We start from the raw sequence: 112,704 nt of genomic DNA, 5'->3' as shown, positions 1-112,704 counted from the left end.
GTTGCTTACATCAGCAAAAACTACTCATACTGGGATGATGGTTCAGTTAGGGGTTAATTTATTCTCCTACTTACAAATACACAGAGATATACAAAGAACCTAGGTTGTTATATACTTTTTTTGGTTTTTGTAAATGATTTGTGTGTCTCTAAACTTGGAAAGAGAAATATAGTTCTCTTGAACATGGAGAATTTCAGCTGCAAAGGAATTCTTAGCTCTAATAGGAGTGTGTAATTGAGAGAATGTGAAAAAAAGGAGGAAGTAGTTTAAAGAGAGAGATGGTTCTTATTTTTCTCAAGTAAAGCATTTATAAAATACAAAAGAAAATGGCCCTGGACTCTGGAGTCAGAACTCATGATGCCAGCATTTTGCAATAATATCTCTTTAATCTATAAATCTTACAACAGTTTATGGGCACTAATTAAGTTTTGCCATACTCATACAACTCACACTGCATTGTATTTATTCCCTTTTTACTGAGGCAAACAAGGGCAAAGAATGTTTAGTTACTTGAAGTTACAAAGCTAAGATTTGAATCCAGCACCCAGAGATTCTAGTTCAGAGAGGGAAGAGACCCACATTGTGACTTGACAGTTCACCCCTGGCTGATGTTCAGTGGAGCAGGAAGTGATCTCCAGCAACTTGGAGAGGGAGAAATAAGCTAGGAGTTCAGGGAGGGTTAGGAGACCAAGAGTGGGGACCAGAGATCCTGACATGCAATGAAGGTATAAGTACCTTGTGTCTCTGACCATCACATTACTGTCTTAGCTTGCCATGATCCTAACTGGACACATGGGATTACAATATATACTATCCATTCTAGGTTCTTCTTGGGAGGTAGGCTTGAGTAGAGTCTATGGGTGGATGGGACTTTCTGTACGAGAGCTAGGGAAGTGGTCTAGTATTGGTGGACAGAGAGGTTAGTCAGTTACCAATGGAAGGAGCACCTGGAAGAAAACTGAAGGGCAACAGGCTATGTTCCTCCTTCTCACTTGACACCTTGGCCTTCTTTCTTTCTTTCTAAAAATTTTATTTATGAGAGAGAGAGAGAGAGAGTGACAGACAGACAGACAGACAGAGACAGACATTGATTTGTTATTCTACTTAGTTATGCATTCATTGGTTGATTCTTGTATATACCTGGACTGTGGGTCAAATCCACAACCTTGGCATATCAGGACGACGATCTAACCTGGCCAGGTTGGCCATCTTTAAAAAGAAAGAAAGGGAAAAAAAACAGAACAAAACAAAAACAAAGCACAGGCTAGGTCTGAGATCAATTTCAGATGGCTAATTGAAACAGCTATACCTGAGACACATCCAGGGCCAGACTTGTCCAGAACCCAAAATAATTCCATCTAGGCCTATCATTACTTTTGAATTGAGACTAAAATCAATTTAAGGTGATGCATTTCTCTCTCCATGTCCCCTTATTTTTTGAAGGGTGAATTTCAAAGGTTGTGCATGAGTATTTTGACTTATACGGAACTAGAATCGGAGTAGGGGGGTAATCAGGAAGTCCCAGCCAAGGCCGGTGCAGATTCTGAGCACCAAGTAGGGGTCTCACAGGCTCCAAAATTATTATATTATTGAGGTTAAATCAAATACATAAAAATAGCAGCAAATCATTCACTTCTTCAAAGAGAGTTACATACCAAATTGCAGGGAAATTTATTAGCACATCTTAATCTGAAAAAGAAAAGTTATTTATAATGCTAAGTTACAAGTTCGAGGCAGAAATCAAAAAAATTCCAGTTGTGATCAGTTTTTATTCCAAATTCCATCAGTTTATTAAAAATAATTAGTTTACAAAGGGCTTAGTCCATAACTGTAACAGAAAAATAATACAAATCAGAAGTATATAAATTATATATTTTCATTAAACATTACAATAACTACAAGCAACAGTTAACATGCACACACACGCACGGATGTTTGTAGACGAGTTACTTAAATTCTTGCTCATGTCATTTCAGAAAATTTTAAGATAATATTACCTTTACTAAAAAACATACAGCAAAAGTAGTCTAGCTAGCAACCTATCATCTACATTTCAGTATACTACCATAAAAAGATAACTGATGTTTATGATTTGGGGGTTATTAAAAGATCCCCAAATGCCTTTTAGGTTATCAAAGAAAGATAACATGGTATTTGATAGTTTTTAAACCTTTGACATAGCTTTAATGGTGAGTTATTTGATGGTCCTTTGGGTCTTGAAAATGTGGGAAATCACATATGGTTAGGAAACATTCTTTTAATCGGAACATGCGTTAACCAGAACAATCCATTCTCTAGTCTATTGCACCTTAACAGACAATTTGTGAAAAAAAGGAAACGTGGCCAGGGCAACACGTTTCCTCTTTTTATAAACCTTGCACTGAGTCTGTCCCTCACCAATTACATAGGGTCCCTTGGGCCTCAGAACTTTCCACAAGCGGTTAGGTCGCCATGGCGATGCACCTGGCTGCTGAGGCAGAACACAGGTGATGCGGCGGAGGCCGGCACGGGGAGGCCGCGGGGAGTCTGGCTGCAGAAAACCGCACAGGGTCTTCTTGAACTCCTAGAACTGACTGCTCAGCCTTGTCTGGAATCTGCAGAGCCTGCCCTGACTGCCCACCTGTCCAGGAAAGCGCGCGCTGCCCACCACCGCGGTGCCGCTTTGGAGGCGTGGGTGCTTTTGATGGCTGCCCATGTGGGGCCCTGGTGGCTCCCTCTGGGACCCCACTTCGTTGATGCTTAAGCATCACCCTCTGGCACCCTCAGAGGCTATGACTCAGGTGAAAGGGGTCCATTTTGCCCAGCCCCTTGGTCTCATGCAGCCGTTCAGCATCCCCGTTCAAATTACACTCCAGGGCGGCCGGCGGCGCCAGGGGAGGTAAGTCACCCCCGGAATCTCTCCGCCTCTAAGGGGACTCAGTGGCTAGAGGAAGAACAGCCATGACGAGTCTGCGAGTTGAGTTTGGTCGTCATCCTCTGAGGGTGCCCACTTGCCGCCTCCCAGGGGACCCTGGAGGCTTCCTCAGCAGCGGTGACTTCTGGGAGGCAGCACCCTTTCACCTTGTCTTCCTTCTCCAGGTTGTAAGTTCTTGGAGGCCAGTGACCTTTTAAACTCCGCTCTGGCTCCTTCGCACCACACCATGACCCGGCACAGAGCTGGTTCTCAGTAAAGAGCTCTTGATTGAGTGAAGGAATGAGGAAATGCCGACCAGCATTTGGTTCCATTGCTGAAGCATGCTTGGATCTTGGGGTCACAGGCCTGGATTCAAATCCCAGCTCCACCACTTAGCTGGCCAGAGAGTTGTGAGAAGGTCATTGAATTTCTCTCTGCCTCATCCCCTGGTCAGTGACGTGGAGAGAGTAATAGCCTTAGCATGCTCTCTATACTAGTTCATCATACTATCTATACATTGTATCCATTGTTATTAACCACTTTGGCGGAGGAAGTGAGGTAACTGCTTAAGGGGGGAAGTGAGATAGTTAAGCTATCCTGAGGACCTCTTTTCTCCCCCGGGGAATGCAAAGCAGAGGGTCTGAGAGCCTTAAGCTGCACTCCCTCTGCTTGTCCTTGAGTTTGGGTGGGGGGTGGCAGGCAGTCAGAAGTGGGCACCAAGTTGAGAGAAGAGCGATGCCTGAGGGGTTTTGAGGAGTGGGATATTAAAAGCCAGCCAGCTCATTCCTGGGGGAGTGCATTTCGCAGCCAACTTCACTCACTCTATCCCCAAACCTGGGTGGTTTGTTAGTGGTTGAAGTGGAGTTGGGAGCTGAGAAAATGGAAACAATAAAGATCATGATGGTCATCACATTACCCACTTCCCTCATCCTTTAACTACGCTCAAGGGTACAGGAGAGAAAGAACACAGGAGAGTGAGAGATAGGGGTGTGGACGGATGTGGGAGCTGAAGGAGGAAGGAACAGACAGACCAAAGAGGAAAGAGATACTGGCAAAAACACTTCTCTCTTAAAAAACGAGCTAATGCTTTTGTGAAAAGACAATGAAAGAGAATCACTGTATGGCAGAAGATCAAATGTCAAACTTGCAATGGAACAAGTTTTAATGTCCTGTTCTTAACATAATTAACCAGATAGAAGAGCACTTGTGTGCTCCCTGAAGCTCTCCAGTCTCCCATTTTCATTTCTGAAACACACGATTGGGTTATTGCTTTTTCCACTTACCAAACTCGATGAACCACATTGACTTAACCTCATTCGCTGTTTCAAAAGAAGATGTTAAATGATTTTATAATTAAAAAAATAGAAGGGGGTTTAAAAAAAGGAAAAAGGTAAAAGCAATTACCCAAATCTCTTCTGCAACACAAACAAATTACAGGAAAATATTAATTTAACATACAGAACGCTTAGAAATTACATACACATGTGAAAAGAGTGTCAGATGAACTATCAAGCTTTGATGAACCACAGCATCTTTCTAAGGAACACTTGTTTTTAATCTTTATTGTGTTTTCTCCATTACCATTTAGTCCCCTTATACCTCCCCCGCCCCTGGCCCCCCAGCCCCAACACTTTTGCACAAGTTACAGTGTAGGAGGGAGAGGTCTGGCATCTGCTGGGATCACGCCCTCAGGAGCCTGTCAAGCCTTTGAAATTGAGTTTGCCTCAGGTTAAGCCAGAAGGCGCCTGTAGCAGTGTGTACTATCTGGGAATGTGAAAGTCAGCTCTGTCTGCATGGGAGACACAGAAAGGGGCGGGAACTGCCTTGACTGAATCTCCAGGTAACACATTGGTTATAAGAAGAGATGTACTGCTGGCAAAAAGGAATAAAAGTGCTGTTAATTTATCTCTGGCTAGAGAGCAAAATTAGATCATTCTTAAGTGCTTTGAGGTCCTTGGATGAAAGGTGCTTGTAAATACCACAAAGGTAATTATAGGGATGTTTATGGCTTCGGAAAACTTCTTCAACAATAAGGAAATGGTTAAGGAAATTATGGCACATCCAAATGATGGAATATTATTTTGTAGCCAATAGAAGGGTTACAAAGAATTGCTGCTGACATGGGAAAGTGCTTATTACGTTAAATGAAAAAGGCAAGATTAAAAAAAAAATCCCTACAGCCAGTGTGATCTCATTCTATTTAAAACAACACAGAGGAGGAGAATAACTCACTAAGTGAAGAGTCATTATCTCTAAGTAGTAGGATTGTGGCTGACTTTTATTCTCTATTTTTCAAATTTCATAAAATGAACATATAAAAAGTGCTTTCACGAATTCTTTGACATTTGTTGAGGCTTTCTTTATGGCTCAGTTTGTGGTTAGGTTTCATAAATGTTCCATATATGTTTGAGAAGAATATATATTCTGTAGGGGATGGTAGTCTATATTATCATTGAGACATAGCTTGTAAATTGCTTTGCTCAAATCGATTTCCTTTCTGATTTGTCTGATTAAGCTGTAAGTTATTGAGGGAGTATATAAAAATATCTCATAATCTGATAGTGGATTTTGTCTATTTTCCCCTGTCGTTCAGTCAATAAGGCAATGCTATTAGGTACATAATAAATAGCATTTAAATTTTCAGTTGAATTTTTAAACCTTTAATTAATGTTATTACCTTCTTTACTTTCAATAAAGCTTTTTGTTAGACTTTGCTTGAGAAATGTCAACCTTTCTATATCTGTGTTTTAGATGTATCTTTCATAAAAGTCTATGTTTAAATCTAGTCAGTCTTTCTCTTTTAACTGGATCATTTAAGTCATTTAGATTTATTGTAATGACTGGTGTACTCGAACTCACTCTATCATGTTTCTGTGCTATCGTCCTATCTTTTCCATGAACTTTCCCACTATTTCTTGCATTTTCTTTTGGATTTATTTTTTCCTCCCTTCCATTCTTTTTTCCTCTACTAGTTTGGAAGTTAACTCACGTATTTGTACTCTCTTAGTGGATTCGAAATTTTAGCCTTCAGACATCAACTTACCAAAGAGAAATGTTTTTATGTTCCATTAGAAAAATGTCAGGCTTTTAGAACACATGAACTAAGTTATATGTTGTTATACACTTTTAACTCTATAATGATGATAATTTTATTTAAAAATTTAAAACTAATTTGAATTTGAATATTTAATTAAGCTGAGGTATTATTATTTTATAAAGTTGATATCTACTTTTGCCCTTTAATTGCTCTTCATTTCTGTATAAATCCTAGCTCTTCCATTTGAGTTGTTTTCCCTGTCTCAGGTAAATACCTGACCTTTTCCTTAGTGGGGATCAACTGATGGTCAACTCAGTTTTGTGTGCTTCTGAAGTGTCTTTATTTCACTTATTCTTGAGAGATTTTTGCTAGGTGTAGAGCTCTGTAGTTACTTTTCCTCAGCATATTGGCCATATTTCTGTCCTTGTTATGGAGAAGCTTCAGCCTATCTGTCATTTCTTTGAAGTTAGTCTGTCTTTCCCCCTGGCTGCTCTTAAGCTTTTAAGATTTTGTCTTGTCTTAGTGTCTGTGCAACATCTCTGTGATGTGTTTAGGTGTGGGTTTCTTTTTATTTTATCTCAATGGGCTTCTGGAATCTGGGAACTGTGGTCTTCATCAGTCCTGGAATTTGATTATCTTTTAAAATATTACTTATGACTTACGTCTCTTTTCCCTGCAATTCAGAAAAGGCCTTATGTTAGACATTTGCTCTTTATTGTTCATGTTTCTTAACCTCACTTAATTTGCTATTTAAGAAATTTCTCTGTATTATAATCTGTTTTGCGGATCCCTCTCTCTGTTTACTAATTAGCTTTTCAGATGTGTCTAATCTACTGTTAAATCTTTCCACCGAGTTTTTTAATTTCAATTAATTTATTTTTAATTTCTAGAAATTGTATTTGATTTTTTAAAAATATTGGATCGGGCCTATATTAGAGTCCTTGGCTCTTTCTGATATTTCTCATCCTTTATTTCTTTAAACATATTGTAGATACATTTTTATATACTGTCTAAATATCTGAAGTTTTTGGTGGATCTGATTCTGTTGTCTTTTTTTTCTTACTCAAAGTCCTTGTTGGTGTGTTCTGTGACTTTTGAATAACAACACATGCTCTTTGAAACTTTATAGGATTCCTTTGAGGTGAGTTCCCTGAGGGAAGTATGTGTTTGCTTCTGCCAGATGCCAAAGGGACAAATACTTGTGACAACATTGAATGCAATTGTTAAGTTAGAGTTTTTGAATTTCCCAGGTAGTGTGAGTTCAGGCTAAAACTCTCTTGAGGATCACCTTAAAGTTACAAAATCTCAGGGGAGATTGTAATTTCCCCCTCTACTAGTTTCAGGGTTTGAGGTGGTTATTTCTAGTTTATTTTTACACTGAGTATGGGGTCCTTTGGGTCAGTTCTGGCCGAGTGGTGTTTTAAATTCCATACCGTGGATCGGCCCTGGGCATTGCTTCCTGTCCTTGTGCGGGGGGGCCCCCCCCCCCCGCCGCCGCCCCCCAACCCCCACTGTGAAACTAAACTCAAGGTCACTCAGTTCTGCAAATTCCCTCAAGGTAAAAGTTTACTTCTGTTCACTTTCCTCCCTAAATTCCTGCTTTAAGAGAGGTTTTGTCCTTTGAATATTTCCAACTTATTTAAAAAAGCTTTGGCCAGAATTTTTCGTTGTTAGCAGTTAGAGTGGGTGTCTAGTCCACTGTCTAGTGAAATAGCTTCATTACTTTTACAATAATAAAAATATATCTGTGTATTCATTTTAGTTATCCTTCCCCCCAAACATGAAGTAACTTCTTCACAAGTGATCAGTGAGGTTGTCAACTTTTCATAAAGCCTTGAAACACAGTGGACAGAAATATTAGAAAGAGAAAATACAGTCTCGAATTATACTACCAGGTCTGTCTTATTCGTAAATTAGATCAGAATCAAGTTATGCCAGTTTTGTGCATCATACAATTATAATTGGGTTAAGTCAATGCATCAGAAATGCCAGAGATACTTCATGAAAAGCTTCTTCACACATGGCCCTCAAGGGTCCCTGCAGTAAACTTCCAGGACATCTTATGCTATGAAGCACCTGAAATCCAGTTGCAGAGCAAAGAGCAGGGTGTTGGGTACTGGGAAGGTACCCAACAAACTATCCAAACCTTTGTTTTGGGACTAAAACTCTTAATCAATCTATGATGTCCGTTGATACATTGTAAAATGTACTGGCTCAAATTTCATTAAAACTTTTTTCCTCCTGCTCATTCTCTGAGGGTGGGATGATAGAGAGTGACTGAAATTTCAAAGGAGACCGAAAATCCCCCAGCCAGGTCCTTGATTCCCAAAGTACCGTTAACCAGGGCTGCTGCCATCTCCAGGGCCCCCTGGGTTGTCTGCCATCCCCCTCACGCTCTTCACAGTTTGAAGATGTCCCCAGGAGAAAGGGAGCTAGGCAGAAGAAGGCGAAATGTGGGAGATAAAGCAGAACAGGTGCTCTGGAACCACCCCCCCCCAAAAAAAAACAACCAAAAAGAAACCCACCCAAAAACAAACAACCAACCTAGCAATTCCCCTGACAGGGTTTTTGCTTGGCTTCAAAATTTAGACTGTGTTATGCAGCTGAATGAACCTGACTCTCTACCATTATAGCTGCATTTGTTTGACTTAAGGTTTTGTTAAGCCTCTCAAAATGGAATAACCTCTGGGACTCAACTGCTTTCTGAGCAGCGGACACCGCTCAGTGTCGCGGACTCCAGAGGAAGCGCGGGACCGAGGCACGTGGGAGAACGCCCTGCTGGGGTCCGCCAGCTGTTCACAGGCAGAAGTGCGGGCCTTGTGATGCTCTCAAAAGTCAGAGATCAGCACTTTTATGAGATTTCACAATTTTTAGAGTGACTAATCCCACATTAAGAAAATACAAAGCTAAACTAAATGGATTTGTGGGCTGGATCCTGTCCATGGGTCACCAGTTTGTAACCTTTGTGTTGGACTTTACTATTCACTGGACATCCCATTGTGAAAGAACTTGTTACATCCTTGGCTGGAGCAGAGCAGGGAGAGGGAGAGGAGGAATGCAGGGCCACTCATGGACAGAGAGGAGTGGGGTGAAGGGAGAGAAGACGGCAGCGACAACTTCATTATTCTGAGTGGACTGGGCCACGGGCCAGAGAGACCTATGGGAGATATACTGCCCTGCCCACAATAGCTGGATAGGAAAGAGCAAGTCGAACCCTAGTTCAGGATGCTGTTAATTCCAAATGTGAACTTTCGGAGTCATTCTTTCCATATGAAATTCATAAGAGAATGTTAAAAATGCTTTCAAGGGGAATGTGCAATAACCCTGAAAGATAAGCGAGTTCATACTATTTATTTACAGAAAACGAACAAAAGCTACTTTTACGGGTAATTCTTTTCTAGCCTTTGATTAGACAGGTCTCTAAAGAATTCCAACAGACAACATTCCTTAGTGTTGTTTGTTACATTCAAGAAAGGATTTATGACACATCATGTTAGCATGTTCAGGTAAACTTTTCACCAAGCTCCGAATATGGGATCTTGTGTTGCATCGAACCTGCTCATAACCCATAGGTGGGCAGCAGACGGGATGACCCCTCCACACCCCAGGGGTTGGTAAATGTTCCCACTTATTGAAATCTCTCTTTCCCCCTTCCCCCAAAGGGCAGGCTTTTCTACCTCAGGGAGGAAGAGAAACATAGAGCACAATGATGGGGACCTGCCAGATGGGCGAAAGAAGCTGCCTTCCAGCGCTGGGGAGGACCGAGCCATGCTGCTGGGGTTCACAATGATGGGCTGCGCAGTTCTAATGTTCTTCTTGTTTGGAGTAACCATCCTAAAGCCTTTCATGCTCAGGTAAGACACAGAGAAGGACCCAGAACTTCCAGGTCAGATGAGATGCAAGCACAATGGTAAGGGATGGAATCTGGCTTTGGTTTCTGGAGCCCGGCTGGCTGAGGGCAGAGGAGATGGAATCACGTGTCTCTCCTTTAGGGCCGGGAGGCAGCGGGGTGCGGAGAAAGAGGCAGTAAGAATGTAGAAGATATTTCTCGGCTGCTCCCCAACTCCAACCTCGAAAATACCTTCAACAACTAATCCTCAAATTAGACATTCATGTAGGTAATAAATCCTTTAACACGCCGGGAAGGGTTCATTTAAGCCTTCAACATGAACACAATAAAAGTTTTTGAGTCTGAGTGTTTTGAGTTTGATAATGTTTACCTGGCACATAATAGTTGCTCAATAAATATTAGTTTCCTTCCTTTTAATTAATTCCCTTATATACATATAATAATAGTTACCACTTATTAAATATATAAACATGACAAATATACTATAGTTTTATCCTATTTAAACCTACAGCAAGCCCATGATGGAGGCATGCTTTTAATTTTATAAATGAAAAAGCTGAGGCTCAGAAAAACCAAGTAACTTGCCAAGGCCACACAGCCAGGAATCTGCCTGTCATTAGGATGTAAGACAAGAATGTTCTAATCCTTCGATGAAGTTTGCTGCAATGAAGGGGATGGGTGTTTTGATTCGGGCAGGAGAGGAGCTGTTTAATTTTGGAGAATGGCTCACATAACAGGAAGTACTTTGGGGGAGGGCAGTTCTGGGAAAGCAAGGGCCGGGGAAATGGGAAAAGGGAGGCCTATGAGTTCAGTGAAAAGGGGTCATAGAAGAGGAAGTGGAGGCCTACTTTCGTTATTTATTAGAGTCATCTCCCTCCGTTCCTGTGTTAACATTACTAGGGCAGTAATGTGGAGGTGACGATCCACCACAGCACACAGTGGCACTCTCAGAAGGCTCAGAGGGCATTTTCTATTTGGTATTGGCATTAGAAAATCTGTTCTGCTGCTCATCAACTGGCTTATTTTTATTCAGGGGACACCAATCCTGTACCTGGTTGTGTTTCCTTTATTGGTTTTGCTGCTAAGAAGCTCAGAGCCAAATTTATACATTTGTCATAACTATAAGGGAATTTATAATCTACTAATTACATATTTACTTACCTCACTCTTCATTCTAGCTTTCAACTTTCCTTTTCCTGTTGCTCTATTTTATATCTACCCATATATCTAATCTGTATTACATATGCCTATGTAAACTGAATAAATATGCGTCTGTGCACATGTATGTGTTTCTGTGGTCAGAATATTTTTTTAAAATGTGATATATTTGGGAGATGATTTAAGGATATCTTTTGCAAATTGACATCAAGCTGTTACTCATATTTAAAATTTACTTTCCTAGCCCTGGCTGGTGTGGCTCAGTGAATTAAGTGCCAGACTACAAACCCAAGGGTCACTGGTTTGATTCCCAGTTAGAGCACATGCCTGGGTTGTGGGCCAGGTCCCCAGTACGGGGTGCACAAAAGGCAACCACACATTGAAGTTTCTCTTTATTCTTCCCTTCCCCCCCTAAACATAAACAAAATCTTTTAAAAAAATAAAAAATAAAAGTAAAAAATATATTTAAAAAAATAAAATTTACCTATCTAAGCATTTCTAGAAATTATTTACTTAATTTAGTAAATGCTTAAGTGTGGTGAATTCTCATCTCTCTCTTGCCTCAAATATGTGCCATCAGAGATAAGTCTCATTCCATAAAAGATGATAGTTGAGAGGCTTGGGTAGCTTATGCCTTTCCCCACTCCCTTAATCCCTCATCTCTCAGTCAAATGATGGGTTTTGTCTATTTGTCGACAAATAGACACACAATGCTATTTAAAGAACATGCTCATTTCTTTTTTCCAGCCCTAAATATACCCCTGGTTCCACCTGTAAGGCTCTGGCCTGGCCCTTGTGCATAGCAAAGAATGTCCAGCTCTCTATATTGGAGCTTCCTGAAACCTTCAAGGAAGGTTCAAGTCATAATCCATTTGTCAGTTAGGATTTAGAGAGCTGAAGTTCTAACACAAATAAGCAGGCAATTCTAAATATTATTTTAAGATGCATAGTCTAAATAAGTATAGAAATTACTTTTGTGAAAAAGCAGGCCAGTGCCAAACCTGTGAAAGAACATTATTTTTCATTTTTGCATGTTTACTTGCCCAACATTTTATTCTCCTAGGCCACATCCAGTGATTTTTTTTTTTTAAATGCCCTAGGCCTTAAGATCATGTTAAGCCTGCACCACGTGTCTTCAGGTTTTTTTAAAAATGCTCTGGGCCTTAAGATCATGTAAAACTGCACCAGGTTGGTTATATTAATAAAGCAAAATGATGACTGATGGTCAAAGATCTTAATGAGAGTGCAGTATGAACCTGGATAAACGATGTTTTTCATATATTGACTTTAGGATTTGCTACTCTAACTTCTTGTTATTAAGGCATCAGGAAATAAACACAGGGATCCACTTCAAGGTGAGTGTGCATCAGGAGCTTGTCCTATGCATTCAATCGAAGCAGTCCTCTTATCCTCATTTACTTTATCTTGGACTTGTTCTCTATTTCGTACCTACACGCCCTTTTTTCTTTTTCTTTTTTCTAAGATTTTATTTATTTATTTTCAGAGAGAGAGGAAGGGAAGGAGAAAGAGTGGGAGAGAAACATCAATGTGTGGCTGCCTCTTGCGGAACCCCAACTGGGGACCTGGCCTGCAACCCAGGCATGTGCCCTGATTGGTAATTGAACTGGTGACCCTTTGGTTCACAGGCCGGCACTCAATCCACTGAGCCACACCAGCCAAAGCTTTATATGCCCATTTTCTTCAACACCACCTCAAAGTCCTCATGGACAAGAATTTTGTCTACCACTTCTCACATTGCTGCTATGACACGCTGTGCATGTCATACATATGAAAATTCTTAAGGAATGTTTTCCAAGTAAAACTGAATTCAGTACAATACCTACTGAGCCTTTACTACGTGAGGGGCACTGTGCTTTCAGCTTTGAGGAATATAAAGGTGAACAAGGACATAGGTCCTGACCTCAAGAAATTACCAAGAGCAAAAACATGGTAAGTTTTCTAATGAGAGATTGTATGATTTGCATTTGCCTTTTTGAAAGTAGAGCAGGTAAATGGAATTGTGCTTGGTTACCAGAATTTTTGGAGGCTGCACTGACTGAGAGCCCTGTGGTTGGACTCCTTCCAAAGGGTGCATTTAGGGTGATAAGGTGTGAGAAATGGTATGATTTCTGAGTGTGTGTGAATCTCGTTGGTTGCAGTATTTAGCATAATCTCAACCAAAGTATGGTTTTCCAAATACATGTATGTTAAAAACTATTCAATAGACAGATTCCTGGACTTTAACTCAGATCAACTGAATCTGAATCTTTGCGAGTGAAACATAGGATCCACATTTTAACAAAGTCTTCATCCTAACAAACTCAGATGATTCTGGAGTTTGAAAACCATTGATCTAAGGGTTGGTGTAGTGAGAAATATGCCAGGAGGGTCATAACTGAGATGGAACTTGGCTGTTGGCTGTCTCCACGACCTCCATGCTCCCTTGTCATTGCGCGCCCTCTGTGATGGTCCTCCATTACTCCAAATAGACAAATGTCTTGGGTTACCACAGTAGAAATATAGAACTACATTTTCCAGAGGGTGAAGATCATTTATTTAATATTTTCAAATTGAAGCACTCAGAGAGAAGAATCGAACTGCACAATCATCCACACACGGATCACGGATGACTGGTTGGACTGTTCTTTCGCCTGCGGTGTGTACTGCCAAGGTCAGGGCAAGTACCCTTGTCTTCAGGTGTTTGTGAACCTCACCCATTCAGGGCAGAAAGCTCTCCTACATTATAATGAAGAGGCTGTCCAGATAAATTCCAAGGTAATGTTCTAATTACAAAGTTCTGATTGCAGCAACCCTTTCATGTGAGGCTGTCCCTCACACGGTGCGGTACCCAGAGCCATCTGTAGGAATAAACCTGTCTCCCTCCAGTTAATGTTTTGATAGTGGTCAAATCAGGATAAATAAAGCTAAAAGCATTCTTGGAAGCAAAATGGGGTAAATAGAAAGGGGAAAAACTATTCCAATTTCACAAATTTGTGTCTGAAATTTATAGGCTGAACAGTCATTCTGGGAAGTCTTACTGTTCAAGGTCCCGCTCCCCATTATATCAAAAATGGCAAAAGGTAACCACAGTCCACCTTAAATCAAGCAAGTAATTTTTCTCATCAGAGAAGTTTAAAGGACTATTATAATTTTGATTTTAGTAGGTTACTCAACTGGTTCATATAATTTAAAGTGTACATCTACCCCTTTCAATCAAAGTTGAGTTGTATGAGATTGGTCCACATGTTACACTTTGTTGTCTTTACTTCATCGCTAATTTTATTCATCACTAATTTTAATCTGATGATTTGTTTTCTATTTTGGAGGCAATAATTTTTAAGGTCTCCAACATTTTTATAGGCCATTGGCACAGTGCTTGGAGTGCCTAGTGAATGTGGTATTAAATCTCAAGTTTTTTTTTTGAAAAAATCACCACCTGATAGAGCAGCACCCTTAGCCACTGGTTCTGCCTCCTGGGAACCAGAGCTCAGGGAGGGCGCCTCTCAGTGGACCTAGGACAAAAGCCAGAATATGCTAATCCTTTAGGGAAAGATTTTACTCCAGGAAATCAGAAAAAGACAATAAAGAGATTAATAGGTGGTGAAGGCCCATAGAAAGCTCAACAAATATTTGTTGAATGACAAATGGATTGAGTTACCGTCCAGGAAGAGACCCAGGACATGCACGTCAGGAACGCGGTCCTTATGAAGTTGGTCCCTGCCTATTCTGCAATGTCTGTATTCTAAAAGCTTTCCCACATCCCTGCTTAGTGCCTGGAAAGGGTGGTTACACTCTGTGCCCTCCTGCCAACCCTTCCCCATAAGCTATGTAATAGGTTTCGTCACCATCTGAGGCTGAAACTCCCCACTAATAGCTTCATTTTGAAGCTATTTCAGAATTAAAACTGTTAAGTGCTTGATATCGGGAAGAGTGTCCTCATCTTTTCTCCTTCTCCATGTTCCTAGTGCTTTTACACACCCAAGTGCCACCAAGATAGCAGTGATCTGCTCAACAGCACTCTGGATGTGAAGGAGTTCTTTGATCACAAAAATGGGACCCCCTTTTCATGCTTCTACAGTCCAGACAGCCAATCGGAAGATGTCATTCTCATTAAAAAGTATAACCAAATGGTTATCTTCCACTGTTTCTTTTGGCCTTCACTGACTCTGCTGGGTGGTGCCCTGATTGTCGGCATGGTGCGATTAACACAGTACCTGTCCCTGCTCTGTGAGCAGTACAGCGCTGCACTCAGGGATGAGGTAGGTGGCAAAGTGCCTTTTAGGGAACAGCATCGATTCAAACTGTGGGGTGTGGGGAGAAGCAAAGGGTGGAGCCGAGACATCTCAAGATGGTGGCCAAATTGAAGTCCTGACCTTCAGAGACCTGCGATTTCTGCACTTGAGGACTTAATTATGCTCGCTTGCGGATTAACCACAGGAGACAGTTAAGTATGATATGGGAAGGAAACAATAAAAGTCTCATATGTAGTCTACTTATTTTATAGATACATACATATTCACCATCTTTTCTGCCCCAAATCTCTTTCCACGTGAGCCAAAGCAGCATGTTTTGTTCTCACATGGTAAAATGAGCTTGAGGTAGTTGTCCCTTATCTAGTGTCAGCTCTAGCTAGAACTTGTCAATGTGGAAATAAATGATGAGGGTATCTAACCTACTGAGTACTGAACAACCAGTCTAGTTCTATGCAGTATAGTCCACATTAAAACATTTCTCAGAAAAATTCTGGGTGAAGAACAGTTCATTCCCTATAGGAAAATAATAACCTGGTAATCTAAAAACATGGATTTGCCATTTTACTTCACCATGCATGAAAGGGAAGCTTCTGCTTCAAAATTTCACTAAGTTTAGAGTTATTTGTACTTTACCATGTACCATGAATTTTTCTTTCAGCAACATTTTATAGTTAATCGTGCTTTCCATAAGCTCGCATTGTTTTTTGTGCACTTTCTGGTGAGAGTGGGAAAGATGGCTAGAAATGTGTTGTGAAATAGGGAGAAACTGTATTGGGTGAAATTTAACATTTGTCTCAGGTAATCTGCATTGCAGAAAAGTCCCACATGGATACTCAACAACTGTGCATACATTAATTGATGAATCAATGGTGGTTATTAAATAATGAAAATCACAAGACTCACCCAATAGGTTCTTTCCAGATTAAGCTGAATATGAGTTGAAAAGTTTGTTCTGAAAACCGATGTACCTTAGTTTTAAAATTTTCCTTAAAAAAACTTACTTCATAGACAATAGAATCAGACTTGAAGCAACTTTTGCATGTAGATGTAGTCAAATCAGAAACTTTGATCTTAAGCCAATTTGATGCCTTTTAGAAATTTTAAGCCACAAATTACTAAGTAAACTGAATAATCAAATTGAACACTGACTTGACCAGTAATGAAAAATTTTGGCATTTTCTCCTCTTTCTGGTGTGGAGTGGTGGAGAGAAAGTGTGTCTCAGAGTAAGTTATTTGAGTTTGTAGGCCGTAATTACAACTTTTTGGGTAAGTATCCGTGGGCAATTCAGCTCTATTGTTAGAGCCCCTCTCTTTTCATCTATAATTTTATAGATGTCAACATTTGGGATATCATCTTTCATGAGGTTATTTTAGGGAATAAACACAGTATGTATAACACCTAGCGTAGTTTCCGGCACCTAGTAGAAGTGCTTAAGAATGTAGTAGATAACAAAAATATTCTGCAAGTTTCAATATTCAGTCAGTCTTATCCCTCTCCTGGCTATATATCCAAAGGAAGGCAGTTAGTACCTCCAAGAGATAGTGGCGCTCTCATGTTCACTGAAGCATTATTCACAACAGCCAAGATAGGGAAATAACCTAAGTGTCCGTCGATAAAGAAATAGTAATTATAGATATATTGTGTGTGTGCGTGTGCGTGTGTGTGTGTAATGGAATATTATTTAGCCTTAAAAAAGGAATTCCTATTCGCAACACAAATGAATCTGGAAAATATTATGTTAAGTAAAATAAGCCAGACACAGAAAGGAGAAAACTGCATTTTACTTGCATATATGTAGAATCTAAGAGTCGAATCCATAGAAACAAAGAGTAGTACAGTGGTTATTAGGGTAGGGAGGTGGGGGAGATGTTGGTTAAAGGGTACAAACTTTCAGTTATAAGATGAATAAATCTAGAGATTTAGTATACAGCATGATGACTGTAGTTAATAATACTGTCTTGAACACTGGAAATTGGATGAGTGTAGATTTCAGGTGTCTTCATCTCAAACACACAGTAACTGTGAGATGGTATGTTAATTAGCTTGACTGTAGTAATCATCTCACTATGTATATCAAATCGTTCTATTGTATACCTTAAATATATACAATTCTTATTAAAAATAAAATGTCCAGAATATGCTGTTTAAAAGGTTGTGGTAGCCCTGGCTAGTGTGGCTCAGTGGGTTGAGTGCTGGCCTGCCAGCTGAAAGGTCACTGGTTCGATTCCCCCATCAGGGCACATACCTGGGTTGCAGGCAAGGTTCCTGATTGGGGGTGTGTGTGTGAGGGGCAACCAATGGATGTTTCTCTCCCACATTGATGTTTGTCTTCCTCTTTCTCCCTTCCCCCTCTCTCTAAAAAATAATAAATATTTTTAAAAAGGTTGTGGTAAACTCTTTTGTATGCCAGAGACTTCCCTGTAATAAAATATATGTACATATACACATTTTAAATCATTCTGCAAATTGAGTTTCTGTAGTTTTTGTACATTAAGGGCATATCTTTATTCCATTTCTTAATAAGCTTGGCATCCATCTAACAATAGGCAATTCTTGGGATTTTTCTCCCAAAAACAAATTCAAAACCACTAATTTGAAACCTAGAATATGTAAAAGTGTGAAACCTAAAGTGTTGCAATTCCTACGGTTTTCTATTTGTATAAATGGATACTTGGTTCATCTCAGGAAAGAGAGACATTATGCTTGGAGAACAAAGTCAATTTAGAACAATGTTAATTCAGTCACTCAAATCACCTGACGAATAAACAAGATTTAAGCAATCATTTCCTGTTAATTGCTTAGAAATACTAAGTGTCAATGCCCACGTGCATTGTGGGTCCAAGAAGAGCTCAGACTTACCTTTTGCAAGGTTTACATGAACTGAAAACAAAACCAGTCTGTTTCTAATCTCTTTTTTAGGTTCTGTTCTTCAACTTACAAAAAGGCCCATTTACACATACAAACACATTCATTCATGTATGTGTATACATATATTTCTGCTTAAAACACAAGCATATCATTTTTTATGCTTAAAGGAAGTTAATATTTAAACAGATATTTCTCTGATACTCATCACTTTACTGGGGTGGAAAAACCGGCTTTTAAGGCATAATAGTTTCAGGTTTTCATTCAATGTTTCTTAGTCATTATTGATAAGAACTCAAATTCAGCTAAAATTTAATTATTAGCAACACTGGTTTGCTTTTAAGTATTCAAAAGGTTACAAAATATAATTATCACAGTTTTTTGATTAAAGTACATAGTACAGTAAGGATTGTTTGGACACAAGTCAAGGTAATTTTTTTTTTTTTTTTAATAAACAGCGTGATGTTACAGACTGCGAAGTTAAAGAAAAAGCAGACATTGACAGTTTCTGATGAGCACAAACAGTAAGTGCAGCCACAGGCCAAACTTCTTGCCAGGAACAGCAAGAGTGGGAAGAGGTCTTAAATTTAGTGACACTGTATTATTCTATATTCTCAGCACAATAACACATGCATCTTGCTGTGTCAGATATTTTTTGGGCCCTCATTAAAAGAACATTTAAAAACATTTTTCTCCTAACTAATACAGTACACCACAGGAATTCAATTCATTGAATGACAAAATATAGAGAAATAGATTTGCTGCAATAAATGGGGCTAAAAAGGGTGGTGGGAGCTACTTTTAAAAACTTCCGAAGTCAACATTTGGTGTGTTAGTAGTAGTTTTTTGGTAGTGCCACAATCCCCAAGATGTTGAAATGCTATGTTCCAAAAGGATATAGTCTTTTAGATTTAATTCAACTCAACTAAGTCCAAAGACTGAATCAGATTTTAACCACCGGTTGCATTTGAAACTTAGGTCCTATAACCAAAAACATTTCTAGAAATCAGATGAAGGCCAACTTCTCCAACTCCTCTTAGGAACATAAATGAAATATGGTAAGAGGCTTTTTCTTATGAGATCAGTGGATAATGATCACATTTAGAAATTTACACTGGAATAAAGAAAGGAGTTCAGCCTTATTAAAGGTATTTTGAGATAATATCAAAGTTGGTTTTCTGCCCCCTTGCTCATCTAGAAGAATGAAAATAGGAATCACGTAAAAATGTACATGGCTCTTAGCATAACCACAATATTATTGTAGTGGCAGATTAAATATGATTTTATAGATTCATAGACTCATAGACTTAAATAGCTTACAAAATGCATCAAAGAAAAGCCCCTTTCCATACTTACCAACATGAGGAATGGAGTCTATGGTTGGTAGTGAGTCAGTTACCCAACTGTGCTAAGTGTACAGGGGACAGATTTTCTGATTTTATTTTTTTCTCCGTGCTAAAACTCATATGTAGTTGTGTAAAAATTGTCAGAAAATTTTCTTATGGCTCTTAACTGTCACTTTATGCTAGCAAGCATGGCTGTAATATGAACATATCTAAATTATTAACATAGCTAAGCAAAAGGAATGGTGCTGCACTGATAAAAGGAAGTGCAAAACTTGAATCAAGTGGAATACTTGAATGAAATAAGCTTATTTAAAAACTAACATCCCAACTTGGGAAACTCCTAATGAATTCTAAACTCTTCTGAATTTTAGAACCTTGATGTTTACACCTTTTATAAAAGATGCCTCTTGACTAGAGCTAGCAAGCAGTGTGTATACAAATAGAAATGTGTGCAAATATACACACACTCATTTTACTAATAATCAAGAAAAGAGAACACAACTAATTTCAAATATTGAATTCAAGAACCTAGTACCACGAACCTCCTAGCACTATCACCTTTTCCAAATGGCTGGAGCAATAATTAAGTCTTTATCCAAAATTTTTTCTTAATGTCTCCAAAGCCATTAAAAACAAGGCATGCCAACTATGACTTTGTAAATCTAAAATACAGTGCTCTGCACATTTCTGTAGTATCAGAGCCTGAAGTATTGAATTGTGACTCATCTGTTTTTTTCCTTATTAACCTTCTGAGGTAGTTACCAATCCAATTTTTATCCGGACCATAGGTATCTTGAGCTAATCCCTAAATGCTTTTCAGAAAATGAACATAACTTTTAATAGAAAAGAAAAAAGGCTTCCCAGGCCATGGCACGTAAGATACATTTACAGTTTTTAATGTAGTAATTAAAAAAATGGTTTGTGTTTATATTTAAAAAACAGCCCAGCTGTATTATTCTGTCATCAAGAATTATGATCTGAGAATCCTGTCAATGCTGAATTTTTTAGTTCAGCCTTCACAATCCCATCCTTGATGAAGAGTTAATTCCCTCACGGTATGCACAAGATACTCTCACAGCGTTTAGTCTTCTCTAGTGCCCACTCTGAGCAGGATAGGAAGAATGTAATTCATTCAAACAACTCCTCCCTGTTGTGCTCCCTCCCTCTGCACTTCCCTCTTCTCAATCACATCTGAAGTATGAAAGTTGTTTTTAAATAGTAGAAGCACCACAATCCATTAACACCACATATGGCCTTTAAACTGAAATACTATAGTGATGTCTTGGATGTCAAAATCAACTTTTTAAGGTGGTTTCTGAGTGTGTGGGTCCAGCCCAGGTCTGCTCTTGCAGACACAGAAACAAAAGAAACGTAACATTCAGAAAAATGACTATTTAACCTGCTGGCTTTAAAATAACGCTACAAATGAAAGTTCTTCAAAGAGCTGGCAAGCATGGGCTGTTGGTCAGGATACAAATTAAATGGATTTACAAAATCATTAAGAAACAAATCCAAGTTTATATGCTATGACATTTCCACAGTGCCTTTAGAGTAGACAGGCTGCCTATAATTTTTTATAGTGCCAAAGCGCGCCAAGTTTTGATGGGAAAGAGAATACAGATGGACTGTGTTTTACTTATGCAAACATTACCAATCCACTTAAAATAAAATCCAAGAGGGTATATACATTCTCATCAAGTCATTGATTATTTTCCTGATTAATAAGAACTACACTTTACACAAAATACTTTATCAGCAGCTGTTTTCATCAAAAAACCAATAGTCATAGTTTCACAGTTGAAAAAGTTACACATTAAAATATTTTACAATTCATTGTATATTCACCAGGTTCCCATTTCCTAAAGGGCTTGTAATATAAAGCAGAGTAGAAGGGAAAACCTCAAAGTTGATTACTTTGACACTAAGTTTTACACAGGACACTAAGAACCACAAAAAGCTTAGGTTCTATCATAAAATAGATACCAAGTTCCATTCTTGATTATAAAATCCAATTAGAAACATTTTTTTAAAACCAAAATCCACAATATGATTAACAGATTCAAATTAACAGCAGTCTAAAAATCTTCAAAATAAACATTTTTGTATAGCTGAGAATATGACAAAAAGTTAAAGCATGATTTTCAAACAGTTGATTATTTCTTCCCAGAATGTGTTTAAGATTAGGTTTTATTTTCTTTAAACCTGCTTTTCCCCCCTCCAGAATAGTCATTGAAGGAAATATTGCTCAAGTGACCAAATGAAACTGTAGAGCCAACAGTCAGTTATACCACATTCAATGACAGATGGTTTGCCATAGGAACTGATCAATCGGAACTGATACCTCATAGTAGAGTACCTGGAAGTGACTACATTGTCACTGATTTGAAACATATCCTAGTCACCCATGCAGTGTCTAATTGTTTTTGGTTCTTTGCCTCTGAGAACTACTAGTCCCTTTTTTCTTATTTTTAATGCTGTTTGCTTAAACTCTGCCTAGATTTGTTTAAAATTTATTTTGCTTTTAGCTAGATCACTTAATCTATATTCTTTATAAAATTTGTCTACATTTCTCAGAAAGGCTTCTTAATTTGGTTTTAATAACTCTTAAAAATAAATGTCAATGATTAAATAAAGTATGTGACCTTATTTTAATGGTGGAGAAGTCCCAGGGAAAGGGGACTATCTGAACTGATGTGGAAAATGCTAAATTGTATCAATTTTATGCAAGGAAGCTCAAAGTTTTTTTTGGCACTCGGGTGAAACATGGTTCTCTGTTAAAACTTCAGTTTTCATCATCAAAGTTTCAGATTTGTACCATTTCGCTGAATTTTCCTATAATCAATCCCTGATATAGAGAAGACTGGGATGTTAGTACATATTATAACTGAATAGATCTAAAAGACACAAAGTGTTAATCATGAAGTTTTAATAAGTTATGAATCTTTTATATCTGCAAAAGAACCCATTGGTTTCCTGCTTAAAACAGAGTTTAAGTTCTTCTTAACTATTCCAAGACAGTTTAGAGAAATAAGTTCCCCTAATCTTCAAATTTATTTTACTCATTGGCAATATTATATACATGCTTTAGTGAAGTACCTAAATCTCCAATAATTATGCCCTTTAAGGGTTCTAAAAATAGCCAAATATTAAGAATATTTGTATTAGAGTCCTTGTTCACTATTCAAGACTTTTACTATAGGTAACTGATTTAATAAGTGAAAGTTTTTTAAGTGATGCTGTTTCACTAGAGGATACAATGTGCACTCTTTATAAAGTTGTATTCCAATAATATGCCTAATCTAGAAAACTGTCAGTAAATTATTGCACTTTTTCTGGTGTGGCACCTGGACATTTGCTAAAGCTATTTCCTAGGGCATTAATAATTCATTTCAAATACTGAGTGAAATACTGGATTCTGGAGTGATGACTAGCATTAGCCCCTACATTTTGGGTTAATGTTTTTCAAAATGTTTAAGAATGTATCCTGTGCTCAAATGCAATTTGATAAAGTTGGAGAGTGAGCCCTGACAACTTGGAAATGGGACATGATCTTAAAATGGTTTAAAGTCCTACTTTTATTATTGAGATATTGGATAAATAGCCCAAAATGGTGAAAAGTTCATGGTTTCTATTTCCCCATATTATAAAGTATTATTCATGAGCATACCTCAGTAGAGGGTTTAAGCAATCAGGAATATACTCTAAATTTTATTAATTTTGGTAACTAATTTCATATGATTGAGGCATTCTGAACTATAAAAGAAGATGGAAGATGGGGGATTCATTTAAAAACAGAAAGAAAAGGAAAGAGAATAAACTTTAATCTGTTTTCTTTAAGTAGTTATTCACTAGTATTGGTATAAATGGGATAGTGCCTGGCCTTATCCACAGACCAAGAGAAGAGCTGACCATGCTGATATGAACAATAAAAAATTTGGGGTGCAAAACAATGCATGACTATGGGACAGATCATGAAATAAAGAATATATATTAATGATAGTTTCTATAATATAAATAGCCTTTAATAAAAAAAATAATCTTTTTAATAACATTAATACTCACTTCTATTTTCTGGAAAACATGCATGAAAAATGTATTCAATTCATTTGCAAAAAGAGAAAAAAATCAACCTAAGGTGAATACTGTACAATTCTGGAACAAGAACTAATCCTGCTTTCTTTCTCTGTGATGATTATTTTACTTTATGGGTGCCCAGAATTTCCCTGGGAAGTAAGAATCAGATTCTTGTAAATACTGTCCAGAAAAAAAAAAACAACCAAAAAACCACCCTATAACAGGTCTCATTTGTGACTGCTTCCAAAACTTTGCAGATTAAGACCCCAAATTGTCAAAAAGGTTTGATTTATTAAAAAAGAAAGGTCTGGTGAAATCTCAAGAGTCCCTTCCACCCCAAGCATTTTTCTTCATTAAACAAGGAGTCAAAAAACCCACTTCAAACTATAAGTTGAACAGCAATGAAAAAATAAGAAATTTCATTATTCCCTATCTTAATGTAATTTAACATCAAACTCCAGTTTACTTGGACCTAATGCAATAATAGACTTCGTGTGTCCACATTTCAAAACATAGAACATTTGCAAGTCAAAAAAAGAACATTCTTTTTCCTTCTCCATCATTTCTATATATTTTGGGTTTTTTGTTTTGTTTTTTAAAAAAAGATACAAACAATCTTTAAAGTTTACCTTTTTGGACTTAAGGCATAACATTAAGTTGCGCATTATTCTAAAGCTTAATTTTGAAATGAACTAGTTTAGTGCTATCAAACCCTGTTTGCGTTTGCATTATTTAAATTATATAGTATTTTATTTCTGTTCTTGCTGTAAATTCTAATGCTGTTCATGGATTGTGCAATTCCTATGCAATCAGTCTTTGCCTGTTGACAGTTATTAACAGTGCAGAATAGAATCCAATATTGAGCTTTCAGTTTCTTAGTCATCATTTCAGTTCAAAGCATGCTGCTTAATGGTGTGGAAGATCCAATCCATTTTTGTTGTCCAGCCACCATGATGTGCATCATTCATTTGTTTCATGAAATATTCCAAAGCCTCTTGCTCAGTTTTATCTAAAGCTAGGGTCTTTCGAATGTATGCAATATCATCAAAAGACTGTAGTTCTGGCATTCCAGAGCCAAGCATCATTGAGAAAAGATTTATGAAGAGATTGGCATGCTGCCGAATGGCTAGATAAGCCTTGTAACACATCTCCTGAAACCTACAAGTAATAAGAACAGTTGGGTCAGTACCAAGCAAATGGCATTAATACCTTCAGGTCTTTGCTGAAACGTCACACCATTAGAGAGACCTTCTTGAACAAACCTATAAAAAAATAGCATTCCTCTCCCCAATCCCTTTACCCTTCAAGAGAAAGTAAACTCCATGAATCCATAAGGACTTTGTTTAACAGCTTTATCACCAGCACTTACAATAATCCCGGGCACATTAGGAGTTTAATAAGGATTTACTAAATGTATAAATTAATCCATTTAAGGTTTAGTCTAGGGTCAGGACAGAGTTATAGATAAAATAAAATTTTATAAAAGGTTTTAAAAGTGTTTTTAAGATTTAAGATAGACTACTGATATACCATAAGGCGAGAAGAGAAATTATGAATAAACATGATGATTAGTTGACTGAATTCTTCAAATTGCATGACTGAAAAATGTCTTAAGCACTATACATTATTTGTCAATATAGAGAAGGTGGAGTCCAAATATTTAAACAGCAGTAAGTAAAAGCTTTACTGTATTATGAAGTTTAAGAATCACTTTCCCTTAATGGACTAAATAGTTTTTTTCTATATTTTTTACAACATTACACAATAAATAAAATTAATACATTAAAATAGTTTACGCTACAATGTTAATATAACATATATTACTTAAATTGACTGAAAAATATTAATTGTTTTTATATAGCAGCAAGAATTCTTTATTTCATACTTTTGATTTCTTGGGCTTACCTCTCAAATTCCCTTGTCTTTGTGCATTCTTGGGCTCCTTTACTAATAACTATTAAGAAATCTTGTGTCAAAACAAACGGTACACGTTCCCGTTTATAACCAAATTTTTTCTTCTTGTGATCCAAAAAGTGTCCAAAATCTATATGAAACAGCTTTCAAAAATAAGAAATTATGTTATAGTTTGATAAATGCAGAAGTACAATATGCTGAATTAATATATTTAAGAACATCAAAAGTTTTTTAAAAAAGAGAAAGCTATTACTTGTCCATCATCTTTAACCATGATGTTACTATTGTGACGATCTCCAATTCCCAAAATGAAGGTCGCGACACAATATCCAGCACATGAACGTGTAAACAGATCAATGGCCGCATCATATCTACAAAGAAGAAATAAATTCTTTGAGTACTGTGGAAATATAGAGTGATCCAGTGCAAACTGGGAAAAGAGGGTCAAGTCTGTATTAAAACAATGAAAACAATCACTGACTTTAGGGGGAAGAGGTAATTATGTCCAAAGATGTGAGAAGTTTGGAGATTCTGAAGTTTTCAAAGGGTTCTAAGGACATTTCTAGATATTCTCTGACCAAAGCACAATTCTTATTACAGTGAAAAAATATTTTTGTGCCATTAAAATGAAATTTTCCTAATAATTGTAACAATAAACTAGAAGTAAATTTTAATGTGCAATGTTAATTTTTCTATAAAAATAAGCAATAAGAAAAACACCTTTTAGATATCTAAGTCAAATGTACAGGATTTCACTAAATTATAAGCAACTCTGATCATTTAAATATAAATAATCTCAATCAAATATGTCAAAGGTTGAACGTATTTTTTCCCAAAGTAAGTACAGTTGTTTTCTCTGGTCTAACTAAGAAATATACTCGACCATTAAAAGATCTAACAAAAACTTAGATTAAATAGGAAGAAAAAAAACTAGTAAGCTCACATTTCTCCTTTGTTCTTGTCCTTGAGCCACTGATGGAGCGTGTGGCTGTTGAACTGCAGCGCACCTTTCAGGCCCCCTTTGCACTGAATCTGCATGATGGTGTGAGAATTTCTCACCACCTCAATAAGTCCCACACAGTCACCAATTGACAGACAACCATAAGGTAACATTCTGAAAAAGGATCAAGACCTTGCAATTAAATGATGGCATTTTGTAATAGCAAATATTTTGATAGGTTAATACAGGAATATTCTAGTATTTTCAAATTTGTCATGTTACTCACTTAACCTAACTTTAATCTTCTTTTACTATAGTATGATATTCCTAGAAAAATTCTCAAAATTATCTGCCATCATTTATTACAGCCTTCAGTTGAGAAAGCATTTAATTATGTATCTGAAAATCATTGAGAAAATTATTGTGGCAATTAAAATTTCATAAACATTTGTAATTTAAAAATAAGGATGAATTTAAAGATGTTTAACTGACATCTAATAATACTTTAAGGCAGCAGTTTCAAATTTTTGGTCTTACAACTCATTTATACTCTTAAAATTACTGGGCATCTATTGATACTAGGAAGTAAAATGAAGAAAATAAAAATTAAAATATTTATTAACTCATTTAAAAATAAACTATGATAAGGTAATATAAATGACATCTACTATAACACAAAAACTGTATTAAAAGAGTAACACTGCTTTCCATTATTGCAAATTTCTCTAATGTCCGGCTTAACAGTCCCGAGCTGAGCTTCATGTATGCTTCTGTAAGCAATCTCATGCAATATTCTAATGGAAGGAAGCGTATGAAGGAAATCTGGCCCCACACAGATTATGTAATGTGAAAAGGAACATTATAATAGCCTTTTCAGATAATTGTAGATATTTTTGATACTATTGCAAAGCTTGACAAGAGATAGGTTTTCAAGTTGCAATATGGAATCTGAAGCCGTATCAATAAACTTTTCATACTCTGTCACATTAAAATCCATTTGTCTGCCTTGCCTGTGAATGGAACTTTTACCCTTGTATGACTTCTATATGGGTCATTTGGAAGATATTAGTTTATTGTGTTATGGAGGTCTTTCAAACGTTGATACTTTTCATTACACCAACTAAAAAATCACAACTGTCAATACAGGGGTGGGCAAAAATAGGTTTACAGTTGTGAGTATGTGAAACAGTTTATTCATTTATTATTATTATTATTAATTATGGTATTATTTTCCATCCTAACAACTATAAACCTACTTTTGCCAAACTCCGTATAACCACTGATCTCATCAGAGAAGTCTTTTAATTTTGGGGATGATGTTAGGCTTCTACTGGGTGATAGGAAATTCAAAATTCTAATTTTTGCTGGAAAGCTTAAATTTGACAATTAATAACAAATACTGTTAGTTGTTCTCCTTGAAGAGAGAGGCTGGTATTGTTCATTTTCAAGAAAATGTCTCCCAAATACCCATGTCTGAATAACCACAAATTGTCTGTTAGTTATTCTTCAAGTAAAAATGGTATTCCATGAAAAAAGTAGCTAGTTCATCTCAAAATTCAAATAACTCACAAACATTTGTCCTTGATACAGCCATACTTTGGTGGTATGTGACAGATGCGCATTTTGGGTACTTCCTATTCATCAGACAGTATATTAAAAAGAACATGCACTCAAGGGTAGAGATAGGAGGACTTAAGGAGAAAATGAAAAAGCACCTAACACCCAAAATGGCACGTAAGTACTAAAGTATGGTTTTTCTTGCTCTGTTGTTCTCAAAAGCTACTGTCTGCTCTTTCCACCTTTCTAAATAGAGTAATAGTTTGTACTTATTTTCCTTTTCTCATTTAATTCCTTGTAGCCTAACTTCTCCACCTACAACTTTACTTACTTAGCAATTTTTAAAGCTAACCATGAATCATCAAATCGAAGGGCGTTTTCATAGTCCTCATGCTCTTAAATCCCCTGAAGTACCTGACATTACAAATTGTGAATCTCTTCCTCTCTTTGGAGTTCTGTGAATCACTTACTCAGGTCCTCCTACCCTTTTGAACATTTCTCTTATGGAACCTTTTCTTCTACCTGCCTTGGTAAATGCAGGAATCTCTTGAGGTTGTACTCCTGCTCATTCTGTCTTATTTTACATTTTATTACTGTTGAATATGCTCAAAGCTTAGAGTCACATAGTCCTGTAAAGCTTGTTGTCGGGGGTGGGGGGGCAGAAACCAAGCAGAGTTACCATAAATCTGAACTAAGTTTTGCCAAGTATAAATAAAAATGTTATGATTTTATTTAAAATTAAACTTTAAACAAAAAATTTTACTTAAATTTACTTAAGTTACAAGAAAAATATTTACAAAATATTATGACTTAAAAACTTCCCAACGATCCAACTGACTTTCCAATGACCTAGTTTAACTTTAGATGCCTTTTTGCACAGTCACTAATTTACAATTAAATACTGTAATTACCAGAGTTACAGAGTTAAATCTTTTCCTTTACTGACTAGTTCTGTATTCTCTTTTGTGCTTTATTCCCCTGGGGGTGGTAGTAGTAATGGCATGTGGATCTCTCACAACACAGGAAATTGCACCAAAAAAGGAAACTTGATTTGTGTAACAGTAATTGTTTTTGGAAAACAGCAGGGATCAAGCAAAGAATTAGGAGTAAAAGTTAAAATTGGTACCTAAATTTTGTGATTTGGCAGGTTACATTTGATGTGTCCATTTTTCTTCTTTGCAATAAAAAGGGTTCCACTGTTTGGCATTGATACACTTTTATATACTAGCTATTTCTTAACCTATAGGAAGCACACAAAGAAACCCTAATCTACTCTGTGCTATCCCTAGAATTGATCCCTATCTCCTACACCCACTTATAGACAAAAAATACTTTTGGAGGGTGGTCTTTGCCTGAATGACTTTAGATATGCAGAGTAAGAGAAGGACAAACCATTAGATGCAAAAATCACTAGATGATGGCACATGATAGAAAACTTGGGAGATAATACTTATAACTGCAGAAGGCTGGCCAGAAATCAACAGAATGGCAAAAACTGTAAGATTAGTTGCTTTCATATTTTTTCCTGCAAAATTGATTCAAGATTCGAGGATGTAGAAAGTTTTAAAATTAGAAAACTTATATTAATAAAGAAACTTTCTTCTAAACTTTTAACTTGTGAAAGAAAACAGGGACGGCTTCTGTCTCCCATGTCCTGTTCTTAAGGGTGTTAATATAGTGACACTCGAAAGGTCGGTGCAGTCTTGACCAGCTTACAAGAGATAGCTCTTCTTAACTAGCTGAATCTCATTAGTAATTCTAAGCCAAAGAGGACAACAAAGGAAATACCATAATAGAATCACCTAGTGCTCATTTCTACTCCAAACATTTCTTTATAGTTAGATGCCTCTACATGCTTTGTAATTAATATTTACTAATAGTTTACTTTTTCAGGATAACTTTCAACTATGTGATACCTTATATATTGGTTACATACCGAAGATCAAGACCTTGATTTTGCCAGATATTTTCCATAATGCGAATAATTTGAAGTGTTAGCATGTCTTGCCGTAAATCTGAAATTCAAATAATATGTATCACCACTTAATGCAATAACTGCAAATTTGGGTATCAGGTCATCACATTGTTTTCAAATGATAAATATACAGAGCTATATTTACTCTTCAAAATAATCTGTCAGGAAGCAATACTTTGATTCTTTAACTCATCTCTAAAGTATCTGCATAACTCATCTATATAATGATCTAGGATAAGCTATTTTATAAACATTTTAAACTGAAACATTTGAAGTTCTTATTTTCCTGAATCCTTACATTTGAAATGTTCATATTAAAATATCAGGTTAACAGAATTCAGCGCTGAAATGTCATTTCCCAATGGAAGCCCATTAATGAGCCTCTTCTCCAAGTAAATTAGGGCCTTCTTTTATATGATTTCTTGGTAGGCTACACTTTCTCTTCATACCATGGTTGTAATTTAATTTTTATAATTATTTGTTTTACATCCCTCTTTTCCCTGTTAGACTGTAAGCTTTAAGAGGGCACAGGTGCTGTTTTGTTTATGCTTACAACCCCCACTATCTAGCACATCAAATATTTATGGAATGAATGGATGCTCTCACAGCTAAACAAATGCCAGAAACTGATTTAGGCTTTCCGATTCTAAATCAGTACTTCTTTTCAATAATTATACATACATATTCTAAAGGTTAACATCTGCTTAATATTATGTATTTTACCACATGCATATTCCCTAAATAGCCTTCATGGTTCATAAATACCCTGTATATAAAAAGAGAACTAAATTCATGCATCATAAGTTCATTAATACTCTTCCTTACCATCCCCATTTTTAAAGATGATCTCATTGTTCTGAAAGAGTAACTCTGACATGATGTCTGGGTTTTCCCAATTCAACCACAGTGGCCTTTTTGCAGAAGACATAATGCGACACTCTTCAAGCCTTTAAAATAGTTAAAAACTTTACTAGGCACTTTAGCCTTGTTATTGTTTTACCCCAAATTAATTTTAAAATACATACATAGTATATATAGCTTTCTGAAGTGCTATAAAAATTTAAAACTTTCTATTCAATTTTATTTATGAATTCATTTTTAAGGGATTATAAATAGAAAATAAACATTAAGCTTAAAAACTTCTTATATAATAGCATATGAATTTCCAACAAATATATGATGCATTATTAGTTTTACAGATATTACATTCCATTTCTTATCCTATGATACCAGAAACTCTGAACCTAGAGTGTTTTGAACTCCATTATTAGAGTAGTAAAACTCATTCTGAATAAATGCAGTTCTGAACTTAACATTTTACGACTCTTACTTTGCAGGGTAGGAGAATGGGAGAGGGAAGCATAGAGAGGGTGGGGCAATAGCAGGTTTACAATTGTTCATATGGCAAATAATGCAACAATTAATAAATAATACAAGAATAAACTGTTTCTCATACTCAAAACTGTAAATCTACTTTTGCCCCACCCTGTGTAATTGAACATTCTAATTACATTTTGACTTTTCTTAAGATTTTTCTCCCAAAAGGGTACTTATTTAAATATATCAATAAAACTTCCAATAAAGTACCTTACCTGAGATTTCCTAACTGATGTGCAGGGTTTAGAGGAGACAGAAAGCCCTGTAGAGCATCCATGAAATCTGGTCGCCGCATTTGCTCAACTAAAAACTTCATCTGTACCTGGTAAATTAGTATAATCATGGTTAGGGACATGGTTAGGTTACCTTTTATGATTTCATAAAAGGTAAAACTAACTGCTCATTTTTTTTATACACTGGAAACTCAGCCTTTGACTCTGTATCTTGGCCTGGCAGCTTTCTATATGAAGGGTTTCTGTAACACAGAGCAGCACAGCTCAGGCAGAGAGGCAAAGAGGGGCAGCACCAGGCACCTTCCTGGGAGAAGGCTCTGCAGGAGGACAGAGGCAATGTTTTGGCGCTGAACAAGGCGTGGTCAACTACAACAGGTCAGTGGCCAGTTTTTGTAAATCAAACTGCACTGAACATAGTCATGACCATTCATTTAGACATTGCCTGCTTTCACACTAGAATATCAGAATCAAGTAATCACAAGAGTCTGCATGGCCTGCAAATGTGAAGTATTTACTATTTGGCCTTTTAAGAACATTATATTCACTCTCTTTCTGTTGGGTAGAAAAGGTCAAATGAGGCTAAAAGGAATTGTTGGGAAAAGGACTTGTAAAAATATTTGTTAACTGAGTCCCACACTATACTGAGGTTCTAGTATATAGTTAGAAAGAAACAACTCTTTTTATTCAATTCAAACCAGAGCCCAGACTGCTGAACTATCATGCAATAATTGCTATTTTATTTTAGAAAACCTCTATATATTGAAGATATAAAATGTGAGTGGGGAAAAATAGAGTTTAGGACCTAGGAATTCATAATAAACTTATTTTCATGCTGAAGTCTGAGTAACAAGGTTTTTTTTTTTTTTCTTTTCCTTAATACATGTAAGTGAATAGTTAGAAAATCTAGTCATCACTGACTGGGGCAGCTCCTGGTCATGTCAAGATGTTTCTTTTTCTATCAGTATCAACCTTACCGCTAGCACACTGCTTCCTACACTTTATCATTGTTAAGATAAAATACAAAACCACACAAACTAACTGCTTTTAGTCCTATGACTGCATTTTTTTATGACTTGAGTTTCATAGAAGAAAAATATTTTTTTAGTCTGTTTATTTTTAAAATAAAATTTTTTTAAACTATAGTTGACATACACTATTACCTTCACTCAGATATACAACCCAGTGATTAGACATTTACATAACTTATGAAGTGATTACCCTGACTAATCTAGTACCCATCTGACACCATGCATAGTCAATCTTAATTATTGACTATATTCTCTATGCTGTACTTTACATCCCCATGACTATTCTGTAACTACCAAATGTACCTCTTAATCCATTCGACTCTTCACCCATTCCCCGGTACGCCTCCCATCTGGCAACCGTTAAAATGTTCTCTGTATCTATGAGTCCATTTCTGTTCTGCTCATTCATTTATTTATTTTTTATTTTTTTAGATTCCACAAAGCCTATGACTGTATTTTTAGTTCCCTATCACAATCCCATTTAAATCAATAGTAATCTGAGTAATGAATTTCATGTTCCTAATTAATCCACTGTGTCACAGCCAGTCTATTATATAAAACTTCCAGTTTAGAAAAAAATGCTTATATTTACAAATTTAATATCTAGTTTCTTTTTTCTTACCTCAATTAAAATATAAATTAACATACTTCATTCTTTCAAAGAAGTCTAGTCCCATCTTGCTCACAATTCCAACATCAGAAACAGTACAATTATTTTTTAATAACCTATATTTAAACTTATATACCACAACTTTAATAAAATCAACTCAGTGGCATTTAGATTAAAACAGTATCTTTCTTTTAAAGTCTTTTTTTTTCAAGCAACATTAATGAAGATGTTGGGGAAATTAGTTCAGTACTGCTAATTTACATTCTCTGTCCTTTGGGGACTCACTAATAAGCTAAGATTTTTCTTTTCAGTTTCACTAGGGATGAAGCGTGATTTCACTTTTTAGTATAAAATACAGTGGATTAAATAAAGGATAAAGAATAGCAAAAGGTCATAAAAAATCTTCACAATTCATGTTCCTCAGTAACACTAAGCAACTGTAGATGACTAAAGTGTGTGACATATTTGCTAAGAGTCCACTTTAAACTTAGAAATGTAAAAACTAATTTCCATTCATTTTCAAGGTCATTATTAAAAGATAATAAATAACACAGAATAGGGAAAATTACTTTTAAAAGTTAGAGTTAGATAAAAAAGGAAGGGAAAGGAGAGACAATTAACATTTTTGGGGCCCTTCCCATGTTCCAGTGACTGTGACAGGTGCTTTGCATATCTCTCATAATTTAATTCTCACAACAATCCTAGGAAGAAAGTATTATTCCCATTTTACAGATAAGGAAGATGAATCTCAAAGATTAAATAATGTGTATAACACTACACAGCTGAGAACTAGTGGAAATGGACACAAATCCTAGTATGTTTGATTCTAAGAACCATGATTTCTTCCATATACAGAGGTGAGCAAAAGTAGGTTTACAGTTGTTTGTATGGGAAAATACAAATAAAAAATATAATAATTAGTAAGTATGAATTATTTGCATGCTCACAACTATAAACCTACTTTTGTCCACTCCTGTATATTGGGCTCTCAAATAACCTTGCTCCACTGCAATAAAGTCTCAAAAACTAAAGAGTCACATACCTTTTGTGTTTCATCCTTCTTCTCTTGTTTGAGAATGTCAGTTAGGTTGATGAGCTTTTCCATAGCCTCAACTTGCCTATTCAGGTGCTTCAAATACATCCCACATGCACGACAATAGGATTCCAATAGTAGGCCAAACCTCTGACTAACTGTTTTATTGTGCATCTCAGATCTAGAAGAACAGTGCAAGATTTTTTTTTTAGAAAAAGGACTCTGTGTGTGTGGGGGGGGGGCGGGGGCGGGTCGTAAAGGAGTATACATACCTTTCTTAAGAAAGTAAAATAACTCATTTTCTAAATCCAATAAATGTTATAATCATACTAACAATAAAATGATTCAAAACCTATCATTTATAAGCAAAACAATCAAGGGTTTCAGGTAGTTCCTGCAAATGTTAATTGAATGAACTAATTTTTAGATTTATTTCAACTACTTTTTATTAACTAATCTCAGTAGAAGATATAAAAATATAAAAAAAAGAAAGTGGGTACAAAAATAATAAAATATAAAATGAGTAGGGAAAGAGTTAAGAACTCAGTGAATCCCATTTGATTTTGCTGGCATACATGTTCATTTTCTATACTGTCTCCGAATTTAAGTTATTTTAAATCCAGCTTCGAGGTTTCACTTTTAATTTATTTCAACATTTAAAAACTCAAGTTAATTACAAGTCTGTTTCTAAATTTAGAAAAAAGTGTGTAGTTCATGACCCCTAACTCTGAGTATTAGGTACATCTTTTTCTATAAAACATTTTCTTTTTTCTTTTTTTAAATCTTTTTTTTTTATTCTCACTGAAGGACATGCTTCTTGATTCGAGAGAGGGGAAGGGAAGGAGAGAGAGAGAGAGGGAGAGAAACATTGATGTAAAAAACATCGATCAGTTACCTCCTGTATGCACCCCAGCTGGAACCTAACTGCAACCCAGGCATGTGCCCTGACTGGGAATTGAACCCACTACCTTTCTGCTTATGGGACGATGCTCCATCTAACTGAGCCACACTGGCCAGGGCATTAAAATTCTTAATTAGTTCATTTCCTAGTGAGAAACTTGAGATTTTTTGTCATTAGTCTTCTGAATTCCAAGGTAAGATTTTTTTCCTTTATTTTGGGGTATTTTAAACCACACATTACAGTGAAATCAAATATACCATTAATTAACATTAATCCAGCAAATTTAACTTTGCTTAAAGTAGAATAGAATCTTTAAACTACTTTTGCTCTCATTTTTGTAGAAAATTCAATTTTGAATTTACCATGTATTTAATGTTAACAGAAAAGGTTGAGTGGAAACTCACCATTGGTACAATAAACTTTCGGTATTGAAAACTCTTCCAGACAAACAAAATCTATAGTATATAAGTATACATATTTATACATATATTAAGAAAGTAATATGTATCTAAACAACTTAATGGGAAAATAATTTGACTTACTTTAAATGCCAAAAGAAAAAGTGCCCAATCCTTTGATTAGTCAACGCTTTTTTGAGTAAAAATCTCACAAGCAGGTTATCCAAATACTGTTCATATTTTAGGACCTATGTGTTCAAAAGCAAACAAACATAAACACAACTTTACATAAATCAGGGTCAGTTTTTGCGTGGTTGAATTTAAAAACAATCTGTTCAGAAAGAAAGTAGATACTACTGCTAACAAAACTGATTTTTAAAATTGAACTAACAAGCAAAATGAAGAGACTCATAAATAGCAGGCTGACAGCTCTGGGGTGGGGGCTTGGGGTTGGGAAGACTGAGGGAAAAAGAAAAACAAGAGAAGGAACTCATGGACGGGGACAACAGGGCGGTGACTGCAGGGGTTCGGGGTGGCGGGGGCAGGTGAGTGGGGGTGGCAGAGAGTATAGGGGAGATAAACGGTAATGGAAAAAATATACAGTAAAAATTATAAACTTTTTTTAAAAAAGCATAAAAGCAATTAACAGTAGGTTTTGGAAGTGACATGACTTTAGAATAACACATTATTTTTCTATTTTATGTTATTGTACCTGTACTAGCTGAATTAGGTACTGAGAAAGTTTGTCATCTGTTAAATATTTTTCTAGGCATCGAACAGCAAAACCTCGAACCATAGGATCTGGGTAGTTGCAGTCCAAAAGCTCCATAGCCTGTTCGGGTTTGATTGGAGGCCAATCTTTCACCAAGCAGTACATCTGTGTATAAAGCAAAGATAGTTGTGAACGAACCCTCTAAGACATTGTCTTAATTTCTTATTTTAAAATTAGCTTAGATAAAGGCCTCCCTGCCTTATGAATTCAGTGCTTAAAATGTTCAGTTCTAATTAATTGTTTTAGCGGAAGTAGTGTAAATGGTATTTTTCTCTACTGTATTACCATTATTCATTAATTTAATACAGCCTATTTCATCTCTTACTTACGCAGACTTTCTGAGAAAAGAATTTCATCTCTTACGTATGCAGAGTTTCTGAGAAAAGAATTTGAGCAACATACCTATTCAGTGCAATAGTTATCCAGTAATCTCAAACACATATTTACCTGGGCTACTTCATCTCTAGAATTCCATTTAACAGACAGAAGTAATTTGGGTAGAATTTCAGGGATAGTTACACAATAGTGTCTGTGTGGAAAAGAAAACAAAACAAAAAACATTCTCACATGTTAATCAAAAGGCCTAGATGTTTAAATTCTCACTATGCAATCTTTAATAAGTTCCAAACACTTTTAAAAGCTTTTTACCATTACTAGCTTTCCTTAAAATCAAGAGAAATCAGTGTTTACCATTTTCCTGCACACATATGTACATATATACTTAGATATGGTTATAATGGCAAAAGAAAAATCCAAATGGAAGACAGGTACCTAGGAAAAATTTTATATTTATTTTATAACACTGTTTATATAACTTCTTTTATTCACCCACTTAAGCAACTTGAACCACAAGAAGAGCCACTACTTCTACTGTGCTCACTGGAATTTATGTTTTAATGAACTTTCTGTAGAAATGCACTACAATTGCTTTATTTAAATAAAACTTACCGGGTAGTTGGATAATCTCTTCATAAATAAAAATAAGGCATTACACTATTACTTTGAGGAGATGAACGAGAAAAAGGAAAATGGAGAGAACTCCTAAAAAATGAAATACTTAGACAAACTAAACTGATCTAAAACTACAGGCTGTTTTTTTGGATCCTAAATTTTATTAGAAAACAAAAATGAAAACCAAATCCTAAAAAAAGTCTTATCAACTTAGAATTTAACAAAAAGCCTTCAATGTACAAAGTTAGTACCAATGCAGCATGACTTTCTAGGAATATTAATCTCTATCTCTAGCTTTAAAAAGGATATCGTTTATAATAAAAAGTAATGTAAATTATGCTTTATTTACTTTAATAGGTATGGTAGAAAAATGGCAAGATCCGCCAAAGTCAATTCTTTCTTTTCTTCTGTAACGTAAGAAAGAAACAGACTCTTCATCTTAGCACTTACCTGTGGCTCCACAGAAAATCTTTCTCTTGCTCAGTGATTTCAGATAGAGGATCTCGGGTACAAATTGCTCGGAGCTGTTCTTTATCATTTTCCCTTAATTCATTGTCTCTGGCTAGTCTGTTACTCTGTAAAATAAAGTAATATTTTATATGATTTTCTTTGCTATATTTTTTCACCCAGGATTCATGAGTGATCTACACACAAAAAAAGGAATTGTCAATAAACTTTACATTGCTTATTAACTGTTGTGAAACAGTTTACTACTCCCATTTCAAGACTTTATTTTAGGGATAGAGAAGAAACAACTTAAGACAGTATTTGTGGAACAAATCCCATAACTTATTTGGTTAACATTACCACCAACCACAGAACAGTAACTGCCAAAGTAAGTCAGGGCTACGATGATTGGAATACTAGGGGTAGTAGTGAATGATTTACTTCTTTTGCTGATGAGGACCTTTCTTAGTATTCTAACTAACCAGCTAATGTATCTGGAATGAGAAAATATAAAATAGGAATATAAAGTTCAAATGTAAATTCTTTCATAATCTTTGCCTGAGTACATCCTTATAATCAGTCTAAGGTTTTCAAATTTAAATAAAGTAAAAATAAATAAGAGAAAAAAGGAGAAGAAATGCCTCCATTAAAACTATGTACATTGCATGTTTGGAAACTAAAAAGAAAAGATCATAACTTTTGGTATAATTCCAAGATTCCAAGTAATACCTTTATTTCCTTTACATACAGCTACATTAACTACATGATGAATAATTATGAATTCATATTAATGTATTATAAAAAAACAATTATACATACATCCCTTAAAAGGGATTACACATATTCCTAATGGCTAAAAATGAAAGCAAACATTCATGCTTCTAGGTTTTTATACATTTAACCTTTGTTAATTTATCTAATAGCATCAAGAAATATTACTGGCACATATTTATTAAAACACTTACTGTGAGCTTTGTCTTGTTCTTACTGTTGGGAGCCATAAAATTGTAAAAGAACCTGCACTAACCAGGCCTCCATTAGAGTGGAAAATTTAATAAACATTAGAAAAATGATGGAGAATTGACTTCAATACCATGGGTGATCTAACAGAGAATGACTGAATGACTAAACTGGGTGTTCAGAAATGGCCTCTGAGAAAGTAGTATTTGATTTGTGATCCAAATGACAAGGAAGAACTATCTACACAAAGATCTGGAAAAGCTGCAGCACATGGAGGGAACCATGCAAGCGCCGTAAGGGGAGGATGAGCTTGCGGGAAGGCCGGTGAGCTCGAAGCCCAGGAGATGACGGGGAGAAGTGACAGGGCCTCTGCTCAAAGCATGTAAAAGCTGTAGGCCAGGGAAAAAGGTTTGGGTTTTATTTTTAGTGAAAGTTATTTAAACAGTGAGTCATTATTTGATTTATATTCAATAAGTATTATGCTGGGTGCTCTGTAGAAGGAGGGAGACCAGTTAGAAGGCTACTGAAATAGTTCAGGTGAGAGAGAATAAATGTTTAACCCTCAATTCCCCAGGGAAAGTAGTCATTACCATTTACCATGGTAATCTGGGTCCATGGACTCTTAATTTTTTTGTAGCATTTAGTTATTTTTGTTTGTTTACATTTTTAATATAGAATAACTTAGAGAATAATAAAGTGATAATTAAAAACAATTATATGACATCTTGGTAAGAGTTTAAACACAGTAAAACCAAGCTTACGATCCAAAATAAGCAACATCCTTTGAATGCAACTAACTGCTTGCTCATCAACTCATATAAGTCTGGAACGTATCTATCGTGTAAATACGGAGTCCAGATTTTAAATACATATCTAATAAATTCTAGACTATCATTACTACTGGTTTTTCCTGTACCTCTAAGTCAAAATGCAGTATATTTGAAAACTTTGATGCCTCACAGTTTTGTTAGAATGGCCATCTTCTTTGCTTCGTATTTGTAAAACATTTCTATTATTATACATACAGATACCAATGAGAATAATGAAGCCAGGGAATTTTTAAATTTCTACATCACCTCTTTCCTTCCAGTTACAGGTATAACTAGTTGGACAGGAGTATGTCATGGGAATGCTTATCAGTATTTCAACCCCAATTTAAAAATTAAAGAATTCCTGTTAAACTATAACAGAATTATTAAAAGAAAGATGCTCAATATTTATTAAACAGTTACATTAGGTAGGTTATTTAGATTCCTAAGTCTGTCTCCTTACTAGTGAAATAAGGATTATAATAGTACCTACCTTCATAAAGATGGCTTTTAAAATTAAATAATATGTGAAACGTGATTGGTATGGCATTTGCTACACAGTAAGCATTTGATAGATGTTAGCAATTATCATCAAGAATCTCTTAATATCAAAAAAGTTAACTGCACCTTTAGTATCTGACAAAACTCAGTAATTTTACATTTATTTGCACTTAAAATACCTTTTATATATCTTTGAAAGTGCAGAAAGGGTAAAGGTTATTATTATTATTATTCAGTTTACAAAAGGGGTTGGTAAACCCTCACTGAAAGTTCCTAAGTGCTGGATTGCCAGCTGCCCTGGATGCTGTCATTGTACCCAGGAATATATAAGACATGGCAGGCATATTTCAGTATCTCTTGGCCCCATATTCATTGGTTGGTCTACCTATCATCTCCAACCAGACCAAAGAAAAAGCAATAAATTTGAAAATTAGAAAAACAGATAACAAAAAACAAAAATATCTCCTCCTTGTAGCACCAACACCTTTGCCCTTGAGAAGTAAGTGAAAGTTAATGGTCCTTAAACCTAGTTATACTATGCCCTGGCTGGTGTGGCTCAGTGGATTGAGTGCCAGCCTGCAAACCAAAGGGTCGCCAGTGTGAGTCCTAGTCAGGGCACATGCCTGGGTTGCAGGCCAGGTCCCCTCTGCGGGACGCTCAAGAGGCAACCACACATTGATGTTTCTTTCCTTCTTTCTCTCTCCCTTCCCCTCTCTAAAAATAAATAAATTAAATCTTTAAAAAAACAGTTATACTATGGTTCAAAATTTATGGCCAAGATCAGACAAGTAGATCAATATTTAAATTCTATTTTATATACACTCTTTTCTAGGGGATCTGGGCTATGATGGTGAGGCAATTTCCTTTGCTTCCAAGCTTACCTAACAATATATTCATACGTTGGTCCAACTTCAAGTTTGCTATTCTGAGAAGTCTTTTCTGAACCCAATATTAGCCTTTCTCTTCCATTCCTTGGTCATTCTTAGCTAGCATACTATTGTTTTTTTTTCCTCTGTGGCATTTACCATGATCTATAATCTCATATTTTTGCTTTTACCTGTTTAATGTCTATTTTCACCATTAGACTGCATACTCAGTGGAGGTCTCTTTAGGTCACAACTTTATTACCTGGTACGTATCATACAAGAAATATATACATAGAGTTGGCATTCAATAAATATTTGTTAAATGAAGGCAGGTTAGAGCTATGAATAAACTAAGAAGAGGCAGACCTGCAGTAGAAATGCTAGCATATAGAGAATTTTATTATATTACATTACTCCTAGAGCCTATACTAGCTATGCCAGTGTAACTAAAACACATGAAGCACTTTCTGTACAAAGAGTACATAAAGAGTATATACCCAAATCCACTGATTATAATTGATACTTTAAAATACTCAAGTGATTTGCCTTACCAGTCCTGCATGGGTATAACTAAATCCTGCTTCTCGGGACACAGACCAATTGGCATGCTCTTCAATCACTGACATATCTGGAAACTTTACCACACTGCTGAACCAGTCAAACTCCAACTCTAAGCATGGAGTTTCCTAAGAGATGGAGTAGAAGTTATTACATATATTGTGTTTGTCATAAAAAAGGAAAAAATTCTAATTTATAATAATAAAAAGCTTACTTTATTTGGATTTGATCCAGTAACACCAATAGGATTCAGCAAATCTTCTAATCCATGAGGTACTGGCCAAAGATTCAAAGCCATTTTTCCAGATACTAGAGTATCTGTGTAATCAAACAAGTTTATATTTCCCCATGCCAATGGACAGTGTTCCTTAAAACAAACAAACAAACAAACAATATTCACTACTCTGGATTTATTAGACATGTTTCAAAATGCTTTTCTTCCCCAGGAAGCAGAATTCAACAACTAGCTACATAATAATGTCTATAATAAGCCATATTAATTTTTTCAAAGTATAAGTTGCTTTCCTTTTTCCCCATTTGAAATTACATGTCTTTTCTCTAATTATTATTAGGAAATATGAGCCAAAGCAAGCAAGATAGATACATGCATATAGTCACTTAACAGGTGTTTATTTGTGTGTAGTCATTTTGCATGTTCAAAAATTGTATCAATCTGACCTCAGGACATACTCATCAAAAATAAATTCTGGAAGCTTTCCCAAGGTATTCTTCTATGATACATTTATTTATTTAAAACATTTAAATATTTTATTTATTTATGATAAAAATAATACCCATTTTCTGATAAAAATTCAACAAGCAATATAATCTGAAGTTTCTAAAGGTGAATATAATTGTTTCTGGTAAAATACTTTACCTCTTTAGCACCCTTTCGACCTTTAACAGAACAAATGGAAAGGCAAAGTCGAGCAGCACGAGGAAGATCAGGAATGTATATATCATAATTCAGCCATTCATTCCACCTACGTAAAATTGAAAAAGAAATTTACCAAAACAGGGTTTATCCAGAGTATATAAATGACTACTACAAACCATAGAAAAGTACATAAATAAAACAAACAGGACCGTGATTGAATGGAAGACATTTTACAAGATCATATCCAAAAGGCCAATGAACATGGAAAAGTAATCAATACCATTGTCATCCACAAAATGCAAAATAAAATGTCATGGAGCTATCACTATACAAGAGATTGGCTAAAACTTTAAAGACTGATGATACCAAGGGGTGGTCAGAATGTGTAGTTACAGGAAATCTCTTATACTGCTAGCAGAGTTGTTATTTATATAGCCAAAGTGGAAAGCATAACCTACTACATGTGATCTATGACTCAGCTCCACCTCTTGGTATAAAATCGAAGAAATGCGTGCATTTGTGCATAGAATGTTAATAGATTATTTACAATGTCCCAAAACTACAATCTTAATGTCTAATAGCAAAAATAGGTAAATTGCGGTATATTCATGTACATATTCATGTCATGCGGAATACATAGTAAATGTATCTATAAAGAGCCAAGTAAAATATTTAATTGTTATTGTTTTAAAAAGATTATATCAATGGTTAAGAGTATGAACTTGGAAATCACATCACCTAGAGCAGAATCTTGCTTTTACTATTTTATTACATGTGCGACCCTTTATTTCTCATCTTGGAAATGTGATAAATAGTACCTACTCTCATCAAGTTTTTGTGAAGAGTAAATGAGATAACAGAAGTAAATCAATTGGAAGACTAAATCAGTGCATGGCAAAAGCTCAAGTGCTAGATATTGATTTTGAAAACTTTTCAAATGGCTTCTTCAAAATTCTATTCTATTTTTGATTATAAATAAAACAAGACTTAATAAGATATTATAAAAATTCTATTTTTAATTAGCCAAACTAAGGTATAAAGCTTTATCAGTAAAATAAGTTCTATTTATTCTAGTCTCTCTGCTCAATTATGAATGAAGTTAAATATATATATGGTCCACATGAAAATGAGAAGATGTTGAAAATGGGGGAACGTGGCAACATGCAGGGAGAAGAAAAACTGTGGGCTTTGATTAAGTCCACAGTAACTGTACCTAGGATTTTTTTCTTTTTACTTCTAAATCTTTAGACTTCCTCAGATCTAATGGGAAATATTCTACATATGTTCTAAGAGAGCTATATCCTGTGAACATAGTTGTTTATAGTACTATGTGACTAAAGCATGCTGCTTCTTCTCAAGTCCACATACACGCATCAATTAAATTCTTTATTATTAGGCAATGGTTTTATATATAATCTAAATTGATTCTGAGTTTGGGAGACAACTAGTAACATTTATGAAGAAATCATAAAGTAATTTAGCATATGGGAAGTATAGATTTGGAACAATGAATCTCAGTATGACTCTTCTTTCTAATAACTTCATTTCTAAATGAAGTTATTAATTAGAAGTTTTAAATCTAATTTCTTTTGGTAAATACAGAAAAGTTTAAAAATTTACTTAAATATTCATACTAGTACCATAGGGATTTTGCCCTTTAGACTTGAGAATTCTTCAAGAAAAAATAACCAAATAAAAGTCCTTTTTAAATAGTTTCTTTAATAAAATTTTGACATTTTAATCTTATATCCTTAAATAAATTTATCTTTTACTTTTATAATACTAGTTTATTTTTTGGTTTTGAAACAACTAGAATAAATCTACCCAATATTATTTTGGGTTTTTTGCTTGGGGCTTGTTGAACTCTTTCGATTGTTGGTTTTATAGTTTTCATCAAATTTGGAACATTTTTGGCTATTCTTTACTCAAATATTGTTTTGCTGTTCCTTGCACAACCACACCCTCAAGCTGTGACAGTCATGCGGCATGAGTGGAAAATAAAATTTTGTTGTTCTAACAAAAATTTTAAAAGATCTTGGGGTTGTTGTTGCCACAGCATAAATTCCAACTTGAATGGCATACTTTCTGACCTAATGGTTCAGGTAGGGGGAGGAGCTATTTCCCTTCCTCCAGGTAGAGAAGGTTACCATCTCTTTGAACTTTACCTAAACTCTAGAATGGTGGCCATCTCTAGGAACTTAATTACAAGATCAAAACATTTTTTGACTCTCTTAGAATTCAATCTAAATTCATTATAAAGTTTACTTCTGGATGATTCACTAGTTAGCCTGATTGCTACCCTACAAAATCCATCTTTGATCTTTAATATCAATTTGAGTTCAACTTAAAATATTACTATTATATTCAGGAGTACACTCTTATCCCAAATGATTCTACACAGAGAGGCAAAGAAATGGAGGATGGCAAGTTGTTGGATTATACTTCCTTTTCTTTCGTCATTATATCTAGGCAGCAAAAATTTAAAATGTTCCCAAGAACTCTCCCTCCTCCTAAGAAATTGATTTATCTGAATGTCATATTTAACTATTCTTGGGAGTAATGTGTAGAAAACGCCCATAGAGTAGCCTCGCTCTGGAGTTGTTTGCCAACCCTCCGTTCTTCTTTGTGTAAATGATAATGGAGATAAGAAAAGAATAAAATGCTAGGCTTATGAATCAACTGTGGAGCAATCATCAGTACAAAACTGTAACCACAGTTTGTTCTCTCCTCGATACAATGGGAAGAGAGAATCAGAAAAACCCTACAGATAAAATTTCACACAGAATCAATGAAGTGATTTCTGTGATTTGACAGAAAGTCCTTATGTTCTACATGTAAATGTCTGGGAATTTATATGACTTGTATAAAACTAATGATGTTAGTTATTTTGCTTTTACTAATTATATTGCTAAATACTAATATGACTTTTGAAGATAGACATCCATATACTTCCTTACCTGGGATTGGAACAAGGTACTCTTTGAGTGTTCACATTATCACACAAGGGTTCTCCTCCATGGTAGATACCTGTTCGAACATAGATCTAAAACAAATAGAAATAAAATAATAAAAAAGAAAGAAAAAAGTATGTGTACATAAATATATACAAACATATATATATATATAAATACGTACACATATGCACACATACAGTGTGGGAAAAATTAGTTTTATAGTTGTATGGAAAAAATACAGTAATTGATAAATAATAATTCAAGAAAACTGTTTCACATACAACTGTAAACCTACTTTTGCCCTATAATGTACCTACTAGATAGAACCAATGTTAAACAATAACAGGATAGTATAATTGAAATGAATAAGAGAATCCATGAGAAGTTTCTGTTCAGATGCAGCTCTTCAGTTCTCCTTTTCTTCACGTATATAGTAAGTTAATACTGATGCAGACTCTCCACCAAAATTTGTTGATATTTTCAGGGGAACATCAGACTAATAAATATCAATATAGGCCCATCTTTAGGACAAGTATGGGATTCAAAGTTTTTCATGTTTTAGAAAATTGGTACATATACTAAACATTACTTAATACTATTAGAAGTTAGAACACCATAATATGTTAATATTTCTGCAACAAAACACAAGAATATTTATAGTAATGGGATGAAGATATTAAAAAAACATTTCTTCAGTTCGGGTCAGGTTTGCTACAAATTAAATTCTGTAAATCTCTTGGTTTTAAGAGTTTAGGATTATGAACATTTAGAACTGTTAGAATATTAGAATTAGGAATATTAGAATTACAGAAGGACAATAAATTGAGTAATAGCTGAGGTAGATGGGTGGTTTTCTAGCCATCTGAAAACATACTGCAGGTCAACAGTTAATTATTTAGTTCAATAAAAAAGTCTAAATAATGTAATTTATATGAAATAATAAGCATCAAATGGCTTTACCTTGTCAATGTCTCGAATATTTACATTTACATAGGTTGCACAAAGAATTTTTATTCTGAGTGCACTATTTATAACCCAAAGGGATTTTGTAGAAGTTTCTCCATTCATATATGGTGTGGCGGTAGAGATGCGTCTGGAATAAGACGGCATTGTAAAAGAGTCCATTGGCAGTTGTGAGTAAAGGCTTTCCTTAGCCATCAGCATCAAATTGGGCATCCTCCCAAGCATTATACAGCTTCTTATATACTGTAAAAGATTAAGGGAGAAGCCATTTTTTAATAAGGTTTTTTATTTTAGAAGCAACATGTAAGAGTATTATGAGAGAATTTATACACTAATATGCAAAGGTGATAAAAAGTAAAAAATTATAGGCTACATTTCTTAGCAGTTGTTGTGTTTAACATTTAAAACACTAACATTTGGGAGTTAGGTTATTGCGCAGGATCAAATAGGTCCCTGTTAAAATATAAATTGTATGAAAGAAAAAAAAGTCAGCTTTCGACACTATAATTCTACCCTTAACTGTAAAGAAAAAATAGTAATAAAAACAAGAATCATAGAATACTCATTATGAAAATCCTGCACTTGTTAAAGGAAAAGCAACATCAGTGAGCGAGCCTCTATCATTCTATCAAGCCATCCAGTGTCCAAAGGAAGGGTCGCTGCCCTCTTGCTCTTCTGTCACAACAGTTCTTGAGAAACATTTGTTTTGTTAAAAATTAAAACAAAAATACCGCAAAGAGAGGAGACTGATAAAAATATAGAACATATTTTTAAAATATATTAAAACACATTGTTTTGAACTGTGAAATGGTAGTTAGGATAGAAATTTCTAATATAAATGCTACTGTGTACATATTATAATAGCCTATTTTCTTACCCATATTCTACTAGGTTGTAAAGCAACCTGAAGGCCAGAACCACGTCTTGCTTAATATTGTAAATTAGTACTTGGCATATGCTTGGTACAAGTATGGTTGCTTCTTTTAGGTATTTAATGAACAGAAATAGTATAGTAATAGTAATAGTATATCTTATTTAACAGTAAATCATTAATTTTTAAAAATTATTTAATTACCACTAGTGTCATTGCCTGGAAGGAGATAAAAATTATGAAATACCCTGTATTTCAGTGTTAGTATAACTGCCACATGTTTTTGTGTTTGCTTGTCTTTTTTGTCATAAGGGACACATACATGTTATTAGCTTACACTACATATTCAAAGGAATACAATAAACCCCTTTAAAAAAAGGCACATGAAAAGCCTTCTGTGCAAATTTCATAGTATTAAAAATTCCTATTGGCTAATAAAAGTATTTCCACTATAAAACTGGAGCTACCTAGAAACACACATGATGCATTTTTTTGTACGCAGAATACCTGAAACATTGTATGTTACCTCATAGCACCATTTAACAGTAACCAAATCAAATGTTTGTATCTGAATAAAGATAAATGCGAAAACACTAATCAGCTTATCCACACATATACTGTCAAATCCACAAACATTAATTACATAAAACTGAAAGGAAGAATAGCATCTGTTCTTTCAAATTAAATTTGTCGTCCATTTCTCAAATTAAATAATTATTGTATAAAAATATAAACTTATGGCCCTGGCTGGTGGGGCTCAGTGGATTGAGTGCCGGCCTGTGAGCTGAAAGATCTTTGGTTTGATGCCCAGTCAGGGCACGTGCCTGGACTGTGGGTCAGGGCCCCAGGTCGGGGTGTGCAAGAGGCAACCGATCTATGTTTCTCTACCTCTGTCTCCCTCTCTTCCCCTCTTCGAAAAGTAAATAAATAAAACCTTTAAAAATATATAAACTTATGAATGCTATTTATTATTATTTATTTTTTAAAAGTATGTTCTAAAAATGTGATTATTCTTTAAATTTAAGATGAATGTTTCAAAACTTGTTACTTACCTTATATTGACTCAGAGGATATTTTTCTAGGAAGTATTCATCACATCCACACACTTTTAAAATGTATTTGCCCTGATATTCTAAAACACAAAGTTTTAGTTGTTCAGATGATAGCAACATACTTCGAGTTTTTTTCCTGATTGCTTCAGCAATTACTTGTTCTGGCACACAGTCATGGTTGATTTTCAGAGTATACTTCTGCTTGTCATTATTTGGAGAAACTATTACCCAAATCACCACAATTATTTGTCCTATAACAAGAAAACATTATTAGATGCAATGACCACATATACTTCATTTTTCAAGAGACAAATTTTTAAAAGTATGAACTACCATTACTTTAACCATAACCATAAATGACTTGTAATCAAACTAATTAAATACAGATAAATCTTCAAATCTAATAGGGCTGCCTGACCATGCCCAAATCTCATGTTTTATGGAAAGCGTGCAAAGCTGTGACTACTGGGTCACAAGTACCTGATACCAAGATAATTCCATTCTAAATTGCATTCATGGATACAGCCTCTGTGAAGAGTATCTTATGATGGTATACCACAGGTTCAAAAGTGGTTGGAAGAGTTTTTGGTAACTATGGCAAAGAATCATGGAGACTTAAAGAAATATGCTCAACTGGATGAGAAAAAAAGGTGGGAGAAGAGGGAAAATAAGATGGATTTTCTTATTTTTTTTCCTTTTAAGTTCAATTAAGCCAGGGGACAAAAAAAATGATAAAATGGAAAGATCAAAATCTTAAAAATGGTCCGAGTGTTCACAGTGTAATTCTTCTAACCACCTAGTATATTAGAAATTTTTCATAAAGAATGTTGGGGAAAAATGAAAGGAGCATTCCATTTTTAAAAGTATGCTAGAGTAGAAAAGAATTTCAAGTAAAGATGTTATGTTATATTGCATTAAACTACTTTGAATAATATGGGTGAAATAGTAAGATATGAAATTATTCTAACAGAACTTTATATTTATTATAATGTGAATTAACCTATTCTGTAACTTCAAATTAAAATCTCCACTTTGTTATCTTGAAAAATACAGATATTTATCTGATAGATTTTCATTTCAAAAACATTATAGTTTATATACTTTCATGTTCACTTAATTCTAGAAACTGATACAGTAAAGTATCAAAAGTCAACCTTATTATGATCAGATTTAATTGCTGCATTTAATATTAAATTATTTTTCTTTGAATATATGATATATAACAAGTTTTTCTAAAATTTCATAAAATGTCCCTATTTACACTTATTTTTACTTGTTAGAAGATAATCAGCTGTAATTCTATAGAAGTGAATTTCAAACTCAAAGTTCTTTAGTTTTATTCTGAGGTAAACAATTCACCAAGGGATCAGCACCATATACACACAATTCATTCAATAAATACTTCACGCTCAACTATAACTTGTGAGTATAAGCAGTATCTGACTTCAAGGAGCTTATCATCTAACTGGGATAAAAAAGACTTTAAAAATATAGGCACAGATAGAAGTCTTCACTACAGTACCCAACTACGGTAGACTGCAGATTTTCTTACCTTTATCTAATTTATTGTATATGTGCTTTGGCAGTTCTGGTGAAGATTCTACGTTTGGAGGATAGACATACATTGCTCTACTATGAGGTGAATTAAGATCCCTAAGGTCCACAGCTTCTTTACAGACATTCAGAATATTTCTTCGGAAGTCCTGTACTTCTGGATCTTTAACCATATCAAATTCACACACTGGCATGCCGATAGCAAAGCCTTAAAAATTATATAAAGAATATAATATTCTATTAAATACACAGTATATAGAGTTTCTTATAAATAAAAAACTTGGTAGATTTGAAAGATCACAGTAGGGTAAAGAAATTTCCCTGGGCTTAAAAATTTTTTTATGAGTACATACAGTAAGAGTTTACAAGGACTCAAATGCTTTTAATAAAACACATTATACTTAGCAATTTGGAGCATAGGCAGCAAACATCCATATCAGGTGGCAAACAACCACATCAATTGTTTTTTAAAGAATAATAAAACAAAATTGGGATATAACAAAAATAAGTCAACCACACAAATGATACTTCTTAAAGAAAACCTTACAGAAAAACACCAAGGTGTTAAAAAATAGTTCCTTAGCCCAACAGTCAAAAAATACTTTAAACTTGTAATAATTTTTTGTTTCATAATCTATTTATTTACGAGTACCAAGGTAATTAACTTGTTAAAACAGAAATATTTCAGTAATGAGAAAATACAGTTTCATAGTTATTTGTGTTTATTACGGCATGACAATGACATTTAGTTAAAAATTGTATCATACCAATTTCTCGATTGAGGATCTTTTCTTCACGGTTGCCTACTGGCTCAATTACTTTTAAAAAGGGTTGAAAGAGCCGAAGATCACAAAGTCGTCTTGTTTCGTCGAAAAATTCTTCCCTTTCTGCTTCCTGGGTGACACTTACGAAAATGTAAGAAGATTCATCTTGAAGAAGTTGATGGAGAGGGTACTTTCTTGCTTCTTTAAATAGTTCATGCTTTATAGTTATTAACGTAGCCTCACGGAGGCATTCTAAAGTCACTATCATTCCATTTGGTAGTAAACATTCTACTAGGATTCTTGGGGGCATCAAGTGGATGCCCCACAGTTCACCTGATGATGGTCTTGGAGGCATTGTTCTGATCCTTTACAAGTTTTACATATAAAACTACTTTAAGGAATTAGATGTGTTGCTGTCCCAAAGCAGAAATCTAAACCAAAGAAGGGAAAACATATGTTAAAAGAGAAACAACTACAGAATAACACATTTATGGCATTATTAAATGAGGTAAAAAACCCTCATTTTCCATAGTTTGAATTAGGATAAGTAATAATAATTCATCTAAAATATTTTGATGGAGTTGCTTGAAATTAGGCTGAAAGGACTGCAAAGCAGAAATTAGAAAAGTCACTTGTATTTAATTATATTTAATAAAAAATATTTTATTTGAATCAATTTTTAACCTATGGGTCTTATCAAGACAGAGTTGAGGCTATGGCAGGAATGAATTTTAAGTTGTAACTGAAACCAAAATTTCCATTGTCCATGACCTCTATCATTCTGTTCTATTTTACTGAGCAGCATCTGTGCTGGAAAGGATCTTTAAGCATGGGTCAACTGCTCTTGTTTTAAAGATGCGTAAAGTAAAGGCTAAAGATATCAAGTCTTTTCCTTTTCTTCTCCCCTCCCTTCACCCTGTGGTAATGAGAAACTACATGGCTTAGTCTTATTTTCTTTCTTAAATCCATCTTTGTAATTTCCTTTTGTGTACTGTTTATTATCTAAGTGATATCTTAGACCATACTACTTTTGAAGTATAAGTTAGATATATAGTTACATTAATATAAAGTTTCATCAATGCATTTCCCTTGAGATAAGATAAATTTTGATGATCTATTTTATCAAATAACGTAGTCCTAATATTTCTGATTGAAATGATCTGCATATAAAGGAAATCCATTGACTCTCTTTGTCAGTACAATGTTCCAAACAACTGTTAAGCACTTGTAATACTCTTTAGAAATCTTAATTATTATTATGATTTGAAGCCTTCATTTTCTAGATGTCAACAATCTTGGGAGTTCTTTTGGAAGATACTGTCAAAACCCACAAAGCACAAATTTATTTTTTGTTGTTTATATTTATTTTTTCTTTTATTCAGTAAGCTAAACTGTAAAGGTATAAAAAAGACAAAGTAAGAGACATTAAAAAAATAAAAAAGAAATAAAAATTAAGCTAGAGAAATGAACCAAAGCGTCCAGATAACTGTATTTGATCCTCTACCAGACACTGTGGACAATAGCTATAAATGACACATTGTTTATTCACTAAAAATGTATTGGTGCTGTCCCCAGAACCCTGCTAGGTGCTGGGAATACGATGATGAGTAAGATACACAGCCCTTGCACTCATGAGACAAAGTTAAGAGTAGGAAGATTATGTGTATATTGGGTGTGGGGTAATTAAACCGACAGGAACAAAACAGAAAATAATACTCTCATGGAGAAGTGCCAGATGCTATAAAAGCTCATAGTTGTTGCCCAGCTCAATGGAAGTTGGAGTGGGAAGGCTTCCACAGGAGGCACCATATAATCTGAATTTTTTAAGGACAAGTGGGAATTGAGCTAACACAGTAAGAGGTGATGAGTATGATGCATCTAATTAGAAATCTACTTTTGACTTCCCTGTGTCATACCCATCAACATCTGATCATCCACAAATTCCGTTAATTCTGTCTCCTGAATATGCCTACACTCCCTCACTCTCACTTTTAGTAGCTTGGGTCAGGCCACTACTGTTTCCTGTCTGGCACGGCAAAGGCTGAAATGGTCTCCCTGCAACTAGCTTTGCTCCCTACAATGCATCTGTCACCTTGCAGCCAGCGTGGCCTAGAGAGAGCAAAAGGGTCTACTCTGAGCAGCCATTTCTGCTCTACCCATTCTTAGTTGCAAACAAGTGTTATGGTGTGCTTCAGTTTTAATATATGAAAGAGGTGAGGAAGAGAAATAGTAGAAATTTCAAACCCTCACTGCCACCTCTGGAAATACAGAAATTGGAAGATAATTGAGAATATAAAATTATCATTATTACTATTATTTCTTCTTTTTTATTGGGGTGACACTAGTTAACAATATACATGTTTCAGGTACACAATCCTACAACACATCATCTGTACGCTGTATGTGTTTTTAATAGTTAATATTTTCTTCAAACTTTTAAGAGATCCACTAAAGTTATAATATTTAAAATACAGTTTTCCTGTTTCCTATATTTTTAAAAGAAAGTTCATTGACTAGGGGAAAAAACCCCAGATGGATCAATCTGTGGGTATAATTTTAGAAGTGACTTAGGCTAAGCTTTTTAAAACATACAAAAAATCTGAAGAATGCAAGAGAAAATGCCAAATGACTACTTTTAAATGATGATCTGCCTGCATAAAAAAAGTTCAAATAAAAACAAAACCAAACCACAAGCCACACCAAAACAGCAGCTGTGTTTATAGTTTTCTTTGTTGAATGGCGCTAAAAGGTCTATGTTACGGAATCATGGGAGCAATTATTTTAAAGAATAAGTTAACAACCCACAGAGTCTCATATGTTACCTAAAAATTAGCAAAACAGAAGTCTTGTACAGTAGACATAACACTGATTCCAGTAAGTACTACCATACAGAAGAGAGAAGATGCTTATTTGTCTCCTTTTACCAGGCCTTATTCTGTACAAACCATTACCTCAGAGCTCACGTGAAAAGAAGTATAGAAAAGGTGAATGGAGCTAACATTTACTATTTAGTATATATAGTGTATTTAGTAAGGCGATAAGCCTTTTAGGGCTGATATTGCCATTTTACATGTGAGGAAACTTAAGGTCAGAGAAACGAAGTTATGCACTACTAGATAACGGATTTTGAACTTACATTTAGGTGATTTCAAAGTATATGCTGTTATTTGGGCTTCAGTTATGGCCAGGTAACACTCACTGGTGGTGAATGAGACTTGAATGGGCTCTAAAGGTACACTGGATTCAATTTCTGGCTGCCTCAATTAGTAGTTGTGTGGCCTTGAGAAGCTTAATTCATCTCACTGAATCTCATACCCCCTGCCCCCCGTGCCATTTGTTAAGCTGGAATAATGGAATATATTTTGTCAGATTGTTGTATTAGACAAGGTGATATATGAAAAACATGTAAGCAAAAAGATTTTCCCAGTAAGCACCCAATAAATGTCAAATACTACTATTAATAAACCTGTAAAGTATACTTATAAATAAGAAGCTGCATAAAGTCGCACCAACTTCAAGGGCTGAAACTTGAAGGGAGCATTGGTAACTCAAGGCTCATTGACAAGGTTGGAACAGTAGTGAGTGGCTCTGTGCTCGTACCTTTACAGTTGCTTCTAGTTCCCCAGGCTCTTAATATTCTTATTTAAATTGTATAGCTATCTCTAGCTTAGGTGTGAGGAATCCCTTGCTGTATGTGCCCTACTCCCCAACCCCATGTTTTTGGAGAAATATATGCTTGTGTTAGGCTCTAGACTAAATATGCTATGTAAACAAATATAAATAAGATGTCTTCCCTTTGACTGTTAAGGACTCAGTTTATCCAGAAAAGACAAAACACAGGAACAACTTCAATAGTGGAAAGGTGATACAAGACAAAACATGAACTTTGAAGAAGTCACAAGAAATCTCCAACTGCCTAAGAAGGCTAGGGAAAGCATCAGAGAAGTAAAATTTAAGTAGAACATTGTAGATTAGTAGGGATTTTTCAGAGAAGGGGCAGCCTGAACATGAGAGAGCTAGATGAGGAGGACGTTTTAGAATGCAAGAAGTATGTGTGCAGAGTTACAGACCATGAAAGAACATAGCCTGTTACCAGTAACACAAGTTGTTTTTATTGCTGGAGTCTGAAGTGCACGGGAACAGGCAGGGTGTGTGACAAGGGAGGGGGGGTCAGAGGTAGGCAGGGGCCACAGGGTGGGCAGAGTCCACATTAAGAAGTTTGAATTTTACATAGTGCGCCCTAAGTAAAAGGGAGTCTCTAAAAACTATTTTGAGCAAAGAAATAGCATGAAACCTTTCAGTTCAGATTCCTTTAAAACTTTGCTTTTCACATATAGGATATAATCGAATAAACATTAAACCAAGGGGTAAAAATTTCATCTCAATTCCCTGAATTTGAGAAAAATCCCTAACGTTAGTAAGTCAGAGCATAGAACATTTAGAGAAAAAGGGCCTTTACACTATAGATAATTAAGTGTTAATAAAGAAGGCTGAATTATCCAAACTTAAGTGCATAATCTATTTACAAAGGAAAAGAAGTTATTTGAAAATAAAAAATCAATATAAAACATTTAAAATACAAATCTGAATTGGAGGTTTGAGGTCACAAAAACGTATCTGCTAAAAATAAAACATTTTAAGAGTCAAGAGCACTCTATTGAACTTTTGAGTTCAGAATGTCAGGACTAAATGTCCATTTGCTGGCAAATGACAACTATACAGCACTCTTAAGAAATATAGGTTATGTTTATCCTAAATTTTTATATATCTACTGATAAGTTATTTCAATGGGGCAACCCTGTTTTCTTAAAAGAGTATATATAATTCATAATCCACCCTTTTCTTGAGGAGTCCTCATTATAAAACTCATTATGGTGCTATACTAAAACACAATATAGTGACGCTCTTCACTATCATTGAAGAATCTGAGGATATTTTTGGCCCTAATACCAACAACTCCAGGCTGGAGATGGTGCTTTTTAAAAATGCTCCCATCCCTTTGTTTTCTAGCAGCCAATGGTGATGTTCAGTGGTGGCCAGCCTGACGGATGATAGTAGCCTCCTTTCTGTTATTCATTTCTATTTAGCAACAACACTTGCTACCATTTTGTAACAGTCTATAAACAAAAGGCCAACAGACTAAGTGATGGTATGAAAACCTCTCCTGTACGAGCTTAGGAGCACAAAATATGTAAAAGATACTTTGCTGATCAGAAGCGGTTGTTTTTTTTTCCTACTTCCTTGTTGTGATATTATAATTACTATTAAAAATTACTGTTTGGGGCCTGGCTGGTGTGGCTCAGTGGACTGAGTGCAGGCCTGCGAACCAAAGGGTTGCCAGTTCGACTCCCAGTCAGAGCACATGTCTTGGGTTGTGGGCCAGGTCCCCAGGAGGGAGGCACGCAAGAGGCAACCACACATTGGTGTTTCTCACCCTCTCTTTCTCCCTCCCTCTCCCTCTCTATAATATAAATAATTTTTTAAAAATTACTGTTTTGGCAGGAGTCAGTAAACCTCTTTAGTTCTTAGAGAGCCTGAACCTGCATTTCCTTCTTGGTAAGGGTTGGGTGTGCATTAGCAGTCCAAGTGGAGTAGATGGTTTTGCTCAGCAGGAGAAAAGATACCTTGAAGTACAAAATAAGAGCAAATATGAACAGCAGAAAATTGTCTCAGACTCTCTACTGTCATTTGACTTTTATAGTGGAAGGTTTCTTAATACATTGGGCAATTTAAATTTTGAACATTTGATGTGCACTCTTTTAGTCCAAGAAAACAAGGTCATTTTAACAATTTGTTTTTTAACTCCTAAATTGAAAGTCTTTCTTCACTTAGAAGGATATTTCCAGATTTCATCATTTAAGGTACAGTCTGTCAAACTATGGTCCACGGTGAAAATCCAGGTTACCACCTGCTTTTGAAAATAAAATTTAATTGGGACACAGCCAATAAACTGTGTTTACATATTATCAACGATGCCTTCGTATGCCTTCAATTATAACAATAGAGTTGAGCAGGTGCTATGGAGACCATGCAGCCTGCAAAGCCTAAAATATTTACTATCTGGCCTGTTAAGAAAAAAAGTTTGCTGATCTCTGATAAGGTTTTAGAATGACCTGATGTAAGTGGGAGAATTTTCTAAATGCATAATGACTAATCCCCAACCTCACCTTTGCAACTATAGTCCTACACTTGCAATCCATGTCCTTTGGGGAGAGAACAAACATTAATTTTAGCCAGTGAAGTTAAAATCTTGAACTGGGAAAGTTTTTCAGAAGTCACTTAAATGGATATTTCTCACTGTTGAAGGTTCACTACCTGATATACTACCTGTGGAGTACTTCTAAGTTATTCCTAATGGTTGTTATTCCTAAACTTCTTCATCAGTTCTGCCTGCCTTCTCTATTTTTCACATACTTGACAGTGGTAAGATTTTTCCCTAGGTCTCTTTACCTCCGAAACTCCTTTCACCATAATTAAAGCAAGATAACTATCATCATCTTTGTCATCATTGGATGTGCTCTTTTGCTAATATTCATCTCAAAGTACGGCAACCAAAATCTAGTACAATATTCTAGAGTCAATATCACCAAGGCAGAGTACAGGAAACTATTATTTGGGTTATGTTTCTATAAATACAGCCTAACACTGCAGAGACTTTTGCTGACTTGATTACTTTAGAGTATATATGAAGTGATTCAAGAGGGTAAAGGGGGTCAAATATATGGTGACTGAAGGAGACCCGACTTTGGGTGTGAGTACACAATGTGATATATACATAATAGAATATACGAGACCTGTCCAGAAAGTATCCAGCCATGCAATATAAAAATTATTTATTGAAGAAGATACAAGATACAGGAAACATTGTACTCAGGACAATGATGCTTAAGTCCCCTTCAAAGTAGGCACCTTGGGACCTCACACAGTTCTCCCAATTGCCATCAGCTGCCTCATATTTTCCTAAATCTCATCAATGGTCTGAAATCTCTTCCCTTTCAAAGGTGATTTTAGTTTTGGGAAAAGCTAGAGGTCGCAGGGCGCCAGATCTGGGCTGTAGAGGGGCTGGGTCACCCGAGTGATTTGATGTTTCACATAAAAACCCTGCAGAGGATATGATGCATGAGCAGGAGTGGTGTTGTGATGAAGTGGCCAATCACCAGTTGCCCATAGATGTATCCTTCTGAATCATCCAAATAATTTCCATGGAAGTATGTTGAAGCTTAATGCAAAATTTGGTGCAGATTCACTGCTCTATTCGCTCTGTCATTTTGAATGGGACAGCCACACAGTACACCTGCTCATTCAACAGCATCTATAGCCCCCACTGACTAGAACAGTGACGTCGTCACTGCTCATGCATGTGCATTCCAGTCCACTCTCCTTGGCTGCCAGGTTATATCGATGTTGTGCAAACTGGTCTCATATTAACAATGGTTAATTGTTAATATAATGGTTGGACTTTTTCTGGACAGACCTTGTATATACAATATATAGAAATGTACACTTAAAATTTATGTAATCTTATTAAGCAATGTTACTCCAATAAATTTAATTAAAAATATACATAGAATATACTTCAGATATTTTAAATTCAGGTTTCGATTTCAGAAATGCTTTATGTTTAAAATAGTTATTTGTCTTTAAATATCAATATTGTATGTGCATCATAAAATCATTAAAAATAATAAAGTTATATTGAACTATACACTTGCAAAGTTAGGGGATATGTATATTGACTCCATTGGCAGCTTAATCATCTCAAACAGCCACAATTTGCTAAAATAAGCAGTTTGTATTTTCCAGATATCTATGCTCTGTAAATATAGAAGCTGCATAAATGTTTGTTGAATGACCACAGGTTTTACAAATACTTTCATCTGATTTAACTGACACATTTATAAATACGTATATTTAGATATATGTTGACAGTATTTTTCCACCCTCATTCTCAGACAGGTCAACAAGAAAACATTAACATGTAGTTTTGTGGCTAACTCAGTTGTACATTTTATTTGTTCATTCACTAGAAAATAAGATTTCCTTTTTAAAAAATTACCAAATGAATCTTTAGTGTGATTTAGAGTAAGAGAACAAAACTTGCCTCTAAACTCGCTATAGAAATAGCATGATTATAGTGTGGATTAGTAATTCTATGGTCTGATAACTCTCCTTAAAAGTTCCTTTAAATATTTCCAGATTTAATTACTTCCTTTTAAAATGTGACCCAGCCTCTTACATGTATTTCCATGATTATACCTTAACATATTCTTATTAAAATTATCTACATCCATGTTTGGCTTCCTGCTAGACTGAACTTTTCCAAGATAGGGTCTTGTCTGAGGTCACTATAGTCCTAGAGGATAGAGGAGTAAGTAGGAAAACTAAACTGTTGAAATAATCTCAAGGAAAATGTAACAAGAGCCTGCACGAAAAGAAGTAGCAATAATGATAGCCAAAAAAAGAGGTGAAAGAAGATGTCTTATAAAAGATAAAAGTATTGAGAAGATACTTGGGATAATTATTCTGTGAGGGATAAGACGCATGATTTTAAATAAATTTCACTGCAGTGGATATTCATGGGAAGCAAGTGTCTTTCACTACAATTTTTCTGGGCCCCAGTTAGAGCCTCTAAAATTCTCTTCCTCTAAGAGGCACTGAGCTGTTGTTGGAGTGAGTCCAAGGGAACAGCTGTAATATACACTTGCTCTGGAAAGATGCATATTATCCATTTCTTTCAAAATGCTGTCCTTCACTGACCTTTACAAGCTGACCATGAGAAAACAGTTTTAACTCATCCTTTTTAGTGATTCACAGAGACCTTAACAACTTCAGGGTGGAAACTCAAGTTTTCATGACTAATATGTAGAAAATTCAAATTTCTTTAGTAGGGGGTGCAATTCATTTTCACTGTGAAATTCATAGTATGATGAAAGGGGTTATAAAAATACATTTCGGAGAGCTAATGAATTATTTAAGACAAAGATCTCTTAATATTACGTCCATGGATGGGCTTAGAAAGGGTCTGTGCTAATGGATTTTTAAAAATAATGACAAACAATTTAGATCTAGGTGAGTAATGCCCATACCAATGTAGACTTTTAGTTATCAGTAAATGTGAACAAGAACTCTGTTAAGGTAGGTTAAAAGAATGTAGTGTGAGTAGCAGAATCAAAAGCAGTAAACAAACCTAAGAGCCAGTACTGAAATGTAGTCTGATAAATAATTAATCTTAGATTATTAGATACATTATACATTTTAATGAGAAAAAAACTTTCCTTGTAAAATGTTTACAAAGTAGTCTCTTTTACATAAAGAGAGAGATAACCCTAAGGTATTTAATTTTGGCAGCTGTACCTACATTTAAGGGGGTGTGTGTGGGGGTGTGTGTGTGTGTGTGTGGGTGTGTGTGTGGGTGTGGGTGTGTGTGGGTGTGTGTGTGTGTGTGTGTGTTTTCAAAAAGACAATGAAAATAGAGGCCTGATTACACATCTTATTGCCTCCATGAAAATTTAACCAATGAGATCAATTAAAAGACCAGCTTAGTAAGGAAAACAGCCTACTATAAAGGAAATGGAAAATATGAAGAGGTTCTTGAAATGTTATTCCAATTTTCTGTTAAGCAAAAAATTTTAATTCCCATGGAACACAAAATGTCCTGAAAGCTCAACCTTTTACAAGTAAAAGTTTATAAGCGAACTTATTACTGATAACCAAAGACTGAAGCTCACAGGACTTTGTAATTCCCTGTTACAGATGAGACCCATATCCCACGTACTTCAGGAATAAAGTCCATTTATTACCTGAAATCACACAAGTGATGCCAACCACACATTGTTCCTTTCTTGATTGATGGGTTCACTTAAGAAAGAAGTATAAAAGGGCTCTACTTTTCAATTTAAAGTCGAGATCAAAGCTAACACTCCTCTCTTTTTCTTTCAAGAGCCTGGGGGCTTCATTAAAAGTAACTTCACTTTTTCTTGCCCTAATGAAGCTAATACCATCCTGGACTTGGTTGATTTGTAAAATAGTTATTTCCTGGCTGCTGGTTATCTAAGGAGAAAGAAGAGACAAAAGAGTACATCATCCAGGGCCCAGCTAAATTCATGAAGAGTTTAATAATATCTAGATTAAACATTTTAATTAGATTAAGAGCATCTAGAAAAAGTAACACTAGCAATGTATCTTTTAGTTTACTTGATTCTTTTACAGACCTGTATAATAAACAAGGCAAAAGCAAAATATTTCCGTAAACCATCAGAAATGGGAACTTCTCTCCCTGAAGCTTGTAAGTGGCCTTTCCTCTTTGTTTTTTTCTGCTATAGTATAATGCCTTCAAAAGCCTTTCCATGGTTTTAAATACTTCACTTGTTTTTTTTTTTCAAGTCTTCCTGCTACTATGGGTGAGGGTGGATGAACTTTTGGAAAACACTTCCTTCACATTTTCTCTCCATCAAAAATGAACAGCTACCTTATTTATGTCACAAGATGAAGACAATTTAGTCATTATTGAGGCATGTAGTCAAGTATTACCCGTTCTGGTGGTACCCCATCCATTGCCCAGATGCATTAAAACCTTTCTGCATCCCACTGATAAATTTAATGGTCTTTCTTGACAAATGCCAACTCTATACTGATACTGTAAGCAAAGTAAAACTTAGGTTAGCTAGGGGGTCTCTCAGTAGAAACTGTCACTCTATTTCCTTGCAGAGAACAGGTAGTTTGTGTCCACAGAGGAAAAAAAATCCAAAATTTCAAAATAGGAGATTTTCAGTTTAGTTCAATGCAATAAAGATGGAGCTAGCAACTTTGATTGGGGCTACTAGCAGACACAGTATGTTCAGTTAATTGCATCCAGGTATAGTTCATAGGTCTCTTTGGAGTATTATTCTCATTTTTGACCAACTCAACATTCCAGACTTGTGCGATCTGCCAGAAGGCCGAATGATTTGGGAGAATCAGAGACCAATCATAAAGCCCCGTCATGGTCTCTGGTCTCCGAAAGATTCCCCATTTCCTGAAGCCAAGTGTCATAAAACTGCAGCTATGGTGTCTGCGCCTATGATTACATACAACCATGCATAAACATGAACAAAGAAGATATTTGCTTATCATTGCTGTAATTGGCTGCTGCAAGGACATTTTCAAAATCAAATGACAAGGTCCAGACAGTGCTGCAGGGATCACGGTAGTGATTCTGCCAATACTGACAGGCTAGGGAGGAAATGTAAATGGACTCCATCAATTTGCTTTGAAGCAGAGAAAGAGCCTGCTGGTAAGTGAATCAAAAACATTAGCTTAAAAATATGGAGTATTTTTTTTTTTGGACAGGGAGAGTCCTGTGTTATTTTTTAAATTTAAATTATATTTTATTGTTTATGCCATTACAGTTGTCCCAATTTTTATGCATTTGCCCCCTTCTACCCAACCTACCCCAATTCCTCAGGCAATCATAACATCATTATCTACGTACACGGGTCATGCATGTATGTTCTTTTGCTGCTATATTCCCTATGCTGTACTTTATATCCCCACGACATTTCTGTGACCAATTTGTACTTCTTAATTCCTTTACCTTTTTTATCCATCCCCCTGACCCCCTCCCAACTGCCAACCATCAAAACATTCTCTGTATCTAGGATTCTGTTTCTGTTTTGCTTGTTCATTCATTTTGTGTTTTAGATTCAACTGTTGATATATATGTATTTATTGCCATTTTATTGTTCATATTTTTATCTTACTCTTCTTAAAGAAGACCCTTCAACATCTCATAAAATACTGGTTTGGTGGTGATGAACTCCTTTAGCTTTTTCTTGTCTGGAAAGCTCTTCCTCTGTCTTCTGATTCTAAATGATAGTTGTGCAGGGTGGCGCTATTTACTCAAATGAATATAAGATACATATTATCTGTTCAGTGGACACTATACAAGTATATCCACAGGCACCACTATATTTCAAGAGGAATGCTACAGCACTGGATGAAAGACATGAAATACAGTAGAAATTTTATTTAAAAACTTTGCTTTCTAAATGATAAAGACCAAATGTAACATCATATTCTGATGTAATTGTTTGCCATCTGCTCCATTTCTGGTAATAACAGAATATTTTTTTAAAGGTTTATTTATTTTTAGAGAGGGAGAAGGGAGGGCGAAAGTGGGAAAGAAACATTGACGTGCGAGAGAAACATCAATTGGCTGTCTCCCACATGTCCCCGCAACTGGGGGACCTGGCCCAAAACCCAGACATGTGCCCTGACCAGGAATCGAACTGGTGACCTTTGGATTTGCAGGACAATGCCCAACCCACTGAGCCATACTGGTCAGGCCCAGAATATTACACTAGTAATGGTGAAAAACTTCACTGTGAGCAATTATTGACCAATTTCAATAGTGATCTATCATCCTTCAGTATTTGATCTTTGGTAAAGGGCTACTTCAGTAAATTGGCAAAATTTGAAGTAATGCAGAATAGCAAAGAAATAGAGATCTTCTAGCAGTACAATTAGAGAGAGGATAGCTTAATTTTAATACAGGTATCACCTAGCCAAGATGTGAAGAGTAGTCCTACGAATGACAGTAACAATAATGTGGCATCACAGATATTCTAAAAAATTAAACTTTTTTTTAAACCAATACAATGTGGGCAAGGTATTTCAGAATGCACTTAATGATGGGAAAGAAGTATTAATAGATGGTCTTTACTTTGCTCTTTCAACCATTTACTGTTCACTTATACTTGATGCAGTACAACATACCAACTACCTGGGAAATTATAGTTACTAAATCTTAGAATGAGATCAGTAAGAATGGCACACTGAAATAGGTGTAACTGTATAAAAACAGCAACATAAATGACCAGTAAGTAGAATATTACCTTTTTTATTCACTGATGCTCAATATGTCATCAGTTGAACACCTAAGGCAAGCAGTTAAACAATAGATTACCTTACGATAATGCGGTAAGTTAAAGTGCTTCCTTAAAAATCAGTTTAAAGTCAACTGATAAAAACTTTTAAACTGATTATTTAACATAAGCCATTAAACTATTTTCCCAACTGATTCATTAGCTAATTTTAATAAAATTAAAGACACAGAGATATGTAAGAAAGTTTGAAAAGGGGAACTTAAAGAACTAAAATTCTAAACCTTTCCTGGGGAGTAGTGCCTCGAGAGAGGGAAATGATTGCAAAGGTTGAAATAAAAAGATAAAGGACAATCCCTAGACTGGAGAGAACTACTATGGGGGTCATTAACAGAGACTTTGGAGGGCGTGTCCAATAATGGCTATTACAATGATAGAGGATAGAGAATTCGGATATGATGGAAACTCAGAGAGCATCTATTATAGTACATAAAGAGCATACTAGAAGCTCTAGTTCTTAAATTGGAAGATTAAGTTAAATCAAAATGGATCATAAGCTTTCAATTTCATCTAGTCAATACCAATAATATCTACCTGATAGTTATTTTCAGGTCTAATGTGATTATAATTTGACACTCTCATACCAATTTTTACAAAAGATTTTATTTATTGTTTGTTTGTTTTTAGAGAGAGGGGAAGGGAGGGAGAACGAGAGAGAGAGAGAGAGAGAGAGAGAGAGAAAAAAACATCGATTGGTTGTCTTTTGTATGTAACCTGAGTTGGGACCACACCCGCAAACCAGGCATGTTCCCTGACCAGGAATGGAACCAGCAAGTTTTCACTTTGTGAAAGACACGCAAAGAATGGAGGCACACTGGTCTGTGCTCCCATACCAATTTTCAGGGGCAAAAAAAAAAAGAAAAGATAGAAAAATATTGGAGGTCAGACATTTATCTTCTGTCATAAACCCTGAAATGATTAGTATTTTTTTAAAAGATGAAAGTATGTGTTCTTGGACAGGGACAACAGGGGGAATTGACTGTGGGAGGGGGAGGGGGCGTGGGCAGGGGACTAGAGAGCAACGGGGAGAAACTGGGACAACTGTTATAGAACAATAATAAAAAAAAGTATGGGTTCTGTTTCATAGCATAATTGAGAAAATCACAATAATTAGCTTACTAGTTTAAAAAATATACTTTCACATCTCTAGAAAGCAACTACTGTATTTTGCCATGCATCCTTAATGCACTCCTATGTATAATGTGCACCCATGGTTTTGGCCCAAACTTTCCGAGAAAAAAAAATATTTCATTTTAATTTTTTAATTCAATTTTTTGTTTATTTATGCTTAGATACTTATTTTTTATATTATAAAGGGTATTATTTTGCATACGGATATTGTTATTGCTTTCTAGAGTTATACTTTTAATGCATAAGCATAAATAAAAGAATTAAAAACATTTATATACAGAATTAGTACTGTATACGTATAATGTGCATCCTTATTTTTCCCTCAAAAATTTGGGCAAAACAGTGAGCATTATACATGGCAAATACAGTAATTAAAACTTGTGTTGATTCCTTAGTTAATATTGGTTTTACAATACTCGTATCTTACCAGTAGTCTATCACAATAGTATCACTAGCAAGTTATAAGATACAAATAACACTGCTGTATTTATTACTGCACTTTAATTTCCACAAAAGCAAAATTCTGAGAAAAGCATGAGTCATTATCTTCAGGGTAAAAAAAAATGTTTCTTTGATCAGGATATGAAACATTACTGAAATCAGTAATTTAGACTAGAAATTACTTTTCTGAATAAAAGAAACAGAATGTTTCTTTTCTCTATGTGAATATGCCAAAACCAGCAGAATTGTCCATCTGTCTGCTTTTGTTACTCTACATATCTGGTGCATGGTGACAGAAAAACAACCTATAGTCTAGTCATTTTCAGCCTGGGTCTTTTGTTTTTCGTCCTGTCAGGCTGTCATTTTCCCAGGACAAACACACACACACACTCATTCACTCACTCACTCCCCCCGCCCAACCTCTCCCTCAGTATTTGACTCAGTTTATATTACAAAGTAACTGCAAATATACCTAAAGAATATTCTAAAAGTGAATATTTATTTCCATAATGTTAAATATTAAAGAGTTCTCAGGTTCACAGTTTTTTTCATTTTTTCCCCTTTATTTATTTATTTTTAAATACATTTGTCTCTGCCTCCCCCCACCACTTTCCCTTGCCCCCTCCCTCCTTCCCTCCCTCAGCTCTTCCCCTTTGGTTTTGTCCATGAGTCCTTGCTATATGTTCCTTGACTTTCCCCTTCCCTTCCCTTTCCCTGCCCGCCCCTCCCTCCTTCCCTCTTGTCTCTGTTGATTTCTTTTCCTTTCAGTGTTGCTGAACTCAGGTTCATATTTTATACCTCATCTTCTTTTCCCTATTAAAAGGTTAAAATTGCAAAAGGACGGACCTATTGATGCTATGAATGATTTAACTGAAGTTTCCCCCATCAAAACTTCCCTGATAAAAGTTAAAATAACTTTCTACGGTATTTTTTCTGGCCTCTTCTTTTGTTGGTGTCTTTTACTTTGCTAATTACTCAAATGTGGGCATTTTTCATGACACCAACTCTCTCTCAATCTCCAAGGTTAGATAGAACCTTTGGAGTTCTCAACTCCTCTTGCATGATGATGTCATTTCCACCCATTAAATCGCCCTCAAATTCATCACTTTATTTATTTATTTTTGGGCCATCTTCTCTATTGCTCTTAGACCCTAAAGAATTCTCATATGGAACACTTACCTCTCTCTAATTATACAAGCATTCATTAAGAAACTGCTATCCATAAGATACTGGCAATTAAAGTGAAGGGATGGGTGATGGAAAAGAGAAGGAAAAAAGAGTAAATCCTGCATGTATATAAATGAAGATGATAAGGACAGAGTTCCAAACTTTATTATCCAAGCTACAAGGCAGCATGTAGTAGTCACAGGAGGAACTGTGTGTATTATGTGTGTGTGTTTTTAAGGGAGTTGCACTTTATGAAAGAAAAGGATTTCTGACAGGTACAGAACGAGGAGAAAGTCGCAGCAGGTTAAATCGGCAGTATGAACGAAAGCAAAAGGACCTGGAAGCATACATTATTCAATTTCTCCCTTCCCCAATTCATTGTTCACAGTGCCACTAGAACTGCCTACCTAAAATACATACATACTGTTACTTAATTAAAATAATATGGTGACCCTTTAGTATCTACAGTTTATGTAGAGCTGAAACTCAAAGCCTCACCACAACTATACTCGGCTCTTACTTTTTTTTAAAACCACACTTCGAGCTCTAATCCTACTGGATCAGTCTTCTTTGCCTTTTTAAACAGGATCTATGATCTCTTACCTCTATTTCCATTTGTTGCCATTTCAATCATATTTACCCTTTAAACTCAGCCTAAATGCCTTTCCTACAGTCTTTTCACAGTCTCATTAAAATCTGGTTTATAATGCCAGATAAGCTTTAAAATAGTTTTTGTTAAGTTCAAGACCAAAGATCAAAGCAAAATGTTGGTATTTTGACTGAGAACCTTTGATTTAAACTAATTTACGGAGAACTGACATTTTCACAAGTTATCCTTTCTATTCAAGTATGTATTTCCACTTATCTAAGTCTATTTTTCAATGTTCATCAGTAGTTATTTTTTCATTGAACTATTAACAATGAACTGCAGATATCCTGTTATATGTTGTTTGATGACTTTTGATAATTTTTATTCCATGTAACCACCACATAAAATAAGACATACAAAATTTCTATTACCCCAGAGCATTCCTTCATGCTCTTTCCCAATTAATTTCTCTCTCTGGCCTCAGATAATAACATTTTGATTTCTGTAATTATAATGACTTTCAGTGCTTCTTAAAGCCACATAAATCAAATCACACAGTGTATACTCTTGTGTTTGGTTTCTTTTGCTTAACATACTGTTTTTGAGATTGATCAAGGTCGTTAATGTATCAGTAATTGGTTCTTTTAATAATGAAGTATCAGTCCAAATATACTTGTTTATTCTCCAGTTGTTGAATACAGGAGGTGTTTCCACTTTTGGCTTATATCAGTCTTTTGTCTTTAAGTGGACATGTATTTTCATTTCTTTTGGTAAATAGGAGTGAAATATTGGTTGTATAGTATGCAGGCTGACTGCTTATCCTTTAAAAACCCTGCTTGTAAAGCCATTCCTTGGTTGTGTCTGGGTACTTACAACTTGGATTTTGAGAAGATTCCCACTCCCTGATAAGGGTGGCTCACTGTGCCCAAAGTGTTCATGAAACAGTATGGTTTCTGTTGAATACCAGCTTTCCTTCCAGAATCTGGGTATGTGCTGGGCAGAGGAATCAGCCTCTAATAAAATACTTGTGCACTGTCTCTAACCAGCTTTCCTGGTTGGTTAATTTCATGTGTGTTGTCTCCATTCCTTGCTGAGGGAATTAACTATCTTGTGTGAATCTACTGAGAGAGGACCCTTAGAAGTTTGCACCTAGTCTCCCCTGGATTTTTCCCATGTAACTTTTCCCTTTGCTAACTGTGCTTTGTATCCTTTGCTGTAACCATGAGTACAGTTACACACTGAGTGCTGAGTCCTCCTAGCAAACCACAGAACCTGTCCATGGTCTTAGTGACCTCCTGACACATAACGTTATATTTAATTTTGTAAGAAACTGCCTACTAGTTCTCTGAAGTGGTAGACCATTTTTGTATTTCTCCTAGCAATAAATGAGAGCTATAGTTGCTCTGTATCTTAATAACTATTCAGTTGTTTTTTTTTCTTTTTTAGCTATTCTAGTGGGTAGATAGTGGTATCTTTACAAATGAAAACCATAGTGCTTTAATTTGCATTTATTGATGACTAATAATGTTGAAATATTTTTTCATGTACTTATTGACTGTATATCTTCTCTGAAATGTCTGTTTTAGTCTCTTACATATTTTTATTAGATAGTTGATTTTTAAAAAGTGATTTCAGAGATTACATATTCTGAATATACTTTTTTGTCACTTGTAAGTACTATTTTTTCTCTTCTCTGGCATATCTAGTCATTTTACTTATATTGTCTTTTAATGTGCAAAAAATTTGCTCATTTAATTTTGATAAAGTCCTATTTATCCAATCTTTTTTATCATTAGTGCTTTTTTGTCCTATCCAAGTAATCTTTGCCCTCTCAGTAGACTTTTAAAAGATTTCTTCATGTAAGTTTATTTTGTACTACGGCTTATTAAGTTTTTGTCTAGATAAGTGGCTTTTTTTTTTTGTTAGTTTTGCGAATGAATTTTTCTCTTCCATTATGTAATTGGTTACTGTTCATATAAAGGAAAACTGTAGTTTATTCATATATTAATAAATAATAATACTGTAATACTGAGAAGCCGTATAGAAAAGGATGGATAAATATAACTAAATAGAAGTCTGAGATTTCAGTTTGGTGAATTACCATAAACCAAACTGAAAGACCATTGGCAAACTGCGAAGATATATTTGTAACCATATGACAAATGGCTAATTTTGGGGAGTAATTTACAAATAGCTTAGACAAGTCAGTAAAAAGATCAATTAAAAATATTACAAGTACGCAGTTTGCAGGAAAAGAAATTTAAATGGATAAGTTTAAGAAAAATAAAAATGTAAATAAAAACAATGATACATTCCTATATTTTACTTATTGGACTGAAAAAAATTAAGCTTGATGAAAGCATTATAAAGATAGCATTCTCAGATTGTTGGTGGAAATGTAAACTTTCCAGAAGACAATCTGACAGTATAATTCAAAATTTAAAACGCTCACATTGTTAGACTAGGAAATCCCATCAATAGGAATTTATTATATGGATATATTTGTAAAAATTCACCAGAAAGTAGGATAAAGAATATTCATTGCAGCAATGTTCATGAAAGCAAAGGCTAGGAAGAACAAAAATATTTATTAATAAGAGAATAATTGCACAAGTTATAGTAAAGCATTCTATGAAACATGATACAGATCTTAAAATGAATGATGCAGATCTGTATGTACTGATATGAAAAGATTGCTAAGACACAGTAAGGAGGTGGGGTAAGAGCTTCGGAACAGTGTGTTCTGATTTCAAAATATCAAAGACCTTTGTTGTCCTAAATAAAGAGAATAAGAAAACCAAACACTGTCTTTGATGAAGCTAGAAAACAGCAACCCTAAACCATAATATATAAAGACAGGTAAAAAAGAATGAAAAATGAGGTGACGAATATTAAACTGAAATGCCTATACATAAGAAGAAAGTGAATCTAACAGAACCTCAGAAAGGTTCGGGATTAGGAGATACTTGGAATTATCAGAATCCCAGGTCTCTAAACTCCACTTAGTATAGTCAATTACTTTCTACCTTTAGAAATCAGAATGTGTAGTTTCTGGAAAAACTAAATCCAAGAGACTTTGGATTTAAATAGACACAAATTGTGATAAAATCAGAGCTTATGTGAGAGTCTAGTGAGACCCAAAGCCCCTTTCTTCAGTATAGCTCTAGACAGTAAGCGCTCCTGACACAAGATCGTAGATTTTCTCCAGGAAAGGATCTACGGAAAGGATCTTCAGGAAAGGATCGTAGATTTTCTTCAGGAAAGGATCTGAAACTAACCAACCTACAGAGACTGTGGCATTTAGGGACTTCCTACACCACAGTCTAGCTATACAAGAGCTCTGCCTTCAAACTCAGACTTTCAACCAGCTTTTAATGCCTTTTTAAATATGAATGACAGTCAAGGATCTTCATGCATTTGAGGGAAGTCCCCAATATTAAAGACAGAGACCAAAATAAAAGTGCTGAGAAACAGAGAAAATGATGGGACGGATGAAAATTGCAAAGAAGCTAATTAAAATTCTAAGATAAGAGAAAATACTGCATCATTAACCAAAAGAAGAACCAATAAGAAGAATAATCAGAGAAAAAGAGGAGAAAAAAATTCAATATAAGTTTGAAGTTAAAAATCAAGGCTATTTTCCAGAGAGGCACAATAAAAAGAAAGAGATAAGTATCAGAAGAAAAGGTAAAACATTATAAAAAGCAACCCAGGAAGTCTAATACCTGACTTGTAGAAATTCCAGAAATAATAATGAAAATAGAGGAGAGAAAAATACCAAAACTGTTAGGCAAGAAAATTTCCAAAAATTGAAGGATGTAATTCTGTAGAAAGCAAGGACCTATTGTGTGCACAGCAAATGAAAAAAGACCCACACCAAGGCACAGCACCATGAAATTTCAGAACCCCAGACATGAAGAGAAGATTATAATTACTTTCATAGAGGAAAAAACAACAAAATAAAAGACCAGGAACCAGAATGGCATTGGACTACTGAATAGCAAAACTGGAAGCTACAAGGTATTAGAGGAATACTTTAAAAGTTGAGTAAAAATGATTTGCAACCTAGAATCTTACATTCATCTAAAATATCACATAATTGTAGGAGCAGAATATGACATATTCAAGTATGTAAAAATCTCAAAAAAATTTTACCTTTCGTTTATCCCTTTTCAGGAAGCCACTAGAGGATATGCTCCTGAGAATGAGGGAGTAAACCATGAAGACACTAGAAATGGGACACAGGAAATCAAGTCTCCAACGCAGGAAGCACATGGAGAGAATTTCCAGGATGAGAGCAAAAAGAGGTATTAGCACAATAGCTATAAAACAGACCTAGAGAACAGGCAGGATTAAGACGGAAAAACTGAAGGCTCTAGGAAGGATATCTTTGAAGAATAACCAAAATAATTACCTCACAGGTGAAAGTTTTTACAATGATGGACTGAAGCCTGTGGGACAACAAACTCAGATGACATGCTAAGCAAGTTTTTTAAAATGAGGCAATTCTTGAATTAAAGCAACAACAACAACAACAACAACAAGTTTTTACCAGAAAAGATATAATCACACTCACAGGCACTATTTGCTTCATTATAGAACAGTATGTATATGGTCATAATAATGAAAACACTACCTGTGGGTTTAACCGGTAATAATTAAATATATCAGGATTACAAAATAAGGCAAAGGAAGGCATTAGGAGAGCTGATATCATACGTTATAAGAGGAAGTTAATGGATGTCAAATACTGGTGGACCAAGAGATAGCAGTATACTCCATTATTAAAAGGTGGTCAACACAAGGAGTAGTTAAAACAGTTGAAAGTGGCTTTCCTGAGGAATGACATGGGGCAAGACAAATTAGGGGGAGAGGATGAGAAGAAGGATGGGAGGGAAATTGCTGTTTTTATTAATCTTTCAGTAGTAATTTAAAACCACACGATCACATTGTTCTTATTGCAGCTTTACCTGAAGTATAATTTAAAATTCAGTTCAATGAGTCTTGGTGAATATAAAAAGTTGTGAAAATTATCACTACAATCAAATTTTAAACACTTCAATTATCTACTTCTAAAAGATTTCTCCCTTTGTAGTCAACCTCCACTCTTACCCTGGGTCCTATATAATTACTAATTTGGCTTCTATCACAGAATTTTGCTTATTCTGAGTTTCATTTAAATGAAATCATATAGTATGTAATCTTTTGTGTCTGGCTTATTTCACTTATAATGATGTTTCAACAAACTATTGAACTTGTTAGCTAATACTTTAAGATAACTAATATCTGAAGTGGGAATGGTCTGTAGTGTTCTCTGTGTGTGTGTGTGTGTGTGTGTGTGTGTGTATGCGCGTGCACGTGTAAGAAGTTTTATAATAGCTTTTAATACACTGAATGTTTGAAACAAAAGTAATGAGGGGAGACTAGCCTTAATAAACATTAAAGCCCCAGTTATAAAAATAGTATGTGCAGTACTGACCCAGAAAGACCCAGGGAACAGAACTAAGTTCTGAAATGAATCAAAGTAGTTGCTGCAATTTTGTGTAAAGAAAATTAAGAAACTCTACATGCAGATAACAAGATGGATTATTTAATAGATGGTTCTGATAGAAGTGACCAGCCATTTGGAGGAGAAAAAAGTTGAATTTTTACTGTTTTAATTGAAGATATATAAAGAAAACTTAAAAATGCTCCTGAGTAACATAAAAGTCTTGAAGGAATGGAAAAATATACCACATTCTTGGATGGGAAAAATCAAATTCACAAATGTCAATTCTCCCTTAAATAATTTATACATTTAACATGATCCCAATAAAATGCCAATATGATTTGTATGTGTAGAATTTATCATAGTGACTCTAAAGTTCAAAAGAAAATAGCAGGAAACCCAGGAGAAATTAGGGGAGGGGGATAGCGGGGGAGAGAAAAATTATGATGGTCAGACATAGCTCATAAAGAGTTGGATCACTAGAATGAATAGAACAGAAAATTCAAAAACAGACACAGAATTTACAGGGTGAGGCAAAAGTAGTTTTGCAGTTGTTTGTATGGAAAATAATACAATGAATAAATAATAATATAAGAATACACTTGTGTACTCACAACTGTAAACCTACTTTTGCCCAACCTATATTTATATGATAAAGATGTCATTTCAATCAGTAGGGAAAAGAGCACTTGGAACAGATGCTGGACACCTGAAAAAAATTAAGAGTGGGTTCCCAATGTATAATTTCATAGAAATAAATTCTTCTTAGAATAATAAACAAAATATGAAAATAAAACCATAAAGGTACTATAAGAACACATGGATGATCCTTTTTAATATGTGTGGGGAAGTCTTTTCTAAAATCAAGATGCCATAAAAAGACGTAAGAAACAAAAATTCCTGTATGAAGGGTAAAAAAAAACAAAGGCAAAGACAAAAGATAAACTAGTAAACTAGTAAAAACTATTTGCTACTCATATAACTGACAAAGTAATCTCTACTATGAATAGAAACAATCCAATAAAAAAATGGACAAAAGGATATGAACTGAGAGTTCCTAGAAAAAGAAATGCAAGTGGCAAATAAACATGAAAATGACTCATCTTTAATCAGAATAAAAATGCAAATTAAATGATAACATTTCACTTACTGGATTTTCAAAATCAAACTGCTGGAAAATAGAGCAAAAAGACATATTGAAAATGGGGAAGAAAGATATAAAATGAATCAAAGATGTCCAATGACCAAATATGCGCTATTCCAGAAGAAATGAGAAAATGAAAGTAAAGGAATTTTTAAAAAACTGTTTCTGCACTTGAGAGACATACATGTTTGGATTAAAAGGGACCAGTGAACACAGCAAATGTTAAAAAAAAAAAAAAACTACACTAGACAATAAAAAATAAAGAGCCTAAAAGCTTTCACAGGGGGTAGAACTGGTAATATGTAAAGGACAATGACCTAACGCTCTTCTCATCCATGGCAACAGGACTGAAAAATTATGCAGTAATTAAAATCTGTTGGAAAATAATTTGACCAGGAATTCTATACCCAGAAAATTATCATGTGTAAAGAAAAACTAAGGTATTTCTATGGGTTTTACTTCTCATGAGTTAATTCTAAGGCACTGGAGTTAGTACTCTAGCTAAGCAAAGGTGGAGATTAAGAAAGAGGAAGAGATTGTATGCTGGAAATAGTGGATCTGACCCAGTTACCAAATAATATAAGTAAGTTATAAAAAGCAATTATAGGATAAAGTTTTACATTAAGTATAATAAATCCAAACTAAAAGATGAAATCTGTGTAGGCCAAGCAAAAAGTGTTTAGGAAAAGCATACAACAGGTTCTAAGCGACAGATAAAAGAATCGAGGAGTCATCCAGTATTAATGACATATTTATTTTCACAATCAGGCAAATAGGTAAATGGAAACTTTAGGAAAAACAACTCAACAAATATGTATAATAAAATCATGCTTAAGATATGAAGCAAAAGAGCCCAACTTTGAGCAATGTATGGAGTGTATGCAAAGAGGAACCATGAGACCTGAATGCTAAGACTATTCTTTGTGTGGTTCATCATGTTGAACATACAGAGAAAAAAATCCTAATTCTAGTATTCCACTTGGTTGTGGATTGAAACATTTTATAATTGTACTGATGTAATTCTTATTAATGCAGTCATATTGAGTAAATACTATTAGTTTCAATTATTAAAACCTACCTATAGTCAAAACATAAGAGGATTTAAGTATGGTTACAGAATAGAATGTAAACGTTATAATTACTTGGAAATGTAAAGAGTAATTGTATATATGTGTTGTGGAAGAGTAGGAGAAGAAAGGAAAACTAGGGTGCCTATTATCATTGTCTAACATAGTGGAGAATCTGGAATATTATTGAAGTTGATGTGATAGAAAATGAAGATCTGAGTATATTAAGAGTAGAATGGTAACAAGAGCTAAAGAAAGGGAGAAAGGAAGGATGGTGAGATGCTGATGAAACATGGTAACAAAATGAAGAAACTGTAGCAGAAAATTTCAATAGTGAAATTACAATGCTCAAGTTTACTTTAATAATCTTCAAGTGGCTATCATAGAGGCAATTCTTCCACTTCTCAAATGCCCCTATTACTAACATATATATTTCAGCTTAGTATAGTATTTGAGAGGTTTATCATAGCTATTTGTGTTTTATAAAAAAAATTTTTAGACACTGACTGAGGAGCTCTATTTGGAAATCTTTATAAGATGTAACAGTTTTTCAACTGTTTAGTGTATTTCAAAGTATGCTACCCTCATTTCCATTTTCTTTACTTCAGTTCTAGAAATATTGGCAGAAAAAGTAAAAAGCTGACAGCTGGGTATAAAGATATTATAAGATGATTCTAATTATCTAAAATGTTTCTTTTAAAAGAACAGTTGCTACTAAATATTTCATTGCTAACATTTGGCTTAAGCCATAGCTACATGTATTCCATGGCACAGTGGATCTGAACTTTGCAGCTGGTGGTTGATTTCCATCAACACCTAAAGACTGAAGTCTATATAGCAAGGCTAAAACACATCTAAACTTTGGAAATCAAGCCTTAAAAAATATGACGGAAACCTATGTGAATACTTACACATATATGCCCTCATTTTAATTGTTGCAGAGTAAGATGTTACCTACATAAATATCAGTTGAATTTAAATTACAAAAAAAAGTATTTGTGGATACCCCATTAGGTACTATAATATAGTTTCTGCAAGATCCACAAATAAGTATAACAAAGCAGAGTATAGGAGGTTGAATGTAAAACTGAAGAGACAAACAGCTTACTACCCAGTAATTCGTTCTTGCCTTGGAGGAACAGATATTTTATAAAGTAGGACTATAATGAAAACGTTTATTAAAATACCTTCTCCCTCCAAAATGATAAAAGATCAACTAATACATGAGCTCGGGTAAGAGGGGAGAGGGATGCTTAAAAGGAGTGTGTGTTTGTGCATGTGTGTAATTTTACTGTGATACTCTACCTTTCCTGAGAAGTTCAAAATCAGAAAGGAAGCCAGATTTGTTGGGTGTAAAGCTCAAGTCTATACTTAGAAGCTGGTTAATTGTAGGCAAATACTTAACAACAAGACCTTATTTTTTTGTTGAAAAATAGGACTAATCATTCCTTCCTTACCTTCTTCACTACACCATTAAATCACATGACAAACATTAAGCAATTATTATGTGCCAGGACTATGCTAGAGAAACAAGATAAATAAAATGATACTGCTGACTTCCAGAGGCTCCTAGTCTATTGAGGAAGATGGATATGTAAATAAGTAAGCAAAACTTATTATGTGTTTGTTGTAATAAATAGAAGATTGGGATATATAGAGGAGGGAGAGATCAACTCTGCCCAGGAGGGTGAGCCCAGGAATACTTTATACAGATTATACAGAATCTGAAGATAGTGTGCCAGGTCAACAAGTTACTGGGTAGGAGGAGCCATAGCAAAAGGGTGAGCAGCAGAGACAACATGAGCACAACAAGCATAGGAGTTTCACGCAGTTCAAAATGGCTGTGTTGTAATGTGTTCAGTGAGGGGAAAGTATTAAAAACACGTCACCTACAGAAAAGTGGGCTGCTACCAAGTTATGAGAGAATTATAGTACATTAATGAAATTGCACTTTATTCCAAGGTCAGTGTCCCTCAAAATCTTGTCCTGGGATCACATGCCTGAGGATCAGTAATGGGAAGACTTGTTAAAATGCACATTCCCAGGCCCTAGATCCACTGAATCAGGTTGTTAGGGTCTGGGTAATTCACAGTTTGACAGGTTCCCCAGGTGATTCTTATATACCCAAAGCTTGAGAAGCAGCAATGTAGGCCATTATGAATTATTAATCTTTAATTTTTTTATTTTAAAATTTTGTATTTTGGGATGATATTTTGGCAGCAGTATAAAAGCTATGTCAATTTCTCTTTTCCACAGAACCTATTTATTATAGCACACTCACAAAATCCTGCTGGTTACATGTCTGATAATTTTGGCAGCAGTGAGAAAAGTTAAAGAGAAAAGCAGATTGACTGACTGGGATATTCAGAAATATAGGAAAGGACTAAACCAAGGCAGTAATTATGTCTTAGTTGAGACATAGTAAAGATGGCATCAAGAGACATTTCTAAGAAAGAAGATCCAAATCCAGCTGACCCCAAATCAGCTGAATTTGATAGGTCAGAGAGTCAAGGTTAACAGAAATTTCTCACTTGGGCAAGTACTGATGTTACCAATAAAAAAACGATCATGCAAAATAAAGCTATGAAAATACTTCTGAATTCTGGAAATCTAAGTGTAAGATCATATTAATCAGTTCCTTTCTAGAGAGCTTCCCACACTCTTTTCTAACTTAGATGTGGATTGTATTCATACTTCTTTCAATGTAAAAGTATCTCATGCTAATTACAGAAATTCATTCACTTAAATACTGATGGATGTGTCTATTAAGATCTACGATGCTGCTCTGTACCTGCTCAAAATATACGGTGCACAGAAGAATAAGGAAAGCAAAATAGTGAAAAATATATCTGAAACAAATATTATTACCATTTTTGGTGTATTCTTTTACACCTTTTTTTTTCTATGCATGTTGGTTTATATAGTTGTGCTCATATAGTATAATAATTTTGTATTTTGCTCTTTTCACTTAAAAATACTTCCTCAAATTACTGTAAACTCTTCATAAACAAGTCTTCTATGACTACCTGTTGCTGTGGGAGGTACAGCACAGCTTATTTGGTGAATACTTACACTGTTTTAAAGTTTTCATTATTATATTTTATGCTGCAAATGGAATTATGGGATTAAAATATGTTAATTTAAAAGGCACAAAAATTGCTGACTTGCTATACAAAAGGATCAAGTGAATTTAGATTGCTAATAGACATATATGAACAAGCACATTTCATAGCACCTTCATCAGCAACATCATTGTCAGAAAAAAAACTGCTAACTCAAAACAGTAAAACTGTATTATTGCATTTTAAAGTTTCATTTCTTTGATTATTGGTTAGGGAAAAACATTTTTCCATAAACTTTTATGCCCTCTTTAGTAAATGAACCTGTTATGTCAAGTTCTTTGCTCATTCATCTTCATGTGTCTTGGTGCTTTTGAAAGTATCTGTATGAACACGTTAAAATTTAAAGATAAATATCTGGCTTTCTGCAATTGTGAAGCTGGGGAGATCCTGCTGGGCTGAGGATGTTCAATCTCATTGGCTTCCCAGTCATTCAAACCTCCCCTAAAATCCCTCAGTGAAATGGTTTGATATCCCATCCACCAAATAATATAATAGATACAAATACGTTATTTTTTTAAAACAGATTCCTAATCTTGGTTTGTACATCTTTTAAGTTGTTCATTTGTATCGGGAGGAGAGGGGGTAGGATAAAAAAAAAGAATGTCATTGTTTTATTTAAGTCAAATGTAATGAACTTTCCCTTCATAAGTCCTTCTGATTCTTTAAAGTTTGAAAAGTATTTCCTCATCCAGATAAATATCTTTCTTAAATGAGAATAGCATAAGGGTATTTGTCAAACTCTCCAATTTACCTGGAATTTATTTTGGCATATAAGATGAGATAAAGATTCAAATTAACTTTGTATTTCCAACTATGTAACACTCTCAAAAGCATTTACTGAATATTTTCCTTTTCCTATTAACTTCTGATGATACCTTTTATTTATACTATTTAGAATGTCTGTTTCTGGGATCTTGATTCCCTTTCACCAACTTTACAACCAATGCTTATGCCAATATCCAACTATTTTATTTACTATAATTTTATAATATGTCTTGATATCTGACAGAGCTATTAGTTAGCCCTCTGTCACTGTTCTTGGTTTTTCACTAAAGTCATCTTACTTTTACCTGTTTAGTGCCTTGGACAAAATTAAGAATTATTTAATTTATCAAATACATTTAAAAATTAGAATTATGCTTAACCTGTAAGTTAACTTAAGAAAAAGTGATATTTGTAATAGCTGGGCTTCCCATTCAGAAACATGATATCCTTCTGCCTATACCTCCTTGCACTGCCTCCCCCTTCCCCGGCTCCACTCACATCCAAAAAGTTTTTACGTTTCTTCACATAGGCTCACACATTTCTTATTAACATAATTTTCTATTATTGTTTAAAAATCTTTTTTATTATATTTTCTAAATAATTACTGCAAAGAACTATTGATTTTAAAGTATTAGTCTTAAAATTTAATGATCCTATAGTCTATTTTAATAATTTCTCAGTTGACTCTTGGTTTTCCTAGAAATGCAATCACATCACACCAAAAATGTAATTGTGCAGCTTCTTTTTCAGTATTTAATTCTTTTCCTTATAATTCATGTATTGTTACATTGGTCAGAACTTCCAGAACAATGTTACATAATACTGTAGTGAAAATGAGTTTCCAAGTGTTTAATAATGATTACTTCTCTAGTGTTTCACCTGTTATTTTCACTTTTTGTTTAATATATTTTGTTAAAGTTCTCTTCATTCCTGCTTTTTATTGAGACAAAAGGAAATTATTAGTTTCTTCTCCATATTTACTGATATGATCTTTACTTCCCTTATCAGATTTATTCACCTATGCATTATAAAATTTCCTATTAGGCCATCTATGCATTCTGAGAATAATTCCTATCTGGTAATCATAAAATACACTTAATATACTGTTGAATTATTTTTACTCCTATTTTATTTACAGTTGCTATTTTATTTGAATTCTATATTCTTTGCTCATTTCTGGAACATGGAACTCTAGAAACGTCTCTTTCAGTCACTAGCCATCCAGTAACAACTTTTCCGGTTCCTAGAATGTGGTTTATTCTGTGTCTCGTAATTAGCAGGCAGGTTAGCCATTCTGGTTCTGATGTGGAACTACAAGCAAATGTCTCATTTCACTGCACTAAACCTTTCCTTCTCCCCCAATCTAAGACAGACCATGTTTTCTTGGCCTGGTAGTCACGTCTTCTAGCCAGCTAGGAAGAATGGCACATGGCAGCTCAGCATACAGTTTTCTCTTTCCAAGCTCTAGGGAAAGTTCTGCTTCCCCACACAGATGTGCTGAGAGGGACTGGAAGAGAGGAGACTGAGAACATATATGTATATATGCATAGCCCACAGATGCAGAGAACAATGTGGTAGTGAATGCTAGCCAGGGGACATCAAAGGCGGGGAATTAGGGGACATCTGTAATAGTGTCAAGAAAGAAAGAAAGAGAGAGGGAGGGAGGGAGGAAATTGAACATTCAAAAAGTGGGTATTTGTATAAAGAGAATGAATATTACTTGAGGAGGTAAGAGCAACATGTACAATAGATTTATCACATTATTTACATTTTCTATCTTCTAGTCTTTCCATTTCTCTAGGTGAAAGAGCAGACACCTACTTGGAGTTTTCATAAAATAACTTCCACTTAGTATGGTTGATTTTCCTTTAGTAAATCCGTATGCATATTTAAAAAAACATATGGGAAAAAGGAAAGAAATATAAATAATGGTAAGTTGAGTGGTCATATTAAGAGCAGCTATTGCTTGGTAGTTGTAATTTCCAATATTTTATTTCCATATTGTTCTAATGACTTAAAAAATAACCCATCTGGGGAATGAAGCACATTTTTCAAAAGAGACTTCAGAATTTTAGATGAAGAAAATATGATCACTGTATGTATATTTATATTTTTAACAAGTAGCTGAGTGATTAGGCTCCCCCCTGCATTTATTCAACAAACCTTGTACTTGGTAATGTGTTAGACCCTGGGTATATGGTGGCAAGCAACACAAACACAGTCTGTGGATGTACAGAGTAAGTCCTTTTCCTTGCAAAATCTCTTAAATCACCCATAAATTACAATGTATTTTTTTTTGTATACACTTTGCACAGAAATGTCTTGTATAAAAATATATATATAGCAATCCAGAACACACAATAAAACTACACATGCAATATAAAAATATATGTAGTGTTGAAAAGAAATGGGTTTGTGCACATGTATGTAGGTATGAGAGAGAATGTACATGCACAGACAAGTTTGTTGTGGCTGTATCTGCAGGCCATCTTGGAAATCAACATAATTGTTCATGAAGTCTAAAACAAGTCCAGTTCTCTTCCAGCACTGGAACAAACTGCTGTTTCTTTGGCTGAACATTAGATGCTTAGTATGTGAGGCCATGTTGTATGACCATTAAACATGCCTGAATAACAGGATCACATTCAACACAGTGGGCTTTTCACAGCTACACACTGAGACCAGTTGAGGCTATAATCAATTCACATCTTTAATCTCATGTCTACTCTGAAGCAAAAAGCTCAATAATGGGATGCTACTACAATATTTAAATGATTACTTTCATCATGGCTTTACTTTTGGCTGAGTATATATAGTTGAACTCATGTAAATTAAATGTGATGAAATTCCACTGTACTGATTAGATGTGGAACTTCAGTTTCCTAATCTGTGAAATGGAGAGATCACATGTGTATAGAAGTGTTACTGTCTAGATTAGGAAGATAACATATGCAAAGTCCTTAATATTTCCCTTTCCTAGATTCATGATATTAAAGTTTGGGTTTGCGGTAACTTAAAATATACACATTCATGTATATCACATTCATGTGTACACTTTGAGAATAAAGGAGTTTTTTCCCCGGAGACTGTCAGCTGTAGTTCTTTGCAATGCCATTTTAAAATTAGTAGTTAATTCTTAACTTCAATGACTAGGTTAGTTATAACCACATAGTATGTCAATAAACTCTTGGTCCGTACTAGTGTCATGTTCTTTTTTCATTGTGCATACCACCCCCCAAAAGAGACTAAATTCTATATAGTTTTACATGTATAAAAACATTTAAAATATGCTTAATAATTATTAAAAGCAAGTAACAATGAAAAATTTTGAATAATTATGCCAAAAATTACAGATGATTTCTAAATCAATCTCCATATAAATTCATAGCAATATATGTAGGTTTTAAAAGTGGGTTTTATTATTATTATTGGCCTGGTATATAAGAGACATAAACTTATAACTTATATATGGGACCATTAATTTGAGAAGAACTAGTTACTTTGTGTGTCCATCAAAAGCAGTTTAATGAAAACTGCTAGAGAAGTAAAACAATCTCATATATAGTTACCAAAATGCCGACAACAGTACTGAAACCAGGGAGGTGATGCCACAGAAACTTGTATCAATGATGCCAAGTAGCTCATCTTAGTGACTAAAGGCAAACACTTAAGAGACTGAACTGATGAAAACAATCAAAACACATAGTTGCTTTCCTTATTTTCACATAAATGACTTGTAAGATTTGTACAATGTCCAGCCAGTGTAAACTGGGTAACAGTGACATATAAAAGAACAAATACTGTATTCAATAAAGACTTCATAGCAAGTATTATGGGCACATGAGATACAAGGAGCTTTAAAACATGACATGAGAATTCTATAAAAGTCATGTTACGTAAGGACTCTGTGACAATATGACACATGTACTGTCTTTAGTGCATGAAGAAAGACAGGAAAAGTAATACCTAGTAGCACTGCTTCAATGGCACATTACTATTAAGATATCTGCTGGGGATTTTGAGATTCCAGGAATGGCCAGGTAAAATCAACCCACAGGAAGATCAGACTAGATATGAAAAGTCATGCATTTATTAGATTTTGCCTTGTATGATGTGTACTTTTTTGTCCAAATTTTGAGGGAAAAATAAGGATGCACATTATACATGGATATAACGATTACATACCATTGGTATAATAATCCCATGTATAATATGCACAAAAATGTGGGTGTGCATTATACATAGGAGCACATTACGCACAGCAAAATATGGCGCTTAATATCTTCTTGTCCATTAATCTCTCATTCCTATCAAGCTTAATCTCCATATGCTAACTTTTCTTAGGACTAGGTACAAAATACAATTCAGATTCCTAGAGCTTGAATAAAACTTTGAAAGTTATAAGAAAACAAAAAGTAAGCAGTAATGTCAAGAGCTTGTTAGAAGGCCCCCCTATTGTTCCCTTTCTGGAAATTGGATCCGTTAGTAAATCTGCAGAATAGACAGAATTCAATTTGCTACATAATGTTAAATCACCAAAATAAATTGATGATAAATTGCTCTCAAGGAGCCTACAGATATTTGAGTGTTTACTATGGGCTAGGCATTAGTCTAAATGCTTTCATGTATTAGTCATTGTATCCTCATTATATTATAACATAGGTACTATTAGTGTCCCTTTTTTACAAATCAGGAAATATGTATTAACTCAGAGAATATTTAATCCAGACAAGTTAAATATCTTGCCCTAAGTTAGAAAACTAGTAATCTCAATAGTCCAGAGCACACATTCTTAACCATTATGGAGTTATGAGTATATTTAGGAGAAGAGAAGGAAAATTAAAGAAGCCTAAGTACACTGGTCATATTTTGTGGATTTTCTAAGACTGTCCTGTCTTCAAATATTCTGTCCTGTTGACAAATCACCCGCCGCATTTTGGTTGGGAAAAAAAAATATTTGTGTGTATAGATTATGTGTTGTAGAGTTTTGTACCTGAGACCTGTACAATTTTGTTAGCCAGTATAACCCCAATAAATTCAATAAAAAGGGGGAAAAATATTTGCAGGAGGAATGTACTAATGTAAATGTCTGATATTTATACTTAACAAAAAAGACCATATCATGCTACATTTAGCTGTGGGTTCGTAGTTATACATTAATAGATATGGTTAGTTGTATATTAGTAGTGGTTGTGAACATCACATGAATGTAAGAAGAGCTGGCTTTTATTGTAGAGAAATGGTCAAAATTATTCAAAGTGATTCTGAGAAAATCTGGAGTCCCATAATACCACTAAGAAAGTTGAAAGTTGGTCATTTGTAGTGAAGAGAATATGAAGAAACAAACAATTTCCACACTATAAAATTACTAACAGTCTGAAGTGCTTCAAGTTTTACTACCATTGTAATTATCAAGACAAGTACAGTAGTTGCTTTGCAAGTCATGTTCAACTTTATCAACTGTTATATAGAGAAAAAGAATACAAATATCTCTTCCAATAATACTTTAAGATGTTGATATAAGGATGTCGACTGCATATAATAGCCAGCTATTATTAACAGCCATCTATTAAGGAAATCTTCATATGGGAAATAACTTAAAAATAATGTAACACAGACTTCCAGATAAGATGGTAGCATAGATAAATGTGGTACCTGCATCATCCCACAATTACATCTACACTACAAAACAACTATCATTGAGAACTGCCTGAGATCAAACAGAATGGAAGTCCTAAAACTAGGATTTAAAGAAGCCACATTAAGAGTAGTAGGAGGAGCAGACACATGGAAGGGGCTGGTCCCATACCCACCAGTGGTTAAAAATCAAGAGGGATATCTTTCTTGGCTGCAGTGGTCCCCCCATGAAGAGTGAGGGGTCAAGTAGCATACCCAGACATTAGCGCTAGGCCATTTGTGCCAGAAAGACAAGTCCCCATAACTTCCAGCTGTAAAAACTAGTGGAGATTAAGGCTGAAGGAGATGAAGGACTTCTGAAGTCACAGGCAGTTCCTCTTAAAGGACCTGTATACACATACTTACTCAGACATACTTACACTCTCTCTGAGCTCCAGCATAGGGGCAGCAGCTCAAAAGGGACCAGGGACATAAAGGGAAGAACTGAATTGTCTGACATCAGGGAAAAAGCTGGGGGAGGGCAGTTTTCTGCCGGACAAAAGTGCTGGCAGAGACCATTGTTCCTTTCCTGATCCCCCCACCAGAGACAGCAGTCAGGCCATATCTGAGTCTCCATCAACCTGGCTTACTCTGTTTGCCTTGCCTTGATGATTCCCTGAGACCCCATACCACCAGTTTGTTGGTCCACCCAAGCAGATTCCAGTGGTCTTTCCTGTTTGGCTCATGTTTCAGACTTTCCTATAATCTCTCAAACAAGCAGCATACAACCTCAGTGTGCCCCAAACCTCTCACTAAGTGGCCCCAGGCCTGGCACTAGCAGCAACCAGCCTTGATTCCCACCTTGGCCTCACCTGGGCACCTCCAAGCCCAGCACAAAGAGCAGCTATCTGCAGATCGTGTCAGGTGGCCCTGAGAAGAACATAGTCAGTGGCTGACCTTGGCCTGCACCTCCTGGGAGGTCCCAGAGCCAGCGTACTCACTGGACAGCTTCAGGCTATATTGGAGCACCACCTAACCACCTCTACAAGTGACATACTCAAAGGGCAGACTCAGTAGGCACCAGAGCCCAGGTGAACTAAGTCCTGCTCTGTGGGGTGTGCCCCTGTACAACTGATCCTCCACAGTGGTCAGTGGTCACTGCCAGTCCTTGCAGCTGATTGAGCTGGGGATAAACTCCTCCCACTGGTGTGCAAACAAAAATCAAGGCTCAACTATCACAGAAGGGTATACACTGCCCACACAAGATGGTGTGCTTGGAGTGCCCAGCTAGGGTGATCAGGGAGGCAGTGCCACTAGAACCTACAGAATGTCTACTATACAAGGCTGATCTACCAAGCCTGTGAAACACAGCAGCACTACCTAATACATAGAATCAAACATAGGGAAGCAGCCAAAAATGCAGAGACAAGGAAACATGGTCCAAAGAGAACGGAATAAAACTCCAGGGAAAAAAAATGAAACAAAATGGAGATAAGCAATATGCTAAATGCAGAGTTTAAAATAATGGTTATAAGCCCTGGCTGGTGTGGCTCAGTGGACTGAGTGCCAGTCTACGAATGGAAAGGTCAGCAGTTCGATTTCCGGTCAGGTCATATGCCTGGGTTGCAGGCCAGGTCCCCAGTTGGGGCTGTGCTAGAGGCAACCAACTGATATATCTCTCACATCAATGTTTCTCTCTCTTTCGTCCTCCCTTCCCCTCTCTCTAAAAATAAATAAATGAAACCTTAAAAAATATAATGGTTATAAGGATGATCAAAGAACTCAGCAATAACATCAACAGCATAAAAAAAGGACATGGAAGCCATAAGAAAGAACCAGTCAGAAATAAAGGATACACTAACTGAAATGAAAAGTAATTTATAGAAAATCAAAAGTAGACTGAATGAAGCTGAAAATCATATCAACTATTTGGAATATAAGGAAGCAAAAAGCACTCAATCAGAACAGCAAAAAGAAAAAATAATCCAAAAAATTAGAATAGTATAAGAAGCCTCTGGGACAACTTCAAATGTACCAACATCTGCATCATGGGGGTGCCTGAAGGAAAAGAGAGAAAGCAAGAAATTGAAGACATATTTGAAAAAATAATTACAGAAAACTTCCCTAACATGGTGAAGGAAATAAACATACAAGTCCAGGAAGCACAGAGAGTCCCAAACAGGGTGAATCTGAAAAAGCCCACACCAAAACACATCCTAATTAAAATGCAAAAGTTTAAAGACAAGGAGAAAATCCTAAAAGCTGCACGGAAAAAGCAGCTAGTTACCCATAAAAGAGCTCCCATAAGGCTGTCAGCTGATTTCTCAACAGAAGCTTTGCAGGACAGAAGGGAGTGGCAAGAAATATTCAAAGTGATGAAAAGCAAGGACCTACAACCTAGATCACTCTGTCCAGCAAAACTATTATTTAGAAGCAAAGGACATATAAAGAGCCTCTCCAACAAGAAAAAGCTAAAGGAATTCATCACCACCAAACCAGTATTACATGAAAAGTTAAAAGAATCTTCTTTAAGAAGAAGGAAAAAAAAGATAAAAAAATGAACAATAAAATGGCAAAAAATACATACCTATTAACAACTGAACCTAGAAAACAAAATAAGTAAACAAGCAGAACAGAAACAGACTCACAGATACAGAGAACATTTTAATGGTTGCCAGATGGGAGAGTGGTTGGGGGAATGGGTAAAAAAGGTGAAGGAATTAAGAAGTACAAATTGGTTGCTACAAAATAGTCATGGGGATATAAAATAGAGGATAGGTAATATAGTTAATAATATTGTAATAACAACCTATGGGGTCAAATGGGTACTAGATTTATTTGGATGATCAACTAGCAAGTTATATAATGTCTAACCACTAGGGTGTACACCTGAAACTCACATAAGATTGTATGTAAACTGTAATTAAAAATAAAAAATGATTTAAATAAAAAGATAAATAAAATAAAATGCTATTAATATTTATAATTACTATAAAAAATGACAGTTTGAAAATATAACTTTTCCTTCCTCTGCTCTCATGTATGGTTTGATTTCAGATTGGGCTTTGTAGTAGTGCCGATTTCAATCTTTTTCCTTACAATTTTTCTCATTATTGCTGTTTTACATTTGATGACATGCTCCATAAATCTACATTCACAGAATAGTAACTTATTTAGCAAAAAAAAAAACCCTCCAAAACTCCAAGGTTTTCTGCACTTGCAAAAACATTAACTTCCTAAGGAAAAACAAGCACAATTCACTTGCTCTTAGGCGAAAGGCTGTAAATTGTTTCAAAATGCAATAGTACTTTCAGTCTAGACCTGCAGTAAGTCTGTCAGAAAAGTACATGGAAAAGGACACTTTCTCAACGAAAAATAAGCCACAGAAATATGCTTAGCTTGTTGAAAATGAGTACATGCTCAAAATACTTTAAATAATAACTCATTACCCTAATAGTTTGCTGGTTAAAAAATATTCAAGAGTTGAAGGCAAGTAATTTGAGCATTTATAGAAACAAAACGTCAATAGCAAACACCATTACTTTCCAATCAAGGACGATGGTTTTTGTCAAAACATACATTTGCCTGCACAACAGAGGATACATCTAGGAAAAGAAGAGGCTTACAATGCCTCTTGAATTATGTTTCTAACAACACAACACATTTTCTGATAACCATTTAGAGGGATGGGTTACCTAGGGAAATTACGGAACGTATTTTCCTAGAAGTCTTTCACAAGGATGGTGGCCAGTGACTATTAAGAGTGCTGTGACAGGTTTGCTGGCCTTCATAACCCTGGCAACTGGTGTGCAATGGATGACCTACTCTCAATGCCTGTCAGTCATTAAATTGCTCTCAGTGCTAGTAAGCAAAATGGTCATGCCTGCAAGAAGTCTGAAACTCTAAAGTCACTGGTGGTTTTAGCGAAAAAAAAATTCCGGTCCATTCTTTTTGGATGGCAGCTTGTCTTGACCACAGAATTTCACACGAGGGCCTTAAAATATGTGCAAACTTATAAACAGGCAGACAAAACTATTTTAGCTTCTGAAAAATACCACAAACTGAGATAAACTGTCCTTTTTCTAAGGAGTGGCTTATTTTCATCTTCCTGGAAATCAGAGATAGACTTTACAATACTAGTAATCTCAGAGAGTTTTGGAGTTGTAGAGAATTTAGAAATTTTTCAGGTGAAGAAGAATGTGCTGAAAGGTTAACATCAAAGGCTAAACAGCGGATTAACTGTTCAACACAGAACCCATATTTTCAGATTCCTGATCCAGTATTTTTTTCACCATAGCATACATACTTCCCTTATCAATCTTTGTAAAAAAAAGTCTCCAAATATCAATAAAAACATGTAACTAGTTAACAACTTATAGAAAAGTATTTCTTATATACTTCAGATCTATACTTAACAAATGATCAACTAAGACTGGCATATAGCAATTTACTTACTTTTCAGATAGTTTAAAAGAATAAAACTAGTAAGTGACGGAAAAATACTCTGATTCCCAATTATGATTGTACTTCAAAAATATCAATATTTGCTGCTCTCCTACATGAGGGCACCATACTAGGTTCTGAGGATATAGGAGTGCATAAACTTTGTAAGAAGTACCTCTCCACTGAGTCTCATTAACTCCTGGTGAGTTAGGCAAGGGAGTTGTGATCAGAGCTGAATGATTCTATCCTAATGCAGACTTTTTTTCACATCACAGCACTGACTTCTTCGGTTTCCAGCTCACAAATATTTAAACTAATAAGTGTACCAGATAAGTATGGTCTGTAAGAATTCTTACTATTTTTTTGTAACCCCGTCTTTATCTGAAATGGAAATGCTGGCTCTGACACAAAGATTCCTTGGTTAATAACTGCAGTGATGTGCTAAAAGTTACTGAAACTTAACCTCTTATGAATGAGTGTGATTTAGATAAATTATCAAGCTAACTACTAAAATGATACAGAAAAAATTAATATTTAATTGTCAGGCAAAATATGAATGAAATGTTATTTTTGTATTATATGTAAATTTAAAATAATGATTGCTATATACACATTATTCCTTAAATAATTTTATGCAATTTGGGATTATTTAAATTATTGCATTAATTTTATGAGTTACTTAACAAGAAACATATTACAATTCCTATTGTATCAATGCAGAAAAAGAGGCAAAGATGTGATACAGTCTTCCTCCTCTCCCCCATGCATAAATACAAAGTAGCAGTTTGGGATTGGAATTTAATCTGTCAGCTACCCAGACCACAGTTCTATAATCCATACTAAAAACAGCTTCATTTAAAAAAATATTAAACTTGAAGAAAAAGCTCCAAGCTACTACTTTTATTACAAACTTACAAACTCTTTAGTGGAGCATTTTAACTTTAAACTCCCCAAAAACTCCCCAAATTGAATACTTAGGGAAAGGGCAAAAGAACACCTAAAAATTCCTTTTTCATGATCAATTGATTCATTTAATAAAGGATTAAATGTGAATAAGATATATAGCTATAAAATGCTATCAGTACATCTAAGGTTGAGTAATCTCTAGAATGATGGAACTCTCAAGTCTTCAAGTTGAATCCTCAGACTTCACTGTTTTGCCTCATAGTTCCTTTTTATACCTTAATACTTCAGCTTCTCCTACTCACAGTTTTTAATTTGTATTACAGTATTTTCCCCCAAAAGGGTGTTAATAAGATTCTCTTTAAACATATGCTTAAGGAAAAACTAATGCAAGCCCATTTAATTTATAAAAAAAAGACTGATATCAAGAAACTTCAGTAGAGATATTATTTCATTGTGTGTAAGTTTACTCTCTATTACCAAATAACTAAAAGGTAAGATAATTATATAAAATTAAGAAACATGGTTCCCAAATAGAGAAAAATATTAACAACATCATTCTGTTAATTGCTATCTGAAACTGCTTATCTGACATAAAAAACAATCGCATCTTCTGGAACTGGTCCTGACCAGAGGTCTATTTCCTGTATCTCCTGGAAATTATTAAATAATGGTTCCTGAATTTTAAGCTTTGGAGGACCAAAAGATTTCACCAAAATTTCTGGGGCTTTTAAAATTTGTTTCCTTCTTTTGGAAGTCAAGTCTGATTTTACTGTCTTTGGAGATGGTATAAGGTCATCAATTTAGACCTTCCCCTCCCCTTATTATGTATTATAGATGTATTGATAGCTTGAAACATGCTACGCTTTCATGTATCAAACTTCTAGGCATAATTATTTCCCCAGCAGGTTAACTAACACCTTGGTGTTTGAGAATGGAATAGGGTTCTGATAAAAAGAAACTAAAAGCCACAGTGGTTTTTGGTAACTAGTAACACCTGTGATGTTAACAGTAGGCAAAGTGAAAAAATAGGACTTAATACACAAACTGTGTTTGTTGTCTCAGATAAGTCAATTCATGAGTTCTAATACTCTGAAGGGGAAAGGAAATGAATATTTATTAAACACCTGATCCAGGACAAAAACTCTCTTATCTATATATCTCATTTGATGCAACAACTTTTGAGTAGCATTTACTCCTATTATACAGATAGGACACCTGTCCAAAGTAATTCTGCCAGAAAGTTTAAGAGCCAGGCTTTGAATTTAGGAGCTTCAGGTTCCCAAGCCAATATTTTTAGTACTCATAGGATTTATTTTTATCTATTGATTTTAGAGAGAGATAGGATGGGGGGGGAGAAGCACAGATTTGTTGTTCCACTTATTTATGCACTCATTGGTTGATTCTTGTATGTGTCGACCTGGGATGCAATCTGCAGCCTTGGCAGATCAGGACCCAAATGAACTGCCCAGCCAGGGCAGTACTCACAGGATTTTAAGGCTAGAACACTAGTACCACATAAAGCACCAGTACAATTCCTTTGTGTTACAGACGAGAAAACTGAGGCCCAAAGAGAATGAGGCTTCCCAATTATACAACACTTATGGTAAAACAGGATTTGAATTCCAGTCTCCTGATTTCCACTGCAGTTTGTGTTTCATAATGGGGTGTGTGTGTGTGTGTGTGTGTGTGTGTGTGTGTTTGACATTGAATGTGTCACTGTTGTTATAATCTGCATATAATGTATAACATCACAACAGTCTCCAAATGAAATTCCTATGTGGCAAGTTCAAGGGCATACATTTTTAGTGACCAAAATTATTAAATGTATTTGGCAAGAATACAAATTTAATTGGTATTTATAAATTATTAAATATTGTAAAGAAGTTGGTTACCAATATACTTGTTTATTCATAATAAAGTGCCTATTATATACTAGCTACTATGTTTGGCAATAAGAATATAACTGTATATAAGAAAGAAGGAGTCCCTATTTGCATCCTCGTGGAAGATAAGACAAATAAATAGGCAATTATACTGCAGTGAGTCAATGCTATGATGGTGGGAGTACAAGATACTATGGGAACAGGAAGCAGGGACATCTAATTCAGACTAGACTTTCAGAGGAAGCGATATGGAAGATGAGTAGGAGTCAGCTAGTTAAGGATGGGGAATGGAGTATACATATATTTCAGGAAGAGCTGTAACAGGAAGGAGAAATGTACCTAGACAGAGAGGGACCAAATCATACAGGTCCCTGAAAGCAAGGGCTTTAAAATCTTGTCTATTAGAATTACCTGGAGAACTTTAAAACAAACAAAACATAGATGTCTGGATTCCATCTTAAACCAATTAAATCAGAATTTCTGGGAATGAGACTCTGGCACTAGCATTTTAAAAAAGCTAATTAGATGATTCTGATATATAGCCTAGACTGAAAACCACTGTTTAAGCTATATAGTGAATTAAAAATATATTGCAAATAAGAGGCTATCTCAAGTAATTAAACTTCTGTGGGCTCTACTTTCTTATCTATTAAAAGGCAGGTTGGAGTAGATTAGAAGTGGCATGATATAGTGAAAGGAGTCAGAAAACATTGGTTTTTGTCAATGAGCCTGTCATCTGACACCTGTCTGAGTTTAGATTAAAATATTACTTCTCAGAGATAAGAGACCTGCCTTGTTTATCAATTGTTGTATAGCTCAGGATAAATGATCCTTAAGAAAGCATCTTGAAATTGTGCTAATAAAATATACACCATGATATTCCAAGATTTAAGCTTAAAAAGTTGCACAGTTTTTAAGATCATAAATATTTTTACCAGAGATGAAATCTTTTATGGTGCTTTGTTTAAAGAAACACCACTACCTTGGCATTCAAGATATTAAAATAATACAATAACTGATCCTTTAATGTTACTCTAGTTGCTACAGAGATCAAATGGGATTAAGTTAGCTCTGTTCAAATAAACAAATCAACAGATTAAATGCTTTTTAAAATGGTAACAGCAAATACTTAAAAATTTTTACTCAATAAACAATACTAATACAAAAAGTTACACACAAAGTAAATTGTTTTAGGAAAAAAAGGTTATTATTATCTACATTATTATATAAGTATTTTATTTATAAATTTAGTTTGTTTGTTTTTTTCCAGAGAATACTTATTTGGGATGGAGAGGATCTTATCCTGACAGGAAGGAAGCTCTGCCTCCAGAAGGACTGTTCCATACACAGAGCTGGGCAAAGCCACTGCTCTTTTACAGTCTCCCTCATATATATATCGAGCCCCGTGAGAACATACACTTTCATGTAATTCTTTAGTTTAAGTACAGTATTTGTACTTAGTGACATCTCTTTAATGTTATATCCAATTTACTTATACTTATAAAATTAGGTACGTAAAAACACTTTTCTACATTTGTATGTGGTTCGTTTTCAATTCTTCAACTTAAATTCATAGCAATGTCTCTCAACCTTTATACTCATAGTCAATGATAAAATATTAATACTCATTTCTTTTCTTGCTATTTTCACTATAATGCTATCACTATTTTAAGGCACTATCATTTATTTAAATAACTTAATTTACAATGGTGAAAAAGGCACAAGAAACTTTTGGAAAAAAGTTATCAATGAAATTTTATTTAATTTTATCTCAAACACAGGATAAGAAAACTAAAAAAAAAAAATACACACACACACACACACACACACACACACAGCTGGGCCCTCGTCAGATAATTCTGGTTGATGACACTGCAGAACAGTTATTCTGATATTTAAAATTTTCCAGAACATGTGATGTTTAGATAGAGATCTATGCTGTCAATCAGAATTCAAAAATCTTAAAACTTGAACACGCATACGAATTAACAAATTCTTATGCTGCAATTAATTCGAGTCCATTAATAAAAGTATAAAATGTTTTAATCTATCCAAATTAAGTTGGCAACATGGTATCCTATTTCGCGATCTTAACAGGCAACTCAGCACATAAATTTTGTACAGTGTAATATAAGCAAATAACAAGAGAATCCACCTTCTAAGCAGGGAAACATGCGACCAATATTGCCCGCAATGGTTCAAACGTAGTCTTAGAAAACACCCGACTTGAGTTACCAGTTTACCTACCCGAGTTTTCTAGCCTGGTTCTCCCAGGCTTCACAAACTATGATTCAAAACATCATCACGCCAACCCACGTCCAGCATGTGCATAAAGGCGCAGCGCTAAAATGAGGAAGCTTCACCAGAAAACGAAATCACAACTCTAATTCATTAAAGAATACGCAGGCTGTTTTCTAAAAGCTTCCTCTTGTTGCGCTCCCTTTACCTTTCACGTAGCTATGTAAACAGCTCCCCAGTTATTGACATTTAAGAAAGTAGCTTTCGATTCCCAAGTCTGGTAACTAGCCACCATCACTACTATTCCTTTAGCATCCTAAAATAAACCACTCGAGCCGCGGTCGTGGGCACGCTACCCTGTCTTCCCCAAACACTTAGAGCTATAAAACCGGCATCACAGAATAGACTTAGTGGAGACACAAATCACGAGACAAGGTCTCAGGTCTATGAATGAAAGATCCAATACATTTAATTGTCACCGTCAAAAGGGAAAAAACAACCTCGAGAGGAAGGGTGGGAGGGGAACTGAGGGGTGGGGAAGCGGTTTTCCTTCAAGCCCCAGCCGGGCGATTTAAACCCAGTATGAGGCAAACTCAGGGTCGCCGGGCTGGTGGGGCCGGAGTCCTTCCTTGGGCATGACAGCCTCTTAGGACCAGCTCAAGGCTCCACGCCGGGATCCCTCCTGCCGCGGTGCTCGGGTCAGCCCTGCCACCCAAGGGCCGGGTGGGCGTGCAAGGGCGCGGGGACCCAGCTACCGTGGCTGGGGCGGCGGCCCTGGGCGCACTTCCTCAGTTCCCAGCCGCCCCATCACCAAAAATGGGAGAGGAAGGAAACAAGGAGCGAGGCAGCGGCCACAGGGAGAAAAGAGGGAGCCCTGGTCTCTGCATTTGGGTGAGGCCAGTGGCAGGCCGGGGAGAGGGAGCGGCGCTCGCAGGCGAACTCCGCTGCGGCCCGACACTGAGAGAGACAACCGGCAGCAGCCCCCGCCCAATACGGCTGGCGCGCCGGAGAGTCCCCGGCACCCACCCGGCCCCATCACGACCGCGCCCGCTCCCGGCCAGTCCGCGCTCTACTCACGCTCGGAGCTCCTCCAGGCTCCGCGGCTCTAGCCGCATCGGGTCCCAGCCCCGCGGGCGGCGGCGGCGGCGGCGGCGCCGAGGGAGAGGAGAGCGGGCGGCACGGCCCCCGCCTCCTGGCCCCTCTCCCCCGCCGCTCCGGAGCTGCCCGGCCGGGCCCGAGCCCTGCCTCGCCGGCGGCCCCAGCCCCAGCGGCCGCGGCAGCAGCAGCCCGAGACCTCAGCGGCCGCAGCGGCGGCACCGGAACTGCCGCTTTCTCCTTCTCGTTCCCTCTCCTAGCTAGCCCCCGCCACACGCCCCCACCCCCGTCTCCTTTCTCTGTCACCCCTGTTTTTTTTTTTCCTTTTGTTTCCAGAATAAACTTTATTGGTCTCCTTTTCCGCTCACATCGTGTAAACAAACAACGAACTCATCCCCACCCCCTTGACTACCCCCCTCCTCTGGCGGAGGAGGGTAGGAGCTGAAGAGGGGCAGGGCCTACAATGCCCCGGAAGCAGATGTGCAAAAGGGGAAGTGAAATTGCGGAGGCCAGGAGTGGGAAGTGGGCAAATCGGGTAACAATGTGTTGTTGCGGCTGCGCCTTGCTTTTCCGCCCGAAGTTTGGGTGGTGTTGGGGCTGTATTTCTGGCGTCCGTGTATTTCACGCTCCGTGGTGAGGGTGTGTGTCATCCTAGGATGGCAAGTGTGTCATATATCAGTTTCTACGAGCATCAGGCATCCTGGGGTAGAGATGAAAGGGGGGTACAGGGAGCAAGTGAGTTCATTCACTTTATGCCCGTAGAGGAAATGAGATATCCTCTTCTTTGGGGGCGAGAAAAGGGGGCACGGTGGCTAACCGCTGCCTTTCGGTGGCTAACCAGAAGTGGTTATAGATACTAGAAAGAAGGACTTTTACAAAGCGTTCTTCTGCCAACGTAAAGTTAAGTTGTAGCCCATTCCAAAAGAGTAATGCCCTGCCACAGCCCTCTGCAGTCCTTTGACTCTGGGGAGACCTTTTGCAATGTCCCCTTCGCCCCCTCCCCCCCTCCCCCAGATTTAAATCAGCTTGTAGGATTTAATGCTGACTTTTCAGAATGCGTGCCTCCCCCCTCTCAGCCCCTGGAGTTCCCATGGAGACTTCAGAAAAGCCATCTTGGCTATACATCAGATTCAAGGTGGTGCTTTGGTGCTGCATACCACAGAAACCCCTTTCTGCTAGAGAACCCCGTAATGAGATCTGTTGCCTTTTGAGATCACGATTAGGGCCCAGTTTTCTCCGTGTTTCTCCCCCTAGTGGTCTTTCATTGTACTGAAAAGGCATAGGACCCGTGATACAAACCCTCAAAGGTTGGCTCTCCCTTGAATTTTGAAGTAGACTTGGAAGTGACCAACCCCAGAAATGTTACAGTCCAACTTGTCAAGCAGAGCTAAAACCTGGCACTACACATTCATACCCAATCATAAATGAGATCCATACTTGTATGTGGTCATAGTTTCATTTGATTGTATTTCTGTATTGTGTTTTCTTAAGCTCTGGTTTTCATCTCACTTTCCAGTGGTCTGTGTCTTTAAATATTTTTCTCGAACCAGTGGTTTTTTGTTTTTGTTTTTAGTAGTTTCACAACACTATGTTACTCCAGAGCAGACAATTTATTTTAAAAAAAAAAGAAAAAGAAAAGAAAAGAATCACTAGTCAAAGTAAACCTTAAGGCAGCATTTCCCAAATTGTGTTTCCAGAAAGAATTTCATGAGAGATTACTAGGTAGTCCTTGGTGGAGAAAAATTCTTCTAGGTATATTTTACTCAAGGTCCTATGACTGCAAGAATGTTTTACAGGAACAGTTGAAATAGTGATTCTCATACCATACATCAAACCAAAAAAAAAAAAAAGGAATACTTAAGAATTAAAGAATTGCTGCCTAAGTTTTCAAAACGTCCAAAATGAAACTATTGTTCCATTCCAGCACCTTGTAAATATGATGACAGTTCCTTTGCCTTTTGGATTTATTTCCATCGAAAGTAAAGATAACTGATAATTCAGATGTGTATTGTGCACCAAAATATTCTCTAATAGCACTTAAGTCACTACTAATCTATGAAGTAACTTGGAAATACGTCAATTTGGTTTATGTAGCAATACATAAGTTGAATGAATAAAATTGCCAAGTCTAACCATGAAAATACACCAAGTGATAACAGAGTGAGCTACTTTATAGCACATTTTAAAATCAGTTATGGTGAGAAAACATAAAGATTTGTTTTGCCCCAGAATGTCCTGTGTTCACTTATTTTAAAAAATTTAATGTACGTCGTTGGGTGAAATGTTCTATAAATTACAATTATACCAAGTTGGTTAATAGTGTTAAGTCTGTTAAATTTTAATTGGTTTTCTCTACTAATTCTACAATTTCTGGGAGAGCAGTATTGATGTCTTCAACTGTAATTGTGGATTTGTCTATTTTTCCTAACACATTTTATATGTTTTGAAGCTCTGTTGTTAGGTTGCACATGCATTTAGGATGATAATGGTTTGTTCCCTAATCCTCACCTGAGGACATTTTTTCATTGATTTCAAAGGCGGAGGGAGGGGGTGGGGAGGGGGAGAGAGAGAAAGTGAGAGAGACAGACAGACAGAGAGACAGACAGACAGACATCGATTGCTTCATGCTGACCAGGATGGAACCTGCAACCTAGGTATATGCCCTGACTAGGAATCAAACATTTTGGTGTGCAGGGTGACACTCCAACCTACCAAGCCACACCAGCCAGGGCTAGAATGATATGTTTTTGATAAATTGATTCTTTTTGTCATTATGTACTATTTCTCTTTATCTCATGTAATATCCTTTATCTGAAATCTATTTGTCTCACATTAATATAGATACTCCAGCTTTCTTTTGATTAGTTTTCTGTGATATATCGTTTCCCACTTTTTAATTCATCTTTCAGTGTTGTTATATTTAAAGTGATTTACTTGTAGACAACACATAGGTTTTTTAAAAAAATTCCAATCTGATAATCTCTTAATTGATATGTTTAGATGATTTACATTTAATGTAAATATTGATATGGTTGGATTTAGGCCTATTATTATTTGTCTTCTGATCTTCCTTACTTTTTTTCTATTACTTTACTCCTTCTTTTGACTTGAGTATTTCTTAATATTACATTTTAATGTATATTTTTTTTGGATACAGCCCTTTTTTTGTAGTTGCTCTGTGCCTCACAATATACATATCTAAACTTTCACAGTGTAGTGAGTGTTAATATTACATCACTTCAAATAAAATGTAGAGAGACACTTTACTACCACATAGGTCCCTCTGTGTCCCCTGCCACACTAACCTTTATGTCCTATTTGGTATACTGTTATATTTATTATTTTAAAACTTTTATAAGAGTTCATTTGAGCTAAACTGATGACATATGCCAGGGAGCAAGATCACAAATGCTTTAGAGGGTAGCAGTTTTGTAGCTTCTTTTATGCTTTTGAAAATAATGAGTGAAGGTATGTGGAGATGGGAGATAGCAAGGTGGGATTGGATTACAGGATAGTTAACAAGATTACGTGCTCTCTTGAGGGTTAATACCCCCTTTGAAGGGTATTACTTAAGGCATTTCAAAGGCATGTTAACCTAGATACACAAGAACAATGGACAGGGCTGTCTTAAAACCTTTCACTAAAGAAGTTATAGGCCTGGGTTGTCACTACCCACTATGATCTGCCCAGTTAGGAATTTATGACCAGATCACCTTATGAGGTTACTTTCCATAGGACCCATTTTTTTTCATCCACACTTAACCCACTTTGATCATACATCAGTCTGAAGGATGCATTGGTAAGCAAACTTTTGGTCCAATAGTGTGTTCTCACAGAGCTAGGAAGGCATTTCTAGGATGTGTCACTATCGATATTGTGTTATTGACTATTGGGGATGGGGCAATATTATAACCATGACATCCGAGTTGGCTGATTTTTTCCCAAAAAGGAAGAGCAGGTACATTAAAGGCAGTCAGGTCTTATGCCCTTCATTAGGAAAAAACATTGAATTGTTCTATTCTGAGAACTATCATGATCTGAGTTTTGCCTTCTGTCTCACTTTTCTGTATTTGGCTTCTAGTATAACATTTACATAAGCAATGAAAAGAGTAATAAAAGTTATACAGTCAGGTAATAATAAACTACTGGACAATATAGGAAAACCCAAAGAACAAGTATAAATGTTATTATGACTAGTATCATTAAAAGCAATCAAACAAATGGATTCTGAGTTCAATATCAATCCATCAGTATCCAGGTCTTGTAGATGTCTTAGGATAGCTGTCTACCTCTTGTGGCAGCAGGTTCTTGTCCTCAAGGAGTCTTTGATGTTTGTAGACAATGGTAAATGTCCATTTGAGGTTAGGAGCCCGATAAATTCCCTTCCAATGAGGTTGGAGAGTGTCTTTTATTTGATGTCCTTTCCAATAAACAAAATCTCCAGGTGGCAGTTAAATGATCTTTACTCTGTGTATATGTGTGTTGTGCTGGAGGTTTAAGGTTTGAGCCTTCTGTACTAATTGCTTGAGACAGCCTCACAGAGGAAGGCAGGGAAGTGTTGGTGTCACAGTCCCCTTTGAGGTCAGCATAAATTATATTTAAAGTCTTTGTCTCCTGGGAGCTCTCTGTGAAAGCAAGTGGTTACCAACTTGGCCTTTTCATGAAATGATTCTATCAAACCTTGACAATAATGTAAGAGGTCTCTTTTCAATAATGTCAGTTCATCAGTTCTTTCACATAAGGTCAACTTAGATACATTATGATGGTGCCAAAGAGCCAGGAAGAACCAAGCATCTACATTGGGTTCTCGATAGCCTCAATTTACTTGTTTAATTTACGACTATTGTTTACCTACTTGATATACCTTAGAATATTTTTATCGCTATTTTACAATGCTTCCTATGCAATTTTAAGTCTTTTGAGGTGTTTTGATGAGCCCTCCTGAAACATCACAAAGTTGTTTCTACATATATTGAGATTTTTAATCCTTAAAACCTCAATTTCTAATGAAAACTGAGAAATAAGCAATTAGTGTTCTTTAGCAATTTTATGAAGACATTTTAAAATCTCTAGAAACATATTTCATAGACATAAAAGTCAGTTATTAACATGGACTTAATTTAATTAAACCCAGGACAAAACAGACATGTTTGTTTTACTTAAATTAGCAAACTTAAGCTAGGTTTCATTTACTAAGGATTAACTTTAGATCATATGAACTTGAAAAGCATGATTTAGTTTCTATTTTTCTAAGAATTTCAGAATATTCAATCCTTAACAAGGACTTGCCTTTAAATTGATTTTAACAGTACCATTTGGAGGTAGAAAATTATCTAACATTTACAGCATACACACATAGACACACAGACACAAACAGAAGAGTTGGATCCAAATTTTGTTTTGGAGGCATTTATAATTTATATATGTCTTTGACAAGTCAAGTTAAAATAAGGACAACCATTTTTAATACCCTGAAGAATTAAGTTGACACCTAAAGGACATCATAGGTTGACCCATTTATCTAAATCTTCTTTTTGAAGCTTTGAGAGACCAATTAAATATGTTTTCCATTCTTTCTGCATAATTTTATAGATGGCTTTTTCAAAGTGTACACGCAAAAGATTAGTTTAGAAATATCAATAGATCCTCATCTTGGCCATCTCAGTATTAATACTAATGGAAGCCTGACTCTCATGAGGCGTATTGGCCTCAGAGGCACAATTTCTCGTGTTATTTATGAGATCTGTAGAGACAGAACAAACTTCTAGAGAAAACTAGCTGTTATGTCCATATGTCTAGATGACCTAGTGCAGTGAATATCCTTATAGAACTGCTTTATACTCTAGAGGAAATTTTCCCCATGCAATCCCACAAAGATTTTTAGTCACCTAAGAATACTTGAGCAAGGGCCAATGAGAGTTTACTGGACTCCACCCGAACCTGGACACTTTCCAAGTTCAGAACCCTCTCTCAGGCCCCTCTCTGAAGGTGAACCCATTCTAGGATGCTCTGCCTTTCTCCCTGGGGTTCCCACCACTGGCTTCTCCAATATCAGCTGTGCTACATACTGGATGACTTCCAGTGCCCATCTCTAACACTCTGGATTTGGGGATCTGAACAACTACTCTCACCCCATTGGCCATTGGGGTTGGGGAAGCACGTGTCCTTTCTCTTTCAGAACTGAAAACGTTCAATCTCTCATTTAACCAGCAAAGGTATTATTCAGACTGTCAGTAAGTAGTCCAATTAAAAAGCAAAATTAAGCACAACCACCCATTTTTTCCCTTCTCTTTTTGCTCACCTGGGTTATTCCAGCCCTTATCCACCCCAAAGATTTTCTCAGAACAGCTCATATAGAGTCATGGCCTGCTATTTAAAGCAAGGAGGTCCCAAATGCCAAGAAAAACTCACCCCAGTTCACCTGATATGAATGAGGTAGGGAGCTGGTAGAGCACAGTGGACCCTTGCTTTTACCTAGCACTGGGTCCCAGTTCACAGGGTGGGTTTGGGTGGGCTTCTTTGGAATTGTGCTGACTCTTCCAAATAAATTTCAACAGAAGAAACATCTAAACCTGTAGGGAATTTTTACAAGTGTTTACGTGAGTCAAACTGGCAATATATGCCAGGGAACGAAATCTCCAATTCTCCCCCATATTATATCTAAGAGTCTGTTACGCTTGAGTGAAATCAATTGTTTTATATCAAAGAAATAAAACATTACAATAAAGCTAAAATATCATTTGACAACCCTACACAAGCCCCATTCCAATTCTCTCTTCCCCAGAACCAATAACTATTTTTAATTTGGCATTTTTTCTTCTTAGTTTCACCTGCATTTTTTACACTTTTACCTACATATAAATCAATTTTTAGAATAATGTCATGTGGTACATTTTCATTTACAGCCTTTTTTTACTCAACATTATCTTTTTGAAATCTATCTATGTTGATATATATTGATCTACTTTGTTTATTTTAAAAGCTTGGCACATTCTTCTCCCCACCTATATTCACTTGATTTGCTTGCTAACTTCATTCAAGTCTTTATCCAAATATCAATATGGATTTTCTTGACCATCCTTTTGCAAGTCACACACACTCTGTCTCTCTTTCTAGCTTTGTTTTTCTCCATAGCTCTTATTACCATCTAACATATTGAGTACTTATTTATTTTTCATGTCTCCTTCTGTAAGAATATAAGCTACATGAACAACTACTCTTTTTACATGAAAAAAAAGCAAAGATTTTCTTGTCTATTATTAACTGCTATTTCTCCAGTTTTCAGAACAATGTTTAACATGTAGCAGCCATTAAATAAATATTTAATAAACAAGTGAATTTAGAGAATCTAGATGGCAGAGGAGTGAGTGGAAGTCATATTGACCTCCTCCCAGGGCCAACCTGGAATTACAACTAAATTGTGGAGAAATCCCCTGGAACAAACAACTGAACAATAGCGAGAGAGGACCCTTGTAACCTCGGAGACAGAAGAATCGACTTTAGCACAACCTAACTGGTAAGGAATGTGGTAGAGATGCAAGAAGGTGGGTGGGGCACCCATGGGTGGCAACACCAGGAGGATATTGAAACAGCCAGTTGGATCCCCCTGAGAGGAGTGGGGTCTAAACCAAAAGCGGGAATCTCTAGCCTACAGCACCAGAGTCCAAAAAGTACACAGAAAATAGCCAGCTGTGAAAAGCAGCAGGTTGCTCTCTGCCAGAGACAGGAGGCTGGAGATACAAAGAGCCATTTAAAGGGCCAACGCATAAATTTTTATTTGCAGCCACTTACCCTGGTCTCTGGCAAAGGTTGGGGCAGAGTGGGCTAGAGGCGCCTGAGGAGAAACTGGGGAAGGAGGCTTTGGGGAGAGAACTGAGAGAGTAGCTGGCAGTACTTGGTGCTGACTCATCCCCCATGTGGCAGCAGCCATCTTGCTCAGGCAGAGACTACTTCCCCTGAGCGGCTGCAGCATCAGAGGACCCAATAACCCCACCCCCACGAGAGACTCCGCCCCACCCTGAGCTGCCTAAGCTGGCCTGCTGAGTGCAGAGTGACTAGATTAACAGCTGAAGGAGACAGCCACAAACAGTAGATTTCTGGAAGTCTCGAACAGACTGCCTAAGCTCAGACAGGGACAACATCTGACATCATCAGAGGCAGATCCAGAAAAAAGAAAAACAGCGCTCTTCTACCATAGAAGTTCATACCACAAAGTCAGGAAATCAAGACAGATCAACTTAAGAAGCAGAAGGAAAAAAGAAGAATCTCACAAATAATGGAAAGACAAAGAAATATACCCTCCCCCCCTTAAAGGGAAAAGAGGAATCCCCACAAAGAGAACTAAATGAAATAGAGGCAAGTAAACTATCGGATATTGAGTTCCAAACAATGGTTATAAAGAGGCTCAATGAACTCAGTGAGCTCAGATAGAATTACAAAAACTACAGAGAAACTATAAGGAACTTACTGCAAACTATATCAGCATGAAAAAGGTCATAGAAACTATCAATAAGAGACAAGAGGAAATGAAGAATACGATTTCTGGATTGAAGAACACAGTAGAAGGAATCAAAAGCAGGCTAGATGAAGCAGAGGACTGAGTCAGCCAGTTGGAGGAGAAGTTAGAAAAAAGCTCTCAGAAAGAGCAAGAAAATAAAAAAAAAAAAGGCTCAGAAAGAATGAAGAGGCATTTAGGGAAAGGCAGGACAACCTGAAATGTAATAATATCCATCTAATAGGGATACCAGAAAGAGAAGAAGAGGAGTAAGGGACAGAGAACCTTTTTGAAAAAGTAATGATGGAAAACTTCCCTATTTGGAGGAGAGAAAAAGTCATACAAGTCCAGGTAGCACAGAGGGTCCACTTCAAGAGGAACACAATGAGGCCCACTCCAAGACACATCATCATTAAAATGGCAAATAGCAAAGACAAACAGAGAATCCTAAAGGCAGTAAGGGAGAAAGAGATAGTAACATACAAGGGAGCCCCATTATGGCTAGCAGCTGACTTCTCTGCAGACCAGAAGGATGTGGCCAGAAATATTCCAAGTCATGAAAAGAAAAGGCCTGCAACCTAGACTGCTCTACCCAGCAAGGCTCTCAATTCAAATGGAAGATGAAATAAGGAGTTTTCCAGACAAAATCAAGCTAAAAGAATACACCTCCACCAAACCAGCACTGCAAAATATGCTAAAGGGACTGCTTTAAGATGAAGAGAAAGAGTCTATGAATACCCAATACCTTTTAGTTGTCAATACTTGATATTACCAATATTTTTTAATACGTATTAATCTGATTGTAACAATGATGTGTTTTTTAAATTGTTCCTTTTTTATTTGTTGAAGCTAAACCTATTTTTATATATTACTTGGCTATTTTTACTATTTTTAAAAAGCCTTAAATGACTTTAGGTATTCTTTATCCATTTATCAATTAAAGGTTTGTAGAATATTTTTCCCTAAAAAAACCCCAACTATTAACCCTTTTTTAGATGTGTGGCAAATACTTCCCTATTCTATTATTTGTCCTTTACTTTTTATATGTATATTACTATATAGTCTTAAATGTTTAATATAGTCATGTTGTCAATATTTTACTTTATAGCTTCTGGGTTTGAATATTTTACTTCAGGGTAAGAGAAATATTATTTTGTATTTTCTCCTAAAACTCCTTAGATTCTACATATTGATTTTTAACTCACCTGAATATTTCTTGTATAATGTGTGAAATAGGGCTCTGTATTTGTTTTATTTCAAGTAATAGTCTTCTGTGCACCTTATTTGTTGAATGAGCCTTATTTTCCCCATTGATTTGAAATATCAATTTAATCATATTACATTGTTAGACAGATATATACGTTTGTCTCTAGAATGCTCATTGTATTTCATTGATCTACTTGATTATTTCTGTGCTAGTGTCATGTTTTAATTGCTGAGACTTTATAATGGTTTTAAATTTTTTAATATTTTATAATTAACTTTGATATTTAAAAAATAAAATCAATCTGCATTTAAGAAAGAAAAAAAGAGAAGGAAAGAAAAAAGAAAGAAGGAAGAAAGGAAAGAAAGAAAGAAAGAGAGAGAGATGGAACTCCTACCTTTTGCGACAACATGGGTGGAACTGGAGAATATTATGCTAAGTGAAATAAGCCAGTTGGTGAAAGACAAATACCATATGATCTCACCTATAAGTGGAATCTATTCAACAAAATAAACCACAGGCATAGAAATATGGAGCAGACCGAAAGTGACCGGAGGGGATGGGGAAAGGGGACAATGATAGAAAGAAGAGGAAGGGACTAGACAAAGAAATCTATGAATGACCCGTGGACATAGACAACAGAGTGGGAATTGACTGTGGGAGCTGGGGGCGGGGGGGATCAGTGGAGGGGGGTGAAGGGGAAAAAATTGAGACAATTGTGATAGAATAAACATGATTTTTGAAAAATTTAAAAATAAATAAATTGCCAAAAAATAAAAATAAAAAATAAAAATATATAACAACAACAAAATGAATTTAGTGATGTTCCAGTCAATAGACAATTAGGTTGTTTAAAATTTTTCCATATTATAAGCAATGCTCCAATGGATATCCCTCTGTCTCATGAATGAATATGAATTTCTAGGTCATAGTATGTGCACATTTTCAATTTTACTAGACTGTTAAATTGCCTTCCACAGTTACTGTACCCATTTACTATCCTACCAGTTGTGAATTTCCTTTTGTCTTTCCTAACTAGTAATGCTAGAAGTTTTAGCTTTTGTTAATCTATTGAGTAAAAGCTGACATTCCATTATCAATTTTTTTAAAAAACTATTGAATTATTACTAGTAAGCTTCTTTTTGGCCTTAGTCCTTTTAAACTTAAAAAAAAAATGGAACACTTCATAAATCTGCATGCCATCCTTATTCAGAGGCCAAGCTAATCTTCTCTGTGTGTTCCAGTTTCAGTATATATGCTGCCAAAGTAAGCACCCTCTTTTTTAACTTTTAACACAGTAACACATGCATATAGCTAAAAAAACAGTACTTTCTCATTTTTTTGCATCTCGTTTTTGGAGCCAAATACATTAAACTCTTGTTATTTCAGGAATTAGTATTATAGCACTATTTTGCAATTTTTTGGTTTAACTCTTATGTAGACACATATATATCCTTGCTTTCCCTCATCCTAGACCCTCAGTATAATTATAATTTTCAGTGAAGGATCAATATTCACATTCTGACTGTGTTAATATTGTTAACTGCATAGCCAAAATAGTGCATGCTTTTCTGTCCTGAAAAGCTTGACTTTTTCTTGAAGAAAATAATTTCATCATTTATCACATATGTAATTTTTATATGTACCTATTCTTACTTTTTTACAATTGCATATCAATTTTGTCATATATGTAATACTGTCTTCTCTTACCCCACTATATATAATCAGATATATCAAATAATCCATTAATCGTATTTATTTATTTTTTTCTCTCTGAAACCATATCTTAGAGCCCTTCATACTTCTGCTCCAGTCTGGACTGATTACTTTTCAGGCTCCTGCTGCCTATCATCTGAGACTGCCCTTTGCTATTTTCTATTCTAGAGTCCTTGTTTCCTAGATTCTGTGTTTTCCTCTTTCTTGATTACTTCCTCATTTCAGAGGAGTACTTCTCTAGCAGCTTCCTGAGAAAGGGTAAAGGGAAGGCAAGTTATCTGAGATTTTAAATACCTGAAAAAGTTGTTCTATTCCAGTGGTTTTCAACACTGGCTGCATATTAGAATTACATGGGAGAAAGACCCTTAAAAGCAAAATAAAAGCAAAGTACCTTCTGAGGCTCTGCCTCCGATCTGCTCAGTGAGAATTCTGATAACAGGATGTAAGTTCACCAGGAGATTCTAATGTGATACAAGGTTGAAAACGAGGATTTTTATGGTTTGGGGTCTAATATTTAAGCCTTTAATCCATTTTGAATTTATTCTTGTATGTAGTGTAAGAAGGTGGTCTAGTTTCATTTTTGCACATATATCTGTCCAATTTTCCCAACACCATTTATTGAGCAAACTATCTTTAGCCCATTGTATGTGCTTGCTTCCTTTGTCAAATATTAATGGAGTATGAAGGCATGGACTTATTTCTGGCCTATCTGTTCTGTTCCATTGATCTATGTGTCCATTTTTATGCCAGTACCATTCTGTTTAGATTACTATGGCCTTGTAGTGTAGTTTGATGTCAAGTCCCTCCAACTTTGATCCCTCCAACTTTGTTTTTCTTTCTCAAGATTACTGTTGCTATTCAGGGCCTTTTGTGGTTCCATGTAAGTTTTTCAAATATTTTATTCTAATTCTGTAAAATATGTCATTGGCATCTTGATAGGAATTGCATGGAATCTGTAGATTGCTTTGGTAGGATGGACATTTTAATGATGTTAATTCTTTCTATCCATGAACACATTATATGGTTCAAATACCATTTATTTGTATCTTCCATTTATTTGTCTCTTTGTTCCATATCTTATAATTTTCCAAATACAGGTCTTTTACATTCTTAGTTAAATTTATTCCTAGGTATTTTATTCTTTTTAAACTATTGTGAATAGGATTATTTTCTTAACTTCCCTTTCTGATAGTTCATTATTGGCATATAAAAATGCAACTGTTTTCTGGATATTAATTTTGTATCTTGCTACTTTGCTAAATTCATTTATCAGTTCTAGTAGTTTCTTAGAGGAATCTTCAGGGTTCTCTAAAAATAATATCATGTCATCTGCAAATAATGACAGTTTTACTTCTTCCTTTCCAATTTGGATGCCTTTTATTTCTTCTTCCTGTCTGATTGCTGTGGCTAGGACTTCCAGTACTATGTTGAATAAGAGAGGTAAAAGTGGACATCCCTGTCTTGTTCCCAATCTTAAGGGGAATGCTTATAGCTTTTGCCCATTGAGTATATGCTGGCAGTGGGTTGTCATATACTGCCTTTATTATGTTGAAGTATGTTCCCTCTATTGCCACTTTGCTGAGAGTTTTTATCATAAATAAGTGTTGGATTCTATCAAATGCTTTTTTCTGCATCTATTCTTATGATCCTGTGGTTTTTATCCTTCATTTTGTTTATGTGGTGTATCATGTTTATCGACTTGCAAATGTTGCACCAACCTTGCATCCCTGGAATAAATCCCACTTGATCATGGTGTATGCTCTTTTTGATGTACTGCTGTAATCCATTTGCTAATAGTTTCTTGAGGATTTTAGTATCTATGTTCATTGGAGATATCGGCCTATAATTTACTTCCTTTGTAGGGTCTTTATCTGGTTTTGGAATTAAGATAATGCTGGCCTCTTAAAATGACCTTGGTCACCTTCTGAATTTTTTTGAAAAGGTTTGAGAAGGAAACGTGTTCATTCTTCTTGGAATGTTTGGTAAAATTCACCTGTAAAGTCATCCAGTCCAGGGCTTTTGTTTTTTGGGGAGTTTTTTTGATTGTTGCTCCAATTTCACTAGTTGTAACCTCTCTATTCAGATTCTCTGATTCTTTTTTATTTAGTTTTGGAAGATTGTATGTTTCTAGGATTTTATCCATTTTTGTCCAGGTTGTCCAATTTGTTGGCACTCAGTTGTTCATAATACCTTCTCACAATCCTTTGTATTTTTTTGGCATCAGTTGTTACTTCTCTTGTTTCATTTCTGATTTTATTTATTTGGATCCTCTCTCTTTTTTTTCTTAATGAGCTGGGTTAAAGGTTTGTCAATCTTGTTTATCTTTTCAAAGAACCAGCTCTTGGATTCATTGATCTTTTGTATTATTATTTTCACACTCTATTTTGTTTATTTTTGCTCTGATCTTTATCATTTCCTTCCTTTTACTCTCTTTGGGCTTTGTTTGTTGTTCTTTTTCTAGTTCCTTTAAGTGTAAAGTTAGATTGTTTATTTAAGCTTTTCTTGTTTCTTGAAATAAGCTTGTAATGCTATGAATTTCCCTCATAAAACTGTTTTCTGCGTCCCACAGATTTGGGGTTGTGTTCTTACTTTCATTTGTTTCAAGGTATCTTTTGATTTCTTTCTTGATCTCATTGTTAACCCATTCATCGTTTAGTAACATGTTATTTAGCTTCCGTGTCTTTGGGTATTTTTCAGTTTTCTTCTTGAAATCAGAAATCAGATTTCTGGTTTCATACCACTATGGTCAGAAAAGATGCTTGATAAAATCTCAATCTTCTTAAATGTATTGAGACTTGTTTTGTATCCCAACATGTGGTCTATCCTAGAAAACACTCTATGTGCACTTGAAAAATATGTATATTCTGCTGCTTTGGGATGAAATGCTTTGAAGGTATCAACTAAATCCATTTACATAGCATGTCATTTAAGGCTGCTACCTCCTTGTTGATTTTCTATGTGGAAGATCTAGCTATTTAAGTCTATAGGGTAGTAAAATCCTCAATTATGACTATATTCCTATTAATCTCTCCCTTTATGTCCATCAAGGTTTGCTTTATGTGTGTAGGTGCTCTTATGTTGGGTACACAAAGGTTTACTAGGGTTATATCCTCTTGTTGGATTGTTCTCTTTATCATTATGTAGTGTCCTTCTTTGTCTCTTATTGTAACCTTTGTTTTAAAGTCTACTTTGTCAGATATAGGTGTGGCTACTTCAGCTTTTTTTCCCGTTTCTGTTTGTATGGAAAATCTTTTTTCATCCCTTTACTTTGTGTGTATCTTTCATCCTGAAGTGGGTCTCTAGAAGAGAGCATATATATGGGTCTTGTTTTCTTATCCATTCAGCTACCGTATGTCTTTTGATTGGAGCATTTGTCATTTACATTTAAAGTGATTATTGATATATATATATATATATATATATATATATATATATAGCCATTTTATTTTTTTACTATATTTCTGTTTCCTCCTCCTTCTTTTCTTCTTCTCCTCCTCCTTCTCTCCCTCTTTCTTCTCTTCCTCCTCCTCCTCCCCCTTTCTTTTCTTCTCCTCCTCCTTCTTCTTGTCTTCCTTCTTGTCTTCCTCCTTCTCCTCCTCCTTCTTCCTCTTCTTCTCCTTCTCCTTCTACTTCTCCTCCTTCTCCTCCTACTTCTCCTCCTTCTCCTCCTCCTCTTTCTTCTCCTCTCCTTCACCTTCTTCCCCCTCTCCTCCTCCTCTTACTCTTCCTCCTCCTTCTCCTCCACCTCTTTCTCTTCCAAGTAAGCCCTTTAACATTTGTTGCAATACTGGTTTGGTGGTAACAAACTCTTTAGCTTTTCCTTGTCTGGTAAGCCCTTTATTTCTCCTTTGATTTTAAATGATAGCCTTGCTGGGTAAAGTAGCCTTGGTTGTAGGTCCTTGCTTTTTTCCCATCACTTTGAATATTTCATGGCAATCTCTTCTGGCCTGAAATGTTTTTGTTGAAAAATCAGGTGACAATCTTATGGGAGCTGCCTTGTAGGTAACTAACTGCTTTTCTCTTGCAGCTTTTCAGATTCTCTCCTTTGTCTTTAAGCTTTGCCATTTTAGTTATGATGTGTCTTGGTGTAGATCTCTTTATGTCCATCTTGTCTGCGACTCTCTGCATTTCCTGAATATGTGTGTATTTTTCCTTCACCAGGTTAGAGATGTTTTCGGTCATTTTTTTTCTTCAAATAGGTTCTTAATCCCTTCCTACCTCTCTTCTCCTTCTGGTATCCCTATGATACAGATATTGTACACTTCCTATTTTGCAAGGGTCCCTTAAACTATCTTCATTTTTTTAAAATTATTTTTTTCTTTTTGCCCCTCTGACTGGGTGTTTTTTCCAACCTTGTCTTCCAAATTGCTGATTCGATACTCTGCTTCATCTAACCTACTGTTTATTCCTTCCAATATATTATTTATTTCACATATTGCATTATGCTTTTCTGTCTGGTCCTTTTTTACGATTTTGATGTCTTTTTTTATGTTTCTGAGCATCCTTTGGTTAACAGGCTGCTGCTCAGTCCACTGAACCAATCATCCTTATAACCATTACTTTGATCTCTATTTCTCCACTATAAGTTATTACTTTTCCTTTTATTTTATTTTAATAACTAACCTATAATATGTGGAAAAATTCTTGAGTCTGTAATTGTTCTTAAATTACTTTCACCTACTAGTTTTAGAATTCTTTGATGAGTCTTGCTCTACTCAATTGTCACCATTTTTAAATGATCTGAATTAATTGTTTAATTTACCCTTAAGTGATCTGTTTTCTCTCTGAAATCTTCTTGATTCTCTGTTCTAAATGTACCATAATTTTATAATTTTGATACTAAAATTTAATGATACTGGTGTAGTTTTTCTTTATTCATACTCCACAGCACTCAATGGATTCTTTTAATATGGAAATTCTTTTTCTTTGGAAAAATTATTTTATTCCTTCTTTGTTCTCCTTCTGGAATTCTAATTAGTCAGATATTATACCTACTGCATCATTCTTCATTTTGCTTTTGTTAATATTATCTGCACTATGGTCTGTTTCTTTAATCTTCTCTTTGCTATGCCATCTGGAACTTAGCAATCTGATCTATTGAATTTTTAATTTTTATGATTAAATTTTAACTTTCCTAGAGCTATTTTCTGTTGTGATTGTTACTTTAAAAAATAACATTCTGTTTGATCATATATCATGTATATGAAGTCTTCCATTTCCCAGCAAGGGGCATACGAAAATTTCTGGATCTTTTTTGGTTGTTCATGTTCTTGCATCTGGGCTGGGGATTTTTCCCCCTTTCACACCGCCAACCACTTTTTTTTTTAGTATTATGTGTTAGAGACTCTCCTCAAATGTTTGGTGACTCAGACTACCCATTTATATTTTAGAGTGAGGTGCTAAAAAAGCTGAGTGGCTTGCTTAATTGCAGGATGATTCAGCTGTTAGGATGACATTAGTATTAGACATTGGTAAGTAATTGTTCCAGGGCCACTCAGTGTTGTTTTTTTCTTTTTCTTTTTTTTTTAAGGATCCTCTAGTATTCTGTTTGTGAGACAAGTATATGATCCACAAAATTTCTAGAATGAAGGGTCCTGACTTTTCACCACTCAGGATGCAGGCTTTTACAATGTACTTCTCTCCTACACTCTGCTGTACATGTATTGTCTAAGTGCAGAGACTTTCTGATTTCATTTTGTTCAGGTAGATCAGTGGTTTGGTTATGCTGGATAGAGATGAGTCCAGCATAACCAAACCTATTATTTAAGTCATTTTGTATGTAGACTTTTGACTATTTTTTTTTATCTCTGCCCCTTAGTCTTACAAGTAGGGCACCTGATTTGTCCATATTTTGAGCTTCACAGGTGTTCACTCAGGTGAATCCACATGTTTCTTTTTGGGAAGCATTTTATAACATCCTCTTCTTTTCTGTTATCATCTCTCTTCCACCTTCCAAAAATTTGTTGATATCATTTGCCAGGTGGTGTTCTCTGTTGTCCTCTTCCTTGTAAATTTATTTATCTTTTTCAATAATATATTTAATGTCATTGTTCAGTAGCACTGTGGAGGGAGAAGAATTAAATTTCTATGATAAATGTGACATCTGGTTCTGTTTATTTTAATGTATTTATTCTTCTTGGTGAATATATACTCAGTTTCCCATGTTATCTTACCTATCCGTCCACTCACCTAGCCATCTAATTTACTTAGAATTGCATTAAATCTGTAGGCTAAATTGTGTGAAACTGATATCTTTACAAAACTGAGTTTTCCATTCCTGAAATTTTTAATTTATTCAAGTGTTCTTTGATATAGTTCAGTAAATTACTACCAGGTTCTTCATATAGAGCTTATACGTTTTCTGTAAGCTTACTGATAGGTATTTCTTTTCTTAAGATTTTTATTTATTTATTTTTATAGAGGAGGAAGGGAGGGAGAAAGAGAGGGAGAGACACAATGATGTGTGGTTGCTTCTCACTTGCCCGCCAACTGGGGACCCAGCCTGCAACCCAGACAGGTGCCTTGACTGGGAATTCAACTGGCAACCCTTTGGTTCGCAGGCCAGGGCTCAATCCACTGAGCTGCACCAGCCAGGAATTGATAGGTATTTCATCATTTTGATTCGTCTAGGGAGTGGACCCCTATTTCAACCCTCCATTACATTTTCTAATTGATTATATAAAATGTTTTTGTATTTATCTAGTATCATATAACTTCAATGAACACTTGCGTGTTCTGAAAAAGAATTGATTTTTATATAAATGTGTATAAACATGATTTTTAAATTTGTATCATATTTTATAGCAAGATATGAAATGAGAGGTGGTTTACTAAGCTTGATACATTTTGTTAATAAATATTATTTTTTTATTTTCTTGCAGAAATTAATCTGTGACTTTTTTCAATTTTGTTTTTATGCAAATAAGCATTATA

The 112,704-nt window shown here is 35.5% G+C and overlaps 2 protein-coding genes and 1 non-coding gene across 6 annotated transcripts; 1 reads left to right on the top strand and 2 right to left on the bottom strand.

The window, feature by feature from the left end:
- The first annotated feature begins 2,816 nt into the window (after window positions 1-2,816).
- On the top strand, window positions 2,817-18,642 carry KCNMB3 (potassium calcium-activated channel subfamily M regulatory beta subunit 3). 2 transcript variants are annotated; one of them, XM_054580731.1, is made up of 4 exons: window positions 2,817-2,878; window positions 9,593-9,784; window positions 13,515-13,713; window positions 18,516-18,642. In XM_054580731.1, exons 1-4 carry the CDS (start codon window positions 2,817-2,819, stop codon window positions 18,567-18,569), a joined length of 507 nt encoding a protein of 168 aa, XP_054436706.1. In that variant the 3' UTR covers window positions 18,570-18,642. The 2 variants fall into 2 exon arrangements, with proteins under 2 accessions (XP_054436706.1, XP_054436700.1); XM_054580725.1 differs by lacking the exon at window positions 18,516-18,642 and adding an exon at window positions 14,904-15,330.
- On the bottom strand, window positions 18,605-94,589 carry PIK3CA (phosphatidylinositol-4,5-bisphosphate 3-kinase catalytic subunit alpha). Of its 3 annotated transcripts, XM_054580715.1 has the most exons (22): window positions 94,340-94,589; window positions 60,143-60,392; window positions 50,346-50,773; window positions 49,577-49,786; window positions 48,025-48,275; window positions 46,099-46,344; window positions 45,142-45,227; window positions 42,185-42,290; window positions 41,522-41,674; window positions 41,301-41,435; window positions 37,617-37,741; window positions 36,663-36,744; window positions 36,156-36,320; window positions 35,588-35,691; window positions 34,154-34,325; window positions 31,456-31,562; window positions 30,689-30,810; window positions 29,825-29,903; window positions 26,335-26,505; window positions 25,645-25,762; window positions 25,383-25,534; window positions 18,605-24,635 (listed from the first exon to the last, which is right to left on the bottom strand). In XM_054580715.1, the coding sequence occupies exons 3-22, from the start codon at window positions 50,695-50,697 to the stop codon at window positions 24,365-24,367; spliced, it is 3,207 nt and encodes a 1,068-aa protein (XP_054436690.1). In that variant the 5' UTR covers window positions 50,698-50,773; window positions 60,143-60,392; window positions 94,340-94,589; the 3' UTR covers window positions 18,605-24,364. The 3 variants fall into 3 exon arrangements, with proteins under 3 accessions (XP_054436690.1, XP_054436689.1, XP_054436692.1); XM_054580714.1 differs by lacking the exon at window positions 60,143-60,392; XM_054580717.1 differs by lacking the exon at window positions 94,340-94,589 and having other exon boundaries at window positions 60,143-60,522.
- A 10,634-nt stretch (window positions 94,590-105,223) lies between these two features.
- Window positions 105,224-105,329, bottom strand: LOC129077275 (U6 spliceosomal RNA). Its single transcript, XR_008529804.1, has one exon. It is a non-coding gene; the product is annotated as a U6 spliceosomal RNA (small nuclear RNA).
- Between the last annotated feature and the right edge of the window lie 7,375 nt (window positions 105,330-112,704).

Source organism: Pteronotus mesoamericanus, unplaced genomic scaffold (assembly GCF_021234165.1).
Source record: "Pteronotus mesoamericanus isolate MK-2021 breed Mesoamerican mustached bat unplaced genomic scaffold, CSHL_Meso_final contig_116, whole genome shotgun sequence".
Classification (NCBI taxonomy): domain Eukaryota; kingdom Metazoa; phylum Chordata; class Mammalia; order Chiroptera; family Mormoopidae; genus Pteronotus; species Pteronotus mesoamericanus.
This window is presented reverse-complemented; position numbering and strand designations above follow the sequence as displayed.

What these genes read in the sequence shown, in the direction of transcription:
- PIK3CA (XM_054580715.1), bottom strand. Translation starts at nt 50,697, where the DNA reads ATGCCTCCAAGACCATCATCAGGTGAACTGTGGGGCATCCACTTGATG. An exon ending in GTTATACCCATGCAGGACTG is followed by an intron (nt 37,742 to 41,300) that starts GTAAGGCAAATC and finishes TTTATTTTACAG; the next exon opens with AGTAACAGACTAGCCAGAGA. An exon ending in ACCTAATTCAGCTAGTACAG is followed by an intron (nt 35,692 to 36,155) that starts GTACAATAACAT and finishes TTGAACACATAG; the next exon opens with GTCCTAAAATATGAACAGTA.
- KCNMB3 (XM_054580725.1), top strand. Translation starts at nt 2,817, where the DNA reads ATGCAGCCGTTCAGCATCCCCGTTCAAATTACACTCCAGGGCGGCCGG. An exon ending in GGCCGGCGGCGCCAGGGGAG is followed by an intron (nt 2,879 to 9,592) that starts GTAAGTCACCCC and finishes CTTCCCCCAAAG; the next exon opens with GGCAGGCTTTTCTACCTCAG. An exon ending in CTGTCCAGATAAATTCCAAG is followed by an intron (nt 13,714 to 14,903) that starts GTAATGTTCTAA and finishes CCATGTTCCTAG; the next exon opens with TGCTTTTACACACCCAAGTG.